This window comes from Abrus precatorius, unplaced genomic scaffold, assembly GCF_003935025.1.
Source record: "Abrus precatorius isolate BTA unplaced genomic scaffold, Abrus_2018 Scaffold10, whole genome shotgun sequence".
In the NCBI taxonomy this organism is placed as follows: domain Eukaryota; kingdom Viridiplantae; phylum Streptophyta; class Magnoliopsida; order Fabales; family Fabaceae; genus Abrus; species Abrus precatorius.
Genome location: NW_020874292.1, coordinates 5,751,339 through 5,859,306, shown reverse-complemented (window position 1 = coordinate 5,859,306; position 107,968 = coordinate 5,751,339). Strand labels below are relative to the sequence as shown.

Here is a 107,968-nt window from a genome sequence, read left to right as displayed (position 1 = left end):
TAATGCATTATAACATCATTATTAATAAAAATTATTATTTATTAATTTCTTAACTACACTCGTTTTTTATACTATTATTTTGACTTTGCTTAACTTATGCTAGAAATTAAGAGAATTAAAAAATATTATCCCAATCATGCACGACGACACTCTTGTTAAAAAACTATATATGATATTATAATATTATATAAATTAAGGAAAATTAGTAGGATAAAAAGGATATTTAAAAAAATCATAAAATTTTAGTAAATATGAATATAATTTGCTCTAAAAATTTTCATGCATTACAATCACAAAATTCACATTAATCGAAACATTAAAAAAAATGGCAGTCACATTTGATCTTAATGCTCTTAATTGTAGGTAAAGCTACAAGGAACTATAATGAAATTACTATTATTTTCTGCATTTTTTTTTCTGCTGAAGAAAGGGACTTAACGCCCAACTAATACAAAACTATACATTAGGTATAGAAAAAGCAGAATCACAGAGTCTAAATTCAGAAAAGAAAGTAGAGAGGAAGGAGGGTCAAAAGGAAGCACAAAAATTATTTTACACATATTCATTAAATGGTAATTGATTGATATCATAGTATAATTTCATTTATAAAATGATAATTTATAGTTCCACATAGCATATTATTTATTTTTTAAAGTAAGGAAAATTGAACTTCAGTTCCCATATTTTAATTTATGTTTAATTTTTATCTCTTTAATTTTAATTGCCCACATTTAATTTTTATAAACTTTTAATTATTTAAATTAAAAATTTTCATCTTTGCATTTTATTTAATAATTAAAAAATACAACAAACATTTAATATAACATGTCTTTGATTTACATAGATTTGAAAAGAAAAAATAAATTATAATAATTAAATAAAAAACTACTATATTTTTTATTACTTTATGTAAATCAATAATATGTCACATGTTCATTATATATTTTTTATTATTAATAACATTTTGGAGTAAGAGACTTAAATTAGATAATTAAAAAAATTAGAAATGTGCATATTTAAAATTAAGAGAATAAAAATTTTAAATAAATTAAAGTGTAGAAAAAAAATCATGCAATGTATAACTTTAAAAATATTAATTAAATAAATTACTATAATATAAATTTAATTTTTATTCATTAAAAAAATATTTCGAACCTTAAGATGTAAAATTGGGTGAAAACAGAGACAAGAAAAAAATATACAAAAAATAAATTAAAGATAAATGTAAGAAAACAGGCACAAAATATTAAAATTATTTAATAAAACATACTTGTTTAAGAGTTAAAAATTAATGTAGATTCTCTTCTCCTATTAGGTGTTCCATCTATATTAAGAATTGTTTAATGATTAAGAAAATAAAAGATAATAGGACAATTTATTATTTTTTTATAATAATGTATAATAACTTGTTATATTGAATTATCTTATAATAGTTCAAATTCTTATATTTTAAAAAAATGACGAGTTAAAAATTATCGAGACAAAATTATTTTTTTATTTTTTTATTGTAATAGATTAAAACATAATAAAATATTTATATAAAAACTAAAATATTTCTTTTCAAAACGTAGAGAGTAATTCATAAATAACTGTGAATTATAAACACAAAGTGTCTATTTAAATTTATTATAATTAAAAAAAATACATAACAGCAAACTTAATTAATAAAAGACTTGTATTATAATTTAATTTTATCTTCACAAGACACTTAATTTTCAACTAATAAAGAATTTAACTTTATTTTATATTTTTATCTTTTATTCTATCTTTAGATGGAAGAATAAATTATTAGCATTAAGAATTTCATTATAGTTTTTTATATATAACTATTTCAATTTATGTATGGTATTTTTTTATATATAATATATCAAATTTTCATAAATTTTAAAAAAATTAACTTTATAGAAAAAAGATTTACTATTTTTAAGATGTAAAATTATACCATTACTTAAAATATTACATGAATAGATTTTTAATTTTTTATTATGATATAAATAAATAATTTTTTTTGTATTAACTCAAAATCTCATCAATTGATTCTTATGATTTTTTATTTATAAATTAATATTTTATAAATGAAAAAATATATAAATCCTTCTTTAATGAAAATAAAAAGTATTTGTCATATATAATTTTTTAAATATTTTATTGATTATAATAATTATTTTTTAATTAATTTATTTGTTCATTAAATCCATCGAAGTTATATCTATCAAAATATACCATATTCGATAAATAATAATATTTGGTTATATATATACATATATTTATTTATAAAAAAATTCATAATATCTCTAATAATTTGGTATATTTGTTTAATTTTTTTTTATAAACAAGTCTAATAAAATTTATTTTCTAAAATTTTAAATTAAAATATATATTTTATTTAAATAATTGATACTTATTTATAAATTAATTTTTATAATTAAAAAATTTGAGTTTTAGCCTTCGTGTGATTTCTTTGTTGCATTTTAGTCTTCTTGTTATAATATTATGAACATTATAGATTAAAATATAACAAAATACTCATATAAGAACTAAAATATAAATCGTTTAGGTATAAAATATTTTAATATAAAAAATTGATATGAATATTATTTTTAATAAAATATATTTTTTATAAATTATTTTTAAATTTTAATAATTTATTTTTTCAATTATAATTTATTAAAAAATTTAAGAAAAAATTAATATCAAATTTTTAACATTATTGTACTCTATTGTTTTCTAAGTTTTAATAATTTTTTAGTATATTTTGTTTACAATTTAATTTTTTAAAAAGTAATTTTTTTATTTAAATATAATTTATATTTAACAGAAAAAAGATATATATTTATATATATTTATATCTTGTTTAATTATTTTTTATTTATCTTAAATATCAAACAAAATGACATAATATTATTTACGTTACTATACTACTTGATCTACCTCAATCAAACTGTCATACTATCAATAGTTCATTCGGATACGTTTAAAAAGGAGTTCCATATTGTCCATTAATACCTTAAATAAATCATTGCTCTAATTCATATTGAATCAGTTAAAGTTTCAAAAGTTCAAATCATCACATGAACAAACTCACTATTTAAAAATTTTGACATTATCAAATTATCATGCACATTAATATCAATTCAATATTCTTTTTTAATTTTTTTTCAAGAATACTCCTCTTTTTTAACCATTAGAACACCTACACTTATGACAAATCTTCCTTAACCTTTAGAAATTTTTAGTCCCACAAATTCAAGCCAAGATTGATACTTAAGTACAAAATATTAATAAATATCAAACATAAAATAAGATAATTTTTTTTATTTAACTTTTATATTTGTTTTTTGTCATACCATATTTTTCAAACGATTCTTTGATATTCTAAAAGCTTTTATGCTCACAGAGTGAGACAAATTAAATAACATATTTAATAACTTTTTTTAATCTTTTCTTATTTTATAAAACAAATCAATACGAGCAACTTCAATCGCACAACATACATTTTCTTCATTAAAACCCTCACAAACGATAAAATATGTGATATTGAATGCTCAATCTTTTCAACCACACCGGCTAAGACTTTTTGTATGGAGAGGAATACGTGAAACCATCGTTTTTGAGCTGCGCTTGTAGCATCGACAATAAGTACTACAGATTAGGAAAAAGCTTGGTTAGTGTTTTTCATATCAACCTTTACTTTTTTCATGTCTTCTTTTATATTTACCCATCTAACATCATTCTCAATCTCTTTCTCTCTTATTTTTTAATTATATTATTCATTACATTCTTTTTTATTGTTTTTCTCTCTTTTTAAAATTAAAAATATTAATGTATATTATTGGTATTTTTAAAATTTTAAAATAATATTTAAAAAATAACCAATTTGTAAAGTAAGTACTTTAACTTTTTTAAGAGATAGTCAATTACAAAAAAAAGAGCATGTTTAATAATATATTACCTAAATTAGTCAATTCTCAAATTACATTTTATTTTTAAAAACAGAAAATTGTTTTTAAAAAGGGAAACAAACATATTATTATTATTTTCTTTCTCCCTCCTGAACAAAGCCTTAAATATCATCAAAGCTTTTTCATCCCAATGTTCTAGCCCAAATTAAGATCCACCTCCTCAAAGTGTTGATGTTATGTTATCAGCTATAAATCTTTCGTTCTCAAAACCAGAAAGAATAACTTTACTTGGTTTTGAAGTAAGTGTTCATCCTTACCCAAAAAAGAAGAAGCATGCATCATTTTGCCCAAACCAAATCTAACTAAAGCGGTGACCGAGTTTCCTTGTAAAACGCAGACTCACCAACCATTTTGATCGGCCATTTGCACAATCAATTTGTTTCCCTCCACATCTTTATTATGTCTCAAAGGAAATTATATTTTCTTCAACTCAAGTATGGTTAAAATATAGAGTTTTCTCTTTATTAAAAAAACCCATTCATAAAAGAATTTAATTACAATGTATTAAAGATGTAAAGAATTTTTATACTGTTATACAATCATAAATTATTATATTAATAAAATTTATTAATTTATATAATAATTAATTAAAAATTATATCTATTGTATATTATAAATTTGCTGATAATATAAATTTTTCATATCGATAATATATTAAATTAAACTCTGGATGAAATGTTAATACATGTTATACACTTGATTTAATTTTAATTTATATAAATATTTTAAGGATAATTTTTACGTCTTTACAATTCTCAACATTATGGGTAATTGATTTTGATTTTGATTTTAAAAAATAAAAATAAATAATGATTTCGGGTAAAATTTTAAAACCTATAATAAGAGCATTTGAGTTTTTCTTCATTTTATTAAATTATAAAATTGATAACATGATAATCAAAATTAACTATTAGTGAAATGGAAAGTTGTAGAAAGAAAAAAAAAACCACAAGAAATTTATTTATAATTACGTCTCACTGTTACGGAACTCGTTTATATTAAAAAGGATTGGTGTGTATTTATTAGTGTATTTTTTTAAAAATGATTGTAATTTTTAAATTTAGAAAGAAGAAAAATATAATATCAATGAATAAGAATGTGATTTATCCTATTTCCTGAATAGGTTAGTGAAAATGTCAAAGGAGATTGGGATGCACGTGAAAATATATTACAACAATATATCCACACACAGATTCGATAACCTTGGTGGTGAATATTATTAAATGGGTATCAATTTGGTTGCACTAATAAATCTTAATCCGCCAAAAAAATCATAAATAAAGGACCACAATCATTACAAGTAGCTACACTTAAAATAACAAGGTGCTGCATACCATATATATCTTACGTGTGGGAAAGATGAAGTTCATTAAAGGTGTATCTTGCTTCAAGTCATATTCTACAATCAACTAATTTGCCAAATCCTAGTGATTTCAGACTTGCTGATTCAGAGTATGGGAACTTTTACATGGTAAGAAAAACATGGTTCAAGGGAAGGAATAATCACAATATTGACAATTTTTAAATGCTCATAATCATTGTAATTATTATAATGATTAATAATTATAAATATTTAAAAAATCATCTCTATATTATAAATTTGAATCATCATCACTCTTGAGAAAAAAGTGTTTTAGGAGTTATTCTTATACTTAAGTCACATGAATTTTTCTTGCATGGAGTATTTACTTTTACATTTTGTTTATATTTTTTTCTGCTTAATTACTAAATATTATTACTAAAACCTATTTTCAATTTCAATTTTTAAAATTAAAATTTGATAGACAGTATTAATATTAATTTAAAAATATCATTCCTTTTTAGACAAACTAAATTTTAAGTTTATATTAATTAATCTTAAAACATCATATCGTATAAACATAATGTTTTATAATTTTCTCCTCAATTTTAAAATTTTATTTCTTTAATTTATTATTATTTAATATCAATAATAAAATATTTATTACTATCTTTAGGTTACTTTTTACTTTAAAATTTTAAAATACTGGTACATCATACAAAGAAACTAAGCTCGGGAGTCGTCATCATCCAAATGTTAAACCTCTGAGTCTCCGTTAAATGTTCCCGAAATAAGGGGTAATGATCCATTGATAACTTGCAAGCAAAAATATACAATGATTCATTTTGTTTAATTCAAACAAGAATCGTTTGAAAACAAAATAGAAGAGCGTGGACTCCAAGGCCCAAAGCTTTTCAAGGTCTTTCTAGCTCCTATAACTATCGACCTCCCCGTCAAATAAGCTATGCAGAATTACGCGTTTTTGAATTTGAAATGATAACTACGAACGAAGCTTTGAAGTTAGAATATCAACAATTCAATTTGTGCACTCTTACTGGAATCTATACTAATCTGGATGATGTCTCACGTCAAGGATTTTGTTATTTTTTTCTTAAAAAATGACAATTAGGTTGAAATTAGACCAAATGTACAGGAATCTGAACTTCTCTAGAACGTTGAAAGAGTTGGCGTATTTTCAAACTATGATAAATTACAAGTAATCATACTGATGCCTCACCATTTTATATTTATAATCATTTATAAATCTGTACATTATATGAATCCTAATTTAGTTTAAATATTAAGATACCTACATATGTCATTGAGTCTTCGTCAATGAATTATTTTTCTCATTTTCTTCTTAAACTTTCCTTTTCTTATTCCTGTATTTATTATGTTAAATATCTGCTAACACGTTCCACTTTCTCTAATCAATTGATTCTTAAGTCGATTAATGCCACTTCTCATGATAATTTTGTTGAATTGAAAATATAACAAAACTGTTTTTCATTTTTCTTCAATAAATTGTTTACAATGTATTCAAGCTGAATAATTTTTTTCCCTTATACCTTAATGACATTTGTGGCAAATAAATAGAATTTTGATAGTTTAGTCAAATAGCATCAAGTTTCTTTACTATAATTAGTCATCAAGATTAGAGTCAATCGCTTACTTTGTTTACTGTATATATGTGGTTGCAAAAATCAAACCGCAAAAGAAATTATTACAAAATATCACTGTACTGGCAATGTGTGTTGATGTTCATGCTTAAAAAAATTAAAAATACCGTTTATTTTAGAGTGAAAACTGATTACCAGTACACTATCACTAAACTAGATGAACACTAAATAATGAACTTGTTCTTCTTTTCTATAATTGATTATTTTTAAGAAAATAATATTTAATTGTTAAATATAATAAAATTATTTATTTAATTAATAAATATTATATTAAAATATGTGTGTGATAATTGTATAAAATAATTTATAAATACTAATCAGTCAAGCACGCAAAAGCTGGAAATGGAGGGTTAGGTTTGGTCAAATTTCACAGTGCAAGTCGTGTCACTGTCATGCAAGTCTACGTACGTACTTTGGGGCTTTCCCGCATGAATCAACCGCTCCTACGCTACCAAACACCAAATGCTTTCTCACTTTATTTACGTAATTCATGTGTTCTAATATGTAAAATTATAAAATCAGTTTCTTAAAATTAATAATGTAAGACTAATTTAAAATTATAGCTGAAAGTCTGTAACTTTTCATTTATTACTTTTTTGTGAGGTTATGTTGGCGGATTTTATTCTGATAAGAGAAGGAATAAAATTTAAATATAGTATTTTATACATTTTTAGCAATCTTATTTAATTAAAATTATAATTTATCTTCATAATTAGCATAATAAATATATTTCTAGTCATATATAAGAAACAGTTTTCATTTGTCTGCTTAAAGATATCCTTACTCATAAAAAAACGTTAATATTAAATAGCAATGTTAATTTTTAAAATAATATTATAAATGTCTTAATAAAAATGTAGCCCCTATGAAGGTACTTTCCCACAGTTTCTTGCGCAATAGTAGGGCTTAGCTGTAATTTATCTGAAAAACAGAAAGAAAGAAATGAATAGAAGAAGAAATGATGAGAAGGAAAAATAATAATGAGTGGTCTTTGATGGGAATAGGAATTGCTCTCTCCCCCTACACACGGTTGCTTTCGGTGCCATTATGACACCACAAACCATTATGAGTCAAATTTAACACCGGACCCCAAAGACATAATCACTGTGACAATCTAATCAGACTTGTATTAATATTTTTAATATTATATTCAAAATTTGTGAGAAAAATTATTAATCATTTTTTTATAAATTTAATATAATAATGATGCTTTTCATATTAAAAACTATTTAAATTTAATCTTAAAAGTTGAAACTGACAAAATTCATAAAATATTTTAAAGACGTTTATTTAATTTGTAAAGCTATACACATATATGTTAAAAGTAATGTTTTTTTTTATCTGTTGTAACTAAGTTTAGTTACAAGAGGTAAGTGCGCTGAATATTTAAAGCAGTGAAGAAATCCTAATAAGTTTAGTTTTCATTGTTTAGGACACTTATCTCATAAATATTTATATTATAATATATACGATTATTTTTCAAATTCATAATAAATCACATAATTATATAAATTTTTAGAAAACTATTCAAATTATGTTTATAAAATAATCTACCAATTAATAAAAGTCAAGATTAAAAAGAATTAACAATAGACATGTGAGACATAGCTTATTACTTATTAGTATCCATGATTAAAAAAAAAATAAGTGAAACCAAGACATACATAATACCACATTATCAAACAATTTTGGGGGAAAACGTTGGAATATAGGTGATACTAGAAAAAAGCATTAAGTTAATTTTGTTAGTATATACATTACAGGTCTATATTGAAAATATGATGTTACAGAAATATTTGATATATTAATAATATAAATTATTTTTTCTATTAACAGAATTGCAAATTGTACAGTGTATTATAAATATTTATATTAATAATTTAATTTTCATTAGATAAAAGTTATATTAAGAGATAATCATTTAACACAAATCTGCCAGTTGTTTATAGTGAGATGTAATTTTTTAACACAGAATACAATTAAGCAAAAATAATAATATGAAATATAATGAATGGAAAGCATAATAAAATGTCTACTAATATTCTTAACTGGTGAATGAATGGAAAAGTTATTTGCTCATTAAATGTTACAAGTTACTCCATTGGCTAACAGAGAGTTCAAATTAAAGGCAACATGTTAAACTTGTCCACAACAAGTTCCCACGTTATTGCTACACTCTCGCATGTTTGTTTTTTTTAAGTATTATTATTATTATTAAGCAATTTTAAAAAAAAATATATAATTACATTAATAATAAGACTATTTTACATAAAAATATTAAATTAATGTGATAATAAAATATATAAATGTAATAAAAGAGGTTCCATAAATTCAAAATGCTTTGTTTGAATAAATAGTGAAATAAAAATGGATGAAATAGACGAAAGGAAATAGAAAAGAATCAAAGTAGAAATAATCGAAATGAGAAAGAAAGAAATGAAAGAGATTTTTGTAATTAAAATAAGTGAAAAGAATGTAAAAACAAAAAAATAATATAATATATTTATTATAATATATTTTTAAGATAAAATTATATCTTATATTAATTTATTTATTTACAATATAAGAGAATTTTTTAATTTTTCGAAAGCTTAAAATATATAAGAATTAATAACTTAGTTGAGCATTTTCCTTACAAAAAGTGCATTTCACGGGAAGAGAGCAACGAAATTGATAAACTGAAATTCTCGTATTCCAAGATGCATTACATTGCATCCAAACTCGAGAAATCAACTGAATGAACATGTTTCAACTCATCTGCATTTCTATCCCTCTCCTTACATGCGAAACAAACTAAAGTTAAACGACAACATGTACGTTACTATTTTCTTTTATTTTACTCCTTCTATTTTATGGATAATTTAATTTAAGTAACATAGCACATAATAAAAATTAATTTATAATAACTTTTATTTAAAATTACAAAAATTAATAGAAAATAGAAAATATTATTAAATATTACAGTTTTCAATAAAAATATATTATTGCACAAATTAAACAAATTATTATTTTATATAAAACTGACAAAATGGGTCAGCTTAAACCTCTGATAAAATACAAAACTTGAATTCTAAATTTTAAATATGAATTCAATTTAAACTTTTTTTAACTCGATCTAATTAAACTCGGTATGACTTAAGTCGATAAAACTCATAAAAACTAAGTTTTATTTTATTTTATACACTATTTTTACAAGCCTGAATTATATTTGAAAATTTCGGCTCATTTTGTTAAATCACGTTTGCCATTAATCGGCTCATATGGACAGCTAGCCAATATTTGTGAGCTCTGATTTCATATATTTTTTATTTAAAAATATTTGTTCTTTAAAAATCATATTAATTACCAATTTAGTAATACTATTATTTATTAATATCTCACTCGAATATTTAAATATATCCATAATTATGTGTTAATATTTTATGATTATTTTAATGAAAATATTTTATCGTAATAATTTATATATAGTTAATAAATTTTAAGAACATATTAACTTAAAAGATAAATATTTTAAGATAGATAAAGTATTTTGAATTGAAATCGTTCAAATAGCATTTGCATGATTTACACTCTTTTGTTACTAATATGTAACCTTAAAAGAGGGTAAATTGTGATAAGAAATACGAGTCTTCAAAGGAGTAAAAGAATAGTGGGAAAGATGAATGAATAACATATATAAAAAAAGGGTATGAATATGAGTATTCTGAAAGTGTTGAAATAGTTAAATTGTGGAAGGGGTTGGTAGCTGGCTTTGCGCAGAGTGGAGAGTTGAAGAGCGGCGACCAAAGGAACCGGAAGAGGGTCCCAACAAAAGAAAAAGGGTAAAATTGGTGTTGTGGTCCCCACAGCCCCACGTTCTCCTCCTCGCTCCCCATCATACGCATTTATTTACAAATTGCATCCAACAAAACAAAAAAACCACTTTCCTGCACCGCTCCACGTGTGACCCATTACCGTCTTAACCAATAGTATTAGTAACGCACACGCACACCACCATGTCCCCCTCATTGACCAAAGACCAAAACCCAAGCAAACCAATATCTTAAATTCAAAAATTAATAGGAAGCATCTTACGTCACCTACCTTTGACTCTCTCTCTATCTATCTATGTAATATCTATCCCAATCCATCTCTAAACATAACAGACAGCCCCTTCTCTTGTCCGCACCACTTCTCATTGTCTTTTCCTTCATCAAACGCACCATGCTCAGAGACGATCTATGCATCACCGTTCCCACCTTTTTCAGGTGCCCTATCTCTCTCGATGTAATGAAATCCCCTGTCAGCCTCTGCACCGGAGTCACCTACGACCGCTCCAGCATCCAACGCTGGCTAGACAGCGGCAACAACACTTGCCCCGCCACCATGCAGCTCCTCCGCACCAAAGATTTTGTTCCTAACCGCACCCTACAAAACCTCATCCAGATCTGGTCCGATTCGCTCCTCCACCCACCCGTTTCCGAACCGCTCCCTTCTCCGGGCCAAATCATCCAAGCCGTCGCCGACTTGGACACTGAGCACCGCTTCGGTTTGCTATCGAAAATTTTTCACTTCGCTCAACATTCTCCAGAAAACAAACTCTTCCTTGCCAAAATAGAAGGTTTCGTGAACCAATTGATTCGTTTTCTCGACAATGTCGGCGCCGGAGTAACCGGTAGCGTTGAATTTCTCGAGCAAGTCGTCAAGTTGTTGGATTTGATTCTCGATAGCATCGAAGATCCCGAGGGATTCAAAAACTCTATGTTGAAGGGAAAGAACAAGCAGAGCTTAGATTCTCTGCTTCTCGTTCTGCAACGAGGAAGCTCCGATTCGAAGATTGCCTCCGCTAGGGTTCTGCAATTCATCGCCGTGGACGCCGAGTCAAAGCTTTTGATCGCCGAGAAGGAAGGTTTGGTCACCGAATTGCTACAATCGGCGAAGCCGGAGAAAGATCCGGCGTTGATCGAGAACGCTTTGGCGAGCCTGGTGGCAATTTCAGCGCCGAAACGGAACAAGTTGAAGCTGGTGAGTCTTGGAGCGGTGAAGACGTTATCGAAATTACTAACCGAGTCGAATTTAAGCGTGGCGGTGGTGGAGAAGGTGCTGAAGCTGGTGGAAACGGCCTCGTCGACGAGGGAAGGGAGGAGGGAGATATGCGAGGACGAAGCGTGCGTGGCGGCGATACTGAACAAGGTTCTGAAGGTGTCGAGCGTGGCGACAGAGCACGCGGTGACGACGCTGTGGAGTGTGTGCTATCTGTTTCGGGATCGCAATGCACAGGAAGCGGTTACGCAGGGCAACGGTTTGACCAAGATTCTGTTACTGATGCAGAGTAATTGTTCGCCTCAGGTGCGCCAAATGTGCACTGATTTGCTCAAGATTTTTCGGGTTAACTCAAAGTCATGTCTTTCTTGCTACGACACCAAGACCACGCACATCATGCCGTTTTGAAGCTATCCAAGACAGGACACGTAATTAAAAAGCTTGTAAATCAAACCAAATTTTGATAGTCCATAGACAGATGAAAAACAAATTCAAATGAAAAAAAAGGGGAAAATTCATTTGAAGCTTGTTACTAATTCGTGTGTTGAAATTTCGAATAATTGAAAAGAAAAGAATTGCTTCTCTTACAAATTTAAGCGCAAGTTAGGTTGCTAATTTTGATAAATAGAATCGGCACTATATTTGGGTGATTCTATGTAAGTACGTTTTGTGTCAATCGTGGAGAAGGGTGGATGATTCTCTTGGGGTACAAGGTAAGGAGGGTTCATGGTTTTACTGTATGTAGTGCGTGTGAGGCTTTGCAGCAATTCGCCCACCAACTTCTACCCTTCCGTATCTTTTCTTACTTTAGAAAAAGTAACATTATATGGCAACTAACGGAGTGGGCCGAATAGCTTTTCTTCGTTTGTGATAAAAAAAAAATATAAACTGAATTTGATAGCTGCAATCTGTACCCAAATCAGGAAGAAATCAAACATTATCGTTGTTTTAAATTGATCTTAATGCAATGGGTAGAGTTCTCAGAATTTCTAGGAAGTTGGATAAACTATTCGAAAAGAGCGTTGTCAATTTTGACCATTAACAAGGCTTTTTTTTATATATGAAACCTAATTCGTGCTGAAGAGAAAACAATTAAAGAACTTGCTTATTTGTGGATAGAATAATTGGGAGATTGGGGATGTGTGGGAGTATGAAGTTGGGGAGCGGGAGAGAAGAGAAGGGAAGTGACTTAATTAAGTGCACATAAAGCAAAACAATTTGTTGAGAGAGAAAGAGACAGAATGGCGCAAAGTAGTGAAATAGGGTTGCTTTGCTGACTGTAACGGGAACTTTCTCTCTCATTTAAAATTGTTTGTTGCAAGAAAGGAATGAAAAGGATGGGAATCCCATTGAAAAAGAAATGGGTTTAAAGAGTGGAGAGGGATACATTATAGGTTTGACCACTCCAATCCCTACGGCCTACAAGCAAAATGGAATGGTTTTAGGGCCCTAAACAATGCCCACCCTACATTATAAACAATTTAAATAATCTGATCGGATTTGTTAAATCTTAATAAATTAATTATCTGATCCATAATCTTCATCATATACTAGTTTGTCAAATCTGATAAATAGTTTTTTTTTTCTTTTGCTCCGTTCAGATATCTTTAACTTTAATTCTTGCCCCATTATACTATATAGATGCACGCTAGAGATGGAGACTGGCGTTCAATTTTTAAAAATTTCTAAAATTAATTTAATTGATAATTTATAAATCTATCAGTGTCAAATTAATTACATATTACATGGTTGTTACATTTTAGTTAATTATTACATAAAATTTCAAGTTGAAAAACTTAATTTGAATAATTAAAAATTATATATAAATTAAGGTCGAGAGATCAAAACAGTAATTAAATCAAAATAATTAAAAAATAACAGTCTTTCTACTTATCATAGAAGCTTTTTGTTTACTTTTGATTTATTTTAAATAAAATTTAAATTTAAAAAAATTTAATTTACACAATATATATATATATATACACACACACAAACACAATCTAAACAGTATAAAATCTTTTACCGAGACAAGAGAAAAAAATAATTGGAGAATTTATGCTTCTAATTACAAGACTTTATTTAAAGTTTGTTTTTGAACATAAAAAATATAAGAGAAAGACTTATGTAATAGTTAATCATGTTTAGAAATTTGGAAATAAAAAATAATAGTTTATAAACTTTCTACAGCTTGATAATTTTATATTTTTAAGTTTTTCATTTGAAAATTTTATATTAACTATTTTCCTTCTTACTTATTTTTCAAACACTATTTTTATTAATCCCTCCAAATTTTAAAAGAAAGCCTTAGTAATTTGGAACATAATAGACACGTAGACGTCTCTTCTTGGGCATTAGGTAATAGGCAATTTGGCCGTATTCGTATCTCAAATCATCATTATTCTTGGACATATAAAGTAACTAATAATTTCTTAGTAAGACTAATTAATGCGCAATTTGGATTTTAGTGATATTGATACTCCATTAATTATGATTAGACAAAGCCAAAACCGCACGATCAGCATCACCTCCATTAGATTGTGTTTGGAAATGAAATTTGTGATTTTTAGATGAGGAAACCCCCAATCAGAAAAGTAAACAGGAGACGGAAGTGTGATCGGACTTCCCTGCATCATCTATTTCGAAACACTCAGAATTAATTTCTTTTTAACGACATTTTTCTATATAATTTTTATTATAATAATTAATTTAATTTTTTATTAATCTCAGTTCTTAAAACTAAATTTAAGTATTCATAAATAAAAATAATTTATAAAAAAAATATAGTTATTATATTGAAGTTATAAAAATATAATAAATATTTTTTTAATAAAATTTTATTATTATTAGCTGTTTATCTGAACTCTTAAATTTTAAATTATTTTTTTTAATTTAAACATATATTTTAATCGTATTTAATATTTTAAAATTATTTTTATTTAACTTTTAAGTAAATCTTAAATGGTCACTTTGTTAACAGTAGAATAATAAAACAATCCAAAGTGTCTTATGATTTTTTTGTTCTTGTTAAAATATAGTGAGATAATTATTATTTAAATTGTGTTAAAATTAGTAAATGACTACTTTACAGGAATTTAAAAATCAATGATTGAATCATAATAATTATTAAATATATTATTTTACTAAATTTCAGACTTAATATTATTTGATCTTGACTCTTTAAAAACACCAGCAAGTGGAAAAAAATAAAGAAAAAGATAACTAAGGTTTTATGGTATGATCACTCAGGTGAAGTATTTTATTTTTTAATTGCGTTGGAAAAGGAAAAAAACAATAACTTTTTGCTCTACATGAAAAAAAAAAACAAACAATAACTTGTCCCATATATTAAACATTATCCACATAAAAATTACGTTAAACCATTTATATAAATTAAATTAATTTACCTTTATGATTTATAAAAATCTTAATAATTATGATTTTACTAATAAATGTTCTAGAGAACTCATTAAAAGTGTTAAATAAAATATCTATTATCCTTAAAAAAAATTAAAAAGTAAATAACTAAACTTTTTAATAACATGTTCGAAAAATTAAAATTGATACTTTAAAAACACTAGTTAAAAAAATTATGAATAATTATTATATAAAAAAATTGCCAAACTATAATTTTATTTAGCAATGCAAGAGATAAATTTTTTTCATAAACTAATCCAATTCAACTATTAAAACCAAATATTAAAAAAAGAATGGCTATGTTTTAGATATTTTTATTCTCTATAATTTCAAAGCTTGATCAAATTATTTATAACATTTATTTAATTCAAAATTTACTAGCAACGAGTAAGGTATTTACTCAGCTAAACAAGTACGTGTATAGACATAAAAAAAATACTCATAAAATTTAATGAGAATAGATGTAGGTATAGATTCTTAAGTATACATAACACACTTCTTTTTTACTACATACACATTAATTCAATTCAACGTGTCTATTAGTTTAATTAAATAACTTAATTATTAATTTTTGTTATTATGTATTTGTGTTTCTAGGACCAAAATAATATATAAACTTAAAATATAAGTATTTTTAGTCATTTGTAGACTTTAATTTTAATGAAGAGATAAAGTAGTTTAATTATTTTTATTATTGTAACTTTATAATAAATAATTAACTATTTTTTACTAGTCTTGAAGAGTGCTAATTTTTAAGTTTTTGAATTGGTTATTTTAGAAGATCTTAAATATTACGTATATTTCATTCTACTTATATTTTTTAAATATTTTAGTTTAGAAAGATACACTTACCATTTATGATATTTAAATATCTATTTTTATCTATACTTAGATTTTGTTAAGTAATTATGTATTATTATTTTTATAAGCATATTTTTGTTTATAAATATTTTTTATTTAAATAAGATAGGTATGTATGTAGGTGTATGGATATTTAAAGAGTATAATTATTATTTTTTTAAATGCAGTATGAGGATATATATATATATATATATATATATATATATATATATATATCAATTTCAAAATCTTATTTTGATTTATAATTTAATTCTAATAATTTGTTTGGTTTAAATATTTGGAGGGAGAGGAATTATTCCTCTCCTCTATTTTTAACTTCCACTGTGAGGGCTTTCAAAGAAGAAAAAAAATAGCATATATTTATACTACTATCCTTACCTTGAATATTGGAGTTTAATAATTTTTTTATTTGTCGTATACTAATATATTACTTTATTTGTTTCTCTTTTTTTCTTATATATCGAATAAGGTGTCTATGGGTTTCTCTTTTCTTTTTCTAACTTGAATCAGATGGTAAGAGTCATATATTTTGATGAATACAACTATTAATACTATTTCTAATGCATTTTGAACTAGTTTTTATCATATATATATATTTTATCTAATTTACAATTTTATCTATTAAACTAATCAATAAACCAAACAGTACATAAGAGCTGTGCGTTTTGATGAACGTGACTATATGATTTATGGAACGATATTTTTATATTTTGTGTTTTTTACAATTCTTAATGTATATTTCATGTATGATTTTATATGTATTATTAATTAAAAAATTGCAGATTCTAATAGTTTCAATTTAAATTACATTTAATGAATTTAAAATTTAGAACCAAACAGTTAGACGAAGAAAGAAAAATGGTTTCAGCGTTGGAATGATAATAATTTTGTAATTTGATATTTGGAGATGCAGGAGTGAAATGATAAGCTACTGAGACCTAAAAACGAAGAACTTGTTAGAGTGCTAGAAATGATAGGAATGGTGTTCATTAGGTGGCGTGTGAGATAGAAAAAGAAAATATAAATATGATAATTGTACGTGCAAGCATTAGCTAAGCTTCCACTGCATGCCTACCTCCTAATTACCATAATCTCTTCTTTTCACTTCCGTGTTTGATTCTCAAAAATCAATGCCATATACCAAACCCACATCATCTGTGCTATCAACTACAGATCATTACGCTCGTGCCACTGGTTTCCACACCATCATTCCACAACCCATGCCTCAACACCAATAATTCATACCCATGCTTATTTTTTACTGTAAACTGAACCCTACTTTTTCATTTTATCTTTTTATTTTTTTATTATTTACAAACTTTTAAAAGCATGTTTACTCGTTACAAATTCTTCTATATGAACTTGGAATGCATTTTCTTTAGGTGGTTGTTAAATCTCTTTTATTTTTGTATATATATTTCGGTTGGTGGACTGTAAATTGGTTTATACGGTTTGGGCCATGAGAAGTCTGAGATATGAGTGGGCTATTCACTATTGTGGCCCGTTACGACCAGAAGAACTATCACAGCACGATGCTTGTTCACCAAAAACTGTAGATGCTGTTATAACAATAACAAGAATAAAGCATTATCTGTTAAATCAATTATATAATTCCACTAAGTTTAGGATAAAAATAAAATTCTTAAATACTTAATCGTATTATTTTATTTTAATAAAATATTAATTTTAAAATATTAATTTCAAATAATATATTTATAAATGTCTAAATTACATAAAATGTAATACACATGATCAATAAAATAATAGAAGATGATTTAACTTCTAGATTAGTGAATTTTATATTTTATAAAAAGATTAAGTAATGCAAGTATTTTTAAGATTCAAATCTTATATAAACGGATCGCATATATGTTTGTATTAACGGTTTAATTTTTATTAGACAAGTGTTATACTTAAAATGAGACATATCACATATATATATATTTATTAATTTAGAATTGTGATCTTAACACTTAAGTGGATTAAACAGAAGAGGAAAAGAAAAGAGGATTTGGGGTAGGAGCATCTAATTAAATGCAAAGGGCCCGACAGAAACAAAGGGTGTTTGGATGTCCCATAAGAGGGTTATTGTTTTTGGGGGTATACTGCCTACACTGTGGGACAAGAAACAGTCCTCCACTAGTGACTCGTGACCTATACGTGAAGGGCATCTTTGCTTATCCCAAAAACAAAAAGGGATGAATTGACCACATTTAATAATGATCCTATAAATAGCAAAAATATTTATCTGAAATTCTTTTTCTTTCACTTGTGAAAATCGAAGAACTTGATGCATGGAGACAAAAGAGCAAAATAATCTCTTTCAATAAATGGAAAGGTTAGTGTGAGAATAAAATATTATATTTTTTAGTTAAGCTCAATGTTGATAAAATTTTCAATAAATATTTATAAGAGTAAAAACTTAAGTACTAAAATTAATTAAAATTCTCTAAATTAGTTAAAATTATTATTATTATTATTATTATTATTTATTTATTTCTTCTTTTAGAAGGACTTCTTAAAAAATTTACATAAATTGTAACCTACTCCTATTGCGCATAAATCTTAATAACTATGTTATTTACACTGCACATTATTTTTTCTTTATACCATTCTTATAGATTTTTTAAAATTTAAAACAAATAAATGTACTTAAGAATTTATTATTGTTTATTTAAATGAATATATAAAAATGAAATGTAAATAATAATTTGGTCCTTGTGCTTATACTTTATTGAAATGTAGCAAAAATGAGAGGAAAAAAAAATAAAACAGGTAAAAGCTATTATTTTGGATTAAAAGGTGATCAATTTTTGTTTTTAAAAAATTCTCTAATTTGATTAGAAAGATAAATAAAATGGAAAAAAAATAAAGGTATTAAATATAATTTTTTTCTCAAATATACTTTTTATTTTATTTTTTCACATTTGAATTCTTATATGGATCTATCTTTAGGGTTTAGAATTAATGAATTTTATTATTCATGAATTATTTAAACTTAATTCACTAGATGATTGTTTAAATTATTTGTTTATTTAGCTAAATAAATAAATTTAAGCTCGTAATTAGATTTGACTATTTAAATGAAATACCATTAGGCTTAGGTGACATTCATAATTCACAATAGGCCTACAATGTAAAAGGAGCTTATTAACGTGAGAGATGAATTTTGATGATCAATTATATATAAATGCCACATGACTTAATACTTTATTCTTAATTATTAATAATTAGATCTAATAACTAAAGTCTGTATATATCTCTAACTCTGACATTAAAATTTGTTCTTATTCATTCACTACACACACCATAATATCAATTTTTAAAAGTCATGTTTTAAATAGATGACTAAAGGTTTTCCTTGAAAAAATCTATCACTTTCATCATTTAATCCTAAATCTTAAGACATATTTGTGAATACAGATTATATTTTATCATGATTTTACTTTAGTTTTCAATGTTAAGGTATCCTTTACAAAGTTATAAATAAATAAAGAATTAATAGATCAAGTTGAAATTATAACATTTTAGATTTGATTAAATGATGAAAAATAAAATTGATGGTCTTATCGTCTCTACCCATTTTTCTCTTTCATTTATTTTTTATCCGAATCAATCAAAGCATTGAACGCAGAAGAAACATCTAGACTTGCATTGTGACTTACGTTGCATAAACACCAAGCATGGTGTTCCGTTCCCCTCACCTCTTTTCACAAAAAGAAGGCACTAGTGGGTCAACGGAAACCCCTGACCAACTTTTATCCATAACCTACCTTCTACCTTTCCCTATTAAAAATAGACACACCCAAAGTTGACCCTCTTTGATACGCTTCTTGTGGCAAAGATACTGTGAGAGAATGTGGAGTATTGTGTGCCACGCTCACTGTTTCACACCCAAATATAATACATAATTTGTGGCAATAAACATAGAGATAAAAAGAAAAGAGAGAAGTATGTAATAAGATAGAAAAATTAGTTTTATAAGAAAGTTATTATATAGATAATATAACTCAAAAGATTTATTGTTTTCCCTGAAACCGACAGTGTGCCAATTGTATGGATATTGCAGTAGGGTCATACATAGCTAGCCATTGACCATAAGCCACATTTATACGTTGATACGCACACATATCACTATCTCAGGTATTGTACTTTTCTTCTTTTGAAGCAAATCACATCATCTCAGGTATGGTGGGGGTGGTGGTACAACTGTAACTTCCCTACCCATCATGTCCTCAGCCTCTCAACCAAAATGCTTACGTTACATTTGAAAACTATGTCTAAGCAATATAGCTATGTGTCTGAACGAGCATTCGCAACATTGCGCTCTTTTGTTCTTTCTATTGGCCACATTTCGAAACTATGTGATTTACTTTTTCTGTTTTTGTTCTTTCTGATGTAAGATTGAACAAACACTAGAGACGACATACGTGCTCGACCAAACTACGTACCCATTTTTTATGAATAATAATTTCTCTACACAATCCCTTTTTCCCTTTGGCAGATATTGGCACATTTGAGTTGGACTTGTTAAAAATGAAAGATGATATGTGCCCATATGAAATTAAGAATAATTATGTATCATATGGACCACAAAGCTCATCATCAGTACAATGATGATTAATTATATGCATTTTTTATTAATAAAAATAAATTATTACACAATCATTTGAAAAAGTGCTTTTTTGGGTATCCTAATCATTTTAAAATATTACAGTGATCTGCTCATTATATTTGGGGAACCACAATTATCAACAGCTTTTGAGATAAATAACAGTGATTTGGTTGGCCAAATCCTTGTTCACATGCATTTTCAGTCTCAGCTGGTAGTAGATTAAGCGATGAATTAAGTAGGAGAGGATCTTCGTATCTTCAGGATAGTCTCAAATCCTATATAAATGGACCAATCAAAGCTAGCTAAAAGAAAGACCAAATGCCAGTGTGGATCAATTCAATATTGGAATATTCATAGATAAAAGGAATGGATACTTTTATTAATTTCAGCTCAATTTTAAGTATCTATAAATAATAAAATTTATTTAAAAATAATTATTACTACATTTTTATATTTTAAACACAATTCAGCTCTAAAGTTTGAATTAACATTTTACATAATAAATAAATAAAATAATCCACGCGTATGAATACAACTTTCACCTTTTAGCTAGAAGGAGGAAAGATTAAGACGAAGGGTCGAAGGGAAGTGAATGGTGGGGATTCAGTGTAATCAGCATTCCAAATCAAAACAGTAATGCAATATCTTTTAAAAATGCAATCAGGTGAGCCTCCAAAGAAAACAAGGGAGCATGTGAGTGGGGTCTAGATTTTGATCACGTAATATATAACAATAAAGAAAAGCCCTACGAAACCCATAGATTTTGGTAAACCAGCCAGAAATTCCTTATATCGGTTGATCCATGAAACAAAAACTTTTTGCTTTGCTGTTCTTTTGAATTGATTTATTTATTCGTCGTTGCTTAGCCCACTTTTTATTCCAAAAATTCCAACTTTTCCCCTTACATATAGACAATTATCTATTCTCCTCAAATGTATCAAGGATGTAAAAAAGGAAGCACCACTGTCCATAAGACTATAAAATAATGAGAACATTCTATATTTCAGCATGTGCATTACCAGGATTTACTGCACTTTATTCAATCCTTTTTTTTAAGATCAATCGTATTTAATTTTTTATAAATATTTTTTTATTCTTTTTATAAGAAATAAAATAGAATAATTATTTAATTTTTATTATAAAAAATAAATGATAGATTCAAAATATATTAATTGTTAAATTTTTTTAATTTTTTTATTATTAAAGATACAAATGACTAACTATACCGTTTAATATCATATATATTTTTAAAATAAAATTTATATTTATAAAAAACATAATAGAATTAATTAATTTTTTATTCTAATAATTTAATCTTTTGTAATTAATTATTTCACGTATGATGTAATTTATTAAACATTGCAAAGCCTCGTGATTGGAGCTCTGCAGACCACTGATTGTGTTTGTTTGAAGCTAAATCATAATTCAACGCTGATTGAATGATTTATTGAAAACATCTATAGTTTTGAAAATGACATTTTCAGTTGACTGCTAATTTGTGTAACGTAGCCATGATTTTTAATTATCATTGGTAGTATATCTTGAATTTGATTCAACACCCACATAACGATAATGTCTAATTATGACAGTAGTTAGACCTTTAATTGATATAAGATGTTTCAGTCACAAACATGTATCAATGGAATGAATTAAAACCACTAATGTGATTGTATAGCATCACTAAACTCAATTCAGCCAAAAAAAGAGAGGCCATAATAACAGTGAATAAAATCCCATAAAACTAGAATTGCATGTTTAATGTGTAAATTAAGGATAAAGATTTTATTAATCTTAGTTAATTCTTACAGTTAAATTTAAGCATTTAAAAGTGATACATTTTATTAAAATGTTTATTATATATAAACTAATAAAAGTATAGCAAATATAGTTTTTATAGTAAAATTTTATTATCATTAATTTCTTAATATAACCATATATTAAATAAATTAAAATAATTATTTTAATAACTTTTATAAAATGTTGAAATTTTTATTAGAAAAATATTTTCTACTTCAGAGACTTTGTAAATATCATGAGAACATACATATGTTTGCTAAAATGTTGATAAAAAAAATATTGTGACAAATCTCTTCATTCTTGCAATAATTGCTCATATTGAAAAATATGTTTGTTACTCCTTTTAGAAATGAGCGTGTTAGTATGAAAACAAGTATAACTCAAATTTTCTTCCCTTTATTTTTGTTTATTTGTTTTCTAACAATTTAAAAAAAAAACAGTTCATTATCTTTTACTTATTTTCTCTCTTCCCTTTTTTTCCCTTTTAATTCTATTTTTTTCTTTTTCAAATAAAAACAATGGCTAATTAAGCAAGTCTGAGGATGAACAGCTTGCAAGTTAACAAGCAAGACCAGATTGTGGTGAAGGCAAACGCGACAAAGATATGGAATTATGAAGTAATTGCACACCTGAAGCCTGCAAATTTGCAATATCTTAGTTGTTTAATGAAAGAGGATGTGCCAAACCAATGCACAATCACCTTTAAAGATATCATTTAAAGCTAATAATCAATTCTCTAATTGCAAAGAACTTTTTATCATGATCTCTACCACGTCATACCTGTTAGAAAGTAAGCCAAAAAAATAGGCTATTCTGTTTTTTTTTTTTTCTGTTGTATGCCATTAGCTGTCTAGCTATAAAAGCTGATACATTTCCTGTAATGAAATACGACATACAAGTTTTCTCCTCTGTTTCACTGTATTTCTTTCTCTATGAGTTTTATGTTCCTTTATGGTATCTAGAGCAAGGTTCGTGTAAAGTGGCCTGTGAAAAAGTGGTGATAGAATTAGAAGGGTTGTAAAGTGTGTTGAAGACTGTCTTGATTCTTCAAGATCGTGTGTATTGGGAATTAAGCATAGTTTGAAGATCCTGTGAAGATTCTTTCATCAGAAGACAGGAGGATGGCTGGAAATGGTAGTATTATCCAAGGGGCTCTACCCGTTTTCGATGGGAAGATGTTTGATGATTGGCAAATCAAGATGATGGCCATATTTGGATTTCAAGATGTCTCAGATGTGATAATGGGTGGTCTTGAAGATCCTGGGAAGAAATCAGATCAATAGAGAAGAACAACACCTGGGAATTGGTGGATATGCCAGCTGATAAGAAACCAATTGAGTTGAAGTGGGTTTACAAGACAAAAGTGAATCCGAAAGGTGAGATAGTGAGACACAAAGCTCGTTTGGTTGCAAAAGGATACTTGCAACGAGAAGGGGTGGATTATGGAGAAGTTTTTGCCCCTGTGGCACGTATTGAAACAGTTCGTTTAGTAGTGTCAATGGCTAACCGAGAAGGTTGGAGCATGCATCAGCTAGACGTCAAATCTGCGTTTCTAAATGGATTTCTTGAGGAAGATGTTTATGTTCTGCAGCCTCAGGGATTCAAGAAGGAGAAGCATGAGCACAAGGTGTATAAACTCAAGAAGGCCTTATATGGCCTAAAACAAGCTCCAAGAGCTTGGAATAAGAGAATAGATGAATTCTTGTGTCAAGTGGGGTTTCTAAAGTGTGTATCTGAGTTTGGAGTTTATATTAAGACTGTGATACATAACAAGCTAGAAGAAAAACTGATAATCTGCCTGTATGTGGATGACTTACTCGTGACAGGAAGCAGTGAGAAATTGATAAATGAGTTTAAATCTCAGATGTTATCTGAGTTTGAAATGAGCGACCTTGGAAGATTGAGTTACTTCTTGGGTATTGAGTTTGTACAAACCAAGTCTGGAATCGTTATGTATCAGACTAAATACGCATCTGATTTGCTCAAGAGATTCAACATGCTGCAGAGCAATCCTGCAGGTACACCATCAGCAGTTGGTCTGCATCTTGAGCAAAATGCTGCTGAAGAACCTGTTGATCCAGCAGTCTATAGAAAGATGGTTGGAAGCTTGAGATATTTGTGTCATACCAGGCCTGACTTGAATCACAGTGTTGGGTTAATAAGTAGGTTCATGCAAGAACCCAAGCAATCACATATGACTGCTGCAAAAAGGATCTTAAGGTATTTACGTGGAACGACTGAGTTTGGAATTCTGTTTTCCAGGAACACTAACCATGAGGATATGAAGCTAATTGGTTTCTCAGACTCAGATTGGTGTGGTGATAAAGGTGATAGAAAAAGCACAGTTGGTTACATTTTCTTTATTGAAGGAGCTCCAATCAGCTGGAGTTCTAAAAAAGAGCCTGTAGTTGCTCTTTCATCTTGCGAAGCGGAATATATTGCTGCTGCTGAAGCAGCATGTCAAGCAGCATGGCTGGAGAAGTTGATGAATGAATTGAAGATTAAATTGAAGTCAAAGACAACACTTATGGTAGACAACAAATCTGCCATTGATTTGGCTAAGAATCTAATCTGTCACGGTAAAAGCAAGCATATTGAAACTCGGTTTCATTTCTTGCGTGATCAAGTTAATCAAGGAAAGCTGAATGTTGATTTTTGCAAGTCAGAATTCAGCTTGCAGATATCTTTACGAAAGCTTTGAAATATGAAAGGTTTAAGTGCCTGAGAGAATTTATTGGAGTTGTTTGTATGAAAATGTTTTTGGCTTAGGGAGGTGTGTTAGAAAGTAAGCCAAAAAAATAGGCTATTCTGTTTTTTTTTTTTTTTTTCTGTTGTATGCCATTAGTTGTCTAGCTATAAAAGCTGATACATTTCCTGTAATGAAATACGACATACAAGTTTTCTCCTATGTTTCATTGTATCTCTTTCTCTATGAGTTTTATGTTCCTTTAATACCTACACCATCCTTACGCAATTCTTTCAACACTATATTTATATTGAATCTTTATATAAATTATTAACATAAAATTCTAAATTTGATTGATAAATAGCACTGGCAATATTTTAAAAACTACATCTAAATTTTGTCTCTTAATTAATTATTCCCTTTTACCTCTAGCAGTTTCCGATGCATATGGATAAAATTCAAGTACAATTTTTTTAAGTGTTACGTTATTGGTGTTGTTTACTACTCAAAGTTATAATTTTACTTTAGTAATATACAATAACATTAAATCTAATTTTTTTAATAACGTGCAACTCTAATTTTAATTGATAAATAATGTTAACATCACATAAACAATAAAATATAAGTTTTATCCATAAACTACTCCGATAATTGAACATCTAAATATTAAGAAATAATCATAAAACTTTGTCTTACAACTTATAATATATTTGATAAATTAGTTAAAATCTTACAACTTATAGCTTATAATTAAATGATTGAATTTGAGCCGTTTGATAAAATTTACACAATGATATAAAAACATGTGTATGAGTGTAAATTGTTTAAAAGTTAAAGGTAAAAATGAAAGAGAATATTACTAACTAGGTTCTAATAAAATGGATGCTACTTATTTAGAGTGATTTTTTATAAGTTAGTTTTTTAAAGTTATAATTTTTTTTAAATTTTTATTTATCAAATAAATATACTGATTTATTAAAAAATAATAAGTTATAAACTTATATTACTAACCATACTTTAAATCTTTCTACTTTTATGCTTACAAATTATTCTAATTATTAAATAAAAACGTTTAATATTGTATGTAACATGAGTTTTGTTATATCTTCCTACGCACATGTTTTTTTAATAATTCTCTTGCCGTATAATGTAAATATTACATTAAAAAGTACATTTTTTAAAGCATATTTTTCTGGAGATCAGTTTGGATCTCTTTCAAGAAGCCTCTGACCACCGTGGCTACTCGACCAGAAGAATGAGTGGCTAACTCCACGGAACATATATAATAAGAATTACAACATTTTTTTCAAACACCTGCAATACTGCTATCGTCCGAAAATAAGGTTTATACATATTTAGATTTAATAATTTTGAGAAAAAATCATTCTTAAAATATCTTTCAAAATGCTAATAAAAATTATTATTTTTTAAATGTCAAAAAGTTACTCATATATAATTTTATAACAATAATTTTATATATATATATATATATATATATATATATATATATATATATTCTTGCTTTCCTCAGTTTTTTTGTTATTTTTCTCTCTCTTAAATTACTCGAAACAGATAAACCATAAGTATTTACATTTCAAAAATAGTGTTTACCAAATATTTTTCAAGGTTGAATGAATATAAAGTTTTAGATTTTTGCTTTATTGATCTAGTTTAGTAGTTTGTGTAATGTACGTATATTTTATTTTAAAATAATCAAATATATAATTTAATATTTAAAGTAAAAAATATATATGAAACACCTGAATATATTATAAATAGTGAAAGGTATAAAAATTAAGTATTTTGTATAATTATATAACCAATCAAATCAAATATAATGCACTCATCAATTATGGTGTATATTTCAATGAAAGTATAATTTTCATGTGTAGTGTTGTTTTAAAAAGGATATAAATGTGAAAAAAAAAGCACATGCAAAAGCACCTTAACGTTAAAAATAACATTGTTATAATTAACTTAAGAAAATGATTGTGAAAGAGTATTTGAGAATAATACAAATTTTGAGAGGAAAAATATGGAAATAATTTTGCAATTTCTAATAGAGAAAATATGCTGTTTTGCATGAAATCATAGATATTTAACTACTGAAAATTTGGACAGAAAGTATGAAAAATAAATATTAAGTATTATAAATTTTATAAATATAAACATAAATAATCTCAAAATTTTAAAAAGTTATATAAAATTATGAAGAAAAGTTAAGTATTAACTTTCATCTTTAAAATTTAGAATAAAATGAATATAGATGTGAGTAAAAAAACAAAACCATTATACTGAAAAAAATGAATATTTTTAATTAATTTCAATCTTGAAATGTACTCGCAATATAACTTAACTAAATATTTGATTTTTTAGATAATAGAATATAACATATATATTAATATACAATGTTTGAGTACTTAATGCAAACAATTATAGACACTCACTTGCTAAAACAAATGAATTTTTCTTCTCTTTAATTTTTAACTCATAGTAGGATGGTCCATAGGGCTGGGGATTATAAAAATGGGGTTAGTATAGAACTTTTCCGTTTTAAATGAGAAGAAATCGAGAGAAGATTAAGAAGAGATTTGTCCCTAACCACTAGGGATGCTGGAACCATATCACTCTATCAGACTCCGTCCCCTTCACATTTTCCTCATTAATTTAATGTCACCATAATTATTTTATTCCATTTTTTCCCCTCAATATTCTTCAATATGTGGTGAGAATGAAAAAACCAAACTAGCCTTGCTCATTCTATCAATTGCAAACACAATTATATATATATATCGACAGTACATTACTATATATAAAAAGACATCAATTATGAAACTGCTTTGCATTGTGTGTCTTTGATTGCAATTTGCTCACTGCAAAGGGATTGAAGAGGCACGAGTGCTGGGTCCCCAGAGGTTAGTGACTTAATGCTAACTACACTGCTCAACTCTCTTACTATTTCTTGTTCTTAATTAATTATGCTTTTTATTTCCTTCTCTTTTTCTGTGCTTCATGAATATGAATGAATTAATGTATGAAGCTTCCTCTAGCTTTTGGAAAACTTTATTATTTCTGTCAATTTCATATACCCTATTGCGTTTCCTGTGTCTGTTTTCAATATGTCTCCTTTCTGTTGCATTTGATGTGTTGATTCTTCATTGTTTTCTGGGATAAAAGCAAATATAGAAAATAAATCTCTAAAAGTGCAACCCACTATGTTCTGGAGCGATATCACCTATCTTGTTTTCATCCTCATCTTTTCCTCTGATTTTTCCCCCCCGTATGCTTTGTGATATTTAGGAAGCATTATTGTAAAGCAAATAAGAAAGTGAATGTGACTTAAGATAGTAGCGAAATCAAATGTCATGATTGGCATTTGCAAACGCCTAATAATTTAAAAATGATACTGCTCCATGGTATGCAATGCTTGATCTGCGATTGAAATTGTTGACCAACTGGCATGACAGGTAGAATTCGATAATCCATTTTACTTTTTGTGTAAATTAAAATCCACATGAAAATCAAGATCCTATATATGTATATACATATATTTATATGCTAGGACAATAAGGGTCATTTTAATGATACCAAAAGGTGTCCTTGTAGTATCAAATCTGTAATAGTAAGCTGAATTTTTTGTTTTCTGATTTGTAAATGCGACGTGGATTTTGGTAAACATGGCTTCTCGTGTTGTCACTCAGAATAAAAGCATGGAGCATGCATGTGAGAATTCTCACATATCTTGTCTTTGCACCAAATTGTAACCTGGAACTCGATAATGGCGGCTATGTTAGTTTTGATTCTGGGTTCAGCCATTTTTCCACTATGCTTCATTTGGGTTCTCCCAATCCTTCAAACCTTCCTCATTACTCTCATAATTTGTGTTAATTTTTCTGAAAATTAAGAATAAAAAGTAACACGGCATATATATCAATAATACTAAGAAATCCACGTAACTTGTATTTATTTATAAGAAATGTATTAACAACCACAGTTAAAAGGTGGTGTAAATGGTAGGGAAGATTGATTGCAGATTATCTTCAATTATTGATACACATTCTTTTTAAATTTTCGTTGAATTGCGTTACATAAAGTAGCCGATAGAGCATCTGAATGATTCGCATACGTATAATGTATCCTTGTTTTACAGACATATAATTGAGAGATATGTGTCAGACTTTACAACATATATTTCGTTATATTTTTATATGTATTAATACAATTTAATTATTATGGGCACATGATAGCACAAGTATAACAACTTGGCTTGAAGCAATACACGAGTGCAAGAGTCTGAAACATCCATTATATTACAGCGAGCAGTGCTTGTGCGGTTTGGTTTGGGATAACATGAAACAGATAATGTAATGAAGCAAATTTTAAGAATTGAAAGGGGCTTCTCACCGTACACTCCGTGGGAGTGGCTCCCCACTTATTAGTGCCATACACCTACCATGGTCCATCATGTTTCTCAGACAAATTTATTCTCATACTTTTTATAAGAATTTTCAAGAAGTTTTTTTTTTTTAAAATTTTCTGTTGTATTAAATTTTTACATAAAGATGTTTAATTAATTGTCATACACTTATTTGTGAATTTTTATCTTTCTCTTGAGAATAAAAAAAGATAGTTGGTTGTAACTGCATTTCTCATTTACATTAATGAATTAGATAAAAATTAAAATAATTTTTTAAAAAATATATAAATTATTAATAAATTTAATCATACTAGTTAAACTAATTAACTTCTTAATTCAAAGTGATTAAATGGTCGTATATATACCTTATCAACAGTACATTGTCAAATTTATTTACTTAAAATTATATTATTTTAAGATTTGTGTGTTTACTTAAAAAAATTTATATTTATGTGACTCTTAATTACGTGAGAATCTAATTTAATGAGTACAGTGTATGTATTTTACAATTAAATTATAAAATATTCCATATTACTCTGAAAGCACTTTTTCGAATTAAACTCTACCCGCAATCAGATGACAAGGAAAAATCTAAAATCAACGGGTGTAAATTGGGTGAGTGAAAGCGGGTGACAGTGGAGGGAGGTTTTGGAAGCTTCGAAGGATGCTAAGTGGTGATAATGATGTATACTATGATCCATCTTATCATTTATGTTTTTATTTTTATTTTTTTCACATATTTTTCTCTCCTAAAATGCATGTCATGCCCTCTTCCGTTCTATTTTGCCTTCCCCTTCTCTTACAGAGAGTGGTTCAAAATTCTCACACAAAGAAACTATTGATTGCATGGCCACACTCTCCTTAGGTCCTTCCAATGACTATTATACTCTTTTAAATAACACATACCGTGAGAACAAGCTCTTCCAAGGCTTCAATGGATGATGGGTCCTCCCTCTATCTCAGTTGTTTCAACTCAATCACGTGAGTTTCTTGTTCTGGCTTGTTGCTCAAAAATCCACCCAAAAAGACAAGCCCAGTTTCAAAGAAGTTTCTTTTTTCCCTGAAACCCCTTGTGCAGAAAGAGGTGTAATTCGGGATTGGCTTTCAGAGAACTGATAGCTCGAGGTGATAGAAAGTAGTAATAGAGAAAGGTCCTTTCCATGTCATTGGCATAGGAAGCCAAGGTATATATAATAATAATAGACAAATTTTTATTAAATTTCATAACAGTTAGTATTATTAAAAAATTAAATCTCATAGTTTTTGATAAAAAAAATTATTACAGATATATCAATTAGACCGTATATGTATAATTGTATATGCATATAAAAGCTTTAGGTTTGTCCCTTGTTAAGTGAGACCCTTTTCTGATGTGCACAAGAAGATGTATCCTTTCTAATCTGTGATTGAATTAAAATGCCAACTAAGTCTATAAGAGAGCAACAAAGCCATAGCAGATGAGAGCGTAACACATCTTGCAACGAGACCAACAACCCTTCATTAATGGCACAAGCAAAAACATTACACGGAGCCCAAGAAATTAAAATCTGAACTGCATTGCAGAGGAAGAGAGTCGGTGTTATAGTAATGTTTTGCTGTAATAGGAACCCCTATGGGGGTTCTAAGTAGACACCTACCTCTCTTAGGCCTTGAGAGTTTCGAGTCATCGCTTTCTCTAGCAAGACTAAAAGTGCACTTCCATAGCTCCAGTACTGCTTGTGCCTACCACTTCTAGTACTACTACTACAACTACACCATTTTTGCTTCTCAAACTTTTATCTTGAGGATTATCGGTGCTGTAATAGCCATTAAACATTAATGACCCTTAAAAACAATGCTTGCTACCAATCATCAATCATGGAATTATCTAGCTGTACGGGTTTTAATTAATTAATTAATACTATCATTAACACCACTTTTTAATTCTTGGCACGCCCTATTATTTGTTGCCTTCCATGCTAAGAGGGGAGTATTAAAAGAAGAAAAAAGAAGAATCATTTTGCATAATGAAAAGATCATGGAGTTGCTGTTTTGGTTGAATAGTCTGAATATGGATCTGTGGTTCTGGTTCAGCGTTGTCACAACACTTATGCTTGATGTAGGCATATTCTTTTCATGTATCCTCGAAAGTGAAATGCTTTTAAAAATTCTGTACTTTTTGTCTCTTCACTTTTAATGCAATATATATAATAAGCTCGATGTTAAACTTGTGTCACTATTTGATGATTAATTAAACTAAACTAATAATGACCCTGATGCTGAGATTCTCTCTCTCACTTTCTCTCTCTTTCTTTGTGGTTAGTTATGACAGATAATGAAAGAGAGAGATAATAGGTGGGGATTACAACAAAGCATGAAGGTGTAGAGTGGTTGTTGTTGCAGAGTGCAGAGAACAGTAGCGTCTTGTTTACTGGGCCGCGCCGCTCGTGTTTGTCGCTCGTGCGTGCGCGTCTTGCAGTTGTTGTCTTCAATCTCGAGGTGACTTAGCTGGTTTGTTTTCTGGGTGACACCACTTTCCTTCCTCCGCCAGTTTCTCTCATGTCTTGAACCGTGCCACCTCTGTTCTTTGGGTTGGGTTCACTGCACTTGGATTGGAGGGTCTTGTTTTATGTGACCCTTGACTTGTTTCTGTGGCCACCATAACTGGAGGGTCGGTGGTTATGTTGAATTTTGGTGATGTTGCTTGGTTTTCAAGACGGGTGTAGTGTTTCAACTCCAAAGGTCTTGGCTTCTTGTTGTGTTTCTTCTCGGTTGTGGTTTTTAATTTTGTTATATTATTCTTTAGTGTTATCGGGGTGTGGGGAATAATTTATTTATTGTTCTTATTTTTTTTAAGTATTGGGATCCTGGTGAGGGTTTCGAACATGCAAACAAGTGTTGTCATTGGTTGTTATGTGGAGCTGGTGAGTGGTTCCTCGTACTTGGTCCCTGCTTCTGGTGGTGACATTTTATATTCAGTTGAGTTGTGTTCAATCAGTGAGAGAAACTCGGTCCGTTGATTTTGGGGTTCAAGTTGGTATTTAAGGTGGGTTGCAAAGAAGGGAATTTGGTAGTAAAGGGAAGGGTTGGAAGTGACAATTTTTTTTTTCATGTGGGACGTTTGTGTTTGAGTACAAGATATGCTGATCTCTGATGAAGGAGATAATGATGTGTTTTTTGACTCGTTGGATTGCTTGTCACCAACCCAAGAGTCTTTTTTGACAGAACAAGAGTTTGGCTATGAGATTTGGGTGAATGAGCCTCTCAGTGTGAAGGAAAGGAGGGAAAGATTTTTGCTGGGTATGGGACTGGCTTGTGCTTCTTGTTCTGATGTTCGTTCTCAAGAGAAGATGATGAGTTGTGATGCCTCATCAGTGAGTTTGGGACTAGAGAGGATCAGAGATTGCAGTGGAGCTATCTCAAATGATTGTAGTTTGCCTGATCAACAAGTTCCTGAGGAATTGATTCTCTCAGGAAGGGAAGCAACTTCGGAAGCACAAGTCTTGTTTGATGAATCGAAAGGGTGCTTTGATGATAAACCAGAAGGGAAGGTTTATGAGGTTTCTTGTACAGATCAAGAGCTCAGACATGGATCAGCTGAGGCTCTAGAAGAATTTCAACATTTTGATATGGGTAAAAAGGAAAAGAAAAGCTGGTGGAAGCACTTTATAAACAACAGGAAAGGAGACGGAAGGAAAATCAGATCAAAATTCAATTCAGGGAAGAATAAAACTTGCAGAGTAAATGTAAGGCTGAATAAGAAGAGTTGGATGGAGTTCAGTGCACTGTATATTGGACAAGAGATTAGAGCGCACAAAGGCCTAATTTGGACTATGAAATTCAGTCCCAATGGCCATTATCTAGCTAGTGGAGGTGAAGATGGTGTTATACGCATATGGCGTGTGACATCACTGAGTACATCTAGTATTAGCTTCACTGCAGAAGACAGTGCTGTTAGCAGAGCGAAACATGACATCTCTTGTTCTCGGAAGAAACCCTCGAGTCAATCCTTCATTGCTCTTCCAAATAAGATTTCCAACATTGAGGAATCGCCCTTGCAAGAATTTTATGGTCACTCCAGTGATGTCTTGGATTTGGCTTGGTCTAATTCAGATGTGAGTTAAACTTGTAGAAGCTTGTTTTTTCTTACACCCATTTCTGCTGTAATTTATATTTTCTCTGTTTGCAACTTCTATTAAATCTGATCTAAGGTATCTATTGCAGACTCTCCTTTCGTCTTCTATGGATAAAACTGTTCGCTTGTGGAAAATTGGTTGCAATCAATGTCTAAGAGTTTTCCATCACAAAGACTACGGTAAGTATTATTTACAATGTATGCTTTGTTCATTTTCATAATTTGCTATGAGTAATATGAGCATCTCTTTATCCGACAAGTATAATCATTATTGTGTCTTGTTTTCATTGGAAACAGTCACTTGTATTCAGTTCAACCCCATTGACGAAAATTACTTCATCAGTGGCTCCATAGATGGTAAAGTCCGAATATGGGGAATACATGAAGAGCGAGTTGTTGACTGGGCATACGTACGAGATGTGATAAGTGCTATAAGATACCAACCAGATGGAAAAGTATGTTGTGAATGTTTGACTGAATCACTGTGATTTTGTATGTCCTTTTACTAATCACAATTATTGAAACGTTTCTCTATTAGATATTGAACCTATAGCTATTTGCTCATGCAGGGGTTTGTTGTTGGTTCCCTCACTGGCACTTGCCGATTTTATGTTGCCTCAGGTATCAACTTGTGGGTCACTAATTAATATAGTCATGAACTCCCTGTTAGTGGGGGAAAAATGAGAATGAATTATAAAGTGTCTAAAGTGGATTTCTAATGGTTTAGGCAAACATTTCCAGCTTGAGGCGCAGATTCGTGTCAATGGAAAGAAGAGAACGTCTGGCAACAAGATTACTGGCATTCAGGTATTATTCTTGAAACATCCTCACTGCTAAATGTTATACTTCTTATTACTTCCTTTCTTAACAGATGGACACCCTTGTTCATTGTAGTTTTCCCAGAATAACCACCGAAGAGTTATGATTACATCAGAAGACTCCAAAGTTAGAATTTTGGAAGGCAATGAACTTGTTCAAACATTTAAAGGTAGACCACTAAACATTGATCTGTTAGTGGGAGAACATTACGATAGTTTTCAAAATTCACTTTGAGTTGTTAATTCTGTGACTTGTCACTTTTATTTGGAGGCTGGTTAATTGAGATATCACGGAGTGTTGTTATATTAATTTAGATTGTTTAATTTGCATATTTTTTGTGGTGTGACCTTTGGCTTGGTAATGGGTTCCCTTATAGGCCGGCCAGCTCCTTTATTTCTTTTAATGTCTCTCAAATTTTTATTCTTGAAATAATATGTAGCAATCAATTGTTTTGCCGCAAAAATGTTGAATTAGTTAATATCTTTAAACAGTTGCATGATTTGCCAGTATGATCTGCTGATTTGATTCCCTTACACTGTTGCATACTGCTATATTTAGACTTTAGCGATAGTTCTAGAAATTGGAAAACATATCACCTTTAGTTTTAATGCCTACTCTATCTGTCTAACAAAAACTAATGTGCGTGGTAAATACTGTAGAAAATCTTTTTTTTCTTTTCTTTCCACAGATAGGTTAACTCATAAGTTGTTCAAGTTAAACTACTTCAGTATGGCACTGTTTCCACATGACTTTGATTACAAATATAGTTTACTTAATTGGAACCTCATGACTTGATTACCTTTTTGGCTGTTTCCAGATGCACATTGCATTATTTCTCCAATTAAGAATAATATATTTGATCACTGTTACATATTCATGCTCTCCATTTTTCTAAAATTTAGTATGTATGCTTTACCTACAATCTTTAGGGGTGTGTTTTAGGTTTTATGTGTGGATTGTACGTGTTCCTTATCTAATCTTTGACTTTACCTATACTAATGTGTGACTTTTATATGATTGCAAAACTCATTGGAACATTGATAAATTTAAGATAAAGCTTGTTTCCACCATCAACATTACATTCTTGATACTTGGTTTACATGAAATACTCTAAATTGGTTTATACTCCTTTTGGCAGGCCTTCCAAAGTCCGGAAGTCAGATGTCTGGTTCATTTACTTCATGTGGAAAACATATAATTTCAGTTGGAGAGGACTCTCGCGTTTATATTTGGAACTTCAATGACTTGGGAAGTGCTTCTTCCAAACAAACGAAGTCCAAGTATTCTTGTGAGTACTTTTGCTCTGAGGGGGTTACTGTTGCAATGCCTTGGTCTGGCATGAGTGCAGAACAAAGGAGCTCTGGCAATGATTTTGCTCATTGTTCTTCAGAAATGCAACACCAATTAGAGGGTGCTCATGGGCTTAGGGAGTCGGAACGGTTTTCTTTCGGTAGTTGGTTCTCCATTGATGGCACATGCCGAGGTTCTATGACGTGGCCTGAGGAGAAGCTTCCAAGCTGGGATTTACCTCTTGCAGAAGTTGAATTTGATCACCATCAACTATGTAACAAAGATCCTTGTCATGACAAATGTGTATCAGAAACATGGGGACTATCAATTGTGACTGCTGGTTGTGATGGAACCATCAAGACATTCCACAACTTTGGATTGCCCATTAGGCTTTAGGACACTGTCATGGCTTTGTTGGTGCAGAATAACATGGTAACTTACTCACATTCAAGGGGCTCTTTGGTTTTGTCTTTCCATATGAGTGCTTTTGCCAGTTATCTAGGTTGGTTTTACTTGGTGAAATGTGGGCATTCACAAAGGAGTTTCTGGGCCTTGAACTCCTAGCAGAAAATTGAGGCATGGAGTTAGATGCTTATCTGAGCTATGTCATGTCAAGCCTTCTTGACATGTTTCACGAATTGGTACTACACTTTAAGTATGTTACTCATTTAAAATGGTCTGCTTGTAGTGTCAGGCCCCAGGACTCCTGATCCTTTTTGTGCAACATTTTTTTGTGAATATTAGTTAATTTATACGATAGGTATAGATCAAAAAAGGAAAAAAAAAAAACAATTGAAATTTTGTTCCAATATAAACTTTTTGTTAGAGCATGCTTAGGTTCCCGGTTAAATGATCATAAATTCATATTTATTTTAACATTATTAGAATAGTTTGTGTCAAATTTATATTTAAATTCTCATAGATTTTTTAACGTGTTTTAAAAAATTAATATAATAAAAAAATATTTTTTTTCATAGATTAGAAGTTTATTCAAACTGGATTGTTGTATTATACTATACAATCATGTATTATATCGATAAAACTTAAACTAATAATACAAATAAAGTATTCATTTGGCTTATTTAGAATTGAAGGTGGTGTTTTGGATGATAGCTTTATTTAAGTAAGGAAGAAATTGAAAAATTATTACTTTCATAAAGACATAATGATATAAAGTTACGATGGTGGAGAAAAGAAAAACAATACATTTAACATATTCAATAACAAAGAATGGGTGAAACATACCACTGTATCAAAATGGCATACAAGAAAATTTAAATATAACTTTTATTCCTAATTCTTGTTGAATGGGTTAATAAGTAAAATTGAATTTTGTCAAAGCAAAAATCTTGAAAACAAATTATTGGTAAAAATCATTGTAAGCCCTATATCTTGACATACATAGTAACCTTTTATTGTCGAAATGGGATAATTTTACTCGGAACTTTTAATCACCAAAATTTTATATATACCCAAAAGAATGTGTATAAATGCTAAAACTTCTTTTATCTTCCTAATTAATGTCTTTAAAAATTGATTCAAACATATAATTTTTTAGTAAAAATCATGTTAAAATATATTAATAATGTTTTTTAAATCTTATTAACCTCCAATAAATACATAAAAAATAAATATTCTTATATTTGTTAAGAAATATTTATATTTTTAATTTTATAACTAATCAATATTAATTAACATTCGTGAAATATCTTCAGTAATAGACACGGCTTTACCCACTCCATGATAAAACTAGAAGGATGAATTGCTTGAATAGATGACAACTGTAGAGATTCACAAATTTATATTAAACAAATGAAATGAGAATGCTTAAGGCTAAAAAAGATAGCCATACGTGGTGAAAGACGCTAATCAACCCTGGTGTGTCCACGTGGCATGACCACAGGGCTTTAAATTTTAAAATTCAAAATAAACAAAAAGTCGTGTCTGCAACTTCAAAGCACAATAAATAAATAAAACACATAAAAAGAAGAAAGAGATGGGAATTTGCGAAGGTTCTTGGTGGTGTGAGAGTGATTGTGACGATGATTCCACAAGATTCTGACGTTTACGATTCACCAACACAGCGCATCATTCACGTCCAAAAGGTACTCCCAATTTCCTTCACACTGCGCTGTGAGCTTCTTCTTTTTAATTGTCACAATATTTTACTTATCAACAGTTTCTGGAAAGACCGAAACTAGTTCGGTCAATTTTAACAGCGATGCCAAGGGCTTACTGTGAGTTTTGACGGAATAGTCCTAGTCAAAGTTGAACGATTTCATGTTTATATATATACATATATACACTCCTGAAAATATAAGGTAAAATAAATTGTTTTATGTTGTCTCTATTCAAAACCCGTATCCCAGTTATACCACTTACCGATTCGCATACTAACACTTCCTATTATCGTTTCCTACTATTTAATCTCACTTCCCTTGACAATGACATAAATAGAAGGTTAAAATGAATATTTGGTCTCTATAATTCATAATCATTTACGAATTATTATGTTTTGTTAGGTTTTGGTTCATTAACAACATTAAAAAATGTTATTATTAGTTAAGTTACTGTTGATGAACACACTCTCCACGCTTTAGACATATGAGTGTGGAGATTGTAAGTTGATTTTTTATTTTTATTTTTTTACATTACGCGGTAAAGCTGTGGAACCAGGTAGATTGTACTGGGAAAAAGTTATTGGGGTCAACAATAGGTTGCATCGGAAAATCCACAGGGTCAATTGTTCTTTTCCAGTCAAGGGTAGCTTATAATTGTAGCCACGTTTGGTTCGTAATCGAATACCATTTTGAATTTGAGTTTGGCCTAACTCAGCCTTAAAAGCTAGCTTGTAGATGAAGATTGCCTTAGCTTTTGTAAACTTTATTTTAGCCATATCTGTACTCAAGTGTGTAGATTGTTAAATTGGTTTTTTTAACATTTTACTGAAAAAGCTGTGGAACCAGGTAGATTATACTTGGAAAGCTATGGGGTCAAGTAGGTTGAATCAGAAAATCCATGGAATTTTTTTTTCTAGTAAAAGGTAGACCAATATATTAGTAAAAATAGGTTCTAACACCATTTTAAATTTGAGTTTGGTCTAACTTAACCTTAAAAAGATATCTTGTCGGTGAAAATTGCCTTAACTTTTATAAGTTTTATTTTAGTCATATTTGTACTTGATGTGGGATCGCAAAATATAAAAACTGCATGGACTAAATGTGTATGAATGTTAACTATAAGGACTACATGTGTATTTTAACTTAATTTGAAATGTTAACAGGACCTTTCTATATATATATGCTCTTAAGAGAAAATGTTGACAGGACCCTTTCTATATATATACTTTGCTATTTGTTTTTAATGGTTCTTTTATCTCAAAGTTCACTTTAGTGAGAATTCATCAATGGCCATTAAATAGCAATATTTTTCCGTTATCTTAAGAAGTTTTCAATTTATTGCTTGTTTGTTTCATGACCTAGTATGAGAATGTGTCCATAATTTTTTCAATGAACTTTACAGATAAATATTTGTCAAATATGTGGTGATAAAGGAGATTTAAAGCGCCTCATATACTGTGTCCAGTGTAAAGCTTGTGCTGAGCATAGGTATGTATGCGTGAGTTGTCATTGACACTTTTAAATCATTGACAATACTTTGATTAGGTTTTGGATAAATAATTGAAATTCTATATATCCAATTTGGCTTTTGAGATCTACGAAATTTGTTCACCTGAAAGTGTGTTGTCGATATATATGTTATCATAAAAGAAGATATCTATGTATTAATAAATTTTCAATTTGATCCAATGTTGATGTAAAGCTCTTTATACTGTTATTAAACAAGAACATATTATACCATTGTTGCAACAAAAATTTACAAATATAAACTTTTTATGTCTTGGTTATTAGGTAGCACCATTTGGTTTGTTAGAGTATTATCTATCACATTATATGAAATATAACAGAATTTGACTTCAGTTTCTTCATCTCTCCAATATTTATATACCAAAAAGATGTAGGAAGTCATGGTCACTGTCTAGTTTTCAACAATAATCCTCATGAGGAGTGCTAACAATACACTTTTTAACATATTCTTGAGTGTTGGTTAAAATTTATTGAAAATTATAAAATTGAGTACGAGTTAGTAAATTTAGAAAGGGATCCACATAATTTTTGTGATTATCAATAAATTTCAGTCAATAATAAATAGTGTATTAGAAAGTGTATTATTAGCATTTCTTTTTCCCAAAAAAGGTTAAAAATAAATAAAAAATATTGAGGCTGACATTCTAATGAGGTAGAATGTGTTAATTTGAAATTAAATAAGGAAAATTTAAAAATTGTAACTGGTGAACTAATTAGATGACCAATGACCTACTTGACCGTTCACATACAATATATTTTCTAACATGTCCTCAAGCTGGAGCATGTATATTATATAATTTAATCTTGAAACATTAGTTAATTTGAAGAGTTAGCAAAGAATATCTGCCAAGTTATCACACTGGCAGTTGGAATTTCTCAAGAGTTGTTTTTTCCATTATAAATCTACCAACACTATCAATTTGCTTGGTTGTTTAACGAAAGACTAGATGAGAAGCTATATGCATAGAATTAGATTATAACACATGAGCTTCTTTGGTTATGATTCATATTTTCAATCCTTTGTTTAGTAACTATTTTAACTGTAGGAGTTCAAATGTTGGTATTCTCATTAAATATCAAGCAAAGGGGGCTACAATTTTTGAGTAACTATCTTAACAGTCTGAATTCAGATATTGCAGTTCCCAATGAGTATGAAACAAAGGGAACTTTAGCATGTGAACTCTTATGGTCAAGGAAATAGTTAAAAAAGGTGAAACTATGTGGATCACAATTGGTGAAGCTTATATTTGATCATCAAGCTTGTCTACATATAACATCCAATCATTTATTTTGTGAAGGGACTGGTGAAATTGAGATTTACTATTACTTCATAAGGGAAAAGATTGAATCTAGAGATTGCTGCTGCATTTGCAAAATTCAAATGACTAGCTAGCACATAGTTCACTATCCCTTTGAAGTTCCCAAGATTATATGTAACAAACTAGGTGCATACAACATCTATGCTTAATATTTGTATATGCGTACAGTTAAGTAGTACTCTTATTAAGGAGCTTACTATTTCTTGTTATTATGATTTAATTTTCACTGCACCAGTTTATATGGTGATGTGCGGTCTGATTAGAGCCGCAATTCTTAGGAGTTTCAAATACAGAAATGGAGGTGCTCCCAAATTGGCTCTTGCCATGATAAAACTGGAACCTAAGATGTTGTCTACCTTGATTTATGTAAAATATGCTTAACAATTAGTTTATTTACAGTTATTGTCTAGAGAAGTTCCACAGAGAAGATGATGGAACGGTTAGCTGGAAATGTGAGGACTGTGCTCCAAACGATCCCAAATATGGATCTGAACAATTAAGAAAAAGCACACGCATAAGTTATGCAGCTGAAGCTAAATATAACAGGATGAAAATGCAAAAGGAGATTATTGCGGTTAGAAAACCAAAATCTGTCGGATCATCTGATGGTTTTCATGCTGAATGCCTTAGAAAAAATAACATTGACAAGAGACAGCTGATCCTTGAAGAGAAGAACAGTCATTTTGAGGAACCTGAATCACGTAAAGGTCCTTTGAATAATCAAGAATTGGAACATGAGAAATATGTTGATTCTGAAGCCTTAACGTCTCAGCGCATGTACTATCCGGAGTTTGACAAGCATAGCCTTGCTCACCCACTTAATGATCCAGTTTGGACGTGAGAGCTTTTACTTATTCTGTGTGTTGAAGTTGCTGTTAAACTTTAGGCAAATCCACTATACTTAATTGATGTAATGGTCTCAAATAATATTGTTGAATTACAGGTTATTATATGCACCTTATTTTCTATATATATACACATTACTTCTTTTTTCCATTTATAGGGGGCAATTTATGTTGAACAACGCAACAAATATTGGATGTGTTGCTTATGCATCAAGCGAAGCTTCCCCAAAAGTGCATTCAACAGTAACAACGCTTCCTAGACTGCTTGATGTGGAGATGTTATTGAGATACGCTATTTGGCCCGAGAGTTTTGACATGTTTCCTCCTAATGGTGATAGTATTGGTCTCTATTTTTTCCCCCAGTATGAAGGGTATGCTTCTTCAGCGTATTATATTCTGCATACTGATTGGCAATGTAATGTTCTAGGCTTCCCTTGATTTCGAATATTCTCTTCAATTAGGGATGAGACGGTCTTTGATGCTGTGTTGAATGATGTAATTGAAAAAGAACTTGCTCTCAAGGCAGTCATTGACACCGTGGAGCTCCTCATTTTTTCTTCATATTTATTACCCCCAAATGATAGGCGTATGTCAGAAATTTAATGCTTTTGCTGTAAATTTAGAAATTTTGTTATGAAAGTTTTTGATTCATTGACTTATCTAATTTTCCAGGAATTTGTGACAAGTATTATTTGTGGGGTGTTTTCAAACCAAAGCCAAGAAGTGGGAATATTCAGTCCAAGTAATCCTTTGAACAGAATAGTAGTTGGGTTCTGAATCTGCCGTGTCAACTGTATGAAATCTCAGATCGGATCACAGATAGTATCTTTTGGGAGTTCTACATAGGAAATATAGGGCTCCAGACAAAATTATTATGGGCCAACCCATTGTATTGGGGACAAAGAAGAGAACTTCTGAGAGCATTTAATGTAAGGTCACATAAATGGTTCATGATTTCTGACCCACAATGTGGTGCTAACCTTACAGTTACAAAAATCTAATCATTTCCTTTTAGGAATTTTTTTGGTTCCATATTTCCTTTCTAGGATCAAATTGTTACATCGTATAAACTTAAAAAAAAATATTGGAATAAACTTGTGCAAAACTTCGAAAGGAATAAATTTATATAAATAACAAAGACCAATCAAATTAGATTTTCTAGGTTGGATTGCTATTTGGTACAATAGTGTTGCTCTTTTATTTTAAAACATTGTCGTACATATCATCTTACAAAACTTTTATTTTTTTTGTCCAGGAGAGGGAGTAGGGATTTGGGGAGAGGGATAGGGTTGTGGTTTTTACATTTGACAGGGTTTCAACTCTGTCCTTTACATTTCATGTTTCACAAAACTTTAAACTCTGGATTATTCCCTTCCTTTTTGTTGATGACTTGTCTAAAGATGAATCAAGACTTGAGCATTTGATAATGTGAATTGCAAGCCTCTTGTTCGTTTTCACAAAACAGGATGATCAAAGGATGTTAGTCACAGTAGTTATATGACCTAAGGCTTAATGTTTAATCCATGAAGTTACATTTGGAAAACTTTTGGCCTTCCATTCATTGAGATTAAAATTGGGAAACGTATTGCTCCCACAATTTTAGAGTAAATTTTGTAGTCCCTAAAATTTTAACATTGTGCAAATTAGTTTCTCACATTTATAATTTTAAATATTAGCCATTAAAATTAAAAGGTGTTTATTATTTTACTTCTTGTTATAAAAAAAACGTTAAAATATAATAACAGAATGATAATTTATAATGTTAAATAATTTATTAAAGTCCACTTTAAACACAAAATGACATTATTTTAAGATCTTTAATTAATAGTTTATCTTTATCCTTAATTATTGAGATTTTTACACATAAGCATGTAATTCTCTTTTTTTCCAATGGTTATCCCTTTTTTTAACTCATTAGAGTGTCGTGCCTAAGGAAAGACTCGTCAGCTGTATTAAATGGAGATGCAATTTTCGAATTATATCAAAGTTGGATAGTATTAGAGGATATTTCATCAATCTACTTTCTAATGCTTTATCAGAAGTAGGTTATTCTCGTTGACAATGTCATAGGATCTTTCATCAAATCAAGAGTGACCGTGCATTGGAATTGGATAGGGAACCATGAGTTTTTTTTGTGTGCATGTGTTAGTAGGTTGAAATTATTATTTGAACGTCAAAGTTTTCTTACTGCGTAGATCACTTCAAATTTTAATGTTACTAAAATGAGGTGAAAAATAATATTTTAAAACACAAAACATTGTCAAGAACTACCAGAAAATTATTCATACATTGTAAGATAATTTGAATAAAAATTAAGATAAAATGTAACAACTAAGAAAAATAAAAAAGATAGAAAAGAGAAGAAAAAAAAATGTTACAAACTCAATTCACACTACAGGAAAATAATGGTTTATTCATGGTTAATTATGACATTAATAAGGGTTTAAACCATCGTAAATGATGTTACTCACGGTTGACAAAACCATAGTTAATTAAGCGTGACAAATAAATTACAGACAATTTTGAACAATCGCAGGTAATTTTAATATTTTTTAGTTATACAAATCTCTATTAATTAACAATGATTTCTGATAAATGTCGTTAATTACCTGCGGTTTATTAACCATCATTAATTACCTGCGGTTCATTAATCATCTTTAATCACTTGCGGTTCATTAACCATCGTTAATTACTTTCAGTTTACTAACCATTATTAATTACTTGCGATTCATTAATCATTTTTAATTACCTGCGGTTCATTAACCATCGTTAATTACTTGCAGTTCACTAACCATTAGTAAATACCCGCGATTCAGCAACCCTTGTTTGTTACATTGGGTTTGGTAAACATCATTAAATACTTGCGATTTTTAAACTTCCATTAAATTTCGTGTAAATTACCCGTAGTTTGAAAGTCTCATTAAATACCTGCAATTTTGAAACTCCCGTTAATTTACCAAAATTGCCAGTTTTAAACCCCCAGTTAAATGCATGTGCTAAAATATATAAAATTTGGATAATTAAAATTGAGCTTATTTTTAATTTACCTGCATATTATATAATATTACATAAAAATCAAATAATTTCCTTTAATTGATAAACATAACAAATTTTAAAAATCACAAACACTTATATAAAATCAAAAGTCATACATAAAGATCTCATAATACACACTTATAATAATATTCTAATTAAAATAAAACATGTCATGTCTTTTATTCATAGATGAACTACTACTATAATCCCTAAGAGAACTACTTTTCAGCTGGAGAATTTGAAGAGGATAATATCAATCACATTAGTTAGTTGTGCACTTCCTTGATCAGACACCTGAAATGTAGTAATTAAGAATAAGTTAAAAATTTAAATTGTCATATAATTTGTATATAATATATTATTAAAACAATTAAATTTAAAAGAATTACCGGTGAAGTTTGAAACATAGCGAAGTTTGGAAGTAGTTGACCTTGAAAGTTTTGAATGAAAAAATTTATCATTACAACAAAAAATAAATAATGATAAGTTTTATTATAGAATTGCTACACGAGTTATAAAGAACTCTTACTAATATCTAAGTAATAGTTCTTTTTAAAGAACCTTAAGAGGCACACAAACTCTATTAAAGAGTAATCTTCAATTTTTATTTAAAACTAAATTTGTCTCTTAAATAAATTTTATATGAGTATTTATAATGAAAAGTGAAACACTAATAGACTAATGGCTTAACTTAATAACGATAATTTAAGTAAAAATTCTAAAAGACTTTAATAACCAAGCACAATAAATATAATAAAATATAAAACTTTAAAAAAATTTAATAACTAATATGATTAAGCTCATTAATCTAAAACATAATAAATCATCTAATTAAAACATAAATTTTGTTGTCCAAAATATAGATAAAAATAAGGATTGAGTTAACATAGATTGAAATAGGTCATAATCTTTATAATTTTCAATTAAAACACAAGATATTAGCCTTGGATTCTTCTCTTCCACATTTGCAAGTGCCTTCAACATTGTTGTTACTAATGACCTTTTTTTTTTTTTGGACTTTCTTTGTTTCTAACCTTATCATATAACTTTCAAATCATTATAAAAAATTCATCTCTTTATTTCTTACTTTCTTCATCTTTCTTGTTGATTTTCATCACATTAAAAATCTTTGAAGTCATGATGTTAGGGTTTATAACTAAGGATCTCATTAAAAGTGTGAAAGAGATACTCGTGTCTCTGTTAGATGTATCGTTGATAATTCCTTCCTTAAACTTGACACTGATAAGTTGTAACAAGGGATAACTATCGGAAAGAAGAAGAAAAAATATCAAAATACCTTAATATTAATAATTAAGGACAAAATGAACTATTAATAGAAAATTGATGTCATTTTGTGTTAAGGTAAACTCTAACACATGAGAAAGGATTTTCTCCTGTAACACAAGGGTCATGTTAGTTTATTTTTACATTTTAAGCAAAAATACAAAAATCTTAAAATGTAAAAATAAACTAATATAACCCTTATATTTAGGCTGAAACATGAGGGGATCCGGATCTCCAACATGTTACTTAAAAAAATATATTATTATATTGTTATCATATTTTAACTTTTTTTTATAAGAACTAAAATGATTGATACTTCTAAATCTTAAGAATTAATATTTAAAATTATAAATGTAAGAAATTAATTTACACAACATAGAAAATTTTAATGATTAAAATGAAGATTTACTTCATAATTTTACGTAACTAAAGAAAATTAAATGATCAAATGCAAGCTAATTTATCTATTGAAAAGTTGAGTGTTGAAGTGGATGATAATTTTGTTGGCATGTTTATTTTAAATGTTATTAATTATAAATTTTGTATTAAATCCATTATTATATAATTTTTAACATCAATTCAAATGCACATTAAGACATTTGAAAAAAAAAAGTTCTATTTTTGAGAAACAATATTCTTATAATAAGATTGTTTTAATTTTTCATACATATAAGAGAGATAGAAAAAAAAAATTTATTGGCAACGCACTGCTCTCTGGATTCTGTGTGTTTTATTGTTGGTGACTTTGTTGATTTCATTTTACAAAATAGGTAGATTGTTAATATATTTTTTACGTATAGGTGCTTTATTGTCTTTTTCAATTAGTTTATTTTGAGAGAACAGTTGCATTTTATAACTTCTTAAGAATATTTTTAAAAAGTGGTTAAAAAATAAGTATGCTAAACATGCTTTTGTGCTGTTTGCGTTTAATTTATTTTCGTTCAAATTAGTTTAAAACCTTTTACAGTTTACATCTTTTTTAGAAATCTTATTACTATCAATGTTCAATAAACTACAAAGAATTGTGTATTGTATCAAATAATTCTTTAGAATTTAATCTAAATCAACAAAATTTTAACACAGTAAAGATTATTTAATTTTTTTAAAAGAAAAACATTAAAACCTAATTACAGCGTTTATAAACTTTAAAAAATTATTTAAAAATATATAAAAAAGCTCAGTTTGGATAAACTTTTACGAAAAAATTCATAAATTAAAAATATTTATAATAGAAAAACATATATTACTTTTAATAAATTTAATTTAATTTAATTTTTTATATTAATTTTTATAAAAACTTTTCTAAATTCATTTTGCTTGATAAATACTATCATTCCAGTAACTTTATGAGGAAGTGGAATCCAAACTAATGAAAATATAATTTGGCGGCTCATACGAAATAAAATGTTGCTTATAATTATAAATTAATCAATTGACCTCTTAGGTTTACTGGATTTAGTTGAATGCTCACTCAGTTCTGACGCGATATGCATAACTTTTGTGTGTTTATACATTGGTCTTTTTTTTTATCTTTTTTTCATTTCTACAAACTGTACAAAAACCGTGGGACAAGAACACCCATTAATGTTAAACTTTGAAGAGAAACCAGCAACCCTCTACATAACTTTGTAACACAAAAATTATAAAAATCACATAGATCTTACTTTTCTCACTCTAGTAACATATTCTTCATTGTTAATTAAAACTTATTAAAATTCAAAAAATATAAAAGAAAAAAATACTATTTTAAAAGTGACATTCACATGATTTTTATAATAAAAATGTGTGATAAAAAAATATATAGCTAGCAATTCTTCTAAATTCTGAATGCCAATCGTCAAAACAAATTCAAAAAAGAAAGAGAAAAAGGAACCTAATAATCGAATAGGCTGAACAAGTTCGGTGACGGTTGCGGAGAAACCACGGCTACGGAAAGAAAACCCGAAGGACTCGCCATGAAGCTACTCGCTGACCAAAAATCGTTCAAATACGACACTGTTTGAGCCTCACTCACCGGCGAAAACACTTCCGGGGGAATCGGCGGCAAGGTTCCCGGCTCCGGCGACAATATACCGGGAAATTGACCCATTTCCACTCCTTCTCCCAACATCAACATCATATCATCATCTCCGCTCTGAAAAACCCTTTCTCTTTCCTTCTCCGAGGGACTTGTCTTCTCGATTGAGGCCAGTCTCGCCGCCGGCGACAAGTCTCCTCGTCCGGCTGAGGGCTCGTCGGAGGAGGCTCCGGTGAGCCGCTGCACGACGTCCATGAAGTCGCCAGGGGTGACGTGGATTACTTTGGGAGACACGGAGTAGATTATCACGGGTTCCCGTTGTTGTTGTTCCGGCGGCGCGTGATGGTGTGCGATCGGTGGCGGCGGAGGCAGTGGCGGCTTCTTGATTTTGTGGGATACTTTGCTGACTTTGAGAGGAGGAGGGCGTGGGCCTTGTATTTGAAGCTCTTTCTTCGACGGTGGGGTTCCGCCGGCTGGAAACTCCGGCGAGTTCATGTGGAGGATGAAGAAGATCGGAGTTTGGACCTAAAATAAAGTAAAACAAAAGGAAGCGTTTGGGAGCGATTAATTTACTTTTTTCTTTTAGGCACCAAAGAAATTGAATAGATATAATATAATGCTCATTTGTTGACTTTGTGGCTCGGTGTTGTTGACTCCAACTATGATTTTGTGTTTAACATCATCAGTGATTTGCTCATGTTTTGAAATTTGTATCGCCATTTAAAATAGTGTCTATAATTAATTGAAGTACTCCTATATTTTTTATTTATTTATCAGCTTAGAAATAAGATAAGAGTCCAATTAAGAATTTCAAAATAAATAATTTGATTAATTATATTACAATGCACTTACTATCAGAAGTGGTTGTAGTTTGATTTTTGTTGTTTTAAATGTAATATTTAAAATTATTTAGCCTGTTTTAATTAAAAACAGCTTAGATTGAAATGAACGATTTTATTTTTATGTATTTACTTTCATGCATGCAATTAATAATAAACAAAACTAGAAATGTATATAATTGTAATAAAAAGTTAATTTAAATTATTAATTATGACTTTTAATTTATAAATATTTGTTCAAATAAACTGGAAAACTGCTTTAAGGAATGAGTATTGAAATAAAACTAATGTACACCTTAATAAAACTGCTGTAACGATGTTTAAATTTTCTAATTATATTACTCTGAGTTTTGCGACAATTTTATGAACGAAGTTGTATTTGAGTGTATAAGGTCAGTTTGAATTAGACTTAATTGAATTTAAAATTTAATTTAATCTAATAAAAAATCTTTTAAATTTGAAATGACAAATTTATTGAAGAATTTTGACAATCAAAAGCATTAATAAACCTTATAATTTGTTAACAAAAAATTATGAATAAAATTAATCTCTCTTAAATTAATAAATATATAAAAAGAATATCATCGACAATAACTGCATAAGCAAAATGTAATATGAATCGAAAACATTAACTCACTGGTTAAAAATTAATAATAATGTGTAATTTAGTATATTTCATGTATCTGATTTAATCTCTTTCGCTTGGCCAATACACTGTATTCAAACTCTTCATTTAACACGAGAGGTGGGCATATAAGGGCTAATATTGTACATATTTAGGGTATTTTTTTTATTAATAATTAATTAAAATTATTTTAAAAATAATAAATAATTGAAGTATGTACATTTTTTTAACAAAGTCTAATATATATATATATATATATATATATATATATATATATATATATATATATATATATAATTTTACAGTGACTTAATTAACTTATGTAAAGGCTAATTATAATATAACTCTTTATCATAAGCACAACGGAGCAAGTTAGATATTTAGGGTTTAGGGCTGTTTTTTTTTTTTTTACAGTGACTTTTAAGAGTACGAATTATTTTTATGATAAACTTAGACCGAGTCATACGTTAAATTACATTTTAACTCGACACAGAATTAAATTTTAATTTAATAATTAATTTTAAAATAAAATTAATAAATGATTATTAAATTATATAAAAAAGTATAACTTAGAACCGATACAATTTAATCTATGACATATGTATATGTACGTGTTTGGATGTATTAAGGTATCTCACCATGTGATACCTAAAAACTAATTTAAAGTGTGGAAATTAATAGAGGGAAGTTTCCTTATCTAGCCATATTATTTTCCACATATACAATCAGAAGCTAGACCTTGGTCTAAACATTGAAAAACCTTATCATCCATTATTAGTTGCATTGGGTTTTATTAATTAAAAAATGAACAAGTAATGTGAGAGAAGCTACAACCCAACTTGGTTATTATACAAGTCAAATAAAGAATTTTTAAAACTATGCTTAGTTAGAAAGGTCATATATCAAACATTTAAATATTTTTTAAACGCCCATATATAGTCCACAGATTCATTCATGAATATGAATATCTTAATGTAAATTAGCAGTCATAAAATTAAAGACAAATAAGAAGAGCTGTTTTTTTTCATTAACATTAGATAAACCTATAAAAAGCATACATCTATATTAAATAGTAGTTTTATATGTAAGAACTATACAACCCATTTAAGATGTTTTTCTTAAAGGTTGGATTGGTTTATTTCCACGCCCATATATTCCACAATTTCAACCCACAAAGTAAAATAAGGCATATATTTATGGTCGTATTCCACTGAAATGGGATTCATCCATTTATTATAAGGTTTGAACAAAAGGAGTAGGCAGAAAAAATGAACAAAGGCAATAGTTTATTTTAATGTACATTTAGTAATTAGACTAAGAAGCATCATCATATAACGGTGGATTTTGCTTTCAAACTCTATGATTCGTTCATCCACCTCTTCCAAATGCTTTACCTTTTGAAAAAAAAAACAAAACAAAATCCTATGACATGCAATAGAAGTTCAAAAAACAATCATTGAATTACGGAAAAGGGAATAAGGAAATTTCAACAAATTAAAAATATAAATCCTAATTGATCTAAAAATAGAAAATTTAAAAAGACCTGGTTACATACAATTCCACGAATGATATCACATTGTAATTGCCCTATACATATACTGTGCCATTAAAGAGCAAACGTGCCTATATCAAAGTCTAAAAAGTTTTGTCAAAATCCAATGCCAATGAATTGTTAAATCTTTTTTCAGCTGTTATTGCCTTAATTTCACGCCATTAAATCAATATTTTATTTTTACACTGCATTTTTCACATTTTCCTTTATCAAATAAGGGTATACATACAACGAGTTGGGAAAAAAAAAATCTGCATTTATCTAAATAAAAAATTTTACAAGATCATTTTTCTTGATTTGAACAGAATTATCTCATACTTATAAACAACAAATATTAATATTAATATAAATATAATATTGTTATACAAAATATTATCTATTAAGTCTTGAACTTTTATTTCTAGTATATAATTGCTTAAAAATATGTAAGTTTTAAACCAAAAATATATCAAGACTAGGCTGAGATAATCCAAATTATAAGAATCTGTCCTCAAAACACATAGGATTTAATTTTGAAAACCCGAACTTGTCAAAATTAATATCTGGTCTAGACAAATAGCAAGAAAGTAAAAATCATAAATTGCAAGTGTAAATTCATCATAAACTCTTTAAACTTGAGGAGTCAATTCGTGATATTTGACCTTAAATAATAAAACTTTAAAATGTATAAATATAACTAAAATAAAGTTTATCTTTTTCAATACTTTTTTTTGTCAAAAGTACCTGTATAATGTAAAAGATACTTATTATTTTATTATAACAAATGTAATGGGAATTTCAATTTCAATTTCAATTCAACAACTAAAAGTAAAACTTTCTTTTAATATTAACAAATTCATGAATTACTGCTATTTATTTGTGTTGGGTTATGTATGGAACAAATTATAATTCTCAACATTTTTAACCTGAATATAAATATAAAAAATATATTTATATTGTTGTTAATGCACATTTTGTATTTATCATTGATGTATGTAATAAAATATACATTTATGATTTAAAAATATTTGATGCACTTTTAATGTTGTTTGCTTTTCCAATTTAAGAAAAAGTATATATTACTATAAAAATAAAATCATATACTTTACTCTAAAACTGGTAAGAATAAGATAAAAACCTAATAAAACTAGAATACTAGCTAATTGTATTATATCAATAAATATACCTTTTTTCTATTTATGTATAGTATAATTAATCATCTAGTATAATACAGTGTTAGGTTAGAAAGAAATGGAAGAGAGAATTATTTTATATTTGATTCAATGTTTTAAAAATAAAAGATGAGTTTAAAATCTCTTTTTCACTCGACTTTAACTCACTCATCCAAAGGTGAGGAGATTCACTAAAGAGAGAAATTTTATAATTAATTAGATAAAATTCTTCTTAAATTAATAGATGTATTTAACCATCATAAATATATGATAATAAATTTGTTTATTTTTCTTCTTTCATCTTCTTTTTTTAATTAAATAAGTTATTTTTTTGTTTATTGAAAATTTTCTTTTTTTTAGACTATAGGCATTTTTTATTTAAATAATATTTTTTAATTGGGGCAAAATTATTATAGTTAACAATTTTTTTTGACTGAACAGTTAATACAGTTACATTTATAAAAACTCAAATTCAAGACCATAATTTAAGCTGAAACGACCTCCTTCAGTTAGTTAATGTGTTTAATAATTTTCTTTCTCTCTTTTTATTTGAATTAAATAGTAAATTTTTATGTTTAATAAAAAATTCATGTACTTTTAGTTGTACTTTGTTTTATAAATTTAGAGAAGAAAATTATGGCATTATGATATAATGTATATTTATTTAAGTATAGTATGATATTATTATGAAAAGATTAACTTAAATAAGTATTATTAAAAAATATTAAAACTTGGTAAAAATTGATAAACTTCAAACAGTGATTAATTGTCTTATATCATGTGCAAATACTTATTTTTCTCTATTTATGATGTATAGAACTAATAGAATGTGTTTTAAAATATTTGTTTTTGAAATTAATGCACTTTTAATCCATTTACCATTTTAAAAGAGTAACTAAAAAACAAACGTAAAATTTTAAAAATGTAATACAATATATATTTATTGATTAATCATGCAAAAAATTAAATTAAATAAATACTATTAAATTATTGTTATTTTCATTAAGATGTAATGCAAAAATTATAAGAAAATAAACTTTACGAGTAAGTTAAAATAATAATTACATGTGTTAAATCACTATATGTATTTATTTTCTTTCATTTATGATCAACATAAGCAATAAAATATATTTTTATGATTTATTAAACATTCATATATTTTAATTTTTATTTATTTCATAAAATTTGAAAAAAAATAACTACCAAAAAGTATAAGATAATATAATTTTTTGTATTAAGATTTAAGTATGCATCTATGCATAATTATCATACAAATTCAAAAGTGAAGTAAATAAAAATATAATTTTATTAATCTCGTACTGAAGATAGTATTTATTGTACTTTTATAATTCTAATAAAATAATTGTATATATTTTTTATAAAATATTTTTATTTATTGATGCTTAAAATCAATCCTACAGCCTACAGGTTAAGATTAACAAAAATCCATAAAAATTTGATAAAAATATTTAGTATTATAATATGGATACATTAACATTTGTTTTTCTGTAAGCTTTTATTTGAACTGTGTTTATCACATCGTTCAGTTATTTGGTATATTTTTAACATTAATTATCATTAAAAATATTTTGAAATAAAATAATAAGTTTGAAATTATTACAAATAATTGAAATTGAAGAGAAAATATACATTTATTATTTATATATTTATTTTTAATTATTAAAATTATTGATAAGATGTATTATATGATTTGTAACTTTGTTTGTTTTTTTTAGTTATCTTTAAATATGTTATTACTTAATAATAAATTATTTTAAAACAACAATTGCGTATAGAAATGGAAAAAAGTCATAATAGGATATAAATTAATTTGGATTAATATTTTTCTTATGATAACATAACAAGTAATTTCAGCAAAGCCTTAATTAATTTGTAGTAGTTAAGATATCGATCTAAAGCAAATTGTACCATTTTGATTTGTATATATGTCAGGTTTATTTTTTTTTCCTCTTAGCATGATATTTACATATGTACAGTTTACAAACTTTGAATTAGAATTGTGGTAAATTCCAAATGTAGCCAATTCCTTAGTTATCTTTTTGGTGAGTAAATAATTTTTAATTTGTTGCTAGTGGTTTCATTTAAAGACAAGTAACATAAAAATGTGCATTATATTAACCCATATCCTAAAATAAATGTTGGATTTTTAGCGCGCCTAACTAATATAATTGAAAAAGAAAAAAGAAAATATAGTAATTAATGGACAGTCATTTAAAACTCGTAATAAGCATAATTTATAAAATAAATTTATGGCCATAAATTAATAAGAACACAAAAGGGAAAAAACCAAGATCATTCGATGAATGATAGAACTAAATTATCTCTTTGCATATCAAGACACTCAGATCCTTAACGAAAAAAAAGGAAAAAAATGGTAGAATAAGCATAGGTTAAATTAAATTTCATTATTTTTTTAGCAATTTTTACATTAGAATATATTTTTTCCGTTTTCGAAAATCAAAAGTATTGAAAATATAACAATATATTATTTCATGTGATTTTTAATGCACTTTAATATAATTTTAATGTACTGTTTTTTTATTAATTAATGCTCTAAAAATACTACTAGTTAATATAATATTCTATTTTAAAATTATATTTTTCCAAGATAAAATGAACTTTGGAAAAGTCTATTATGTAAAAAATTGTTTTTTTACATGATTAAGGTAATTTATTTTAAAAATTGTTTTACTATTGTAACTTTTGAAAAAAAATTACGAATTGAGTATAAACCATAGAAGTAGAGTACAAATTAGCTAACTCAGAGTTGATGTAGAAATGTAAGGCCATGTTATATTTACATGTATATAGTTAATTTATTTGAACAGAAAATTCTGTAACGATTTTTAACATGTGTACATTTTTTTAGATCAACAACAATTACGAATCACAAATAAGAATAAATTTTAAGATATATTAAGTATAATTATTTACCATCAGAAATTTTCTAAATATAAAAAGAGTTAGAAAAATGCTCAGACTTTCCACAAATTTGTAGGCATAAACAAAATAAAAAAAGGTTAGTCGTATTCCACATCTACAACTTTGATTAATTTTTCAAAATTTTCAGAAGTTACACTGATTATGTAATTTTAAATAAAAAATTCCTTACAAAATCCTATAAATGAACATGTTAATGTTGGTACATTTTCTTAAAAGATAATAATGTTATTAACTTTAAACAAACATTGCATAAATATTTCTTTTTCAACAACTTTTAGTGTTATAAATAATTGATTTTGAATACTTCCCCAACTATTTTAAGACTTTAAAAGATAAAATAATACTTTAAATATTATTTCAAAACTATTAAAAAAATATTTTACTTTCTAAAACCCTAAAGTCGATTATTTGAGCCTAAGTCACATTAAAAAAAAGATACAAACTATTCGAACACGTATTACAGTTTTATGAAAATATCGCAATGCAAAAAAAAAAATACAATATGTTTTCATCTTCAGTATTACATAACCCACAAGCTTTTGAGTGAATCTAACAATCTACGTTTGGTCAAGTTTTTTTTGGCGTACTGACCTTCCAAATCTTGGCTAAGGCCTGCACTAGACCAGCTCCAAACCACTACCTGCATTAAAAAAATGATAAATGTAGTGATAAATAAATTGTACATTATAGTTCTTGTAAACATCACACTTTTATGGCAACATGTTATTTACATTTTTTCTCGTCCTCTTATTCTCTACAGTTTCACACAACTGCTGTTGTAAATATTTCTCCCATAAAAACAATTGTCTTCTCTAAAGAATTTCTCATACACAGTCAACTCATCTCAAATCTTTCATTATTTATCACTCCCACGTCTCCTTACTAAAAATAATCTTAAGTATAAATTTGTCAATGCAATATTTCTTGTCCATTTATTCTTTTAAAAACTAAAAGAACAACAATTACCAAGTACTCATATAATAGTAGAATATATCTACCCATTAGCTTGCTTACAGATCCACACTAGTTCCTTGAACAGGCTGAAGATCAATGAGCTACTTTCAAAGAAATTAATATATCTACACATGGTTTATATCACGCTCATAACATATTAAAGTACAATGAGTTTAGAAACTTTAAATCTCTTCAAATCTATTTACCTATCAAGTAACATTTGCACTTTAATCTTAGTTTATTAATTTTCATTCAATCTTAAATTTATTATTTTATCATAACATTTTCTTTATTTTTTTCACAAATTATCAATATAATAGTACTTATCATTACCATTCTTCTTATTTTTTTTTATTTTAAATTTTTTTAATAACATGTTCAATGTTATTTGATAAAATTTCAAAATTACAAAAAATGTAAATAGTTTTTAAAATTTGTTATGTAAAATCAATTTTAAAATAAACCTTATAATTTTCCATCAAATGTAATTTTATTGATTAAATTAATATAATATTTTGTTCAATGATAAAAAAATTTATAAAACAGAGAAAAAGAAAATTAAAAGTATGCTCTTGACAAAAAATCAACAAAATTATAAATTTATTTTCTTTGTAAATTAAAGTAATTAAAATACAATATAAGTTCATTTATATAATTTTATTTTATTTAAAAATAAAATTAAAAATTATCATATACTTTTTAAGATGATGAAATATTTAAAATAAATTATAATTTTAGAAGAGTTAATTATTTAAAAATAAATATAATTAATTTTTGTTAGTATAATTAAGTTTAATTTTTTATATACGGATAAAATTTTCTCATATTAGTATAAGTCTAAAAACTCTTACACTTAATCTAAGTCTTTCATTTATATCTAAAGATGAGTAAAGTAATAAATTATAATCCGTTAAATGTAGATTAAATTAAAAGTTCAAATTAATTGTAAGAGTTTTTAGACTTACACTAATATTAAAAGATTCTTCCGCTTTTATATATTTTATACTAATTAACTAGTTTAAAAGACTAATTTTATTGTATACTTTTTAAATTCAAATATCCAACTTGTCAACTTATATTTATTTCTTTCTAATATTTTTTATAAGAAATAAATTTAAATATTTTCTTGATCTCCTTATTATAAAAAATATATAACATATTTAAAATAAATTAATTATTGAATTTCTTTTATATTATTATTTTATTGTTAAATATATGTTTAATAAGACAACGAGTAGATCAACTATATCATTTAATATTATAAGTAATTTTAAAATAAAATTTATATTTATAAAAAATATAAGTAAATTAATTATTTTCTTTAATTCTAGTGATATAATTTTTTTTATTTTTTATAAATAAAACCAGATAGAGTATTCTTTAATTTTTAACTTTTAAATTTAGTGTTTCAACTAATTTATTTATTAGTTTCATCAAAATATCTGAATAACTTAAAAAATTGTTGCATATTAAAGTAAAACTCATTTTTCAAATAAGTTTAATTTAATTAAATAAATTTAAAATTAGTTTATTTTTTCCAAACACACTATAAACTTATATAAGAAAAACTTATCTCCAATGTATTGAGTGGAAAGATACCGCAAACTCAAAACATTTTTTTATTTTTACTTGGAAAACAGCTCATAATTATTAATTGTTTAAAATTTCGAACAATAAACTAAAAGGATCAACATTTATTAAATCGGGGAATCCGAAGAGCACGACATCACATTAATTTTTTTTAATAAATGTCACATTAGATTTTGCAATCAATAAATTAGTTATTACATGCATACAGTTCGGTCATTAAATTATATCTTAAATAGTAAAAAACAAAGCAACGTGCACAGTGGCTAAGATAAATTTTTAATAATTTTTAATGTGTTTAAATATAAAGTACATCATATTAAATATTAAATATATTATTATAAAAAGCATGCAGTAAATACTTTTTATGAATTTGTAATATTAAATATTTACATTTTTAATTAGAAAAAATATTATTAACTTTTTTAACATGTATGTTTATTCACTGAAATGTTTTAAAAAAACAGGATAATTAATATGAACACAATAAATTAACAATTTCCAATGCTATCATCGTACGACGTTTTCAAATTCTGTTATATTTTAATTATTGCTTTGTGCGCAATAGTTAATAAATTTAAAATAAAAAATATTAAAAAGTTTTAGATTTAAAACCATTCACTAAACTCTACTTCTATTTATAAAAACATTTTAAGTAAATTACACAATTTGAGACAAAATATTAAGGTTAATTAATAAGAAAAATAATTATGATATTTTAGATTTATTTCTATTTAACAATAAATTTTACTATCGTATTAATGTTAATTATTTAAAATTTTTAAAAATCAGTAATTATGATAAAAAAAATATAAAGAGTATTAAATATTACTAAAATATTATATTAAAAATTATAAAAAATTAAAGGAAATAGTAATTTTTTCTTTTAGTCAAAAATTTGAAAAAATTGAAATGAACAGAACGTCAGAAGGTTGACCAATCAACGAGGCCATTTTCGTCTCATCAAGCGCAGAAACGGCTACGACTCGGTGAGAAAACACGGAACAGTGCGCATTGTTCACGCATAAGAGTTAGTGCGCAAACCTGGTGCACGATAGTACAACCAATCATAACTCTCCACGTCATGGGTCGTAGCATTAACCTTCTTCCACCAGGATGTGCAACACTCTCCCGCGAGAGAGAGAAGTATAAAAGAAAAAGAAAAAAAGAAAAGAAAAGAAAAAAACAAACAAACAAACCCGTTTTTTCTTTTTCCATTTTTTTTTCACCTTCGTCTCCACAGTTCACACCATTCTCGTCTGCCTCTATAGCGAGAGCTCGGAAAAACGTTTCTTCCAAAATTCCAATTCTACCCTCACATCTTCTCGAATTTTCCAATCCGCATGGCTCCTGCCACCTCATCCCCGTCGGCTCAGCGGCACATCGGCTTCAGCCGGCGCACGCAGGCGCCGCGCCACCCGCGCCGTCCGCCGGACGCACCTCCCGCGAAGAAGTACAAGTCGATGACGGAGATAATGGCGAAGGCGCCGTACGCGGTGGTGGAGCGCGATAATTACAGCGACCTGACCTGCGAGCAATGTGGCTCCGGCGAGCTGCCGGAAGAGCTGCTGCTGTGCGATAAATGCGACAAAGGCTTTCATATGAAATGCGTGAGGCCAATCGTCGTGAGGGTTCCGATTGGATCGTGGCTTTGTCCCAAGTGTTCTGGAGAGAGGAGAGTGCGGAGTAAGGGATTCTCTTCTTCGTTCTCGAAACGTGTTTCTTTCCGTTCACATGTTTTTCTCGTGAGCGATGATGAATGTGGCATTGTTTCTGCGCGTTTCAGGTTTCTCTCAGAAGAAGATAATTAATTTCTTCGGGATTCAGAAGTGTTCTGATGATGTTACAGACAAAGGTTCTTCTTCTCAGGGTAATGTGATGAAATTCAGACATGTTTGTTCGTTATCAACGACACCTTTTATTCTCACTCTGTCTCTTTTCTTTTTGTTTATTTGAATCATTTTAATAATAATTTTGAGAACTCACATTCAGTCTGGCTATTTGGCTTGTTCTTGTGAGTCGAGTTTTTAATCGATTTTTGGCTTTGTGAAGGTAATGTGGGTTGAATTTGGTTTCAGGCTTGATATACAATTGCCGCACCAAATTAAATGCGAAAAATAATTCTACATCAGAGCCTGGCTCATGAATTATATGTGTTGTATAGCTTGTGTCTTTCGAGTTTATTAGAGACATGAATGAGTTCATGTAACGGTCTTTTCGAATTTGTACTAACCTCTTGCGAATGCAGCATGCATGTTTGGATGAGGGCTTAATGTTCTCGAGCCTTTTGGAATGCAGTTCCATGGTTGTGGAGTGTTTCTTTCGAACTTATGCAGGATATGGGAGTACAGACGTTTCTGTTGCAGAGCTATGCAAATTTTAAGCTTGATTTGCTATAGATTGTGTTGGTTATTGATAGATATTACCAAATGGACAATTATGTTGGATTTACTGTGCCTATATAAGTAGAATAATTAAAGCTACCTGCATAGATTGTGGTTGAGTTGAGTGAACAGATAGCTACTGAAGTTTTTTATTTTATTCCTTATACATGCCTCTCTTTTTCATGATGACATTTAAGTTTGACTCGAAGAAATATGGTATTAGATGAAAGTATTCATCTTTTAATTTCTGTTGCATGTCAATTTGAAAATGATTGGTGAGTCAGCTGCTAGGTCATATTTTCCAAGCTTGCAGATTTTGGAGCAGTTGATCTCATTCAGTATCTCTCGTAATACGGCAAAAAAAGCAAATAAATTGTCTAACTGTTTAGCATTCGTTCTAGGAGTCTTTCTTTTTTTTCTTGAGGTTCTTAAACAGTAAAATGATAATATTGTTCATCTAAAATTGTCTTCGCAAATTCTATGGGGATGATGGCTAGGTGGCTATTCACATCCACTTGGCCAGCCTAGATCATGCTTGTAGAGAAGTGTCCTTGACCTATTTTTTGTTTCTTTCATTAATAACCCTGAATTCCCTTGGCTTTGTATGAGAATGCACTGATACCTCATTTAATTCAAAAGTTATGTGAACCTACTAATATTTATATAAAGGACATTAACTGCAGTAGGTCAAATTTAAGAGTATTAAATTGCTGTTTTCTAAATGAATGCCATAATATGATTCTTTTGAATCATATTATCTTCATTTGTAACTCAGAAGTGAAAGTACCAATGCTTGGAATAGATACATCAAAAGGCTGTAAACAATTCTTAACAACTCAAATACTAAGTGCTTTAGTTGAAGGAACAAGAAAAATTGAAATCGATGCTGGAGCCATGATTTATATGTGACATTAGATTGATTTGAAAAAAGCAATCTATGATTTGACAATACATGGAGTTACTATGGGAACTTTTCATGGAAACTAGAAAGAATTCTGGCTTACTTTAGAAAAAGTTTGATACACTACATTTGCGTGAACTCTTCATTATAAGTAATGGAGGCAACACAATAAATAATGCATATTAGTAATCCCTTTGCATATTTGTTCCCTCAGGTTTTTGTTGAAGTATATTCCTGTATGCTTTTGTTTCCTAGACTGGGCAAAAAGGCCTATGTTCTTGTTTGTTTCTATTGCACGCAGGATGTACCGTGAATCTTTAGATATGTTTTTATTGGTAAAGGAGGCAAAAAAGATAGTTTATATTTTCTTAAAATTTTATGATCTTGTATTGAAATCATGCTTTTAATATTCAGGTAATTTTTAAGGGTACTCTAAAGTATACTTATGCCTCAACTTTGTGGAATGTCTATATAATTATCAACATATTATATCTGATTGAAAGATATTTTCCTTTATTTATCTGTTTTGGACTTGTAGATGCAAAGAAACGCCGGAAACGTTCAGGATCTCTGGTTTTACAAAAGAAAAAGAGGAGGTTGTTACCCTTTGTTCCTACAAAAGATTCTGCCCGGAGATTGAATCAGATGCGTTCCCTTGCTTCTGCTTTAACAGCACTACGTATGGAATTCAGTGATCACCTCACATACTTGCCTGGAATGGCTCCTAGATCCGCTAATCAATCCACACTAGAAAATGGTGGCATGCAGGTTTCAACTAATTAATTTTCTTATAGATTTTTTACCCCTAGAAGTGGACATGTGACAAACAGGTTAATTTATTAGTTTGCACATCTCCATCACTGTGTTCTAGTTTGATAGAATGTTTTATATTGTTTCATCTTAGGTTCTATCCAAGGAAGATATGGAGACCGTAGAACACTGCAGAGCTATGTCTAAAAGAGGCGAATGCGCACCCTTTATGGTTGTTTATGATTCACATGAAGGGTACTCATCTTGAACTCATCGCCATGAAGTGGGAAATCAACTTATGGTACCTTAATACTTAGTGGACTTCTCTTGATATTGTGATGTAGCTATACCGTGGAGGCTGATGGCCCAATTAAGGATATGACGATTATTGCTGAATACACTGGCGATGTGGATTACATTAAGAACCGGGAACGTGATGATTGTGACAGTATGATGACCCTTCTTCTTGCTTCAGATCCTTGTGAAGGTCTTGTTATCTGTGCTGATAAACGTGGAAACATTGCTCGATTTATCAGTGGTATCAACAATCATACACAGTAAGTCTGTTTCATTTATCTCATGGCAAGACTTGAATAAAGAGAATAGAACACGAGAATAGAGGAAAAAATTAAAAGGAACTTTTCACGTAAGATTCCTCCTTTCATGTGGACATACTTCTTTTAGTCTTATTAATAAGTGGTTTGGCTTTGGCATGCTCTTTAAAGAACTCAACTTTTTAGGATCAAACTTTACCTTTTTAACGCATGCAATAAATTGCTAATTTTGAGGTTTCTTGCATTTAAAGCACATCCAATTTGTATGCAGGGAAGGTAGGAAGAAGCAGAACTGTAAATGTGTGAGATACAGTGTTAATGGTGAATGCAGGGTCTTTTTGGTTGCTACTCGTGATATTTCTAAGGGGGAGAGGCTTTATTATGATTATAATGGTTATGAGCATGAATACCCGACTCATCATTTTGTCTGAGTGAAAGTCATAAATACTTCCTAAGAATCTTAAAGAACAGGGACGCAAATTTAGATCCTTGGGAAAGCATTTATTTTCTTGAAAATTTTAACTCATTGTTCTTGCAGACTCAACAAATTTTTTCCTGAATTGTTGCCATGGGCAATTCATTGTAATTTATGCCATAGAGCTGACCCAATTATGTGGCTTAAAAATGAATAGAGTACCCTAGGAAAACTTTCTTCATTTAGGTTAAATCTCAAAAGATCAGATGAGATATTCAGTTTTTTTCAACACAGTTTTAAAGAATTTAAAAGATTGTTAGATTTTACTTTGAAGATATTGCATTCAAGTTTTATTTTCTTTTCTTTATCATTTATTAGTTCCTTTAAATACTGGTTTTGAATGAAATATTGGTTAATCCTGTTTTGTATGCCCCTAAGCCTTGAGAAATCAGGGGTATGGAGATACTTGAAAACGCATTTTTAGAGATCTCTCTCCATTTAAAAAATACATCTTTAGTGCATCCGAAAGACGGCCTAGACATGTTCTTTTGTTAAAATTGTATATGCGTGATCACCTTTTCAAATGGAAATGTGTATTCTCTTGCAGATATCCTGATTTTAAATGAATTTAATGCTGGAAATACAGTAATTGATATACGGAGGTTAAAGTATTTGTTCTATTAGATTTTATGGGGCGTATACATATCCATTTTTTTTTACTGTATACATATCCATTTAGTGAATTATAATTTTGTGATTCGTATGAACTCTATACCATGTCTTACATTGATTGAGGATGCCACATTGACTTGTAGTTCAACATGTGTGTTTTGTACTAGACGAATTGTTTATACTTGAGCTAGAGAGAATAGAATAACAATTCTTAGTTTACGAAAATCTTTAATTTTGGATTTAGGACTTCGATGTTTATAAGAATTATTAATGGGGCATTTTAAAACTATTCGTTGAGGACTACATACTTTTTTGAGATAGGATATATGTTTATCCCTTGTTTGGTCATTACTGCGTATGGTTTATTTTGTATGGAGAGATTTTCTTGGGTCAATAAGTGGAGAGATGTAATAACTCTCCGGCTCTCCCGCTAAAGCTGGAGGGCCTTTTGCTTGATTTTAAATATGAATATTTTATTATATTCTGTTCTAGGTTTCCTTTGTTTTAGATCTCCCTTTACCAGTAGATTCATAGGTTGCTGCAATATTTGGTTAATTATATATAAGGTTGTCTAAATTGTGTATGGTCGCACTATTTTTCTTTCGGAACAAATATTGTATTATGTCTCTATTATTTTTGAGTTTGTGGGAGTTAATTTACTCAAGACATAGGCAAAACCTGGTAACATGGGCAAACAATTTAGGTTATTGTCTTAGACTTCGCCAACAAAGGCGTTGGGAGTACATGTCATCTGGTTTCAACTTTCAAATAGCTCACTCTTAATGCTGTTGGTGCAACTATCAGTAACATGCATCGTTTTGTACTCTTTATATCACATAAAAAGTCGAAGAACTTATGCACACGTCTTCACATTATGAAATAAAATCAACTTCCTAATCATTTGGATAAAGGCCAACCCAAAATTCCACGGAAAGTAAGCAATCCCAAAGTTCGAATTTTGTGAGGAAAAAAAAAACATTATGAGAGCTAATTTAATCACGTTATACTGTTCTTAACTTGATCAGAATTATTTTTTGTGGAAGCTACTTGTGATCCTGAATAAAAAAAACCCTAATGTATCTAACCGTATATGAGAACTGCTTTAATAGATTTTGGAAAATTTTCACAAAATCCTTTTCATATAGATTCTTAAATTTCTAAAATATTTAAGAATGAATGTGAATAAAATCAATGTTTACCCAGATATATCATTCAATATGTCATTAGTTTTGTGGGAGGTCTCCCATTTTTGGTGTTAGCAATCTAATCAAGGATTTCGGTCCAAGGCATCTAGTCCGCAAAAGAAGAAAAACAGAGTTAGGTCAAAAATCCCCTGGAAATTTTATTGCAGAAGTGCGAAGGTTCTATCTCCTTAAGGCTAAGTTTGGGTGTTTAGATATCTAATGAAATGAGATAGGATAAAATAGAATGTGGTGAAATTGAACACAATAAAGTTACTATTTCATTATTTAGATATTTAGAGGGAAAAAAAAGAGTATTAGATGGAATGGGAAAAAAAAAAAAACACATTTTAGTTCCACTGCATTTATCATTTTCTAAACAAAATATATAACAGAACTTAGTATCTTTCGATCCATTAGAATATGTCGAAGCTTGTTTCCAGTTCCTCCTCTTGCTGTTAGTGGCGTCAGTTGGGTTCAGTTGTGAATGTTTGAGTTTTAACATATCCAAAAATAGCGTGTTTGTTCAACTTTGAGGGTTGAGTTGGTGTAAAAGTCTTCAACCAGCACACTACGGATTGTTTTCCAGAGTTAGAACTACACAAAGTTATTAATTGATATAAATATTTAAATTTCTTTTCATTTTATTTTTATATAAAATTTTATAAAATTAATCTATTTATAAGATCCTTCAAACTAATGATTAGATTGATTAATTCATATTTCATAAAAAATTATTAACTAATGTAAATATCTAAATTGTTTATGTAACAACGAAGTTAATATTTTTAGATTGTTATATTCAAACTAATGATTAGATTGATTAATTCATATTTCATAAAAAATTATTAACTAATGTAAATATCTAAATTATTTATGTAACAACGAAGTTAATATTTTTAGTTTGTTATATGTTTATTTAAAAATTAAAAGTTTCTAGATCATGTTTTATTTCATTTGTGTTTATTTTACTCTGAATATCCTTCATGTTAAGATATTGGTACTCTTAAAGATTTATTTATAATTTCAGTGAGCATTCTGGACAATATTTTCAATTAAGATATATGTTATAACTTATAAAGTATAAAATACATAAAAATAATAGTAAAAAAATTATTAAATTAGCTCTTCAAAATAAATTAAAGCTTAGGGTGATATACAAATCTTGATACAATTCTTACTTGTTGAATTACACTTGATCAATTGCTAATTTAGTTGATTTTTTTAACATTTCAAATATAAACTTCAGAATTAATGAGTTATTTTTTCATAACATTTGAATATTAGATCGGTTCACCCCTTATATTTCACAACACATCAAAGTCTATATATGTCATATTATTTGTAATCACAACTTAATACTTGAAAATCTAACTAATTTGTTACCTATTGTATGAATATCTTTTTTTATCTTCCACGTGATCCTTTAGATACAGTTTATAAGTTTATAATTTTTAAATAATTTACATATTTTGTAGTTTGTTTTTTTTTTTTTTTACTAAAAAAATCTTGCCCTAAATTAATTTTTAAATATTTAAATTATTATCACATACATTTTCTTTTTTTAAAAAAAATTGAAACAATAAAAATTAACTTGATGATAAATTAATTTAAAAATTAAAATTTAACTAAATTAATTTGCTTGGATAACTAAAATGATGAAAAAATTATAATAAAACATAACGTTGATAGATTAATGTGCTAATAATTCAAGTTCTTATAAAATATGGATCCGGATCCTCTCATGTTCTGGCGCAAACATGAGCGTCATGTCCAAATTCGCTTAAGCGAATTTCCAATGGCTTAAGCGAATTTAAGTGAATTTTCGCTTAAGCCAAAGTTTTTAGCTTAAGCGACGCATTTATGGAATCCTGGCTTCAAAGCGAGGCCAAGCGAGAGTTGGAGATTATTCGCTTAAGCGATAAATCACCGCTTAAGCGAATATGGAATCGCTTCGTTTCGCTCAAGCGAGCCTTGTCTCATATTAAGCGAATTTGGAACAGAGAGCCATGTATTGCAGGGAAGGTACTCGCTTAAGCTATTGTATATTCGCTTAAGCGAATACGTTATTGGCTTAAGCGGATGCAAGCGAATTTGGGACAGAGAGCACTGATTCACAGAACCATAAATCGCTTAAGCTAATTTGGGTTCGCTTAAGCGAATGGATGCATAGCTTAAGCCAAACTTGTGAGGTTGGAGCGAAATTAAAATAGCTTAAGCGAATTTGAGGACTTAAGCGAATTATGCAGAAATTGGAAAAATTATGCAGAAAGTAACAGCATGTCAAAATTTTACAAAATTGCTTATCAAAATCAAATTCACTCATCCAGAAATAGTTACTACATTAAATAAATATGTGGCAAAAAAACAATATGGATAAAGAGTCTATTCCATTAATGGTCCATAATTGTTCATAATGAAATATACACAAAAAGGATTCATTACTACATAGGCAATTCAAAAACAAAAGAAGCAGAGTCATCCAGGCCAGAACAACAGAATCAAATATCATCCAGGCCAGAATCATTGATATCATGAAGTGGTCCCTACAAGATAAGAAGATATATTAGGAACCAACATCAAAGAATAGACAATGTAAAGTTAAGTTGAAAATTATTACTCTCAACAAATCTGTGAAACTTAATTGAGTAAGTAATGTGTGAGGGGGATTATAAGTTGGAGGTGCCGAACAATGTACTTCAAGTGGATGACAAACCATTGGTTGATATTCCTATAACATATTAACATCCATATTATTATATTATATGGTTATAATATGGAAGTTAACTGAATTGTATATATTTGGTATATATTTGGTATTCAAAATCATTATATAAAAGAACCTGAGATGTTGATTGATCTAAAATTGGAGTTATGCTCTTCTTTCTATTTGCTTGTAGCTCAACCCAACTTTTGAAACGTTTATTCCCTTTCCTCTTAGTGCTTGGTCGGAGCTTGAATCCCCTAGGTTGTGTACCATTATTATTGGCCGACATTTGTGCATCATCCTTATATTTATCCGTAAGACTATTTGTTTGTAGTCGAAGCTTTGTGATTTTGCTAATTAAGTTGTTAATATTGTCATCAACTAGCTGACAATATTCTTCTGAAGTAGAAACGTCACAGGCCAACCTAATCATTTTACCTGCTAGGTGACGGTATCGACGTATGGTACTAAGTTTAGGATCTCCTTCTACCTATGTTCCTTTGACATTATGAATAATCCCACTACGACCATGTGTTGTTCATCTCTTAAGTATGTATTTATTAGGGATAACTTTCACATCACTGGCTTCAAACACTTTCAATGCATGACAACAAAGTATGCCAAATGTTTCAAACTTCTTACAAGAGCAATATATAGTGCTTGAGGAAGGTTCAAACGTAACTGTCCATGATCTTTGTTGATGGACTTTAGTAATCACATATTCAACCAAAGGAGGAGTTGCAATCCTTTGTGAGATGCTACAAGCTAAGAATTGAGCAAACTGGTCTTGGAATAAGTTAAATATTGTATGTGTGTAAACCTTGGCCATTTGTATTAAGATTGGTGAAACCTCATACCGCAACATGGGTAGCTTATAGCGAAAGTCGTACTCATGTTTCAGCTCATTGTAACGCTTGTCTTCGACAACTCGTTCAAAGTGAGCAAAGAATTGTTTGATACCAACACCAGGTTTCATACATGCCTTAAAATCAGAGTTTAGACTTTCACTTAATTGAGTACTTCGCATTCCAAGGGTGAACACATCCTTGAGATAACATGATGCCCATTTCTCCTTTATGGAATAAAGTGAAGTAATCCATGAATTTTCTTCAACATTATATTCTGTTATGAGACTTCTCTATGCATCTTCAAACTCAATTGAAGTATCAAAGTCATACATGCATTTTTTCAAATCTCTTAAAAAATAACTTTCTCCTTTCATCAAATTGCCAAGGTGTTTTATGCCATTTTGCATTAAATGCCATGTGCATAAAGCATGATGTGTATAAGGCATTATTTGGACAATTGCCTTGGCCATAGCTTGATCTTGGTCTGTAAAAATTGTTTGAGGTTGTTTTTGATTGTGTGCTTCCAAGAATGTCTCAAATAACCACTTAAAGGATTCTGCTGTTTCATCATACAACAGGGCTGCCCTAAAGATAACAACACCTTGATAATGATTAAAACCTGAAAACAAGGTTAGAGGTCTATTAGTTTGGTTGGTGCAATATGTAGTGTCTAATGATATGACTTCACCAAAACACCTGTAATCAATTACCATCTTCGCATCTGCCCAAAAAACATTTGTGATTTGTTCCTCAGCATCCATTTGGTATGCATGAAAAAATGATGGGTTCTCAATTAACTGTCGCTGAAAGCATTCCATTAAGCAACCAACTTCTCCATATAACATTCCCCTTTGTCTCTTAGCCTTCAAATAATTTTTTGCATCCAGAGGAGTATAGCCAACATTAGTTCGATGTCCTGCAAGTGTGCTCATTAGCTGAAATGAGGATTTTTGTTGCAATCCTGAGGACTCGGCCAAATCGATTTGATGAGCTTGGACTTCAGTTATGTTACGATGTGAAGCAAGCATGTGTGTTGTTTCTGGAACTTGTAATGGGTGATTATGCTCTTCAACAAACTCATGTACAACATATTTGTTGTTGCTTCCTAAAAATAATGTTATTCTTACAAGACAATCAGTCCTAGTTTCTGCCCTGGGCTTCATCACTGTTCTTTTATCATCTTTTCGATGTCCCTCTTTACAACAAACATACCGACAAGATGAAATAACACCATCAACCTTTCGCCTATTCCAGTATTGTTTCCTCACACCAAATCCTGTTATCCTTCCATATTCACACCAATATTTCCATGCTGCTTCAAGAGTGTCAAACTGTAACCCAACACGTGGCTTCCATGCAACATCCATGCATTCCATTTCCTTTTTAGAACAAAAATTCAAGAAGAAACATCATAACCATTGAATCCTCAAAATGAATAAGGTAAATGAAAAACACAATGTCAAATAAATGTGCTTCTTTACACTATCGTTTACGTTGTCAGATTAGCCCTTGGTTGTTGTTGACGTCGGTTGGCAGGACCTTCCCTAGTATAATCATAGTAGCAGAATTATCATACTGGTCCTTTCTTAAGTGAATGATGTAGATATAAAAAGTGTCAAATTATATCAAATGCACACACGAGAAAATAAGTACACACTACATAGAAGGGAAGAATGAAGCAAGCCTTTATTACTTCCAGTATACGTCAATGCAGTGAGCTTTTGGCGCCACTTAGAAAATTCATCCGCTTAAGCGAACATTTTTCGCTTAAGCAAAATTCCACTTAACTTAGTCGCTTAAGCGACAATTTGTTAACAGTATTTTTCGCTTAAGCATATACTCGCTTAAGCGAAAAAACTTAGCTTAAGCGAAATTTGTGACGGTTAACTTCTTCACAGTTCAAAGTAGCCTTGAATCTTCAAGACTTCTCATTTCACAATACCTGTGTTCTGTGTTCTGAAATTTCTCCTTCCTTCTCCCACCTCAAAACCCTAAACCCAGTAGATTTCATTCCAAACTGTTTAAAATTAGGTACTTTCTTCTTAACCTGTAAAATGAATGCAATTTGTTTTTTAAATGAAAGTTCCATTGTCAGTCTTGTATATGATACATGCAAACTACTCTGAAACATGTATTTTTTATTTTGTAATGTGATAACAAACTAGATGTTTTGATTATTTCTTCCTCACTGTCATTTGGGTACCCACCATGTTCATTTTGTACGCTGTTAAAATCGCTTAAGCGATTTGGTTGTCATACCTGAAATCCACAGGCTCAAAGACCGCTTAAGCGGATTTATTTAGCTTAAGCGAATCACATATGTTCAGTCATTTATAACACTGAAGTGAAATAACATGTCAGGTTCATTTAGGATATTGACTGATCGATTTTTAATCTAAAATTCATGATTTTATTTCTTATTTTAATTTCAGCATGGCACCTAAGAAGTCAATTCCTCAAAGAAAAAGGCAAAGACCTGAGGTTGGACAAAGTTCACATCAAAATGAAGTTATGGATGACCAAGAGGCACTAGAAACACAAACACATACACCAGTCTTATCATGGGATAGATTTAGGTTCAGAACTAGGGTAAAGGCTGAAAGATACATTCAATTGGAGCAAAGAGAATTACTACCTGAGAGGAAAGTAGTATTAGAACAAGGAGAGTATGATGAATTTATGCAGGAAATTGTCAGAAGGAAATGGCAATATTTGATAAATCTTCCTAACCAAATACATGAAAATATTGTGAAAGAATTTTACGCAAATGCATGGCCGTTGATACCAGATAAGTCAGAGAGGAAGTCCTGGGTTCGTAGGCAAACAATTGCTTATGATAGGGAGGCTATTTCTGCACTTTTAGGCAATCCTATGACCTTACCAGAAGGAGAGCTTTGCCAATACCAACAACGCAGAAGGAGATTTTTAGGTTTTGTAGACCAGGAGGTAGCTAAGATCTTATGCATCCCCGGGAAAACCTTTGAGACAAATGCTGTTGGAAAGGCAATGAGGTTTAAGAGGCAAAGTTTAAATACTTTAGCATAAATCTGGACATCGTTTCTCTTTGCCAACATAGCCCCCACCACACACACCTCAGATGTTCGCATGCCTCGAGCATATCTAATTTATAGCTTCATGGAGAAGTTAACTGTGGACATAGCAGCAATCATTTCAGATGAAATCCACCAATTTATCATGTCCAACACCTCCACTACTGCAGTAGCGACAAAGCCTTTGGGTTTTCCTGCTTTGATTACTACTTTATGTGCTTCACAAGGTGTTACGATTCCCGACTGCTCCAACCAAACAATTAAATTGAAGAAACCTATAAGTTCTCAATTCATCAGAAATTACTGCATTAATCCATTAGAGCATCCTAATCCAGCTTCTTCTCAGCCAACCTCATCTGCAGCACCTGCAGCGACACCACCAACAACTACACCATCCATGCCTCACATGCAAAATACAGATTTTGGTATCATACACCATTTGACTCATAGAGAACAACAAAACGCAGCAAACAACCGAGCGTACACGCAGCTGAATGAGGATTTTTACAAGTAAACTTTATTTAAAGAATTTCTTTTACATACTATTTGGATATATTTAATTTGTTTAACATAACCCTCATTTTGTCAATTCACAGGTTTACATTACACCAACATCATGGAGAGACTTCTGTTTTCCCTTGGCGTACACCTGAAACTTTTGCAAGTATTGTATCCTGGCCTGGAGACACCCCAACTTTCCTAACTGAACACCAATTTGCACAGGATGATATTGTCCACCCAGAGGAGGGAGTTAACGAAGATATACAGGGAAATCAACTAGTGGTTGAAGACCAAGCACAAGAACAATTTGGAGAGGATGGGGATAATGCTACATACAATGACGAACAACATAATGAAGACTTCAATGACCAAGACTATGTGGCAGACATGATCAATCTTTAGTCCTCAAATTATTTATGGATGTATTTACTTTGAAATATTTCCTATTTTGTCATGGATTTAGTTTTGTATATGCTTTCATTTTGAACAATTATATTTTATTAATGGAATGGACTTAAGTTTTTATCCATGTTATGCTGGTAAAATCAATTGATATTTTGAAGTGTATTGAATAATGATATTTGATTCTGTTGTTCTGGAATAGAATGGTTAGGAATGGCTCTGCTTCTTTTGTTTTTTAATTGCCTATGTAGCAATGTCACTTTCTGCATAATTCGCTTAAGCCCTCAAATTCGCTTAAGCTATTTTAATTGCGCTCCAACCTCACAAGTTTGGCTTAAGCTATGCATCCATTCGCTTAAGCGAACCCAAATTAGCTTAAGCGATTTATGGTTCTGTGAATCAGTGCTATCTGTCCCAAATTCGCTTGCATCCGCTTAAGCTAATAACGTATTCGCTTAAGCGAATATACAATAGCTTAAGCGAGTACCTTCCCTGCAATACATGGCTCTCTGTTCCAAATTCGCTTAATATGAGACAAGGCTCGCTTGAGCGAAACGGAGCGATTCCATATTTGCTTAAGCGGTGATTTATCGCTTAAGCGGATAATCTCCAACTCTCGCTTGGCCTCGCTTTGAAGCCAGGATTCCATAAATGCGTCGCTTAAGCTAAAAACTTTGGCTTAAGTGAAAATTCACTTAAATTCGCTTAAGCCGTTGGAAATTTGCTTAAGCGAATTTGGACAAGATGCTCATGTTTGCGCCAGAACATGAGAGGATCTGGATCTGTAAAATATTAATTTAAATGACTAAAATATTTAAAAGATTTAATTTATAACACTTTAGCCTTTAAAAATTAAATTATTTTTTCAGAATAATTATATATAATATTATATATTGAGTCAATTATGTCATATTCAAACGACCAAATTTTACCACCAAATATCTATCAGTTAACATTGCGTCTTGATTTCAGTCCAATAAATATTGTTGCGTCCATTCGTGTCTCTAACCGAGTAGCTATATATTTTGCTAAATTTATTCTTCTCGCTATGATTTTGAAAAACATAAAAAAACATGAACTTACCATACCAAGTTATATGTACGTCACATATTATTGACATAATTTAATTTTAATATATTATTAATATAAAAATATTTACATTATTAATTAATTAAAAATTATATTAGATATCTTTTGTAAATAAATTATTATGAAAGTAAAAATAATTAAATTATATAAAAAATTATAATTAAATAATTAAATAATTTTTTTACTCAATATGTTTAAATAAAATTCTTATTGATATGTGTCTAAAATAACTCTACATGTAACTCCATTAGTACCAAATCGTTTAAATAACTAAAGACATACATATAATATAAATTATAGAAGGACTCCTAAAAATTTGTTGAGTAAATGATATTTTTATCACTATTGTTTATAAAATTTATTAAAATAATTTTTAATTAAGTAAAATATTATTTTCATTTTTAATATATTATATCATAATTATTTTAATTCATAATATAGATAATTGTTAATATTTTAATTTATATCGTCACTTAAACAATAATTATTTTAATGAAGAAGTTGACTTAACATATTAAATATTACTAGGATAAAATATTTAATATTTAATAATAATATAAAAATTAATTTAACTCTCATAAAAAGTTTAGAGAATATTTAAAAATTAAGTTGAAATCATATATTATCATTAAATATTAAATATTATATTCAATTCATATTTAACATATTAAGTAAATTATTTTTTTTAATTTAGTGACTATTTTAATAAATCTTAAAAATTATAAAAACTAAAATAATTATATACTAAAATGTGATGAAAATTAAAATAATATTTTGTTTAATTTAGTGATTATTTTGATAAATTATAAAAGTTAAATGAAAAATTATATATGTTAATGAATAAAATAATATTTTATTTAATTCAAGAATTATTTTCACAAATCCTAAAAATAATAAAGATAAAAATATAATGTCTTCTCAAAATTGTATGAAAATTCAGCAAGTGTACAGTAGCAGTGCAGTACCCGTGACATCGCCAGAGAAACAGTGTTTTGGGAACGGGAATGTCAAGGGTACGCCCATGTTCGTTTGAATATTTCCTTTTATACTTGTAATAAAAAATATTTTTTTTATTTTTAATAAGGATTATCGTTTAAATTGATTTACGGATATTTAAAATTAATTTTACCAAAAAAAATGTAAGTAAAATTTAAATTATACAGACATTAGTTAATTTATCAAAATAAAATAAAATATTCATTTTCAACATTCACTCTTTTTTGCATCCTCTTATGAAATTAAATTTTCAAAGTGATATTACATCCAAAATTTATTTTTCAAAGGTAATTAAATATATTCTGAAAATTAAAATTTTAAAAAATTATAACTTATTTTTAATTTAATTTCTAAAATATATATTTCAAACTTAAATTACAAAATTAATTTATAATCAATTTCAAAATTTAACTTTTTAAAATTAAATACATTTTAAAAACATGTATAAATCAGAAAAAATTTCTACACAATAAAATGGAGGTGAAAGAAGAACCATAGTTTACACTGACTGGATAATTTTGGGCTGTTTGGCAGGCCCAGCTGCATCGTTGAAGCGTAGCAAGGGTTTCTGTGTCTGTTGTGTGCAAAGTGCAGTGGTAGCGAGCTAGGGTTTCTGCGTCTGCGACAATGACCAAGTTTAGGAAACTAGGTCGACCCACCGGTCACCGCATGTCCATGCTTAGGTTTCTATTTCCATTTCAATTCCTTCATTTTTTCGTTTGCATAGATGCTGAACGCTTCTTTGCTTTTCCTTATTTAGAACCATGGTTTCCCAGTTGGTGAAGCACGAGCGCATCGAAACTACCGTTGCCAAGGTACTAATCAAAATGACGTCGTTTTTATTGTGATTTTCAGTTTTTCTCTCGAATATAAGATGCTTGTGATTTGGTTGTAGGCGAAAGAGATCCGAAGGCTTGCGGATAATATGGTACAGCTTGGAAAGGAGGTTTGTATGCCTTTGTTTTTAATTCTAATTCATGTTGGATTCAATTCATTTGCGCAGTGAGTTTAATTATTACACGTGATAATTTCACGTTGTGTAGCTTCTTTTGATTTTGTTCTAAGATGTTTTGGTTGAAGCCGTGGAATTGTGGAAATATGACCACTTTTGTGTTTGGTCAAGTTTTGCTTTGTGCTTTTACTTAATAACTTCAGATGTGCGCTTTGAAATTTATTCAAGCTTTGCATTTGTTGCTGGTGACTATTGAAGTGCTAGTATGGTTGCTGCTTGCCATTGTGATGGAAATGGAATGGTTTGGTGGGTTTGCCATTCAAATTTCTGGGTATGCTGGGGTGGTGGAACTAAAATATAAGGTTGAGAGGGGCAAAATTAAAATTTTAATACTAGGTTATGGTGTCGCAGGTTTTTCATTAAAGTGCCATGGCAAATGGCTGCTATTGCAGCTGCAACCATTAATTGGTGGCAACAGACGATAAATTAATTATCTTTTTAAGCCTGGTTTAGGACAAGTTAGGTCTATCTCTCAGTTTTTTCATTTTTTGTGTGCCTACATTACCCTTTTTCCTTCAGATCAGTATTCTATCTCTCTGTTTTCTTTCCCTTGTATATATGATTAATTTTGTGAATATATGTGAAGCCAACTTTTTCTTTATAATGAATTAATTTTGCATGAAAAACATTAGGCTAAATAAATTATAAGTTTGGTTCCTTATCATTTAAAGTCTCACTTTAGTCATCATCTTTTATTTTTCTCAATTTGGTCCCCTCTGTCTCTCTGTTTGGTCCTTTTTGGTTAGTTTTGATGGTTTCAGAAATAGTTAGTTTTTTTTCACCTTGGCCTTTATAATAAACTTGATGGCAGGGTAACCATTTCGTTCGTTTATTTAGCTTGACTGTTATTGGCCTATAGTTTACATCATAAATTGTTTTAGGGATCCGTATGTGCTGCAAGACGTGCTGCTAGTTTTGTGCGAGGAGATGATGTCCTTCACAAGCTGTTTACAGAACTGGCTTATCGGTACAAGTAAGTAATAAACCTGATATAATTTCTGTTGTCAGTTTATGCCTGTAAGTTGCAACTCTGTAAAGACATTATTTTGTGCAGGGATAGAGCTGGTGGATACACCAGATTGCTTCGAACCCGTATTCGAGTGGGCGATGCTGCACCAATGGCATATATCGAGTGAGTACATTGCTAATTACTTTTTGATAGTCATTAATTTACTCTCAAATTTATAGTTCTTGATATTGCCTGTTTCCCTACCCTAATCTACTGTGTCCTTATAGTTTGAGGACAAAACTTAAGTACAGTTCCCTATGTTGTTTTAGTGTTGTTTTTCAATTAAAATTAGAGTTTCACCTTGTTAAATACAAAAATAATAAATGTAAATCTTTTAAGTTAAAACTTTAACTTTGATTGAAAAACAGTATAAAAAATACCAAAGGAACTGTACTTAAATTTATTTATAGTTTAATCTTTCAAATCTTCATGGTTGCTTAGAAAGAGGAGGTTGAAATTGAAACTCCGTAAAAATTAATTTTTTGCGCTTTGATACAGGTTCATTGACAGAGAAAATGAGCTTAGGCAGTCAAAGCCACCTACTCCTCAACCACCTCCGAGAGCACCCCTTGATCCCTGGACACGTTCTCGTCTCAGCAGGCAATTTGCACCTCCTAAAGAGGATAAATCTGAATCTGATTTGTGATTCATTCGAATGTAATGATGATACCATTTTGCTTCTCTCATAGCATGATATAATATAAATTTTGGCTTTATTTTATCTAGCTCTGCATGGTTTGCAAAAATAAAACTATTCTAAGCCTGTTCCTAGAGAAAAATGTTCACTGCTATGTTAAAAATATTTCTACTGAAACTGTATTTGAGAAAGGAAAAAAAAATAAAAAAATCTGAATATACCCCTCTTCGTGAGCTTCGACATGGAGTTTGCTTATTTATTTATTTTGAATTGGAATTTAATAGTTTTACTGTACTTCCAAAAGATAATCGTATTCAGCTTGAAAGGGACGAAACAAAAAAGTTAAATGAATCTACTTGTTCTTTAATTCGACTTTAGAACTCGTTGATTAAGTTCTGAAGTATTTTCTCTTTTTCCCCCCCTTCGGTATCTTAAGCCCAAATCAATAACTTATCACGCAACCTCGTACTGTTTTCCCTTTCTCCATCTTTCAAGAAGAGGAGCCGGGGTTTACGATGCTTGATTACAGCTACATTCTATTGGTGTTCTACATCCGAATAATTGAATTGTTACGTTTAGCAGTTGAAACGCCAACGGTAGATGTGGTGCTCTGTATGCTTATGCCATTTCCAAAATCCTAATTGCCTTGCACGGCAACGAGTGTAGCTGGAAGCAGTTGCGAGTAACGCTTGTCAAATAGGAAAAGAGAAAGAAGCTTGCATGCATAAGAATCCAAAGATATCTTTTTCAGAGATTAACTGGAAGCCAATAACACGAGGCTTTCTTTTAAAGGGTGAAAACAAAGCTCTACTAACTTTTGAACGATTAAACAAGCATTATGAATTCATGCATCCTATTTGTTATTAAGAATATCTATATACATGCTCTAGTCCCTATTATCATTTTTTAGGGTCATTGGAGGAGGGGGATTGGGAGAGAGAAGCGGATGTGAGAATTATTTGGACTCGGAATCCTAGTTATCTTGCATATAACCTGTTAGCTCTCACCACTTGAGCTATACTGCAAAGTTAAACCATGTTTAAACATTCAACATTGTGGCGGATTCAGACCAAAAGTAAAAGAAACACATGGTTTTGATGTTACAACACTAAGCCTTAACTTTGTTAGTGTATTATTTAAGAGGAAAGCGCCAAGAGAATCTCACGTTAGAGGTTGCTTGGTAAGGTTTAGCGCAGAGGGACAGCCCAGTCATGCTCTTGTGCCCCCACATATAATTATTGTATAACATGTAGCTTCTTTTATTCTTTCCTCTCTTTTGTTGAATAAAGTTTCCAATTCTTTCTAATGGACAAGTACTGAAGAGGACAAAGTTTTCAAAGTGGTCCTACTACTCCATTCTTAGATTTCAAAACTCAACCTTTCCCAACGACGAAAAGCGAATGGATAAAACTAGGACTCACAAAATCTGCTTCGTCATAATCCACAAGCGTGCAAGAATTAAACCATTGCCGTTGAGTTGCTTTGCTTGCAATACAGTATACGTGCTGCCTCACGTCTCCATATTCCTTTCATTTTCCTTATCTCATGCTGTCTTACTACAGAGTATAAAGAATTCCTTTCAACGATCCAATCTCTCTCTCTCTAGTTCAGAGAATTCTGTGTACAAGATCCGATCACACAGGATGCCAAATTTAAACACTTTTACTACTTAATAATTATTTATAAAATATAATGTAAAATTAATCAATCTAACTGTTAAATCATCTTATAGTATTTTTCTATCATGTATATTTTATGTACTTTTGACATTTGTAAATGTGTTATTCAAAATTTAGTATTTACTTATATTTTAAAATATATTACACATTAAAATAAAATAATATAATTAAGTATCTATTTATTTTATTTTATAACGAAATTTTATATCTTTGATCTATTTAATAAAAATATTTAAACTAATAATTTAATTGATTGATTAATCTCATAATATATAAAAATGTGTTTAACCGTGTAAATATCTAAGTTTTACACCTAATCTAATTCATGGAATGGAGTAGAAGACATAAGTAGCGATGGGTGCAAGGCTTTCATATTACTATAGCAAGTCTTCCCAATAACGTACAAGGCTGTTCAGTTATAATAGGGTGCCACCCATTCTGCCAAGAGCTTTGACATATTGTTCATTTTTTTGTTAAATGATAGTGGGTGATGCTACCAAAAATTGTTTAAAAACATTGAATTAACTACTTACCCTTTATAAAAAGGAAGTGTCTTCCCAACACTATTTTCCTAAACCGTATGTCTTCACTTAAGTGCAAAGACTAAGACTAGTAAAAGTAAAACAAATATGAAGAGAGAAGGGAACAGGTGTGGTCAACTGGTGCAATGTTCCTTTTTTGATTAAAATGAAATCTTTATATGTCAGTTAATTAACCTTTTTATTGCAGTTTTGACGAATTTTGATAGTGCCAAGACCATGGGTTTGGTGAAATAGTCCATGAAAGGACACTTAAACTAATGTCATCAATTTAAAGCATAATTTAATTATAATCACGTTATAAGATTGAAAAAAACAAAAAAACAATAAACTAATGCCATGTGTAGTTGTCTTAGCAGCCGATTAGGTGTTTGATGTTGCCATCTAATTTCTTCAAATGGAGATGAACTTCATTAGTAAACATTAAGAGAATATTTTGAAAATGATAAGAGTGTTTACCTACTATGGCTATGCAATTAACTAAGGCATTTTTGAAAATGAGAAAATTAAGGAGGGAATATATGCAAACCCTGATCATGTTGAAACATTCAAAATCAGGAACCAAAGTCCCATGGGGAAGGACGTAAAAGCAAAAATGTTAACAGGCTTACTTGGTTAAGGACATTTACTGATAATTGTAAAAAATAGGAGTGTTAGGTTTTCCTGTTTGACATGGGATTGGGACATGTGGTCACCTTTACTCTAAATCCAATGGACAATTGTTTTCGTTAACCTAATCCCTAGTGAGTAGCAACAACTCTCACTATAACGACGGTTTTTGTTTTTTGGTTTTAATTTTGTTTTCTTTTTCTTAAATGCTTCTAATATATAATCATGAACCAATTAATGGAAATTTAGATAATTCAAAAGATTAGTGCAATAAACTGATTTTCTCTTTCCCTTGTGGAAATAGGAAGAAAGCGGGCAAAGGGTTTGCATGTTAGGAACTTTAATTATTAAACTACGAAATTTTAATTGCCATTTGTACTTGAAATGAGTTAAAAGATCTTGGAAGTCATTGCAATGGCCATGTTTACTTTGCTAACTATTGACTTCCACAGCCAATCAAGTGCTACAACTGCATGTCACCTTTGTATTATAGTGGCTTGTCAACTAAAAATTAATAGCATCAGCAGGAATGTAAAGTAAAAGTTTGATTAAATTAAAATTTCATTCCTATATTCCTAAATAAATTGCATTTTATTTTAGCCTTTTATGTAAAAAAATACTTTACTTTTAATTCTTACTCTTAACATATATTTTTATTTTTTTCTTTACAAGAAAAAAACCTTAACACTATTATAATTTTGATAAATAATGATGAACAATTAGTAACATATTTTTATGTAGGGACCATGTATGATATTTTCATGTAGCTAAAATAAAATTGGTGTCAGGTGTAAGAATAAATTTTTAATCTAACCATAATGTTTTTTCTCATCCAATGAAACTGGAAAAATAGAGAGAGGGAGAGAGATTAGGAATAATAAAAGAAAAGAAATTGAGAGATGAAGCAGAGTTGGTGAGTACCAAGAACTACAATGAAACTGAAAGATGAAGGAAAAATTCTGAAGGACGTTACTCGGTCACTCTGTCTATATTGACTCAAACGCCTCAACTATGCCATCAAGTGTTTCTTCCCTTCCCTTCTCTTTGTTCTTTACAACCCCTCCAAAAGGTGTAAGCTTTACACATATCTCTCCCTGTGCATCACAACAACACCATTGTTTGTCTCTTGTTTCCTGCGTTTTGGTTGGTATCTAACAACGTTCAAGATTGTGTTTTTGCCTTGCACCATGTACTATGTGGTCGTTTCCTTTTGACACTTCCTTTCAACTTTTTTTCTTCTTCTATCTACATATTGAAAACCAATTCACATTCCCCGCATAATTGTAACATGAAAAAGATGACTTTTTAGGATAGTTGATTGAACCATTTCTTTTAGCAATTCAGTTTCTTTCTTGGGCCTAGATAAATTCAATAAATTTGGTTCTTATTTTTGTGCAGATCATGTGTTGCATGCCCCTGTAGCTGAATAGTTAATATGAGAGGAACAATGGGTGCTTCTCCTCATGCTGTTGAAGCTCGACACCGTTTACCTGCATCTATGTGAGTCTCTTCTTTCTCCTTGCTTCACATTTTTTATCAGGATCATAAGATCAAGTATTTTTTTATCAAAAAGTTTCTCCACTTGCTTCAACAGTTGCTCCAAATGATCGCTGTTTCCTTTTAGGGACCAATTATCATAATGAGATCCGAAGTCAAATTCACCAACTTAGAATTTCATGCTAAGATTATTGAATGGGTAGATTGTCATTAAAACTTGGGCAATATGTTAAAAGGGCAATGCATTTGCTCTCCCTTTCAGCCATAAAAAGGCTACATTTTACCTTATGGCTAGGACCCATCATTTTTATATTACATGAAGTTCTGTTTGAGGTTTAAAAGCCACCCAATACCCATTTTCTCTTCCTTTCTCTCGGGTTTTTCTTTCTCTTTTTAAAATCTTTCATAGGAATTATATTTGCTGTTTAAATATGTTTTGGCTGGGCTAGTATTCCGCACATACGCTTCAAAATAGACACTTCACAAATACTTTGATACTTATATTTTATAGTTTGTTTACTTTTACTTTTTATAACAAAATAAATTGGAAATAATATAATAATTTGACAAATAGTATTCTATTAACTAATTTTTAGTTTTAAAATGTTCAAAATCTTTTCAGTTTAAAGAAATGCTTTATATTTTCATTTGTTTTTCCTGATAATTATAAAATTAACACTTTGAATGTTTTATTTATAAATATTTGAAAACATGAAGCATAATTAAAATAACGCAACATTTTTATAATCAAATAGGACTTAATTCTCTCTTTTAGTTTAAGATATGTATTTTTATCCTAATTTTGATTTTATATTAGTTTGATATATTTTATTATAATTTTGCCATATCTTATAAGCTTTAAAATCTACCATATTCTTCGTGTATGTATCATATTGTGTCCATGTTACATCTAGTTTCTATGTTTTGTATATAACGCAATTCAATGCATGAACCTATGTAGGAATTGAAGTATTATTGTGATGTTGTCAAATCCTTTTCAAACAACAGGAGGGACCTTCATAGAGTAAACATTTTACGTGATTCGTATCACCCTTCATACCTTCTGGAATGACAATGACATTTTATCTCAAAATATTTCAAAATATTTCTTATTTACAGTCCAAGGAAACTAACTGGGCAACCACTCACATAAGTCTCATCTCTCTCAATTATTTCACGCTTGTGTGCAAATGTAGTATAGCCACATTAATTATAGCCAATGATTTAACTTTATCAGTGTTATCAAGTCTGTATCAACAGTTAGTCACGTCACGGAGCAGTATTCCTATGCACCAACTACAAGGCCCAACACGTCTATGTTACAATTTTCAGAGATTTTAGGTTTATTAGTGTTATATAATAAAGAAAAGCTGATTGGGACCTTTAGAGTGCTGTTAAGAATAAAAAATAAAAATATTTTGTTAAAAAATGCAGATATTGTTTTATTTTTAAATATATTTTAACGTGATTAATTTTTAATAAAAAATATTATTTCACTGATTTTCTTAACCAGTGTCTTAAAGCAAGATCCTATAATAAATGAGAAAATGTTATACACACAACAAATCCTTGATTTACTCTCTACAATTTCACTTGAGTTAAACTTTATTACAACTGAATCAAATTATATACAATTTGCTCACAAGAGAAAGTGCAACAATCAGTTTTACCCTCTAAACATGGAGGGTTTGCACATTTTAAAATCATATGGATGGACCAATGTGATTTTAGAATAGAGAGAGAATAGCAAGAATGAGATTTTCTTTAACATGCCTCGTCATTTTAGAATTAAGTTTCTGTTTGACCAAAAGACAAAAAAAATAAAAAATAAAATTATGTTTCTGCAGGTAGGGGAGAAGTCCACAAACCTTTGATTATATAATAGTTATGTATTTGCTGTATTTTCTAGGTATGAATGCACATTCTTGAATCATAAGGTATAAGATTTTTCAATATGTCTTCTGAGTTCCTTAGCCACATACGTAGGCCCGAGGATAAGTTATGCTTGCGTAGAGCTTAAGAATGATGATGAACTTGTAAGATTTGGAAGAATGATAATTTGCATAACATTACACACAGAATGATCATAGTACCAGACTGAATTATTTCATGTAGATTTTCATTTGATGTTACGTAAAAAAAATTGTATTATTTTTTTTAATTTATAAACACTAAATAGGTGAATTATAAGTTTGGTTTACATACTTAACAATAATTTTTAAATGGGTCCCCATATAAAAAAATTACATTTTATTCCATGCATAAAAACATGTTAACAAATCAATTCCAACTGCTATAAAATTATTCAAATATTGCTAATTTGTTCGTTGTTTACCCTACATGGTATTTCAGTCATTAGTCGTGAGTCTAAACGGTTAAACAAATAAAAATCATTCTACAATGTTATTAAGTAAAACAATAAAAACAAATTCATTAATGTTTTTCACGAAAGAACTGAAATGTAAAATATTTCTCGTATAAGAATCAGACTGATAAATAAAATATAGAGTAAAATTTTAACTTCACTTCAAATTTATAAATGTCTATTAGAAAAGATAACACAAAATTTTCATATGACAAAACTCTCCCAAGTTGAGGTTGATTTGAAGCTCAAATTCCAGCATTTAAGAAGTTAAATTACAAAGTCACCGATAAACAGTGACACTAGAGGCTTTTTGATGAGGTTGACTAGTCTATTAAACCAATAAATCACATCTACAATTGTTTCTTATGTAACTTTTTTTTTCCTTATATCAAGTAAATTTGTTCTTGAATGATCATTGGCACAGTGAAGATTTATACAAACGAAGACTGCCAAGAAGCAAGGCAAAAGATACAGAGAAGCCTTTCCACATATCTATCCAAGATAAGAGCTCAAGATGCAAGTTTTCTTTCTTAAAACTTATCCTATTGATAACCATATGCGGCACTTTTGGAACGCTATTGTACTCACCTGAGGTTTACAATACCAACCATTTGTCAAGCTCTGGCTCTCGGTAAGTATATATTACTCTACACATGCAAATGCAACATGCAAGTATCTTAACTCTAGAGATTTTTCTTTTTCTTTTCTTCCTAAGAAAACATCACCCGCATGTGACGCAGAAAACTTTCATTTACCCATTTTCTAAAGTTAATTTAAGACGTGCAAGATTTTGGTATTGTTAACTTTGTGACTATGAAATTTTTTATTACATTAAGGGCTAGTTTAATTATTAAAAATAATCATCATTGAACTTTTCACCCCAATTTCATGGGAACACCAAACAGCCGTTATATGTTCAATTTATGCAAATTACTACCTCTTACCATACTCCTCAAATTATTGAGATTCATAAGTAAAATGAAATAACAAGATCACCTCATAATCTGATTTCCAAAATGAATCTTTGTACCGAGTAAGAAAAAAAAAACTAAATCTTAAATAAATTTATGTAGAACGGCCTGATTTTGGAAAATTACTTATATATTCTCTTCATAGTGGTACTCAAAAGTTAGTTTAGCAGCAATTCATACTTAGTATTTAATTTTGAATCTAACTGTATGTATAATTTTGCAATGTCCTACAAAATGAGGACCATAATACTCTCCGAATAAATAATTAAAACCAAGAATATAAAAAAGTTATCACAATTGGGATTAGTTTGATATCCTTCAAACGAAATCATCATTAATTATAAGAATACTTAACCACTAGTTTAATATCTTGGTGTTCTTTTCGTATGTAGCAGCATCATGATATATGAGTGTCTCTTCCAATTTTGCAAGCAGGTGGATATGGGGTGGCTCAGATCCTAGATATACATCGAAGGTAGACATTGATTGGAATGATATAGTGAGAATCACGGAGAAGGTGCCAGGGAAAAATGAACTTCAAGGGATTGGAATTGTGAATTTCAATAAGACAGAAATAGCCCATTGGGAACATCTTATTCCTGATGCTACACATGTTGTTCTGTCCCTTGAGTATGCTGCAAGAAATATGTCATGGGAGTCCTTGTATCCAGAATGGATTGATGAGGAAGAGGAAACTGAGGTTCCTGTTTGTCCTCCTCTACCAAGTCTTAGATCGCCTGGTATAAGACTTAACCTCATTGCTGTCAAGCTTCCTTGTAGGAATCGGGGGAATTGGTCTAGAGATGTTGCTCGTTTGCACTTGCAGCTTGCAGCTGCTGCCCTTGCAACCTCTTTCAAAGGCAATTACCCCGTTTATGTGCTCTTCATTACCAATTGTTTTCCAATTCCAAATCTTTTTACATGCAAAGAACTAGTTGCCCATGAAGGAAATGTGTGGCTATACAAACCAAACTTGAGTGTTTTGAGAGAAAAGGTTCAGCTTCCAGTAGGATCTTGTGAACTTGCCCTTCCCATGAGAGGCAAAGGTAAGTGTTATACTATCTTTCTGTCCCTCAAGTTCTTGAGACGTAGCATCATAATGATATGCCTTCACAAGTATGTTAGTTTATAATTGTCTGCATTTCATAGCACAATAATGGTGACTTTGATGAATGCTGAAGACCCCCAAAGGCAACTAACATAAGTGGAGATATTACGAACCAAGAAAAATACCCGTTTTCACCTTGCTTAAACATATTATATTCTCATCCATGACCATGAGAAATAGAATGTCATCTTTGCAATGGGATTGTTGCATGTACTACTACTGTCATGTTTGTGTCATTATATTTTTCTTACCATAAAGTTGATGCTAAAGGAACTGAATTAATTGGAAGCAGAGCTGGTTTACAATGGAAATGCTCCCAGAGAAGCATATGCAACAATTCTGCATTCAGCTCATGTTTATGTTTGTGGAGCTATAGCTGCTGCGCAAAGCATCCGCATGTCTGGATCAACTCGAGACCTAGTAATCCTTGTTGATGAGACAATCAGTGGGTATCACAAAAGTGGATTGGAAGCAGCAGGGTGGAAGGTTAGAACAATACAAAGGATCAGAAACCCCAAGGCTGAAAAAGATGCTTACAATGAATGGAACTACAGCAAATTCCGGTTGTGGCAGCTGACAGATTATGACAAGATAATTTTCATTGATGCAGATTTGCTCATACTAAGAAATATAGATTTCCTATTTGGAATGCCAGAAATCACTGCCACTGGAAATAATGCCACTCTTTTCAACTCGGGTGTCATGGTGGTTGAGCCATCAAATTGCACATTCCAACTCCTGATGGATCATATTAATGAGATTGAGTCCTACAATGGGGGGGACCAGGGATATTTGAATGAAATATTTACATGGTGGCATAGGATACCAAGACACATGAACTTCTTGAAGCATTTTTGGATTGGTGATGAGGAAGAGAAGAAACAAATGAAGACAATGTTGTTTGGGGCTGAGCCTCCAATTCTATATGTCCTTCACTATCTAGGAGTGAAGCCATGGCTATGCTTCCGAGACTATGATTGTAACTGGAATGCTGATATATTTCATGAGTTTGCTAGTGATGTTGCACATGCAAAGTGGTGGAAGGTGCATGATGCAATGCCTGAGCTATTGCAGCAGTTTTGTTTGTTGAAGTCAAAGCAGAAGGCACAGTTGGAGTGGGATCGTAGGCAAGCTGAAATAGCAAATTACACTGATGGGCATTGGCGAATTAAAGTTAAAGATAGGCGCTTGAAGAAATGTATAGATAATTTGTGCAACTGGAAAAGCATGTTACGGCACTGGGGAGAGACAAATTGGACAGATGATGAGTCTTATACTCCAACACCCCCTGCCATTGCCAAAACATCTCTTTCTGTTTTATAAGTTGCCACTTTTACTTTCTAATTTCCTTGCACATGTTTAATTTTCCTAGTGTTAGGAAAAAGAGATGAAAGAAATATTTTTTTCCTCATGCATTTTTTTATGCATAAAAATGGTGTATTCTATGGTCTGATTCAGATCAAACAGTAGAATGTCACCTCAAATCAATTTTAGAGGACTTTGCCTAAATGAATCAATAATGACATACTTCTTGGTTACATAGTTTCACCAAAACTATTGCACACACGCCAACATTCCAATTTTTTAGCGGACTTTGCCTAAATGAATCAATAATGACATACTTCTTGGTTACATAGTTTCACCAAAACTATTGCACACACGCCAACATTCCAATCTTTTAGCTGTAAAAAGCATTATTTTTTTGGTTTGAAGGTGCATACACAATTTTTTCACTGATTCCCAATCGGAGGGATCGTTCTTTCTACCTGACGGACAAACGTGGTTAATGAATTATTACTGCCTTGTCCAACTTTCATGCACACGTGGTTGATTTATTTATTTTTCAACTAATCCTAAGTTAATCCAAACACGCATAAGCTAATAAGAAATAGTTACAAACCCCATAAAATTATTTTACTGATATACTCAAGAATTTTTTTTAATGGAGAACTGAACTTGAAGGCCCCGTGCGATCTTCCATGATCTTTGAAACACAATCTAAACACTTCACAAGTCAGCGAAAGGTGAGCACGTTAACAAATTAATTGCTTTCAAAGCGTCTAAGATCTTTCACCAACATGTGACTGCATGCTATATTGTCTCCACACCATTACTTGAAGATCGTGTCGGGAAGTAGATTGTTACTATGCATATATGAAATAAGGTGGCGTTTTAGGGTGGAGGTGTACCGCTAAAACAACATAATATTTTAATGTTTTATTTATGTCCATATGACATTGGCGATTACAACGAAAAGGTTACAAATTCGAAAAATAACAAAAGGGAAGGGGCGAGTCTTCTCATTTCAGACTAAGGAGTGGTTAGCCATATCCACTTTATTTAAGGGACTAAGGATGTACGCAACGGCCAAACCGTGGTTATCATCGATAATCTCACATGATGTGGAAACAAAGCAAAGGAGTTTCTATATCATAAGGCCCCAAGTGTTCCATCCACTGATTGAGATCAACTTCAAGTCTCGTTTTAAGTGCAACTTCCACGTTAGTTCAACAAGCCAAGGTCCTAATGGGAACATGGATACCTCATAAACGCGGAATAATTAACTTCTTTGAGCAAAGGGGCAGCGTTGATATTCAAGGAAATCGTTGCCATTTTGTTAAGTCGCTAGTGTGATGGAAAAAGCGATCGGTTGGTCGACTAGGTATTGTTCTACCAAAAGTTGTAGAAATTGAAAACGATTAAACATTATAATGTCAACGGAATTAATGGGAATTAATGGAAAACAGAATTGTATGGGATTGATTGCACAATTATTTGTAACAGTTATTCTTTTATTTAACATAATTAGCTATAAATGTATATATGGTAGTTTAGCTGATTTATTGGGCTGAAATCAACGTTACAGCTTGTAATATTACTGTATTTATATGAGTAATCTGAATGAGAAGGACACAGTTCTTGGCCAAATATTTTCTTAGTGTAACATGGTATCAGCTTAGGTTACGATCCAAGAACCTCGCCTACGTTCACGGTTCCCAGTCTAGATTACTCTAGTTCCATGTCTATCGAAAAGCACGATGTCTTGTTGGTTCGCCTTAACGGCAAAAACTACTCAGCTTGGTCATTCCATTTCGAGATATTCGTTACAGGAAAAGATTTGTGGGGTCATGTTGATGGCAACACTCCAATCCCTGACAAAGACAAAGATAAGGTAGAACATGCCAAGTGGGTAGTCAAAGACGCTCAGGTCATGGCCTGGGTCCTTAGTTCCGTTGACCCCAACATTGTTTTGAATCTTCGTCCTTACAAGACAGCAGCCAAAATGTGGAATTACTTAAAAAAAGTCTACAGTCAAAAGAACACTGCACGACGATTCCAGCTTAAGCACGACATAGCTTCCTTTCAACAGGATAGTCTCTCCATCTCTGATTTTTACTCTCAATTCATGAATCTTTGGGCTGAGTACACTGATATAGTTTATGCAGACTTAACTTCTGAAGGTCTAAGTTCAGTACAAACTATTTATGAAACGACTAAACGAGATCAATTTCTTATGAAATTGAGATCTGACTTTGAAGGTATTCGGTCCAATCTCATGCATCGTGACCTTGTACCATCTTTGGATGCGTGTTTCAATGATCTGTTACGTGAAGAACAACGCCTCCATACACAGTCCATCATTGCAGATCAAAAATCATCTACTGTTCCAATGGCATATGTGGCACGAGGGAAGTCAAGAAGTCATGACATGAGTGCTGTTCAATGTTTTTGTTGCAAGCAATTTGGACATTATGCTTCCAATTGCCCAAAAAAATTCTGCAACTACTGCAAAAAGCATGGACATATTCTTAAGGAATGCACAATAAGGCCACCAAAGCGAAATGTCACTGCCTTTACCGCCGCAATTGATTCATCTATTCCTGACAATTCAGTCAATGCAGTACCAGTTCAACCAAATCCTCTTGCTACTACTTCAACTGTGACTCCTGAAATGGTTCAACAGATGATTATTTCAGCATTCTCTGCTTTAGGAATCTCAGGTAAATCCTCTTCATCTTGGTACTTTGATTCGGGGGCTTCCAACCACATGACCAACAATGCTCAATTTCTTACAAATGTGAAAAAATATTTGGGCACTCTCAACATACATACCGCTGATGGAAATCAATTGCCTATCACAGCCACGGGTGATATTTCTTCATCTTTCACACATGTTTTTGTCTCTCCTGGCCTCACTAGTAATCTAATTTCAGTTGGTCAATTAGTCGAAAATGATTGTCAAGTACAATTCTCACAGTCTGGTTGTCTTGTGCAGGATCAACACTCAGGGAAGATCATCGCGAAGGGGCCTAAAGTTGGACGTCTTTTCCCAATCCGTTTCTCATTACCTCCAAGTCTTTCTTTGCCTTTAGTTTCTTGTAATTCTGCCTTTGTTGATTACCAAGTGTGGCATAAGCGTCTTGGACATCCAAACGCAAATGTACTTCATGACTTGCTAAAATCTGGTTTTCTTGGAAATAAACACACTCCATCTCTTAATGTTGTTCATTTTGATTGTATTCCTTGTAAGCTTGGTAAGGGTAAAATTCTGCCTTTTCCAACTCATCAGTCTCATACAACACAACCTTTTGATATCATCCATAGTGATGTTTGGGGGGTGGCACCAGTTATATCTCATGCTAATTACAAATATTTTGTAACTTTTATTGATGATTATAGTCGTTTCACCTGGGTCTATTTTTTGCGATCAAAAGATGAAGTTTTTTCCACTTTCAAAATTTTTCATGCTTATGTTCAGACCCAATTTTCATCAAAAATAAAAATATTTCGCTCTGATAATGGAGGTGAATACATGTCACACTCATTTCAGGAATTTTTGCAATCCAATGGCATTTTATCTCACAGGTCATGCCCCTCAACTCCACAACAAAATGGGGTAGCGGAAAGAAAAAATCGCCATTTGCTAGATGTTGTTCGCACCCTTTTATTTGAGTCTCATGTGCCTTCACGTTTTTGGTGTGAAGCTCTTTCCACTGCAGTCCATCTTATAAATAGAATGCCATCTCTATCATTAGGTAATGAATCTCCATTCACTCGGTTACATGGTCACCCACCAAATTACTCCACTCTTCGTATCTTCGGTTGTGTGTGTTATGTCCATCTTCCTCCACAAGAACGCACCAAGCTCACTGCACAATCTGTTCAATGTGCTTTTCTTGGATATTCTCCTCATCAAAAGGGCTTTCTATGTTATGATCCTAACCTTCGTAGAATTCGGGTATCTAGAAATGTCATCTTCCAAGAACATACATATTTTTTCGCATCACATCATGATCATGTTGCTTCTCCGATTTCTGTTTTGCCATTGTTTTCCAACTCTCATGCAGGTCAACAATCTCCTAAACCTCTCTTGACATACAAAAGACGTAGTACTACCACTCACATTCAACCAATTGACTCTCATGGGCCCCCTCAAGATGATTCCTTGGCTGCTGGTCCAGTAGAAGAACTAGAACCAGAATCGGCTCCTCTACGACGCAGCTCACGCGTTCGTAAGCCCCCAGAAAGGTATATCACTTCCATGACAGCATCGTTATCTTCTATTCCTATTCCTTCATCTTATAAACAGGCCATGGAGAATGAATGTTGGCAGCGAGCTATTGAAGCTGAACTTCTCGCCTTGGAAGAAAATCAAACATGGGACATAGTCCCATGTCCATCATCTATTAAACCTTTGGGAAGCAAGTTTGTGTTCTCTATAAAGTTGCGTTCGGATGGCTCTATAGATCGTTATAAGGCTCGTCTAGTTGTGCTTGGAAATAAGCAAGAGTATGGACTAGACTATGATGAGACGTTTGCCCCAGTCGCCAAGATGACAACTGTGTGCACTATTCTTGCTCTTGCTGCATCACAATCTTGGCAGCTACATCAAATGGATGTCAAAAACGCATTCCTTCACGGTGATCTTCAGGAGGAAGTTTACATCAAACTTCCTAATGGTATGCCTACACCTTCGCCTAATACTGTTTGCAAACTAAAACGATCTTTATATGGATTGAAACAAGCACCAAGAGTATGGTTTGAAAAGTTTCGATCAACATTACTTGGTTTTGAATTCACTCAAAGTCAGTATGATCCATCTTTTTTCCTACAAAGGACTCCTCAAGGAATTGTGGTGCTTCTCGTTTATGTGGATGACATTGTGGTAACTGGCTCCGATCAAGATGCTATTTCAAGAATCAAACACCTACTGCATTCAACTTTCCATATGAAAAAGTTAGGCCAACTCACTTATTTTTTGGGTTTAGAGGTGCATTATCATCATGAAGGCATTTTTCTAAATCAGCAAAAGTATATTCAAGACTTGGTCCAGCTAGCTGGACTCACAAATGCAATCACTGTTGACACTCCCATAGAAGTTAATGTTAAATATAGACGAGATGAATGTGACCTTCTAGATGATCCCACTCAATATCGCAAGCTGGTGGGAAGTCTCATCTATGTAACTATCACTCGTCCAAATATTTCTTTTGCTGTCCATACAGTAAGCAAGTTCATGCAATCTCCACGGCATTTCCATCTTTCAGCAACACAACGAATCGTTAGATATCTCCTTGGCACTCCAAAGCGTGGTTTATTTTTTCCTACTGGTTTATCAATGCAACTCCAAGCATATAGTGATGCTGATTGGGCTGGATGTCCAGACACCCGAAAATCTACTACCGGCTGGTGTATGTTTTTAGGAAATGCTCCTATTTCATGGAAATGTAAGAAACAAGATTCAGTCTCAAAGTCATCCACTGAAGCAGAATATCGCGCAATGTTTGCCGCTTATTCTGAAATTATATGGCTGCGTGGTCTTCTTACAGAGCTTGGATTCTCTCAAGAACAACCAACTCCATTGCATGCTGACAACACCAGTGCCATACAGATTGCAGCAAACCCAGTTTGCCATGAACGGACGAAACACATCGAGGTTGATTGTCACTCTATTCGAGAAGCTTATGATCGAAGAGTCATCAATCTACCACGTCTCAACATCTGTTCAAATCGCTGACATTTTTACTAAATCCTTGACACGTCAACGACACAATTTTCTACTTGGCAAATTGATGCTTGTAGATTTACCAGCATCAATTTGAGGGGGGATGTCAACAGAATTAATGAGAATTAATGGAAAACAGAATTGTATGGAATTGATTGCACAATTATTTGTAACAGTTATTCTTTTATTTAACATAATTAGTTATAAATGTATATATGATAGTTTAACTAATTTATTGGGTTAAAATCAACGTTACAGCTTGTAATATTACTGTATTTATATGAGCAATCTGAATGAGAAGGACACCGTTCTTGACCAAATATTTTCTTAGTGTAACATATAATAGCCATTCTGTTCTACCTATATTGGTTTTTCCTTCCATATTCTTTGCCTACTTACATCGAAAGCCGAGATTTGCGGAATCTACTATTTTCACTTGGATCAGATCAAGATTCTATAACAGTGCCATCAGGCAGAAAGAATATATAAAACTTTTCTGTGGAGGACCAACCCAAAAAAAATAAACTAGTAGGATCAACCCTCAGGATCTGCCAGGACAACTGACATAGCATTTGAATATCTCCCTGTCGCTTTTGACAACTTCATTGTACTGGCAGTTCAGAGTGGACGTGGAAAAATTCCCCATTAATTGATGCCTCCTATTCATGGCTATAGAGAACACTCCTTATATGACCTAATAACTGGAAACACGATTCCAATCATCTCCTTGAACGAAACCCTGCACGGAATACGATAACACATGCTGGGCAGGGACCTTGTCGCTCCAGGGCACCCTCTGAGCTAAATTAGAACCAGGTCCGGAGTTCTCAAATTCGCCATAGTAAAGTGTTTGCAACGCAAAATCTCCACTCCATGGCATCCAACCCTCTGGTGTGATAAGGGCTTCCAATAATGAATGAATGAAAACTGTTCTAGAATACTCCTTCCATGGCCTACCCAGATAGTTCTTGTGAACTTTAGGCTTGCTATAATACAACGCCATATATTCCTCAGTACCATTAACCAAGCAGTTCTGGAAAACAAAGCCCGTCGACTGAGCAGGGTCTGTCCTGCCTTGGGCAGTAATGGCATTGTTCTCCCCCTTCTTTGGCCTGACTTGCCGGGGCCGGACAAGGATTTTGCAGTCTTGGAAGATCGAAGCTGAGTTCCCAAAGATGAAGTCCACGTTACCAAGGATACGGCAAGATTTATAGAATTGGCGCAGGGAATGGGTATAAAGAGTATCTTGATTGCCTATGAATTCACAGTTCTCAATGATAGAAAGATCACTGTCTGATCTGAAGGCCACAGCTTGGTGAGCATTAGGACCAGCCGTGTTCTGGATTGTGAGATCCTTCGCCATGAATCCATCCCCAGCAACCCCTGCCAAGTCAAATAATTAAGAACACAACTAAGCTCTACCCATGTCAATGTCTTCATAGTCCTAAACAAAATCAACACAATTTGCCATACTTTTTCACTGACCATTCCCAAAACAACTCAATAATTAGTCTCATATTCATATCCTTCTACTTAACATACACAAATCATAAAAAAAAGGCTTGCAATATTTTTTTTTATTTTGACACTTCCTAATGCTATATAAACAACTAAACGCATTAGCTCATTATTCTAGCAACACAATTTCTAACCATTATCAAATATAAGTCAACATTTGATTAAAATAAAAATAGTGATCTTCAACGAATCAGGGAAATTAAATAATAAATAAATAAAGAAAACAGGAAAACCTTAACAAAACAAACCCAAAATCTCACCTACGGTGGCTGAGTCGTAGGTTGTCATGCCGGGCTGCAAACCAACGTTAGCAGATCCCGTAATCACGGTCTTCCCCATGCCATCGCCCAAGAACACCACATTCCTCTTCCGTAACGGAACCCTAACCCTCTCCTCATAAACACCTTCCTTTATGTGTATCACAAACCTCCGTTCCCCGTTATCAGGCGCCGCGTTAACGGCTTCCTGCACCGTCTTATAACATCCCCCGTCCTTACACACCGTAACGTCCGGTGTCAATGTCGAGGGTAAAGCGGGTCCCGACCCGACTAGGTCCGACCCTGACGGTTCCCAGAAGCCGTCACGCTCCGTTAGGGGCGGCCTCCACGAAGCGGTGTCGTTTCCGAAGAGGTCGTAGGAAACCATCATGCTGAGGGCGTTGCTGGAGAGTGCTGTGAGGGTTTCGAGAAACGACATCGTTTCGGCTACCAATGCGGTGTCGTTGATGTATTTGAGACCAGACCAGCAATTGTACTGGTAGGCCAAGGCGGCGCTCATCCAGGCGCGAGCGTCTTTGGTCATTCCACGAGGGAGCGCGTGGGCGGCGAGGGAGGTGCGGTGGTGGGAGTATCGGAGGACCCGGAGGCAGGTGTTGGCGACGGTGGTGCGGGTGTGATTGGGTGCGGAGGCGTCTACGATGGAGTTGAGCTTAGATCGCGCGGTGTTGAGGTTGGAGGAGGAAATTTCAATGGCGGATTGGATTGTTTGGAGCGGGGTGGGGTGGGGTGGGAGGTTGTTGAGGGAGGTGTGGCATTGTTGAGGGAAGCGTGTAGCCTTGCAGGCTTGTTGGATTTGTACGGAGGAGGAGTGAGAGTGGCTAGGGAAGAAGAAGAAGAGAATGAAGAGGAAAAAGAATGCCATTGAGAGGAAGAGAAAGATGAGGATGAATTTGGAGATAGAGAGATGGAAGATGGTGATGGGTTTAGTGGGTTTTCTGAGACGGGTCATGGTGGGTTGAGATTAATTTTAGGAATTTGTTTATAGTAATGAGGGGACTTATGCGTCTGTTTGCCTTGGTTCATGGATAGAAATGCCTTGCTTCCTAATGCTAATGCTACAAACTTGCTCCCAATAAAATGGCCAAAATAGTCTTTTTCTTCTTCCATAACTTGCACACAATATTTCATTTAGAAAGCTTTTAGTTGCTCTCCAATACTTCTATTTTAGCAGAAAATTTTCGAACAAGAAGGTACAATGTATTTTGTTGTGTAGAGAATGATGTTGATGTGTGGTTTTCATAGAGTCGCGGTCAAATAATCAGAAATTTCGTCATCAACTTAAAACTGCTGTCTGTCTACTGCAGTTATACAACGGTCACTTTATGTATTTTTGAATAAATCTTAATTTGAATTACTAGTTATTTCAACCATGTCTAAGGTAATCCAATCGTCGTATAGCTAAGTCGTATCACCATGTTTTAATGCCTTTGACAAATGGCAGTTTTTTGTTGACACCTCAAGCATGATTGTATTAGATGCACATCCATGCTAATAAATTCCTAAACAACTCATATTCAATGAAAGAATTTTTATAACTCAAGTATGGCATATCCTACCCTAACTATGAGTAACTTCCTCTAACTCAGATGTCAAAATATTTTTTACAAAAACTTCACCATCTCTTAAAATATCATTTATTAGAAAATTTCCATCCCAACAATCCAATATGGACCAGATGTTACCAGATTGTTTTTGTTAGTAAAATGGAAGGTTTAATGACATATAAGTTGAACAGCCATACATGTTCAAAGATATGTAAAGGTACAATGGTTACAAGCAAATTGATACTCAGTCTTTAAAAAATAGTCTCTTTAACTAATTTTATTTTTCTCAAAATAATAGTTATTTTATAATTTTAAAGATTTTTTTCTTCTAATTTTACACTTAAGATAATTATTATCTCAATACTTATTTTCTATTTTCTTTATCTATTCATTTATTACATAAAAAAAAATTCCAAATTTGGTATAATAAGAAATTCCATAATACTTTTTAATAAAAATAAGATAATTAAATAGATTTCTTAATTCTTATACCATAACTTTAAATGACTATTTTTTAGAGACGAAGGTAGTAGTAGATAAGTTAGTTAAGGTAATTAAGACTAACAAAAATGTCTCATTGAGGTAGCTAAAAGCATTAAAGAAAAAGTAATATGATGCTTATGTTACAAAGACATGCTAAGCAAAGAAGTTAGCTAAGGAGAAGTTAGATAGAAATTTTTGTATCAAAATATAGTAAATTGTGAGGTTATTGTGAAGAGATAAGGAGTAACCGTGAATCTAGTATGATACTGTTGACTGATACTCAACTTGGTAAAGAAAATCTAGTCTTTCTTAAAATATGTGTTTAGAAGGAGTAAAAAACTGATTTTTTTTAGATGCTTGTAGGCTTATAATAAGCTTAGATGGTCGTTTCTTGAAAACAGGATTTAAGGACATCTTATTTATTGCTTTTGCATGCGACCCCAAGGATTATTATTATCCTCTTATTATGGCATGTGTGGAGAGGGTTCATGTCATACCAAAAGAAGGTACTTAAGAGATTTGATTATTTATATTTATATATTTATTCAAGATCAACATAATTAAACATAATCAAACAATCAAAACCACCATTATCATCAGACCTAGTACTAGATTTTGGACGTCCAACACAACTTGAATACATCAAATCTTAGATAAGGCCACCTCAGAATTGTCACCATCACCATCAGAAGTGGTAGTAGATACGGCACTTGACACACTAGATCTCAAACAAAGCCACCTCATGTCTCATTAGTCGACGTGAATAACGTACCAAATCCTTAACTAAGAAAGGACTTATCTACGTAACTCTCAGGTAAGTAAGGCTTCAACAAATAGTTCATTTCAAATGACATCAGCTAATCATTTGACGTCAGCGTCAAAGGAAGCTCATGTCTATATAAAGAAAAGGACCTTAAAGCCTCAACTACGTTCTTTACACTCTTACTGAAACTCTACTAAAATCCTTACAGACTCAAAATTCAGAGCGTTGAAGTATCTACAAAAGCACGTGACTGGTTACTATAAATTCAGCCATCAATGTGAGTTGAGCATAATGAGTATTTAAAATGTAACATGCTGATGAACAACATTTTAAAAGAGTTTAGTTATAAGATTTCGGAAGCTAAAGAACAACCTATTATCTCTGTCTGAGTGGATTTGTTGTGCTTATATTATGTCAAGCTTCACAAGGAATAAATGCTGGTGGAAAAGCATTAGGGCAAAGGGAAACAAAATGTCCAAGGTTAAAGTAGAGACTTGACAAAGAAGTAATAGGACATGAAAAATGGCATACTACATTAGCTAGAGGACTTAAATCTAAAGGGTAGAGGAAGAGTTTTTCCTGCGGATTCGGGTATCAAAGAGTTGTCTTGTAGACACAAATTCATCCAATCACTAAAAAAGTCACAACTCCATGCTGCCTGCAAAATTAGTGCAACATTATTTTATTCTGATTCCATCTCCCCCACCATTTATGCTTTCAGATAGAGGTGGGAACTACAACTCTACCCACCTTTGAAGCCAGGGTTCAATCGGGTCTCACAAGCCAAGTTAGAGATGAGTATAATGTCACCTCCAAATTAATCAATGCCACGTTCCCCTCTATTTGTCATGTTTCCCCTATCCAAACGGCGTTATGATTGGACAAAAAAAAAAAGACTTCATGACAATCAGTAACATCGAGGACCTACTAGGAAAACGATTACAAGTTTAGGTAGAAGTACTACATTAAAAAAAAAAAAGGTGACACCTACGATAACCAAATACATATATTAATTTAAGAATTATTAAAAATATGTTTGATTTCTTTTCTAAAAATAATTTTCTCATTTCAAAAATAAAATTATTTTTAAAAATAAAATAAAATATAAATTTATATTTATTTTATTTTTAAAAATAGAAAATTATTTTTAAAAGGAAAATCAAACGTGACCCTAAAAATGTCAATTTATTCTGACGAAATTTCAGACTGCCTCATTATTCTCTATATTTTGAGTAGAATGACTAGTAGCATACATAGACGCAAACTGCATAGAAATTTCTAGTGCAAAATGTCGACAATTGACACCTCGTCCGTTCAGTTCGAAACAATCAGGCATTGAACTCCACCATCTTTCGGTTCCGTGGCTCAGTTATGAAAAAGAAATAGCCTCCTATGATTACAATAAACTAGAAAAATAAAACAAATCCCATAACAACTGCCTAACATTGGTGTTGCGAACTATTGACCAATGGCATCAACACCCAATAATTTTTTCCCCGACGAAACGACGGAAAAAATAATAAAAGGCCTAAAGAAAAGCTCCAATATCGTAGGTACGCAAGAGCTGTAAAATAACTGAAGTACCCGAGGTCAAGGGAAAGACAAATCCAGAGGTAAAGAAGCAGAGTACATATTGAAGAGAACAATGCCGAGTAAAATATAACCGATAGAGTTGGCAGTCAAATTTCTACAAATGCACTAAGCCTTCTGAACCTTTTCCACATATGCCTGCAAACAGAAAGAGTTGAATTGTAAGGCAAGTTGGAAAATTTTTGTATAACTAAATTATGATATAAAAAAAATTAAGAAATAGGGTATATTTTTTAGCTTTGAAAGAAAAGGTTCAACAAAAAAAGTCCCCAGAATACTTTTAAGTTTATTATTTTTAGACATTATCGATAATGATAAAATTTAGCTACAGATATAATCTTGGGGTAAGCTAACCTGTACAAGTTTGTTAAGCTTTGGTTTTGAAAATGACAAATACTGGTCAATTTTCTCTTGTGTGTGAGGAATATGGGTCCCCTGCATGGTACCAGTTACTTTATCAACAACTTTTTTCACAATTGTTTTATAATCTTCTTTGGTAATTCGACCATCTTTCCATGTTGGTTTCAGAAGCTCCTTAACAAATTCAACCAACGCAAATTTAAATGCACGAATCCCCTTCATGTCTTTAGTTTTCTTGGCCTCATCAGGACCATCATTTGGGTCCATGTTTTCCAAAGGACTATTTTTATGATCATCCTGAGAATTTTTCCTTTCCTCGGCTACCACTTCCTTGTTATCCTTATTAACCTCAGTGTTTTGACCCAGCTGCAACTGGATTACATGATCACTCTTGACAAGTTCTTCTGAGCAAGCAGCCTTCAAAGAATCACCACAATTTTGTTTCTCTGAGTTAGACAACTTTGACGGAATTTCTACTTCATCTTCTGCAATTTTTCTTGAAGGAATGACTGGGGGCACCCCACTTGCAACAGCACTCTTTTGCTCAATACTGTCAAACATTGGATCATACTGCTCCGGGAGTCCAACAGCAGGATCTGGCTTGATTAATGTATTGGAAACAGACATAGCAGGCACTTCAGTTTTTGCTAGGGAGGGAGTGCCCTTTGCATCATGAGATATCAAGGCAGAATAAAGTTGTGGCAGCTGCTGACCTGTCCCAAGGATATGAGCCAGAGAGGCTGTGAGATTGGTAAGCTGAGCAAGCTGTTCTTTGCCTACCACGTTCTGAGTTGGAGGAGGATTTTTTGAACTAACTTGTGATAAGCCTGCATCCATGATATTGGATTCAGCAATGTACTTTTTCTCAGTAGAGACTTGTTGGTTCTGCATACCATCAACAATTCCTCCTCTTGATGGAAGAATGGAAGCTGCCACATGACTTTGAGCAATTGCTTGGCTGCTTGAAGAATGCAGAGGATTTAAACTCTGGGCATTCTGATTAAAGCCTTGTCCTGAAAGAAACATCAATAGAAAAGTTCAGGTCTGTGTGTGAATCAATAGATTTGTTTCACACTTATCACATGTCAATGAAATAACATCATCCAATTTAAATTGTTGGGATTGCAATTGCAGTGTAAGAGATTTTTCATTTTACAAGGAATGCACAATCAAAGGAACGTCAAACAGATGATTACCTGGGGCAATTTGAGTTCTGTCATGTTCAGAGGCAGCTAAATACATACCACTTTGTGTTATCCCATGCTTATTTTGTTCATGACCTTTTTCAATACGGCTGGAAGATCCCACCCTGTAATCCCAATCCGGAGACATTTTTGCATCACCAAGCCAAATGTCTGTACCTGTTGTATGGAAACTATGCTTGTTGGCACCAGTACTTCCAGCTATCCAACTGTCACCTTCCTTCTTATCACTTGAAAATGGTGGTTCACCACGCACTTTGCTCTTATCCAAGCTATGACCCCATCCATCCCTCGGGGGCCAAGCAGTAAATCCTGGCTCTGTGGTACCCACACCTCCACTTTTGTCATCAACAAGCTTTACTGTATCAGGGACAGCAACTGTATCAGTCCGCTTTGGACCGTCCAAAACTTTATCTGCATCAGCTTTACCATCTGAATCCCACCTATCATCTCTTAGCCTTCTATGAGGACTTAATGAGTCACTCAATTTTGGCCTATCCAGCATCTGATTATCTCCTCCTGGATTGCCTGGCCACCTATCATCTCTTACTCTTCTATTAGGGCTTGTACATGCTTGCTTATCATGAGAAAATCTACAATATTTACCATTACGACAATTTCCATTTGCAAAATATTTGCAGAGTGTTTCACCACTACGGTTTGGCCCATGCCCACCACCCTGCTCAAAAGAACTATCTCTGTGCCTTCTATCAACTTCCCTTTCTCTAGTTAATTCATCCATAGAAACTTTACCGTGTCCATCAGAATTGTTATGATGCACAAACTTACATGATGCTCCCATTCTACACCTACCTTTTGCATAGTTAATACAAGTTTCATTAGATCTACCACTCTTATGAGAATGGTCTCTACTCTCATGCGGTGCAGAATATCTGGGAGCCCCATCTTCCCTGCACTTATTTTCCCAACTATCCTCGTGATTTTTATTATCATGATGAAGAAAATGGCAATGGCTACCTCTCCTGCATTTACCAGCAGCAAAATCTCTACATGGTTGTGTTGATACTCCAGCTCTCATCCTATTTTTCTCATTGACTCCAGAATCCCACCTAAAACCATGAGGAGGGCTCCTGCTCCGACTTCTTGGAAATGACATAATCCAAAGAAAGGTAGATAATTAACAAAACCAACTGGATCTAGAAATATTATGCACCACCACAAAAATGACCATAATATTATCACTGATATCTTAAAATAAATTTTATTAAGCAAATGGATGACAATTGGAAAATAAAGACTACCTTTTTTTGTCAAAAGATCTAAAACAGAAAGCAGTCAAAAAGTTCTAGGATGAGCTGGAAAATAAAGCAAATACCCAATAAGAAACAAGCACTTCCATAAATACAAACATGGGGTGCATCAACTGAAACCAAGGAACATAAAATGGCATAAACACATCTTACTAAGAAATATCCCAGAGTGCTTTAAGGACAAAAGCTCTGCCATATGTTGCATAAACAGTCAAGATTAAGATAAACTAGATGTCACATGTCTATCATATGATCAATCATGCAGTATCCAGTGGTGATGATTGCTTTCAACAGTGTGTATGTGTGTGCATGTGTGCAACCATAGAAAACATAAAGTATATGCAGAAAAAATTGAAGTCTTCAAGATATGTTTAAAATGTCTTTGAACGGGTAAAGTATCTAAGTAGTGAATTAGTTATTTTAGATCCCAAGTACCAACAATACAGATGAAGGCTCAGAGGTGTCAGCATTCTCCTGTGTGTAGTAGTGTACACAGCTTCTCCGTTAAAGTGTAAGTGCTTCAGAGGACAAGAGAAGTATATATTTTAGGACTTTTTAAAACACACAACCAAGTTTATTTACAGTCATGCTTGCAACAAACCATCAGTCGAACATTTAAATATAAAGTTTCAATCAATATTCAGGAAATAGGATCAGCAGAGACACATTGAGTAGAGAAACAAACCTCACTGACCTGCTCCAACCATTTTTGGGGGATTGACTATGTCTCTTATTTTTCCATTCCTCAAACCCAGGAGACATTTTCTTTCTATAATTTTCATCTGCATCCCATTCCATCGTAGCATCCAAAAATGTATGGTCTTTATTCATAATATCACCCTTATTTGACCCCCTGCCTCCAGGAAAAGGTTCATTAGATGAAAATCCCATACCAGGCTTTGATTTATCACTGCCTTCCAAATAAGACCACTTTGAACTATTGCCACCAGCAACATCTGCAGAGGACCACCCAGCCCGCAATTGCTTACTATCAAGTACAAACTCAGGATCATCTCTCAAATCCCACTTTGTAGAGCGCTTTCTGCCACTTCCACTCATCTCACTTGCCAAAACTGTAACGCTTCTTCCCTTAGAATAATGCAGTGTGCTCTGAAATAACTAAAACAAATAAATAACCAGAAACCTAAATCTATCCTCTACTATTTTTCTTCGTTAAAGAACTACAATATTGTGGTAGACAAAAACAGCATATTATAAAGGAAATAAAAGACTTATCCAGTACTTAAGAAGTAAAAAGTTAAACAGCGTTAGCAGGGCATATAATGTACCAGTGTGCTCATTAGAACAGATTCAACCCCCTCCCAGTGTACCTTCAAAACTCTTCCCTCTCCCCTACCACCTTAATGGGGTATCACTTAGGCCCCATCCAAGTGGTGGACCTCCCCAGACCCAAAGAAGAAACAAAAACAAAAACAAAAGGTATCAGTGGAGGTAGTTCCACCAAAACTGCAAAGGTTTGATAACAGACCCTAATCCAAGATAAGACCAACCACTCAAGAGTCAAGACATGTATAAGTGACCATTTTTCAACAGAAATAAATTAATTAATAGAGAAGAATATAAAATAGGAGAGTTGAAAATCCTCTTAACAGTGAAAATAAGGAAAAAGGAGACATAAGAAGCATCAATAAAAAAACATGTGAAGAAAACAAGTAAAGAAAACAATCTATCCTGAAGAAGTTTTACAGGCAGAAACCACTGGCCAAAAATTTTAGCATTTCATATGGATGTAATTGACTGTACCAACATTTTTCAGTTGTTATTCAAACTCTCATCATAAAATAAAATCAACTTGATACAACTCAGATTAGGAAATTCTCCTAAGGTTGCTTTAATGTTCTTTCTCTCTGATTCTGCATAAAAGCAATAGATAACACTATTTTCTAATGATGTAGGCATTGGGCCAAGGCCCCCTAAAGTATAAAACAGATTGGACGAATGAACCTAAGGAACAGCCATGGGATTTTCTAGCTGCTTTTCAGATGATATAGTAGAATGTTAGTACAAATCTTTTTGAGAGGATAAATCAATGCATATTTCCTTAAATTAAGAGGAAAACTCCATCCCAACTAACTTTTTTCAATTACAATTTCATATGAGAATCAGGCATTATTTTCATGCAATTGTAATGCCAACACAGTCCAGACCTTTGTAAATGGTAATTACATAGGTAAAAATACAGAGAACAATTTACAAAAGAAAGAACAATGGGTTAATAATGCTAAACCTATTTCCTATTTTACAATGCATCTAGATTCTAGGCTACTTGGTAAGCGGGATAATGATTATTTATGTAATTTCCAACTATATTAAATATGTATACAAAGATATTTATAATATTAAATTAAAACTAACTTGTGACAGAAAAATATTAATTGGGGGGGTGATGGGTGGGGGAACTTTCTTCCGTTAAATAAGAAATCCTACTTCCAGGGAAGAAGGCTGCTAGCCTTCATCCTTGGAGGAAAAATCAATTAAAAAATCAGTTATGCATGACCCGTAATACAGCTCAAAGTATGGCTATATAAATTTGCCCCATTTCCCAATTCTTCATTTTCTCAATCCAATGAAAACTAATCTGTGCTGAGGTATAAAGAGTTAAAAACATAATTAAAGAAGAACATTATAACTGCCAGTAGGGGGGATTTGGAGACGTAAGCATTCCATGATGAAACCAAATTAACAAGGAAACAAAATTTAGAGAGCATAGCAATGAGAGTGGAGGTCAGTCAGAAAGCAACAGCCGTGGTGATAGTGATGCTTGAAGGCATGAGTGACAAGTCGAGTTTGAACAAATATCCTATAGGGTCATATCAAGGCCTAAGGCGAGGATACATTTATATGGTTGCATTGGGACAAAAAAAAAATTGACCATATCCAACTTACGATCATGTGGATCTGCCAAACACCTATTAAGGCTTTATATTGTTTGCTTATATGATCAAGTCTTACTTGTGTGATACACCAGACACAGCCTAAGCATTTCTTAATGATGCATTAACCTTTTAGCAATGCCACCAGCCAGCAAGTCTCAAATCAGATTCAGACTCTTCTGGTCATCCATAACTACTTGGCTCAATAATTAAAAAAAGCAAATGCCAAGGCCTCAAAAAATTGATTTCAAGTTTATTTCAACAAGAAGATAACAAAGATGACTTTAATCTTAAAACAGACAAATACAAGATTCTAGATCTTTAAAAGAATCTTCCAGAGCCTATTATATTCTCCAAAAACCATGAAGATGGAACTTGTACAGTGTCATTACACATTTACAACACTTATAGGATTCAGTGCATCTCATAAGCTTTTCAAAAGGCACAACAATTGGCCACCCAAAAAGTAGATCAAGCTATAATGTGCATTGCATTGATTTTCTTCAATGCTTGTGGTTGATGGATATTGGGCACTAGTGTATCTTGTGAAACTTAATACATAAGGTGACACATCCTTTCCCATTCTTGAACTAGCCAATGGTTTATTCCGCTATCTCAGAATATATTGAAAATTCCTCCACTCCAAAACTATCCAATATTGAATTGATTAGTGTGTTATATATCCATATTGCTCTTGTGGAAGGATCAAATGCCATTGGAAACATATTTACACCCGCTACTTTGACTGAACTTGGTAACACCTCCACGCATTGATCACATGAAATTACTGCAGAAAAATTGTATCTAATATTAGCACTTGGAATAATGTACTCTTACTGAGATACATAGAACAAAAGCACAAAGGAGACTGCCAACCCAACCCAACTACGCAACTACCTAATGTCTTGGATCTTGGTCCAGCTAGTTCTATGGGTGAAAACCTAAAGAACAACTCCTACTTTTGGGATCAAACAAAAAATAGTCTAAAGACACAATGACACGGTCAACAAGTAGGAGAGACCAAATAAGTTTCCTTCCATCAATTTCAATTAAATAACTTTTGGGCAATTGTAGCATAAGAAAGCAAATTTCACACAAGGCAAGGCTAAAATACAAAATAAATATCATGATCAAATCCCATAGTTGAAAGCCCTATGCTAAATACAAGCAAATCCTATCCAAAATTAAGCATAGTAAAGGCCGTTTCTGTCCATGAAACAGAACAGACAACAGCCAAGGAGATATCCCAACACAAGAAAAAATGATGATGGGAAGTGATTTCTTATTTCTTAATCATTGTTAGTCTAAAACAAAGCACAGCAACAGCAATCAGAAAAAGAGAAGCTTTAAGGAATTAGCTGCCACCGCAACCTTAACGTCTCCTCATTCTCATATCTCCAAAGTTCCGTTTCAGCATTGTCACAGGGAAAAATGTTCAGTCACTACTTATCAGTAGTTTTCCACATAAATGACACTGATAACCACTATTAATCCTTACGTATAAAAAAAAATCAAAACATATGCGGATCTCCATCACATTCAAATTCAAGCACACGAGCTAGAAAACCAATGAAAAAACTTACAGATTTAGGTTTAAAAACAACGATCCACCCAAACTGAAATTACAGAAGACATAGGAAACCCTAGATAAGACAAGGAAGGATAGAAGCGTAACAGAGAGAGTGAGGTTGGAGAAGACTCACGAGTGAATGACGAACAGAGCGTGGAGAGAGAAACCCTAGAGTGGAACGTGTGATTTTGCCATGTCAAATCTGTGTGAGAAAGAAATTAAGCTTCGCTTCTATTTGCTCAGCAAATATCTGTGTTGAATTTGCCTTTTCTGTTTTTCCAATCTATTCTTTCCTTTCTATTCTAAACGCGTCGTGACATTTTGGATTTGGAGAGTGTGTACCGCCTTCGTTTGTGTAACTGCAAAATGCAATTTTATTTCTAATATTCCGCTTTCCTCTCTCATTATCCTTTTTTTTCTTTAAAACCTTAATGTAGGAAATCAAATTCTTTCAGACTGTCGTGTTCTTTTGAGAAAATGTAAAAATATGTGTCGGGGATTATTTGCATTCATTACTAAATATAAAACTACCAACTCAGTAAATGTGATTTAGTAGCAATGTTTATGAACTTGATTGGAATGGTTTAAGGGGCAAAAAAGTCATTTCATCTTATTTTATTGTTTTTATTTTATTATTTAATTTTTAATTTTAGATTTAATTCAATACAAAATTAACTGGTTTTTTTTATCTTTTATTCTTTATTTTATTATTTAAAAAATAATAAATAAACTTTAAAATATTGAATATTTGATTCAATGAAATATTATTTATACATAAATATATATTTAAAGCAATATACTAAAAAATAAGAAATAAAAATTACACTAATTTTGAATTAAATATATATATGTATATATATAATATGACATAATATAGACAATAAGATAAGGATAAAATAAATTTGTATATAGACTTTATAAATATCTACTTACACAATGGTTGAAATAATAATTTTATGAAAAAAACTATATATATATATATATATATATATATATATATATAATGTTTGATTTAGATTAGTTTGCTTTCCAATATTATGTTTAAAATTTAACTCAATTCAATAAAAAAAATATCAAGTTTCGAATTTAGAATTCATGATTTCAAAAGTTTCAATTTAATTTTTATAATTGGATATTATTAGTTATGAATATCACTATTTATTAGTAGTCTGAACATTGTTAAAAAGTTTGAAAAGAACCACAATTATGTTTTGTTAAAAATTGAACAATTAATAAAAAGAAAGTTAAAAATTGAACATACAAAACACATCCTTAATCATAAAGTCAATTCATCTTTAATGAGACTAATCAAAACTAAAAGCGTTAGTGTAAATTTAGTTTGTCTAGTAGTCAATTTACCCAATTATGTCTTTTGTTTTGGTCTAGAGTGAAACAACACAAAAGGACAAGATTAAATTTAACAAAGATTCACTATAACTTACAAAGAAAGAGCGACAAGAGAAAAATATAAATGCAGAAAGCAATTAAGTTAGATCTAATAAGTACACGTTACCAAGTACATTGAACATTAAAAGAGACGCACTAGAACAAAATAAAATGAAAGGAGTTGAACGTATCAAAACAATGAAAGAAGTTGAAACGCCAAAATTAAAATCCTACACACATTTAACTTGTAACGAGCCATTGGTCCATCACCGATTAAAGCATACCTTGACTAATCAAAGCAAGAGTGAGCCATCATTGTCTCTAGATGTCAAGGGAACAAGTAATACTTAGATGGAGTTTTAACCGTTACCATCCCATTTGGTCTAGATAAAGCCACGCTACCTAAATGATTAAAAATTTTCTCTAGTAAT

The 107,968-nt window shown here is 30.9% G+C and overlaps 10 protein-coding genes across 22 annotated transcripts; 6 read left to right on the top strand and 4 right to left on the bottom strand.

Annotated features, from left to right (window-relative positions):
- The first annotated feature begins 11,085 nt into the window (after positions 1–11,085).
- LOC113853212 (U-box domain-containing protein 27-like) lies at positions 11,086–12,609 on the top strand. Its single transcript, XM_027483710.1, has one exon. It carries the CDS (start codon positions 11,145–11,147, stop codon positions 12,369–12,371), a length of 1,227 nt encoding a protein of 408 aa, XP_027339511.1. The 5' UTR covers positions 11,086–11,144; the 3' UTR covers positions 12,372–12,609.
- Positions 12,610–32,100: 19,491 nt separating this feature from the next.
- Positions 32,101–36,696, top strand: LOC113849249 (vegetative incompatibility protein HET-E-1-like). Of its 2 annotated transcripts, XM_027479021.1 has the most exons (8): positions 32,101–33,164; positions 33,216–33,847; positions 33,957–34,047; positions 34,165–34,322; positions 34,437–34,488; positions 34,595–34,674; positions 34,762–34,855; positions 35,825–36,696. In XM_027479021.1, exons 1-8 carry the CDS (start codon positions 32,873–32,875, stop codon positions 36,370–36,372), a joined length of 1,947 nt encoding a protein of 648 aa, XP_027334822.1. In that variant the 5' UTR covers positions 32,101–32,872; the 3' UTR covers positions 36,373–36,696. The 2 variants fall into 2 exon arrangements, with proteins under 2 accessions (XP_027334822.1, XP_027334813.1); XM_027479012.1 differs by having other exon boundaries at positions 32,101–33,847.
- A 1,281-nt stretch (positions 36,697–37,977) lies between these two features.
- LOC113853058 lies at positions 37,978–42,752 on the top strand. The gene is made up of 6 exons (XM_027483503.1): positions 37,978–38,081; positions 39,499–39,584; positions 41,342–41,779; positions 41,946–42,158; positions 42,249–42,373; positions 42,460–42,752. The coding sequence occupies exons 1-6, from the start codon at positions 38,019–38,021 to the stop codon at positions 42,531–42,533; spliced, it is 999 nt and encodes a 332-aa protein (XP_027339304.1). The 5' UTR covers positions 37,978–38,018; the 3' UTR covers positions 42,534–42,752.
- A 5,228-nt stretch (positions 42,753–47,980) lies between these two features.
- LOC113850490 (protein MKS1-like) lies at positions 47,981–48,627 on the bottom strand. The gene has a single exon (XM_027481055.1). The coding sequence runs from the start codon at positions 48,617–48,619 to the stop codon at positions 47,981–47,983; it is 639 nt and encodes a 212-aa protein (XP_027336856.1). The 5' UTR covers positions 48,620–48,627.
- Positions 48,628–59,028: 10,401 nt separating this feature from the next.
- On the top strand, positions 59,029–62,893 carry LOC113852974 (probable Histone-lysine N-methyltransferase ATXR5). 2 transcript variants are annotated; one of them, XM_027483401.1, is made up of 6 exons: positions 59,029–59,482; positions 59,583–59,671; positions 61,628–61,849; positions 61,986–62,086; positions 62,176–62,388; positions 62,657–62,816. In XM_027483401.1, the coding sequence occupies exons 1-6, from the start codon at positions 59,140–59,142 to the stop codon at positions 62,814–62,816; spliced, it is 1,128 nt and encodes a 375-aa protein (XP_027339202.1). In that variant the 5' UTR covers positions 59,029–59,139. The 2 variants fall into 2 exon arrangements, with proteins under 2 accessions (XP_027339202.1, XP_027339201.1); XM_027483400.1 differs by having other exon boundaries at positions 59,140–59,482; positions 59,583–59,666; positions 61,620–61,849; positions 62,657–62,893.
- A 4,261-nt stretch (positions 62,894–67,154) lies between these two features.
- LOC113850480 (protein FAR1-RELATED SEQUENCE 5-like) lies at positions 67,155–69,584 on the bottom strand. Its single transcript, XM_027481045.1, has 4 exons — positions 68,670–69,584; positions 68,211–68,432; positions 67,497–67,850; positions 67,155–67,199 (listed from the first exon to the last, which is right to left on the bottom strand). Exons 1-4 carry the CDS (start codon positions 69,582–69,584, stop codon positions 67,155–67,157), a joined length of 1,536 nt encoding a protein of 511 aa, XP_027336846.1.
- A 5,154-nt stretch (positions 69,585–74,738) lies between these two features.
- On the top strand, positions 74,739–77,045 carry LOC113852407 (50S ribosomal protein L17). 2 transcript variants are annotated; one of them, XM_027482636.1, is made up of 6 exons: positions 74,739–74,929; positions 75,007–75,061; positions 75,142–75,174; positions 76,140–76,231; positions 76,313–76,390; positions 76,766–77,045. In XM_027482636.1, exons 1-6 carry the CDS (start codon positions 74,874–74,876, stop codon positions 76,911–76,913), a joined length of 462 nt encoding a protein of 153 aa, XP_027338437.1. In that variant the 5' UTR covers positions 74,739–74,873; the 3' UTR covers positions 76,914–77,045. The 2 variants fall into 2 exon arrangements, with proteins under 2 accessions (XP_027338437.1, XP_027338436.1); XM_027482635.1 differs by having other exon boundaries at positions 75,142–75,192.
- A 3,637-nt stretch (positions 77,046–80,682) lies between these two features.
- Positions 80,683–87,139, top strand: LOC113849216 (UDP-glucuronate:xylan alpha-glucuronosyltransferase 1-like). Of its 2 annotated transcripts, none has more exons than XM_027478967.1 (5): positions 80,683–80,800; positions 81,130–81,231; positions 84,018–84,224; positions 85,000–85,610; positions 85,965–87,139. In XM_027478967.1, exons 2-5 carry the CDS (start codon positions 81,167–81,169, stop codon positions 86,993–86,995), a joined length of 1,914 nt encoding a protein of 637 aa, XP_027334768.1. In that variant the 5' UTR covers positions 80,683–80,800; positions 81,130–81,166; the 3' UTR covers positions 86,996–87,139. The 2 variants fall into 2 exon arrangements, with proteins under 2 accessions (XP_027334768.1, XP_027334759.1); XM_027478958.1 differs by having other exon boundaries at positions 80,737–80,874.
- Positions 87,140–92,935: 5,796 nt separating this feature from the next.
- LOC113848366 (probable pectinesterase/pectinesterase inhibitor 51) lies at positions 92,936–95,450 on the bottom strand. Its single transcript, XM_027477843.1, has 2 exons — positions 94,457–95,450; positions 92,936–94,061 (listed from the first exon to the last, which is right to left on the bottom strand). Exons 1-2 carry the CDS (start codon positions 95,421–95,423, stop codon positions 93,373–93,375), a joined length of 1,656 nt encoding a protein of 551 aa, XP_027333644.1. The 5' UTR covers positions 95,424–95,450; the 3' UTR covers positions 92,936–93,372.
- A 2,983-nt stretch (positions 95,451–98,433) lies between these two features.
- LOC113874872 (zinc finger CCCH domain-containing protein 38-like) lies at positions 98,434–106,546 on the bottom strand. Of its 9 annotated transcripts, XM_027513163.1 has the most exons (7): positions 102,677–102,746; positions 102,373–102,643; positions 100,479–101,519; positions 100,411–100,427; positions 99,604–100,227; positions 99,209–99,540; positions 98,477–98,992 (listed from the first exon to the last, which is right to left on the bottom strand). In XM_027513163.1, exons 1-7 carry the CDS (start codon positions 102,744–102,746, stop codon positions 98,963–98,965), a joined length of 2,385 nt encoding a protein of 794 aa, XP_027368964.1. In that variant the 3' UTR covers positions 98,477–98,962. The 9 variants fall into 9 exon arrangements, with proteins under 9 accessions (XP_027368920.1, XP_027368948.1, XP_027368930.1 ...); XM_027513129.1 differs by adding exons at positions 106,165–106,197; positions 106,285–106,453 and having other exon boundaries at positions 98,458–98,992; positions 99,209–100,227; positions 100,411–101,519; positions 102,373–102,797; XM_027513093.1 differs by adding exons at positions 102,977–103,087; positions 106,285–106,500 and having other exon boundaries at positions 99,209–100,227; positions 100,411–101,519; positions 102,373–102,797.
- Between the last annotated feature and the right edge of the window lie 1,422 nt (positions 106,547–107,968).

Bases quoted from the DNA above. Each gene is read 5' to 3' on its own strand.
- LOC113853212 (XM_027483710.1), top strand. From the start codon at position 11,145: ATGCTCAGAGACGATCTATGCATCACCGTTCCCACCTTTTTCAGGTGC.
- LOC113849249 (XM_027479012.1), top strand. From the start codon at position 32,873: ATGCTGATCTCTGATGAAGGAGATAATGATGTGTTTTTTGACTCGTTG. The intron at 34,489-34,594 runs GTATCAACTTGT...CTAATGGTTTAG, and splicing joins CCGATTTTATGTTGCCTCAG to GCAAACATTTCCAGCTTGAG. The intron at 34,675-34,761 runs GTATTATTCTTG...TGTTCATTGTAG, and splicing joins ACAAGATTACTGGCATTCAG to TTTTCCCAGAATAACCACCG.
- LOC113853058 (XM_027483503.1), top strand. From the start codon at position 38,019: ATGATTCCACAAGATTCTGACGTTTACGATTCACCAACACAGCGCATC. The intron at 38,082-39,498 runs GTACTCCCAATT...TGAACTTTACAG, and splicing joins GCATCATTCACGTCCAAAAG to ATAAATATTTGTCAAATATG. The intron at 39,585-41,341 runs GTATGTATGCGT...GTTTATTTACAG, and splicing joins AAAGCTTGTGCTGAGCATAG to TTATTGTCTAGAGAAGTTCC.
- LOC113850490 (XM_027481055.1), bottom strand. From the start codon at position 48,619: ATGAACTCGCCGGAGTTTCCAGCCGGCGGAACCCCACCGTCGAAGAAA.
- LOC113852974 (XM_027483400.1), top strand. From the start codon at position 59,140: ATGGCTCCTGCCACCTCATCCCCGTCGGCTCAGCGGCACATCGGCTTC. The intron at 59,483-59,582 runs GTAAGGGATTCT...TGCGCGTTTCAG, and splicing joins TGGAGAGAGGAGAGTGCGGA to GTTTCTCTCAGAAGAAGATA. The intron at 59,667-61,619 runs GTAATGTGATGA...TTGGACTTGTAG, and splicing joins CAAAGGTTCTTCTTCTCAGG to ATGCAAAGAAACGCCGGAAA.
- LOC113850480 (XM_027481045.1), bottom strand. From the start codon at position 69,584: ATGGAATGCATGGATGTTGCATGGAAGCCACGTGTTGGGTTACAGTTT. The intron at 67,851-68,210 runs GTTTCACCAATC...AAAGGAACATAG, and splicing joins TACCCATGTTGCGGTATGAG to GTAGAAGGAGATCCTAAACT. The intron at 67,200-67,496 runs GTTCTTTTATAT...CTTATCTTGTAG, and splicing joins TAGATCAATCAACATCTCAG to GGACCACTTCATGATATCAA.
- LOC113852407 (XM_027482635.1), top strand. From the start codon at position 74,874: ATGACCAAGTTTAGGAAACTAGGTCGACCCACCGGTCACCGCATGTCC. The intron at 76,232-76,312 runs GTAAGTAATAAA...TATTTTGTGCAG, and splicing joins GAACTGGCTTATCGGTACAA to GGATAGAGCTGGTGGATACA. The intron at 76,391-76,765 runs GTGAGTACATTG...GCTTTGATACAG, and splicing joins GCACCAATGGCATATATCGA to GTTCATTGACAGAGAAAATG.
- LOC113849216 (XM_027478967.1), top strand. From the start codon at position 81,167: ATGAGAGGAACAATGGGTGCTTCTCCTCATGCTGTTGAAGCTCGACAC. The intron at 81,232-84,017 runs GTGAGTCTCTTC...TCATTGGCACAG, and splicing joins CACCGTTTACCTGCATCTAT to TGAAGATTTATACAAACGAA. The intron at 85,611-85,964 runs GTAAGTGTTATA...AATTGGAAGCAG, and splicing joins CCTTCCCATGAGAGGCAAAG to AGCTGGTTTACAATGGAAAT.
- LOC113848366 (XM_027477843.1), bottom strand. From the start codon at position 95,423: ATGACCCGTCTCAGAAAACCCACTAAACCCATCACCATCTTCCATCTC. The intron at 94,062-94,456 runs GTGAGATTTTGG...TTGACTTGGCAG, and splicing joins CTACGACTCAGCCACCGTAG to GGGTTGCTGGGGATGGATTC.
- LOC113874872 (XM_027513093.1), bottom strand. The intron at 101,520-102,372 runs GTTTGTTTCTCT...GTCATTTCCAAG, and splicing joins GGTTGGAGCAGGTCAGTGAG to AAGTCGGAGCAGGAGCCCTC. The intron at 98,993-99,208 runs GTTAGCTTACCC...TTCTGTTTGCAG, and splicing joins AGCTTAACAAACTTGTACAG to GCATATGTGGAAAAGGTTCA.